This window comes from Apodemus sylvaticus, chromosome 3 (genome assembly GCF_947179515.1).
Source record: "Apodemus sylvaticus chromosome 3, mApoSyl1.1, whole genome shotgun sequence".
In the NCBI taxonomy this organism is placed as follows: domain Eukaryota; kingdom Metazoa; phylum Chordata; class Mammalia; order Rodentia; family Muridae; genus Apodemus; species Apodemus sylvaticus.
This window is the reverse complement of record NC_067474.1, coordinates 35,885,488-36,029,666: the sequence shown is the minus strand read 5'-3', so window position 1 is coordinate 36,029,666 and position 144,179 is coordinate 35,885,488. Positions and strand designations below refer to the sequence as shown.

Sequence of the window (144,179 nt, the reverse complement as noted above, 5' to 3'; positions counted from 1 at the left end):
AAGGTAGGCATTTTAATCTATAAAAAAATTCTTGAAGAGTATCTTTTTTAATTAATTTATGCATATACACATATTGACTCAAGAATAGCAGGATTTCTAGGAAAATGGAGAGCATGGCATAATAGGATTAATAGCTATTGTATTTGAAATTGTTGTTAGTAAATCCCCCTCTTTCTGGAGGCTACTCTCTGCTTTGTAAGTGTGGGAGGAGACATGAAGGACATTCTTTGATACACATTAAGCTTAAAGATACTTTGGCCTCAATTATCTAGATATTCTGAGGAAACACCAGCTGGCTTTCTCATTTTTTACTTCCTTTGCAAGAAACAAACAGCATTTGCCTTATTTTCAGGAAAAACAAAAAAAAAACATATCTTTTTATCAAGTCCCGGACAAATTTTAAAACTATAAAATGGCTTAAAGATGAATCATCATGTCCAAAAGACTAGAGATGAAAATAGTTTTCTCCTCAAAGATGAACTTCTTGAAGGCTGGAGAGCCTGCCCCTAGAGACTTATGTTCCCCAACTATGCCTCACTCAATATCCCAGGGCCTTCCAAAATCGAATCGCCGACACGGAAACAAAGTGCTCAACACCAGAGTCTTTGGGGGCTGCTTCAGATTGCTAACTCCTACATTAACACTGTCTGTTTCTGTTGTTTTTGTTGGTTTGTGCTGTTGGCGATCAGACCTACAGCCTCCCCTGAGCCTTCAAGGCAAGAGTTCTGCCCCTGAACTTTCGTCACCAGACCATAACATTTACATTTCTGTTTCTACTGCCTGGATAACCTCATGTCTACCCCCCTCCTTTGATCTCCAATAAGCTCTATTGTGAACATAGAATGTATAAATAACATAGATGAATTTACATGCCTGACCTTGTGTGCAAAAAGCCCAGTTAGAGTGGCTAAAACTAAAGGCCTTTGGCTACTTACTTCTGAAAGCTGGAAGTCACATCTGTTATGCAGGAGGATTTCTGGGTTTTACTTTCTTGAACTAACTTTTTGCTTACTCCTTCTCCTCTATCTTACATTCTTCACAGAGTAACTACAGTATGTCCAACCACTCCGTCCTTCCTCCAAATGAGGAAGAAATATTCTTTTATTTGACACTGGTGTACCATACAATGCCAGAGACTTCAACAGTCTTTTTTCCCACTATTCCAAGGGATGCTTACCAAGGACAAAGAAAAAATACATTAGAAAAAAAATGTATTCTTAAACAAAACAATTAATTAACAATAGGGGCACTTTTTTCAGGATTTTATGATGTGTAGGATGTCTTAGGGTTTGTTTGCTGTGATCAAACACTACGGTGAAGGCTATTTGTAAAAGGAAGCATATCACTAAGCTCTTGCTTACTGTTTCAGAGGGTTAGTCCAGGATCTTTGTGATGAGGGGCATGTCCCCAGACAAGCAGGCATGGTGCTGGAGGAACAGTTGAGAGCTTATATTCTTATCTTCCAGGAGGCTGCAGGTGGAGAGGGAAAGAGGAGACCAGGGCCTAACATGGGGCTTTTGAAACCTCAAATCCCACCCACCCCCATGACAAACCTCCTCCAACAAGGTCACATCTCCCAATCCTTCCTATGAATTCACCAACTGAGAGATGTTGACTTTATGAGCCTGTGGTGGACATTCCCATTCAGACCACCACCACATGGGACAATAGGACTCTCTTATTGTTAAGACAGTTGTTTTCAGAATGAAATGTGACTCCATTCATTGTGTTCTTTCTGATACAGAGAGACATGTTTGATACTATAATAATACTGTATATAATAAAATATAATAATAAATACAATAATGTTCAATTATATGAAAATGTTAATTATCTTGCAAAAGTAGGATGCCTCACATTTGTGATCCATGTTAACAGGGACTGAGTTTGGCCCGGTTTTTCTGAGATATAAAGGACAGACATGTGGTCCATACCTGTAATGTCAACCCTCCAAGGGTTCAAACTAGAGAGTTCGATCTGCCTAAAACACAAAAGAATGCAAGAAAGCAAGAAAGCAAGAAGAAAAGGAGGTAGGGTTTTAGGAGGGAGGGAGAGAAGAAAGAAGGGAAAGAGGGAGGAAGAGAGAGAGGGAGGAAGGAATAAGTCTAACTTTTTATAGCTCATAAAGAAACCTGTTTACATGTATAAACTCATGGATGAAATAACTAAATCTTGTTACATATTGAACAAAATCAGAAATTACTGATTCTTGGTTATATAAAATGAAATCTTGAGCTTTGAACAACCATTTCCTACACCAGGTTAATAGAATTTCACAGATACCAATAAAACTGTTCTAAGACATTTCAAGGAACTCTCACTGATATGATTACTTTGGAATGTTCTGACACTTTTAAATTTGAGACATTCTGAAGCAATCACATTATAACAAATATTTCACTGGCATCTTTAAATGTTTATTCTCCCATTAAATACTTGCAGTGGTGAGTGTTTTTTTTTTTTAAATCCATTTTAAAAGGGGTACCTCCCCTGGAATCTCTCCTTGTCACTAGATTTCTGTTTCAGTCTACTACAAATAGTAAAATCTTGTTTATTTCTTGCGTTTTCTATCAGGTCAGGCTCCCCTCATTTTAGCCAGAGCTGGGACAGGACAAAGTTCCCACAATTTTGGTTAAGCGTCTCTATTCTGCAAACTCCAAATGGATCCTGCAGCAAGTCTGCTTCCAACCTTTTCTCTTCCAATTTAAACACGCCCTGCACAGCCTCACTGATGTATAAAACATCAGTACAAAATGTTGATAAGTTATTTTGCTTTTTGCCTATGTATACTGTTTTATCTGATGAGCTGGGATGTTTTTCCACAGGCAAAAGTTTTCCTAAAATAAAACTATAAAAAAAAAATAAAGTAGAATAATTTAAATATAAAATTTGCATTTTTGCTGCTTCCTGCATATGAGGATGCTGTGAACTCTCTGGAGAGGATGTTTTTGAAAATGTCTGAGGATGGTCATATTGCAAATGCTATGCATGTCAACATTGTAACGTTGTGTGTCAGATTATCAGAGAGCATCTACCCCAGACTCCAGAGTTGATTCACTATTCTTATTTTTGGAGGGTTAAAAATAAACCATATAGCTTAACTGTGACAAAAAGATATTATGAGAGATATAGGAATCAGAATGTAAAGTTGCCTTATAACAGGTATCTGGTCCAGTAAATACTTTGAGAATACAAATTTGAGTATCTTTATTGTTTAATTCTTCACTTGAAATAGTTACACTTTCATACAAGAAACATTTCCATATTAGAATATACAGACCTTTTGAATTTTCTTACAAAATAATGAAAATAATTATTTTATTATTTTCTAGTCCCAGATCCTGCCTTATCCTTTTCTTGGGAGGCACAGTGTGATGGTTTAGGTAAATCTAAGTTTAGACTTTGGCACTATTACTCACCAACCTATGAATCTACAAACACAATAGCCGGTTCTCATTACCTGAAAGGAGATTGACACCTGTCAACACTGGCTAGGTTTTGAGCTCCTGGCTTGGTGAGCCAAAAGGCAGAGAAAGGGCTTACCCTAGGGCGCTCTACCTCTTACGTTTCCTAAGGCTGCGACAAAATAAAGCAAAGGATGAAAAGGTTTGCTGTGTTTCAGTTTGTTGTGTTTCAGTTGCAGCGTGGTAGTGGTAGGCTAGGCGCAGTGACTGCTGCTAGAGCAAAGCAGAGTGGCTCTTCAGGAAGCAAAGAGAGGGAAGGCAGGCACTCAGCTAGCTTTCTTTTCATGCAGTCTAAAGCCCCCACCTAGGAAATTAGCTCAAGTTTCATTTCTGTGAAAAATAGTCTCACAAAAAGCAAGACAAAGAAGAAAGGGTTTGTGTGGCTTACAATTCCAGGTAATTGCCCATTATGGCCAGAAAGGCAAGGGAAGAACTTAAAATGTCCACAGAAGAGCAGAAAGGTGACCCACACATGGGCCCTGGCTACTTGCTACTTGCTGCATATGCCCAGCTGGTTTTCTTCTGGCTTAGCGCCCAACCATACTGAGATGTGCCACCCATACTCAAAGAGGGTCTTCCCACCTCAATTAACAGTCAAGGCAATTCCCCACCTACAACCCACGGCAGTACAGTTATTTTTCTCTCAATTGGTTTCTCTCTAGCATTTTAATTTCTATTTCCCTAATTGCTAAGGATAAGGGGCATTTTTGTGGTGTTTATTGGCCATTTTTATTTCTTCTGTTGAGAACTCTCTGTTCTCTAAAGATTCCTAGCCTTTTTTTTTTTAAACTGGGCCATTTTTTTTTTTTTTTTTTTTACTTTTCGAGTTCTTTGTATATTTTGGATACGAATCCTTTATCAAATGAGTTCTATCCTGTAGATTTTGTTTTCATTCCATTCATTATTTTTTAACTGTCCAGAGCATTTTAGTTTTATGAGGTCCCACTTGTCAATTCTTTTAACCTTAATTCTCAGAACAGGGCATCCAGAAGATGACACTTGTATCTCAATATAATATAAATGGAACTGTTTTCACTTTAGCTTTTTCTCTGACTATCAATATAAAGCTAATCCTCATTTGACTTGATTGATCTGTTTAAGCCAACTGCCTTCCCTAGAACAATCTCAGCAGGATTCACCAAGTTCATTGGCCATTCATGGGCCTTTTCCCTAGACTAGGGTCATTTCCATTAAAAATGGTACTTGGAGAAATTAGAATAAATTCTCAGCAAAATGTTTCCAGTGCAGCACAGTTATCAATAACAACTTCAATGGCACAGTTTTTGCAATAGAAGTGTCATATCTTAGTAGCTCCCAGAGGTAGAGATCTGGTCTTAAAAAGAGAGGACAAAGAAGGTGACTCATGGCCATGTGGTTATATTTTAAGAAAGCTGCAAACTCCTTCTGCCTAAAATATCTTTTCCATCTGCCAACTACAGTCTGAAACTCCAACTGCACGACAGAGATTGTTGTTTGGTCCTTAATGTGGACCTTTAAAACTTTGGGAAAATAGGCAAATGCCTTTTTAGCAAATCTCAGCTTTTAACTCCTTTATATTGATTACCTTATCAGACTGATGATGGAGAAGAAGAGAATGAGCTGTCATTCAGAGGAATATGTTTAACCGCTTGAAAATGTCACGAAAGAAGGACCTGGAATCTATGTGTCCAACGTGATAGGCAAGAATAAGGAGAAAGTGGCAGGTGACGGAGCATTTGGAAGACAGCCATTCTGCTACAGAAACTCCCAAACCACCACCTGAGTTCATCTTAGAGGGGATGATCTGTGAGAAGAGGGCAAGAGTTCCCTGCCAGTAAGTTCCTTACTGGAGATACTGCTGTGCAGTGGCATTTGTCCTGGTCTGTGGGATGAGAGGGGATATTGGCTGATGGTCACCAGGAAGCATAGCAGTCTCCAGGAATCCACTGGAAGCATTGCCATCTTCTACTGTCAATAATGCAGCAAGTGGGTCTGTAGGACACTTGTTGATCCTCTCTGATGACATGGAAGGGACACTGTCTAATGTAGCAAGTGGGTCTGTAGGACACTTGTTGATCCTCTCTGATGACATGGAAGGGACACTGTCTAATGTAGCAAGAGCAGTAGAACAAAGTCCAAGACCGGCTTCCCTGTGTGCAGGCCCGGGTGCAGGTGCTGCTCTTTCTCTGTACTTTCTTTATAGTGTCTTTCTGTATACTAACCTAGTTTTGAACTCATTAAAACTAAGATTTCTATCTCAACAGGCATTGTTCTCTTAAGTAGGAATTAAAACAGCATACAGCAATAAAAAAATTAAAAAAAAAAAAAACTTCCCCAAAGTTTGAGCAAACAAATGACCAAGAAAAGGATAGAAAGAAAAGAGGGAAAGGAAGACACTCATTTAATCTAATAACTGTTTACCTGCGGGGAAAGGTAAAGTTATACAGGTAAAACACCTTTTAAACTTTTCATTCTGTATATGTTATTGCTGTTTGCCTTTGATAACAGTATCATATATTCATGAATAGTTTTAAAAAATCTGGGCCTTGGTAAAATGTCAATTTGATTTTGCTAACATTTGTCCTTATATTTAGAATTAACGGCGTGGGAGGGGGGAAATCATCTCTGTGGCCCAGTTAGATGCTAACTGCACATGGGGGGGGGGGAAATGAATATACTAGAAAAGTCCCTACAGCCTGAATAAAGCTTAATGTTCAAATGCTATAAAACCAAGCAGAATAAAAATGGAAACTATTTCGAGTTTTTGTTAACATTCTTCCTCCCACACACAAATAATGAGCTACTGCTGTTTTTCAACTTGTCCTAAAGACTTGGTCAGTTAGCTGCTGCTCTGGATAGTTTTCCTTCGGTGATAAAAGGTTTTCTGGGCAGTTTGAGTTAAAGCTCTTATGTAAATAGGGAGGCTTACATAATGCTCTTTAAACTAGAACTTTGAAAGAGGCCTGCAGCAAGCATACAAAGTCTGTCTCTGCTGCAAATGGCCCCAGCCAAAGTCATCCAAAACTCGTTTAAGAAAACAAGAAGGGTAAACACGGTGTAAGCGTCCATCAGTTCGTTGGAGCTCCCGGTACAGACAAAGAGCAAGAAGAAGAGGTATTTCTCCAGACTAGCGCACGGCCTTCCAAAAGGTCTTTTGAGGAGCGCTTCCCAGTGTCATTCATTTTGCATTTCCATGTAAATTCTAAAGGGCGGACGCACCTAGCGCCCAGAGCCCGCGCGCGGCCTCCTCCCAGTGACTTCTTAAAGTGCGTCCTCTCCCGGAAGATGCGGAACTAGTATTGAACGCAATTTCTGGAGTGGCACAGGCACGCTCTGCGGCGCCGCCGCGGAGGCGTCCTCAGGCAGAGCAGAGCATCTCTCAGACCGCCTGCTCCGGGAGAGGGGAACCCAGGCAAACAGGGAAGCCGCAGCTCACGCCGGTGTGCACAGGAGCTGCAAAGTTCGAGCCCCGCCGCTGTGGCAGTGGGAGTCTGCGGGGCTTGGGAAGAGGCATCTTTCTGCCAACGCCTTCTTAGAAGAGATTTGGAGAATTTGCAAGGATCCTGGGTGGTCGGTTTCCTACACGACCCGGTGCTCGCAAATGCACTGAGTGGCGCGACTCTCAGCGTGCGAGACTGAGCCCTAGGTCACCCACGCCGAGGCAGTCACCCCACCAGCCCCCTCCCCACCGCTTGCTGTGGGAAATCCAAGCCTGATTGAACAGTCTTTACCCCTACTCCACTATCCCCTGGCACTGCTGCCACCTGAGAAGCTAACTTTCAGGCCCATTGCCACCCTGGAAAGGTACTCCATTCCGGAAGGGCATTTGACCAGCCACTGAGAAGTTCTAGAGTGCGCTGAGCAGTGCGCGGGGAGGCGGTGGCCGCCAATGGCCCCTACCCTCTTCCAAGTTCTATGGGACTCTCGGGACAGTTCCACCCGGTGGGGTCTGGGACGGGTGGCAAATCTCCTCCCCCACTGTTCACTCTCTCCTCTCGCCCCTTCCCCCATTCACTGGGCCGAGAAGAAACGCTCTCGCTTGCATGCCCTTTACCCCTAGAAGCCTGAAGGTAGCTGAATGGAAACATTGACACGTGAAAACTCTATTCTGAATGACTTAGAATTGGCCGCCTTGAGGTTTTAATCTTGCCCCTCTGGTCCCGCCCAGCCTTAAGAGCAGCTGTCCTAATGGTCTGCGCAGCCTCTAGGGTCCTTGAGGAAGGTGAGGGCGTTGGGAGGCACATTGGGACTTGAACGACCCTGACCATACACTGTATCTAGGAGAAAACCCCACAAGATAAAGGAATTTAACTCCTTGGGTATTGTTTCCAAACCAGATTCGCACGACAGCTTTCTTCTGAGCCCTGAGACCCTCAAGTCCCGATTTAGAAACCGAGAGAATGAACTGGCCATCACCAACCATCTGCTGTGGGGTGGGAGGGAGGGTGCCCTCCGCCCTTCTGGCCTGTTTTTTTTTTTCCTGCTCCCTCCCTATATGCAACTGGTTTTCGCCTGCTGGAGACATGCCCTCCCCCCACCATCCCAACCCTACCAGAGGGCTGTCACTGAGGTCCAGGCCGAGACCAGGTCAAGCAGAGGCTGATGTGCCCAGGACAGCCATGAGTGTTTGTCGTCCCCATAGGTGGCACTTGGAAATATCAGCACACCTCAGATCTCTTCTAAGACTCTTTAGAAGAAACTGATTTCTATTGTTTGGCTTTTGGTTGCCTCTCTCTTTCCCCTTGTGGACCACTAGGTGTGTCTGTTTGCTGTCTCACCTACATGTTGAACCATAAGCTAAGCGATTCTATTTTTAAAGAAGAGGCCACGATGGTTGTTGGCTGGACTTTCTGTTTTGCTGACCTGAGAGTCTAGCTGATAACCCACTGGTTGGCTACCACAAAAGGTCTTTCTAGTGCTCTGGGTCCACTTGGGGAGCACCTGCCAAACTCCCTGCCCTCCAACTACCATCACCAAAGCAAAGTCAGAATGGGTTTAATTCCCTTTCTGTGACTTCCTGTCTTGGTTCTCTCCCAGTGAATGTCTGAAAGGAAAACTGACCACAGTTAAGGAAGCCTCTGTGTACTGTATCCCTGAAACCTGGAAATGAAAATAGAACTCGTTTGATGTATGAGGAGATGTTATCTAATTAGGATGTAAGAAATTTAATCTTTCTAGCATGCAGGTCATATAATTAATGTTAATTTAACGCTCAAATTCTCAGTCATTAATTTTTATTCTCTTAAATGCAGTTTGGCAAGGGCCTCTGATCCAGGGCAATGGATTTTACTGGATGTGAGAGCACTCTGGTATTAGGAGTGACTCACTGCAAACCTTCCTATCCCAATAACAAGATCACATCATGTATGCATTATTAAGCTACATAATTGAACAGTCTATAGTTTGCATATCAGACTATTAAAATAATGTGTTTTGCTTTTCTCTGAACACGTATTGTTCAAGCCTCTGCGAATATGTGGTGATTCTGATAATTATCACCAAATTACAGCAAATGTTCTCTTCATTAACATGATTTCTTTCAAGCCTTTTTAAAATGTGAATATCATTATGAATTAAGGGACTTCTTCCAAAGTTATGCAAACTTTTACTTAAGGGAACTTGTCATTAGGAGAGAAAGGATGTATTTTAAATGGCGGAAACAGAGAGATACGTTTATTTGACTTTGAAATATTTTCCTCCAGTCAAATAAAAGTTTTCTTTTTAGCTTTCAGTGACGCGTCTAGGATAGAGACAAAGAGAAGAAGAAAGGGAGAGGGAAGGAGTGAGGAGTAAAATGCCGAGCTTTAGACTTTACTGTGCAGTGAGAAGCCTGTTAATGTCCCTAATCCTTTGTAGAAAGCTAGTGTCACCAGGAAAATTTTGACTGCTTATCTGCCCTGTCATTAACGGTGGCTCTCGCTTTAAAAAGTATAAGCTCAGAATTTTCGGAAGCTAACAGTTTATTACTAACTAAACACTGTTATTCCCAGTCCTGGGCTGTACTGTTGGAGAAAAGATACACATGGGAATAAAACCAAAGACTTCCTTGCAGCCCTCCGTCACAATGTCTTCAAAGCTGAATAGCAGGGCTTGTTTCGTTGTTGGTCTTTTTTTTTTTTTTTAACTATTGCAAAATAAAAGTCTTTTTAATGGGAAAGTTTTACGTGGCCATCAACCTTACTTTGGAGTGAACTTCCCCTTTGAGTGATTCTGAAACTCTTATGAGGGGGCAGTGTAGCCCAGGTATTGCCTCTGCTTCTGGGTGGATTTTTGGAGGCTCCTTTTCTGAGCCACCTGCAAAGCCATTTGTTGCTGTCACTTCTTTTGGGGAGGGGGCCTCAGCCACAGAGAACTTATTAGGAGTTTGAGAGAGTTTAGGCTTTTCTTTCTTTCTTTCTTTCTTTCTTTTTCTTTCTTTCTTTCTTTCTTTCTTTCTTTTTCTTTCTTTCTTTCTTTCTTTCTTTCTTTTTCTTTCTTTCTTTCTTTCTTTCTTTCTTTCTTTCTTTCTTTCTTTCTTTCTTTCTTTCTTTCTTTCTTTCTTTTTACTTCATACAAAGTAAGGCTGGAAAAGAGTAGGGATGAACATTCTCTCTGAACCCGCAGTAATCGTCCTGGCTGCTTCTTGCTAACGGACACCGCCCCCCCGCCCCTCCGCCCCCCCCCCCCCCCGCTCCGTGCTGGGGTCCCTGGGGCCCCTCTTCTGGAGGCTGCAGTCGGTTCTCTGGTAAAAGTGCCAGGCCTTCGGCGGCACTTTTATTTTGGCTGAGAAGAGGGAGCCCTGCTCCCAGGACCAAGGGGAGCTAACTGAGCCCTTCTGTTTGGATTTCCCTGCTCGCTATAGCAACCAGCAGCGTCAGGACAAAAATGCGCCCTCCCTGGACAATGGCCCGGCCTCCCGCTTCTCGCCCTTGTCTTCCTTCCCGGAAAGCAGCCAGGACCTGACTCGGCGCTCGCAAGCCAGCCAGGGACACCCCACCCCCTTCTACGCCTTCGCTAGCAGTCCCTCCGGAGGTCGGGACTCCACTCCGGGGCTGCTGCAGCCCCTCTCCCCACACCCCTGCTGATCTCGCGTGCAGGCGGAGGCCAGGATTGCAGGACCCCAGCCGAGATCCCACAGCAAACTTCTCAGCCAGATTGGGGGAATACGGTGATGGTGATCCTGTAGAACAGAAATACCAAGTTTTTTCAGGATTAAAAATTAATTGGGGTTATCCATGAAGAAGACTTCACCTGTATGGCTAGGAGCGCGCACGCGCGAACACTCACGTAAATACAATCACCCTACGTAGGATCCTAGGCAGGAAGCCCCACTTTCTTTCACTCTTCCAAGGTTAATTAAGTTCCCTTCCAAGAACTAAACTCCACGCCTATTCATTATTCTCTCCTTTTGACCTAGGGCATTAAAATAATCGGGCCTGTGACTCTGCCCAGTCCTCTCTCTATTTAGCATGCTATGCTGGAGCCAAGGCTGCCCTAGATTGACACAGAAAATTCTCATAAAAAGCAAGCAAAGCAGAGAAGTCTCAGTATTCCCCCTTCCTAAGTTTTCCTTTCCCCAGGTCTTTACCAGGCAATGCCGAACACTACAGACCAAGGAGCCACATTCTGAAAATTCTTTGCCTAGAAATAATTCCATCCCTAATATATATACATATGCAGAGGTTCATAGAATGACCAAATTGAAAGTCAGGGACATAGGGGGAGGTCTTGGGTAGCATTTACTACCACTGTGGTTAACTGCTCTCAAGAAAACCTCTCTCTCATCCACCCGTCTCCTGCTGGCTGAGGTCCCCAGTACCAATGACACAATTGCTAAGTGTACTTGTACAATTTGGAAGGGATTTGCATTCATGCTTTGTGCTGCCAGAATAAGAGAACACAAGTCTAAGTTCAACTAAAAACAGCCCGTTTCTTTCAGGGACAAAGAACCAAAACCAGTCCTCCTCGGCTTCAGTGAAGAACGGATAACTCTTCTATTCTCTGAGCAGGTGTGCTGTTGGCCTGGCCTGCCTTCTTCTTCTTCTCAGACGGTTCCAGACTGCTGCCCTGCCAGAACTTCATCTCAGAACATTTCCAAATGTTTAGAGCCCAAAAGGTTTCTGTTCAAGTCCCTTTAAAGCATCAAAGTGTTGCCACCCCCTCCTGGTGGCAGTCCACCCACCTGCCTTAGGGTAAATTCGAGAAACACACACACACACATGCACACACACACATGCACACACGCACACGCACACACGCACGCATGCACACACGCACACGCACATGCAGGCACGCACACACCTTTAGGTTTCATTGTTAGAAATTTATTTAACCTTTGGTACTTTGACAATGAAATTTAAGGGAGGGAACTAAAAGACACAAAGCCCTTCATGTTCTGTTCCTGAGATTTTGGCTCCTCCACACAGGGTCTGTCTAGCCTGTCCCTGAAATGCATCCTTTGTATTTTACACCTTCTGGTCTCACATTCAACACTAAAAAACTTTGCAGGCTTCCCTTGGTGATTTACTCAAAGCAATCCCAGAAACAGCTTATACTGCCAGGGCTAGGTGATGTTAGAAGTCTTCAAACATGTTTATAAAGTGTTCACTTTGGGACTTCAAGAAGTGAGTGGTCTTCATGATGAGATAGATCCACAGCTTGAAGAAGGGAAAAGAAATTAATATCTGTGAATCCAAACAATTTCAAATCCAAACAATGTCAAATACCACTAGACAGTACATTTCAGTGGACTACTTGGCTGGTAGTTAAAAATAAACAGAATTGTGTGCACCCAAGCAACCAGCAAACTAACTTGACCAGTGTATGAGTTAAGGTGTGTCATCTTTCAGAAAGATCATGCTTCTTCACCTTTGTTCTTGTTTTGTTTTTCCATTGATAAGGGGACGGATAAACATTCAGCAATTTGCAAAATGCATTTATACATGGAACATAAAATTCTAAAAGGGGATCTCTATTCAAGAGACAATGCATAGTTACCTAATTAAGATTTTTTCAGGTAAATTGTATTTTGTACCTCCCAAGAACATACAACTTGGAAATGCATTTTCTCTGTTCCTTATAAAAGTATTCCCCAAGGCTTCAGTTCTTGAAGCTTAAAGGCAGTTTTCATTAAAGCAACCAGCTGCCTCTTTGTGTGGAGTGGTCCTTAAAGCTATAGCTCTGAAGTCAGAGCCTCAGTTTTGACATTCAGTAGACTCTGAGCAAAGACGTTCCATTCAGATGTGGGGAGAACAGGTCTCTAGCAAGCAGCTGCTGGGGCTAGAAGACGAAAAGAAAGAAAGAAGAGAAGGAGGAAAGGGGCTAATCCCACCCCAAGGTGGAGGTACCTTTTTTTAAGCAATGATCACCTTTACATAATTTTAAACCAGTTGCCACTTTTACTATTCCAATAGCCACCTAGGAAAAATCCCTTTAATTTTCTGTTGTTACCTGATTTCTACTTTACTTAAATTGCATAATGAAGAGAAATATAAATCTATCAAATGAATGTCATCTCTCCTGTTTTAGTAACTGCGTGTTTTCAGTTCAGTGTTCCAAAATGGCTAGGAACACCTTCGGTCAACTTCTAGCATAAAAGAAATACATAAACAGCATTTTATGTACGACATGAGAGTGCTTGTTAGTTAACAAGCTGGAGTTCAAGTTCCCGAGCATTGGACTGCTTTCCTAAAAGCTACTAAGGCGACGATTTAGGGATACTTGAATCAAGAGGCTATTTGCCCGCTTTCCAAACCCTGGCACAGCTTCTCAATGGGTAGGAATGAAGGGTGGTGTGTGTGTGTGTGTGTGTGTGTGTGTGTGTGTGTGTGTGTGTGTGTGTTATGTATTCTGGCTGCTTTCCCTTTACCTAGTGCATTCTAACTCAGGGTCTAACACACCATTTCAGACCAGTGCAACCACAGTACCGCTGAATAACGAACGCCCTTCCAGAAGGTCTGAGAAAACTTGTGGTGCAGCCTAAGACAAGATCTCTCCATTGTGGCGCAGCCAACTCGTGCAGCAGGGTCTCTGGGGGTCGGGCAGTCCTCACCCCAGGCAGAGAGGTCAGCACCAAGTGCTTGTTACGCCTTTGTCCTAGCAAGTGTTCTGGAGGAGCTGAGCTGGAGTGAGGCAGGTATCACGGCACCTTGTCAGTTCAAAGCGTGTTAAGGTTGTTTGAAATCCCCTCCACGTCATCGTAAGCAGCCTCTGTATTTGAACAGCTGCTTTGAACAGTGAAAAAGAACACGCTGAATCAAAAGCCAAAGGAGCCTACCCAAGACACCTTCAACGCACTGTTTCGGGCGGAGACTGGCAAGCAAACAGGCGGTCTCTTCCTTGATTTGGTCAGTAAGAAGAACGGTGTCAGTGACCGTGAGACCAGAGAGCCCCTCTCCCCCTCAAAAAAAAAAAAAAAATCTGGAACTAAAACCTCAGAGAGCCAAGGTTTCTGGAATCCCGAGCGGCTGCGACAAGCCGAGGCGGCGCAAGGGCCGTGGGGAGGGCGGAGGACTCCCAGATGCTCAGAAGCCAGCTTTCGAGCCAACTAGGCCCCCGGCGACAGGCGGAGGCAGTCTTGGCTCATTGAGGGGTGGAGAGGGGCGGTGCTCCAAGTGCAGCTCGGCTCCCCGCCCGGCCCTCCCCTCCACTGGCCCAGCAGTGTGTGTGTGTGTGTGTGTGTGTGTGTGTGTGTGTGTGTGTGTGTGTGTGAGAGAGAGAGAGAGAGAGAGAGAGAGAGAGAGAGAGAGAGAGAGAGAGAGAGAGAGAGAGAAAACGGAGGCTGAGGTCCCTTGGCGGGACACCATTTAGTATACTCTGAGGATTCAAGGAGCATTCTATCCCGGGTCAACCCCCACCCCCACCCCCAGCTAGACCAGTTGGGGAGCCACTTCGAGCCAGTCCTTTCGCGCGCCTGCGAATGAGGCGGGGCTGGAGGGTGGAGAGCAGTTCTGGGACGTCAAAATAGGGAGGTTCTGCTGGCATTAACGGACAGTGGAGTTCCACCACAATAAGTTCTGATCTTCACGTGCTGCCTCCTCCCCACCACCCTCAGGCACATGCACTTAGCGACCAATGCCCAGGGTAACCCTGGGGGAGGGAGTTCTTAACCTGGGTAGCCACAAATCCACCAGAAATAAATCTGGAAACTTAATTATTCTCTTGAGAGTATCATCCTACAGGCTGCGAATTACCTTCTAAAAGCAACAACCAAAAAAAAAAAAAAAAAATTAAATAGGAACAGGAGGTCACCCCTCTTTACCAGCGGAGAAGGGAGATGTCATCCGCACACTGTCTTAAGTCCTTTCAAGCAGCTGAATTCTTCCGCGGGTTGGAGGTTTGAACTCCTGGGGAAGCTTGGGAAGCAAAGCCGGTAGGGTTGGGAAGGAAGACTGCTGGGGAGAGGCCTGTACATTTCTCAACCCCGCAATATCCTACTGGGCGCCGAGGACGCACCTCCTGAAGACCAGAGGAAGTTGCCTCTCCAGCCGCCCCCGGCCGAGGGCGCAAACTAAAAGTCACCCTCACCAGACGCTGAGTCTGCGCACTGAGGAAGGTGGAACTTTTCAATGTTTCCTGGCTCGGCAAAGTTACTAAATTTCTAACAGCCCCTAAATGCGCCGCCTAAGTGGCCGTGCGTTCTCTCTGGGACTCTCAGCGGTGTGGATCGGGGGCGGAGAGGGTGTGCGCGAGCAGGTGGAGGTCGGTCCGGCTGGCTCCGGGTGGGCTCGCCCCTCCCCTGGCCGTTTCTGTGCCCTCCACACACGTTCATAAACACAGAACACGTGGAGATTCGCAGCCAAGGCTCCTTGCCCGGGCCGGTGCTCAGCCGCAGTGATTTATAAACAATTCAGCCACTCCCGGAAGAGCACCACATCTCGTTAGTCGTGATGAATTTTTCTGGCCCGCTCCATTCTGCTATCTAGATTAAGACGCTCCAAGGCCCTAAAATGTTCCCTCTGAGCGTCAATTTGGCCGAAAGAGCCAGCGAGTGCTCTACCCCGCTCTGGACCAGGGCGAAGAAGTGGGGAGGCCACTTGTGATTTCCCCGGGTCTTTCCTTTACCCACAATAACTTTTGATTCGCTGTGCTATGCCTGCGTGCGACCCACTCCCGGCTGTGCTCGCTGGTCTCGCCCCCCAGGCCGGAGTTTGAGCTTAGATCTCTGCTAACCAGCTCGCAGGCGCGGCGCCGATGCTGCTGGCAAGTCATCCAGCCCCTTGGGGTGTTCTGTCTCTGGGCAGATCTCCGCCGCGGGTGCATTGGCCCTGGGTCCTATTCGGGAGTTTACCGATAAAAGCAGAGCAGAAGGCTTAAGCACCAACTCCCGCCGCTGCACACTCACCCTCCCCACCCCCTGCTCTAGTAACTACTTAGAAAGGACTCCCCAGCACCAGCCCTCTCTCCGATCTCCTTCCTTTTTGCCCGGATTAACGTGAAAGTTGCACAGACAGGCCTGGGGCGGGATAAAAACACGCGCAGCTCCAGCTGCGCGGCTTCCCAGTCCGAGGCCGCTCGCTCGCTCGCTCTTCCTGCAGCCTCTCCCAAGGTGAAGGTCTGCCTCCGGAGCTCCGGGTTCTCTGAGCCAAAACCTTTGTGCGCACCCGAGTGTCAGTGTGACACACGCTTCCAGAGTTTTGTTTTCAGTTTCTCGGAGTGCTGAGCTCTTAGAGTAGGAAACTCTGTACTACTGGAGTTGCTCAAAAGCCAAGGCATAGGTTGAGTCTGCCTCTCCCGGAGTCTTTTGAGAAAGATTAGGCTAAAATTGGATCTGGAGCTTAAGGGATCTTTGTCATGGGGTGAAGGGGAAGGCAAGGGTCTTGATTTGACGAGAAAAGTCTCCGCACCGGACACCTGTGCGCTGTAATTCTATCTATAGTGGTAAAGAAGGCTTCGATGGGAGATATTAGTCTAGGTTTGGCTCTCATTCTAGGTTTAAATGACGTTGGTCCGCGCGCGAGCGAGGAGCATGTGTGTGTGTGTGTGTGTGTGTGTGTGTGTGTGTGTGTGTGTGTGTTCCTAGGAAAATGGAAATCGTACTCCTGCTGACTCGGTGCGACCCAGTCTTTCTCTTCCACCATCCACAACCCCTCACCCCAGACCTGTGGAGAAGAGAAAGTAGACTCCCTCCCATACAAGTCTTCCAAGCCGCTGTGGTCCACCAGAGCGCCTGGACCGACCGCCCCGCCGCCGGCTTCTCAGCCTAGGAGACAGATGGGGGGCGGGGCCCATCCGAGTCGGGCGGTGGAGGCCGGGGACAGAAAAGAGGGAGGGGGGGTGAGAACTCAGAGAATCTGAATCGCTGAGCTGGGGGTGGGGGGTACCAGAGGAAGGACTGAGAAGACTGGGCGCCCGAGGGAAGAAGAGGGGGGTGCAGCCCTGCACCAATCGGTGGCTCCGGTCTGGGAGGTTGCTAGCGGTATCCACGTAAATCAAAGGGCGCAGAGCCAATGGGAGGGGGTGGAGGGGGCGGGGCCCAGGCGCGTGCCGCTGCGAGCGGGCTCTGCCAAGAGAGCGGGAGAGAGCTCGAGAGCACGGGGAGAGGGGGGAGCGCCCAGCGAGTCAGAGAGTGAGCGAGAGCGAGAGGAGGGAGAGGAGGAGAAAGAGCGAGGGCGGGCAGGCGGGCGGGAGGCAGCGCGGCAGCAGCAGTAATAGCAGGAGCAGCAACAGAAGGCGTCGGAGCGGGCGTCGGAGCTGCCCGCTAGGGGAGAGAGAGATAGAGAGAGAGAGAGAGACAGACAGAGTGGGTGACGCGGGCGAGCGAGAAGAGAGAGAGCCCAAGGCAGAAAAGTAACTGTCAAATGCGCGGCTCCTTTAACCAGAGCGCCCAGTCCGGCTCCGAGAGTCATGGCGACCGCAGCGTCTAACCACTACAGCCTGCTCACCTCCAGCGCCTCCATCGTGCACGCCGAGCCGCCTGGCGGCATGCAGCAGGGCGCAGGGGGCTACCGCGAGGCGCAGAGCCTGGTGCAGGGCGACTACGGCGCGCTGCAGAGCAACGGGCACCCGCTCAGCCACGCTCACCAGTGGATCACCGCGCTGTCCCACGGCGGCGGCGGCGGGGGCGGCGGCGGCGGTGGAGGAGGCGGGGGAGGCGGCGGGGGAGGCGGCGACGGCTCCCCGTGGTCCACCAGCCCCCTAGGCCAGCCGGACATCAAGCCCTCGGTGGTGGTACAGCAGGGTGGCCGAGGCGACGAGCTGCACGGGCCAGGAGCGCTGCAGCAGCAGCACCAACAGCAACAGCAGCAGCAGCAGCAGCAACAGCAGCAGCAACAGCAACAGCAGCAGCAGCAACAACAGCGACCGCCACATCTGGTGCACCACGCTGCCAACCACCATCCCGGGCCCGGGGCATGGCGGAGTGCGGCGGCTGCGGCTCACCTCCCTCCCTCCATGGGAGCTTCCAACGGCGGTTTGCTCTATTCGCAGCCCAGCTTCACGGTGAACGGCATGCTGGGCGCAGGAGGGCAGCCGGCTGGGCTGCACCACCACGGCCTGAGGGACGCCCACGATGAGCCACATCACGCAGACCACCACCCGCATCCGCACTCTCACCCGCACCAGCAACCGCCCCCGCCACCTCCCCCACAAGGCCCACCGGGCCACCCAGGCGCGCACCACGACCCGCACTCGGACGAGGACACGCCGACCTCAGACGACCTGGAGCAGTTCGCCAAGCAATTCAAGCAGAGGCGGATCAAACTAGGATTTACTCAAGCAGACGTAGGGCTGGCGCTTGGCACCCTGTACGGCAACGTGTTCTCGCAGACCACCATCTGCAGGTTTGAGGCCCTGCAGCTGAGCTTCAAGAACATGTGCAAGCTGAAGCCTTTGTTGAACAAGTGGTTGGAAGAGGCAGACTCATCCTCGGGCAGCCCCACCAGCATAGACAAGATCGCAGCGCAAGGGCGCAAACGGAAAAAGCGGACCTCCATCGAGGTGAGCGTCAAGGGGGCTCTGGAGAGCCATTTCCTCAAATGCCCTAAGCCCTCGGCCCAGGAGATCACCTCCCTCGCGGACAGCTTACAGCTGGAGAAGGAGGTGGTGAGAGTTTGGTTTTGTAACAGGAGACAGAAAGAGAAAAGGATGACCCCTCCCGGAGGGACTCTGCCGGGCGCCGAGGATGTGTATGGGGGTAGTAGGGACACGCCACCACACCACGGGGTGCAGACGCCCGTCCAGTGAACTCAAGCGGGGGAGGGGCAGAGCTTGGGGCTCCCCTCCCCTTTGGTCCACAGTCTTTCCTGGGACCTCTGTTCTCCCTCTAACTTCTGATTGTTTTTTGTTTTTTGTTTTTTTTTTTTAATTATTATTTTCCCGGTCCCTTAAAAAAAGAGAAAAATAGAGAAAATAAGGAGAAAGGAAAGCGAAACACTGGACTATCCTATAACAGGTAGCAGGTGGAATAATGGGGTTTGGCCTTTGCAGGCAAGTACCCAGGCAATGAAGTAGAATGTCTCCTAGTGAGAATGAAGTGTGTGTATGTGTGTGTGTGTGTGTGTGTGTGTGTGTGTGTGTGTAGGGAGAGAGAGAAAGAGAGAGAGAGAGAGAGAGAGAGAGAGAGAGAGAGAGAGAGAGAGAGAGAGAGAGAGAGAGAGAGAGAGAGGTGTCCTGGCAAAACTAAATAAATTACCAAAAAGGAAAAAAAAAACAAAACACCAAACCATACAAAACACAAAACTGCAGCTTCCCAATGCTCAAAGTTGACACGTGCTGCTGAGTTTATTTAATATGGATCCCCATCAGGAAAGAGAGAAAAATACACTTTTTGAAATATAGGGAAAAAATTAACCACAACAATTTGCACTGCAAGAAGATTGAAGTTTACATTAACAGGTTCAACATTTTTTTTTCCCTCTTAATACCACTGTTACTTTTGAAGCTGTCCTTTGGGTTCTGTTTTGTTTTGCCTTATCCAGGGGAGAGGACAGAGGCGGGCTCTTGGCCACCCTCCATCCCCAGTTCTGATGCCCCTTGTTCTTAGTGCTTGTGAACTTTGTTTTCTTTCTTCACCCCCCCCCCCCCAGACCTGGTGTAACACTTATTGGCTCTTTCCACCAAAGCGAAATGATTGGCTTCATACGAAATAAATAAATGTCTGCATTCAGGAAATGTGTATGGTTTGCCCGCTTTATGCAAGGCAGGAAGACTTGCATATTATTTGGAAATAATATAAGTGTTGATCATCGGTGGTTTCTGGAGACCACAAAGTAAGCTTCTTCTTCAGGCAGTATTTCTGGGTAGGAGAGAGAAAAAGAAAAATCGATAGTGAGGGATCAGTCATTTCATTTTTTCAGGAAGAGCTGTTTTGAAAGAACTAAAAAAAAAGTGAGGTTAAATATAATGCTAGATTTGTCCAACAGACAGAAACTGGGAACTCTGAGAACTTGGAAACACACTGTGTAGTTCTGTCTTTGGGTTTAATAACTTAATTATAAGGGATTAGTTGTGATGGCAGCAGTGGCTAAACTTTGTTCCTCTACTTGGTTTTATTTTTTTTTTTTTTTAACTTAAAGAAAATAACCCGGGAACTTGATATCATATGCAGAGACTGTGTTTTTTAACACACAAATGCATATACTATACATGCATATATATGGGATAGACAGGTTTTGTCTACAACAGTTCAACTGTTTATGAAGTCATACTTTGGGTTTTACACCATTTCCCCCCTCCATAAGTTATTTCAGAAAAATATCAGTTCAGATTGGACACAGTTCTTTCCCCTCTTTCATTAAAAAAGACAAATGAAGGGAAAGGAGACATTTTAAATATTTCCTTTCTCCCTTCTTTGTTAATAATTTTTAGTGCATTTTTTTACCTGTCTAAATGGGAAATGGTTTACTCCCAACACAATAGAATATTCTGGAAGGTGTAGGTAAGAAAACAAAAATAGTAAAGGCTGTGGCTATACTGAAATTAACACCATTAAAACTGTGATCAGTTTAAAAAAATAAATAGTTATCAGCACAAAGGGGCGTTAAAAGGGAAAACACTTTTTTTATTAACCTTAAATGTTTGGGGATTTATTTCTTTGTTAGGTATCAGATAAATGTTATTTTAAAAAAAAATAAATTCTCACTACCATAACATTATGGTTCCGCATCAGATTAGGACTGCACTCTGTAGTTAAAGTTTTAGGAAATACGCTTTATCCAGCATTGTCTTTACAAACATCTGTGATTGTTTCATTTTCAATGTTTTTAAAAGATAAATGGTGACTTATAATGGGCATATTTATTTGCCTGTATTTCATTTCCCCCAATGAATGTCACAGGAGATGCCATAGAGCTATTTCAGGTTCATATCACACTGCTTGTTCCTGATATGTGGGGACTGGCCTCCAGTGAAGCAATCCAGAGGAGGGCAAATAGCCAATGGTAAAAGGAGGAAATGAATTTGCAGATACTTATTACCAAGTAGGTAAGGTCAGGAGCTAGGGTTCTGGGGACGTGCCTCCATCTTCTCTTGCTCTCTTAGGCTTAAAAACATGAAAGTTACCACTGAACCTTACCATATGTATATATGTTTAATATCTGTCTTTTGAAATGCAGAAATAGTTTAAATGTTTCTTTGTCTATTTTTCTTTTTTTCAATGCTACCCAGGGAAATATTTTCATATCGTTTTACGTGGCCTGCCTCAATGTATATTTATTTCTTTGGAGCAAAAAGGTTCTGAAAACTGGTTTTCTGTAGCTTTAAATGAGTAGGTAGCAAGATCTATATGGGATGTCATTTTTTTTGTTCAGTTTCTTTAAAAAAAAATGCTTTGTTTTGATACATTTGATTGTGCTTGTGGGGAAAATAAAAGCGCAGAGATCCTTATATATTTATGTTAAAGTAATATTTTATTATTACATAAAACAGAAATGCACAATACCTTCATAGTTTGTTCTAATTATTGAAATATCTTTATTTTATTTTTAAAGATAGTGCCAAGTTCTAAGAAGTGAGGAAGCCCTACCTAGACCTGACTGAGCTGAGTTGTGTATAAAATACTTCCCTTCCTTTATACTTCATAAAGTTTTGGAATAAATTTTATGCATATATTGCCAGCTTTCATGTTTATAACTTCCAGAGGCATTTCCTTTTTTTTTTTCTTTGTTTGTTTTTTTTTTTTTTTTTTTTTTGGCTTTTGGTTTTTGGTATTTTTTTGGGGGGGGGGGTTTAATGAAAACTGTTCAGATTTTTCTTTGCAGAAACTATCATGGGGCCCAAATATTTTCTTCACCTCCTTGTAGAATTAAATCAAAGCAATCATTGGGTTTCAGCTTCAATTTGTTTGCCACTTCCTAAACAAACAAATAAACATACTTGCCTTGTAAATAAATAAATGCCTAGGTCTTATGCCTTCCCTCCAGGTTAGCTGCACCTTTGCCAATGGATTGTTAAGGAAATCATCAGTGGAACAAGATGGACCTTAGCTTCTGCCACATGCCCTTAATAATCTGGGACCTTCAGAAAAGTGAGGCTTAGACAGAAATTATTATTCATAATTAACAAATCTCTTTCACTGACAATATGCCATGTATACGTTTACCAACTGATTAAAAGTAGATACCACACATTATTCCTGTTAGATTTACAGGGGAAAATACTTTTTCCAAGGTTTTTACAATAGTGTGTCTCTCTCATCAGGCAAACAACAAGCTCTACATTAAGAGAGGAGGGAAAGAATATATTGGAGAGATTCAAGCCATGGTGCTAATGGTTTGCTTCAGAAGGTTTTAGCTAGACCATTGCACTTAATAAAAAATGATAACAAACAAAAGGATAGTTTTTTATGTTAGTGAAGTGTTCAATCAGTGTTGGATTAGTTTATATATTTGTTGGTGTATTTAAAGTCCTTCTTGGAACACTGAATGAAAAATATAAATGTTCATTTAGGAAAGTAGTTTCTGGGCTTATTACATCTGATCATCTTTTCTAATTCCTAGTCAATATTACATGGGTCCCAAACAGAATCCGCCAAATGATCTTATCAATAGTCTGAACAAGAAGTGACAGAAAGAAAAAGTGTTTTGTGACCACAGACATGCTGATGGGTAAAATGTTAAAGCTAGGTATAGATTTGAGTGCTGGGTCAATATCCCTCCTCTGAAAGAGGAGAGCAAGCTGCCTCTGCCCTCTGCAGGGCGTTTCGGTGGACCTTGAGAAGGCATTTTTGTTCTTAGCCACAGGCGCTATGAACGGGCCTGGAAGCATCATGTATTAAACAGACACACTATGTCCCTGACTCATGCTGGCCATTCAGGTCCTAAAGCTGCTCTGGTAACTTCCATGCCAGTCTTAGAATGTATCCCCACTACTTAAACACAAATCTGTGGGGCAGCTGTAAGATACCGACAAGCCATCTCTATCCTAAAGACGAAAATGCAGTGTTTGTGTTTGCTGAAAACATGCCATATTTTTGATTTATGATATATCTATATATACTGGGGAAGAAATTATCTTATATGAAAGAGTATGTGAAGGTCATAAGGATGGAATGGCCAAAACTAATATCATGCTTGGCGTTTTGTTTTTAATCATTCTCAGTTCCCCTGAAGAAATGTCCTTTATGTTTTGGATAGTAGCAGTAAAACCTTCCTCCTCTTTCCTAGCCCCTCCTGCTCCTACAGAGGAGGCCACACACTGTCAGAATTTTCTGGTGAAATGGTTTTGATGGAGACACTCATCTCTCTATCTTATTCCTTCAAAAATAACCAATAAAACAATACAACAGCAAAGGTGGTGGCTCTGGCATGTGTTGGTCCCAGCCGTGCGTCTCCACTGACCCTTTAGTTTCCTTATGGAACCTTGGATTGTCCTGCAGAGTATGATGAAATTATCATCTTATTACTCCTCTCTGTTTGGTTTGTCTTTGTTGATTTTTCAATCAACTCATGGAACTGTGCTCTAGATTCTATTGAATTCCTATACGAATTTTAAAATGGGACAGAGAATGGAGTTTGTACGTGGAAAAAAAAAAAGAAGGTTGGCTCAGTGAGGATGTTTTTGGTTCTCCTTGTGTATTGCAGTGGTAAAGCAAAGGAATGATGTTTATTTCAAAGGAAAGGGAGACCTACATCAGGAAATATTGCAAATCTTGACAATGTGACTATCCAGTTGGGGTTTAGATAAATATTTTCTCTTTGGGGAAAGTTTACTTTTTAAAATGATACATAGTCTCTGAATCCAATGCTAGCCACAGAGCACTGAGGCTTCTCATAACTGTTTCCACAACTTGATTCTGGGTAGGAGAAAACAAAACAAACAATAAACAAGAAAAAAAAAAGTGGCAGGGGTCTCACAAATTCATGGAATGAATTGGGCCACATTCCCAGAACGTGGGCCAATGTTTTTTTCAATGTCCATTTATCTAGAGACAAGTGCTAGAGTAAAGGAAATGCCTTTCAGCTGCTTCAAGGCTTTGCTTGGGTGTGGAGATAAACAATCAGAATGTTTTCACATTGTTCTAGCATTTTTTTGGAGGAAGGGGAACCGCACCATTTATCCCCTTCTTTAAAAAAGTTAATCAACTTTATTACTAGGACCTTTCCTGGACCTTAATGACACTGCTGCTTGGCTTAGCTGTTAGCGGTTATTAGAAACAGTATCATACCATCAAAACAGTCTAGTCTCTTATTGTTCCTAGGATGCTGATCGTTGGTAACATTAAGATGTATTTCTTTTATTCTAAAAACAAAACAAAACAAACAAAAAAATCCCTGTCTGCTATGTTATTTAATACACCAGCAAAAGTGCATCTATATCTTAAAGTCCATTCTTCCCGTCTTTTTGAGTTTTTATAGCTCTTTGTCTGGAATGGGGAGGGGCAGGGGAGCTTCCAATAAGTGGTTTGTGCCTAAAGAGCTCAGGCTCTGGAAGGGTCTGTAGTTGGCCACCTATATCTCCCCTGCTTAAAAATTGTGAGTTGTCATTGGGGAGGTGGGTAAGAAGTAAAGGCTCCTACAAAAAAAAAAAATTAAAAAGAGATCTCAAGGATTTTGGAAAGAGGAGGAGTGTTAGAGCCCTTTCTGAGAAAGCTGGAGGGGAATTTGATTGTTATGAATTAACTCTCCGCGTGCCATAGGCGTCAGTAAGCAACTTCGTTGGGAAGTGAATTGAAACTTGAGATCTTAAAAATCGGGTCATATGTTCTCCCTCCCCACCAGTGTTTCTTTTGTTTTTGTTGTTTGAAAAGGAAGGGGGAATTTTTTTTTTTAAGCTCCACTGACCAAAATAACAGGACCACAGAGTTTGGCAGCACAGTGGGAAATAGAAAGTTACTTGTCCATCTGTAACACAAATTAACCATTGTAAACCTTCGGCCTTAAGGCTCAGGCAAATCCAGAAGAAAAGTGTGAAAGTCTTTCCCTGCCCCTCAGAAGAAATCTCACTCTGTCAGAGGAATTTTTATGTGACCTTTTATGTTCCACAGCATATGATTCTGGAGAGAATTATTTGACATTAATAACTTTTGTTGATGTTGTTTCCCCTAACAAATATTCCTTCAAAGTTCTTACAGTTTTCCGAGCAAGGCTGGAAAGGGTGCCGCCTGTCAGGCGTCTACTGTGGCTCAATGGCGGCCTTTGCTGCCTCTCAACTTTGGAGAGACCCTGGCAGCTGGCCTGAGCACCGAAGGAAAAGATATGAGGGGAGCTGGTCATTGCCTGTCCTCCCAGGCCTGGCTGACGCGCGGCAAATCTGGAATTTTTCTAGTCTCCAGGGGCAGTAAAGCCCTGACCTCCATGGGAAGGAAGGGCAGCCGTCGAGGTGGATCCCAAGTCTCTCTTGTCAAGGGAGGTCCATAGCGGTGGGTGCCATCTGGGCCGACTGACAGATCGGCCTGCCAGGGCCTGAGGCTAGGGGTGCTGCTTTGAAAACTGATGTATGGGGTGTAAGGCTGTCGCGGGTGGGCAAAATGCAGACGACAGAAAAGCAGGCACTCTCTACAGGCAGCTTCTGACAGAGACAGAGGTGCCTGGAGTACAGAGGTCACTGGACATTTAGAGAGAAGAGTGAATCCCCCCAACTTTCTGCCTGCCATCTTTGCCCCTTAGGCTCGACAAAATCCCAGGGCATGGGCTCGGGAGAAGCAATTGTGAGAGATGGGAGCCCAGAGTGAAATAAGTTGACCCCAGCGGCAGGCAAAGTACAGAAGGGACAAGTGGCTCCCTGGGCAGTCACTTGGCCGATTCCTGGCATTATGGAGGTTGTGCATTGAAGGGGAACCCTTAAAAGTTAGAAAACAAAGTTCTAAACGTGTGCTGCTCCTCCTCTTACTGAAGGAAACTTTTGGTAGTTTCTGGCCTCAGCGGTCAGCCTTCAGCGGTCAGCCTCCAGCGGAGAGGAACCTTGTCTTCTGAGCCCTAACGCTAGGAGGAAAAGGGTTCTCTAACTCCCAAAACCCTGCACTTGTGAGCCTGAAGTCCAAAGTCTGTTCCTCGGAGACGTATACGGAGGGCGCTGGGGGGGACCCCTGGGTACCCTTTGCGTCCGAGTCAGAGGGGAGACTCTAGAAGGTCCCCAAGACTGGAGGCCTGACTTCAGTCTCCTGGGCCCGCCATTCACTCTTAGGCTGGGTGGATGCTTGCAATCCGCCTTTCCCAACCTCCAGAGAGCCTTTACTGTGAGAAGAAACTCTCAAAAGCCTCACAGAAGGGAGTTGGGAGTTCTTTCGCCTCTGGGAGGGGAGGCCGCTTGGGAGGCGCGGGACATTGGGGGGTGGGTGGGGGCGGGGAGAGCTGGAGTACTGTGGGTCCCTGTAGAGGTGGGGGCTGCCTGACTGTAGTGGGAAAGGGACCAGCCTCAAGTGCAGAGTGCAGGGACTCCGGCGGAGCACGGATCTGTGCCGGAGCGGGGCCTGGCTCGCCCCCGGTGCAGGAGCGTCCTGGAGATCCAGCCGCGCCTGCCTGTGGTCACTCCCCAGGCCCTGCGGCTACCCGGGGCAGGGTCGCACGCAAACAGGGATGCTTCTATTTACTGCCTCTGCCTGTGGATTTCTAAGACATTCAGCAGGCACAATCATTAAACTAATTTGTATTTGATTGTTTGGGCGGACGGAGGGTAGTTTTATTGCGCTAAGCATTCAAGCAGGCACGCACCGCTGATTACCAGTATACATTAAATAAAGTTGTTTGTACACATTGTCTTACCACATATAGGCAGAGGCTTATTATTCTAATTACTCTAATTAGTGCATTGAAATGTTTTCTACTTGATTTGAGGAGACAGTGATTACTTCTATTACTTCTTTTAACTCGTATTTTATGGAAAACTATTGATGCATGCTCAAATTACTTTATTTGCCCCTCGAATATAAGGCTGACCCAAACTCAGTGAACTGCACCGCCCTTATGGGGCCCCAACTTTGATGTGGGCCTAGGCTTGGAAGAGGCGTCTCCTGTTTGTTGGTTTCCTCCTACAAGCACAGTGTTCTCCCCACACCAGGCCCAGTCCTCTATCCCAGATGCGCACCCGGCCTCGGACCCTCGGACCGAGTAGGACAAGCGGATCCTAAACCTTCTAGGATGCAGCGTCTCTGACCTGCTGGCCGCCTGTTTTCCCAGACGCCGTTTACTTTTAAAAGACTCCCTTAGGCATATTTTCTGTGAATCTGCTTCTGTAGCTTTAACGTTACTATTAATTGATAAGATCAGTTCATCAAACATACGATTTCGATAGGGTGTTGTAATTAAAACCTTAATCCTGTTTGAGACTTTTTTCCCCTTTAAATTCCTTTTTCTTAGGGAAGGGATACAAAGTTCACTATAAAAAAAGTATTATAACAGGGAGATTAATTCGTTATCTAAATAACAATCTTTGCTATTGATCCAATGCACTTTTCGCCACCTTTTGTGTTAGTTCGGTAAGCCCTTAAAAAAGGAGAATCTGACAAAGCAAAAGATTTGGACCGAACTCGAAAGGTACTTCTTGGGAGAGCGAGGAGTCTGACGCTCTCCACTCTCCTCGCGGCGGGGAAAGCAGCCCAAGTGCGTCCCGGCTGCCTGACTGTGCCACCCGGGCAAAGAAGGGCTTGATGCCCGCGGCGTCTCCTCGGAGTCCTCTCCCCTGGCAGAGGGAGATCTGCTCGGTCTCTAGGTAAATACTCCACTGGTTCTGATTTTACTTTTAATATTTAAACTCGGATTATCGTGTCTCTAAATGCGCGTTCCTAACCTTTGAGGGTGGCTGAGATGTAATAAACACTGGCGGGCAACAGCTCAGCTTCTGCTGGCCAAGGCTGCCGCCTCCCGCTCCGCCCGCCCTTGGGCCCCAGTCCCCCCCACCCACCCCTACCACCCGCCCTCCGCCCCCCTCCCCCTCCCCCCTCCCGGCAGCGACGGCCGCGCGGGAATGAAATCAGCGCCTCCCGGCAGCTGACGGCTGAGCATCCACCGCTCTGGCAGGCGGGGGAGGCCGCCCTTTATCCCAGCTGAAGAGTCCTCGGGGGCTGCAGGAGGAGGCGCGCGACGCCACGGCGTCCCTGAGGAGGAGAGAGAGCCCAGTTTCGTGGAAGCAGCGACCCCAGACATGGGAGAAGGCATCGAGAGGCATGGGGGACCGCAGAATGCACAAGGTCGCTAGTCTAGCTGGGGGTGGGGTGGGGTGGGGTGGGAGTCTACACCTCCTTTAAAAGACGTCAAGGGCCTCTGTTTGAGAAACGGAAGAATTTCTGAAGCGAAGAGGCCCGTTGGTGCTCCCAAGTAATTCCACGGGATATTTTCCTCAGTTTTAAGTTTACCCCCACTAACACCCTCCTTCTGCCTCTCTAACAAAGTCTTCTTCCCCCATGGTACAGACTTGTTATGCAACAAAGTCTCCCAGGCTAGTTTAACCGGAGAATAAAGGACACCCTAGAGCCCCCTCCCCCCAGTACATCTGCTCTTACCCCAAGATTGCAGGCTTTAGCCGAATGGAACTTTGGCGCCCCAAAGTGGCATCAGCTTGCAACTACTCTCGATTTTACAGTCTGATCAGTTCAAAAGTTGAGTTTCAGATTGGAATGTGCTTCTCTTCACTCAGCATGCTTGGCCTCATTCCTCCAAGGGAAAGTTATGAAGGTGACCCCATGCGCATGACTCATGCGAAGGTTTCTAAATGTCCAGTCTGGACTTCTTAGCAGAGGCTTGAAGTTTCACTGGCGAGGACAGGACATTTGATGCTAAAAGTTACCGCAACAAAGGCAAGAAGAAAGAATTGTAGCCCGATATTTAGCTCCTACAAATTTATCTGTCAAAATCAAGTATTCCGTGTGCCAGAGAAGTCTCAGCTTCTCGTAGGGATCAAGAGCAGAATATCAAGTTGGAGGCCATGGTTAATGATGAATATGCCATTTTAACCAAGTCAAAATTTGACCTCAGACATCTTTTTATTCAGAAGGCCTGTTCAGCTTTGAGTTTAAACGTGATTTTATTTAAGGCATTTGCTAGAGACACATTTGTGAAAGAACTGTTGAAGTGGGGGAAACATCCATTTCCCAAATTCCTATCAGAGCTCTCAATCTGTGTCTTACGGAGCCCGGGGAAATGAGTTCTTCTCACATACTGTGTGCAGTTTTCACGCCATTCCGCCTTTACCCCAGGTCACGTCAGGAGGGGACATGCATACACAGAGTCGCAGGCAGTTCAAACTTGTGGTTACTGGATTAGGTAGACTTGAGTTAGAGCACCTGTATTTGTGTTGTTGCCCCTCCCCTGCCCCGCCCCTGCCCCACCCCATACTTATCATCCAGCAAACATCTGAGAAACCCTGTGGTACTTCCAAATCCATTTCTTCAAGTGCAGACTGTGCAGAATAGCGCTTCTTAAAAATCTTCCAATAGCATTTATATAACATACACGGAAGCACAAAATAAAGTGTAAGTCTCCTGTAGAGTGGTCATTTCAAACTCTAGTGGAGGCCTCTGCTGTGAAGGCCCAGCAAGAAATCCTTTCAATCTAAAAATAAGGCTACACATTTTTGCATCTACTGGCATAGGAGTAGGAAATGTAGAGATGGCCATCTCAATTTTCATATATGGGGACATACTACTGATTCTGACTACTGAGACCACCATTCACTAAATTTGTGCTTAGAATGTCTAAGCTTGTGGTTGTGGTTAACACCATTATTAGAACCACCAGTGCCAGACTCTAGTAATTGTAGCAAATGTGGCTACTCTATTGTTCTGGAGGGCTAGCTTGCTACTCTGCAAACCATTCCATTTCTTTATGCCAGCCAGCTGAACTTTAACAGCATACGTTGGAATCTTTAGTGGCAGCCTGAATCAGTTATGAAACGAACACTCAAAACCAACCCAAAACCAAGCAGCAGCACTGACAGCAACAACAGCCTAAGCGCTGTCAACAGTGCCGATGGGTCACACTCTGTTCACTGGGTTTGGATCACAAGGGAGCCCTCAACATACTGAGTTCTAAAAGGGGAGCCTTGGGAGTTCCCACTCTACTCAGAAACCAGACCCTGATCCACAAGGACCGTTGTATGGAGCAAAGGGGAGAAGTCCTTGCTGCCACTGGGGAAGAGAGACAATGATTTGAGACAGTTCTTCCCTCCTGGCGGCACAGTCTCCACTTTCCCCAATCCTGGGAGCCAGAAGCTTTCTATGCTGGTTGCAGGTGGCTGGGAAAAGTCTGGAACAAGGCCTTTTGCCGATCCCTGGGATGGTTCTGGGGGTGATCAAGAGAGATCTGCTCAAACTTATATGCCAGCGTTCTAGTGCAAAGGTGAATGAAGGATTCTCTCCTGCTAGGGGTTTAGCTGGGGCTGAATTCTCCACACGCACGTGGTGGGTTTGCGGTGCCAGATACTCTTCTCTCCTGACGTGGAAAACCTAGATCAGGGGACCTGTCCACGTTAACTCCCAACCCCCGGAACAGCTGAAACTCAAGTCAGCAGCACCGTTCAGTACTCTTGGGTGAGCCAAACCACTTGGATGAGACCAAGAAGCAGCACTGGCAGGACGAGCTCCGTGTCCTATCCGCTCCTGCTACACAATAACCCAGCTTGCACCCTCGCTGTGTTCTTCAGTTCTAGGTCACTAAATAAGGGGTCGGAGGAGAGGGGTGGCTGTGTCATATACATCCCCAATAGTAACCTATCTTCTGTTGAAGGAGGGTGGTAGGCAGGAGTTTTTGATGTCCATAGAGCCAACATGACCTAAAGCCTGCCCATTGGAGATCGTTTGAATTAGTACGGGAAAGATCAGATGACCAGTCCCAAGGAGAGCAGGATGCACTGCACCGGGCAACCGTGTTAGAACCTCTTAACTAACAAGGGTGATGGAGGTACACATCCCAAAATGCATCACCTAAATGAAAGTTTAGGACTCTTAGTTGAAATAATCAAGGACAGAAGGGGGTAACGGTAAACATGAGTTAAACAAGGAAGCAAACAAAACAGGATAAAGACTGCACTTTGGATAGGAGGCAGCTAGAGCTAGCCCATTGTGAGGCAGAAAAGCAGAAGGCAGAGGGGTGGGTAGGCTTCTCACACACCAGGAACTGCACTTTAAGGCTGCCAGGGGAGAGTACCTAGAGTTAACTGCTAGGGGGCTTAAGGAAGTTTTAATTAGATTTAAAAGGCAATTAGGAGTCATTGCAGAGGGAAGATTCCATGAAAACAATGCTTTGGGGAGAAAAAGAGCTGGCACCGTGTGCAGGATGGTGGTTATGAGCTGTAAGAGCAGCAGAAGCCAGACGAGCTAGGGAAGAAGTGGGCAGAGCACACCGGAGTCTATGTGGTCAGCTGAGGAAGTCTGAAAGGAGGGGGTGCGTGAGACTTAATGGGGTTACAACAGCTGTAGGGGCTGAAAACAAAGTCTATAAAAGGGGAAATCATTTGAAATGTAAATAAAAATGTATCGAATAAAAAACAAAAATCAACCACAAAAAAAAAAAAAAGAAAGAAAAGAAAATAGAACGGAAAGACCATGTCCTCAAAGCAGGTGAGGAGAGGAGGAGGGGATGGAGGGGAGGAGGGGAGGAGGAGGGGGAGGAGGGAAGGAAGGGAGGAGGGGGAGGAGGAGGGCGAGGAGGAAAACAACAATAAGATGACCAAAAATTTAGAGAATATCTTTTCAGTTTTGGATCTTAGCCTGTTTCTGTTTCTCTCTCTCTCTCTCTCTCTCTCTCTCTCTCTCTCTCTCTCTCTCTCTCTCTCTCTCTCTCTCTCCTTCCCTCCCTCCCTCCCTCCACCTTCATTTTCTCTCCCAACTTCATCTCCTCCCCACACTACCTATCTACACACACAACCCAACACACACACACATATACACACACACTGAAACCATTAAGACAACATGATTTTACTAACATCCCTTGAAAGCACTCAAAAGCTGACACTAACCAAAGTAATAATTTCAATTCAAGGATATCTTATTACATACCTACTATGGTGGCCGCAGTCCTAAGTGACTAAGAAAATTTAAAGGAAAGAAAAATTGAGCATTTCCAGAAGACATAAGTTTCACTGCCTGTAACATGGAAAACGCTCCCAGAGACTAAGCTATAAACCAAGGAGTACACATGGTTCCAGCGAAAAATGTGGCAGAGTAATGCCTTGTTGGGCATCAGTGGGAGGGGAGAGGCTCTTGGTCCTGTGAAGGCTCAACAGATGCTCCAGTGTGAGGAAATCAGGGAGGGGGGTGGGGTGGGAATGGGATGGGTGGAGGGGCATATACTTGGAGGCAGGAGGTGGGAGGACAGGTTGGGGGTTTTCAGGGAGAGGGAAACAGGGAAGGGGTATAACATATGAAATGTAAAGGAAGATTATATTCAATAAAAAAAAAGAAAAAGAAAAGCTCCTTGAAAGAATGTCAGCCCACATCTTGATGTTCATCACTATTTTTTAACACGTCTTCTGTCTTATTTTCTTCCAATTATTCTTATTAAATAGTCATCTGGGCATAACTCTGTAGTCCAAACTACTTGAGAGGCCAAGGAAGGAAGAGCCTTTGAGACCGAGAGCTGAGACCAGCCTGGACAACCTAAGACTGTTCGCTTCACCTCTCACATATTGAAAGCATTAAAAGCTTATTTTTTAAAAAAATATGGATACACCATAAAAATTCTTTTTTTTTTTCTGTGTAGCCCTGGCTGTCCTGGAACTCCCTTTGTAGACCAGGCTGGCTTCGAACTCAGAAATCTGCCTGCCTCTGCCTCCTAAGTGTTGGAATTAAAGGCGTGTGCCACCACTGCCTGGCAATTCATTTGTTTTTATTTATGCTATTATTAATTAATGCACAAAGACCCTGTCCAAGATAGCCTGCTTCTTGAGAATGGTCTACTGGAATATTTGAATTAGGAAATAAATTCAACAAAGGATAACTGAATATAAGTGTACCAATATCCTCTTGAATATGAAGCAAGATTTTAATGCATGGCAGGAGAAAAGTTAAAAGGTTGTTTTTGTTTTGTTTTGTTTTGTTTTGAGTTCAAAGCCATCCTGGTCTATAGAGTTCCAGGACAGCTACAGCTGCCAGAAAAACCCTGTCTTGAAAAAAAGAAAAAAGGAAAAGAAAAAGAAAATTCCACTTAAAATGGTATACAATATTTAGGAATTAGGAACAAATAAACAACAAATAAATAAATAAGGAATAAATAAATTAGCTGAGAAGGTGGAATATCTGACAGCTTATGATATTGATTTTTCAAACTAAGAAATCACAAGTAAATGAAAATATGACCCACATTCACATATTGGAAGAATTGATATAGTTGAAGTGAGCACATTATCTAAAGAAATCTACAAATTAAGTAACTCCCATCAGAATTCCAATGGAATTTTAATGGGGAAAAATGCAATTGGAGCCAAAAGAAATCCCAAACAGCCAAAGTAATTTTTTCAATAATTTTTTAATCACAAAAATCACAGCCCATCTTCCCCTCTCCTTCCAGTCCCAACCCTTGTAAATCTCTCCGCCATTACACCCCCTTCTCCTCAGAGAAAGATAAGTCCCATCACACACATACACACACACACACACACACACACACACACACACACACACCGCCCTGGGTACAACCCTACCTTGGGACATGTAGTCCCAACAGGACTTAGCACATCCCTTGCCAGTGAGCCCATCCAGCCCAGATCGGGTAGGGGATCCAGTAGAGGGCAACAGGAAGAGACAGAGATGGCCCCTGCTTCTGTTGTTAGGGGACCCATAAAAAGACCAAGCTCTACCTCTGCTAAAATGTGTAGGGGCCCTAGGTCCAGCCCCTATGTGCTCTTGGTTGGTGGTTCAGTCTCTGACTCTGTAGGTCTTCTTGTGGTGGCCTTGACCCCTCGCAACTGGAGCGGCTTTTGAGGAAACAAAACAAAACAAAACAAAACATTCCAGGCATCATACTATGTGGTTTCAAAAAAAATTCCCAAACTATGTTATTGAAAATAGGATCGCACTGGTATAAAAACAGGTGAATAGAGTGGTAAAACAAGACGAGGAGCCATGAAATAAACCTATTTACAGCCGATTAATCTTTGACGAAAATTACCAAAAACACAACGGGCGAAAACAGCATTTTCAATAAATGATGTCCAGAAAATTGGATATCCACATGCAGAAGAATGAAATTAAATCCGCATTCCTCTCTGTAGACGCCTAACATTGATTATATACTTCACTTTAGGAGGCATGAGAACTCAAAGCTTCACACAAGCTAGGCAAGGGCTCTTCTGCTGAACTGCATCCCAGGCCCGGATTAAATATAAGATCGGAAACAGTTCAAACCACTAAAATAAAACACACGGAGCTGCTTGATGTTTTTCTTGATGATATTTTAAAAACATGAGCCCAAAAGCAGTCAACCAAAGCAAAAATAGACAAATGGCATTGCATGAAAGGACAAAGGACAAAGCTCTTTTGTGACAAAGAAATAATTCATTTATTGAAAAGACAAACATTTGATAAGAGGAAAATTTATAAAACATAAATCTAATAGGGGGTTAATATGTAAAATATATAAGAAACTCATCCAGTAGTAAGGAAATGTTAGATAGCTTGATTTATTTTAATGGACAAAGGATCCAAATAGAAGAAAGCATATAATTGACCAGCAGGTGTATGAAAAAACATTCAGTCATAGATTGCCAAAAAAATACAAACCATAGGGTGTTATTGCCTCATACCCATTAGAAAAGTTATTATTAAAAAGGTAATAGACAATAGGTGTTGGAAAAGTGTGAAAGTGAAAATCTTTACATGTCATTAGGAGATATGTAAACTAATTCAGCCATTCTGGAAAACAGCACACAAATTCTCCAAAGATTAAAAACAAACCTACATATGACCCAGTAATCCTAATTTTAGATTTGTATTCAAAAGAAATGCAATTGTTATGTTGTGTGTGTGTATACATATCTTTCCTTCCATATATAAGAGTAGCTATGATATAGAATAAGATTGTGTCCATCAATGGATGAGCAGATAAAGAAAGAGTTAGACGTACATCCACCGACACATACAATGAACTACTATCTATAGCCATAGCATCCCAAGTGAGCCGAATCTCAACTAAAAATGAAATGTCATCCAGTCTTCTAATTACCAAGTGTATTTGTAACAACATGTCATTCACATTCAACATGGATAAACCTGAAATATAGTAAAGAAGCCAGGTAAAGAAAGATAAATATTACATTATTTCACCTACAGTCAATTAAAAAAATTCACAATTAAAAAGAACACAGAAAGAATGTTGGTTGCAAGAACTGGGAAATGGCAAGAAGTTCTCTAAAAGGTACCAGTTCTCAGCTGTACAGGCAGAAATGTGAGATAGAGATAGAGATACAGATAGAGATATAGAGATACAGATATCATATATGTATATATGATAGTATATATATTATAAAATAGATACTTTACAAGATGGATATATTAATAAGTTTGATTTAATCATTTCTTTAAGCATGCCTTTTTCATAACACATTATTTTATTCTGTAAAAATATACAGCTTTTATTTTTAATTATATTTTAATGAAATTGAATAGACAGGACTTGCCCTTACATGTTTCTCCTGTTCCATATGACTGTCCTAAAATGGTTCTATTTTCTATTTCCTATTTAAAACAAAAATAATTAGAGCTAATTAATAAATAATTAGCTTTTTCCCTTAGAAGACTCTTAAATAATTTTTAGGGGAGAAATTTATACCCAAGGATGTCTGTTAGAAATTAATTTAAAGTCTTGAGGGGGGGGGAATGAGGGACTGTTTTGTGCAAATTTGTTGCTAAAATTTAGCTCTAAGTTTGTTAAGAAAACTAAGCTCTCTGGAATCTCTGCCCAGATACTTGATTTGGAAGCACATAGTGTTCCTCAGAACCAAATAACCCCATTAAAAAGTGGGGTATGGAGCTAAACAAAGAATTTTCACATGAAGAACTTCGGAGAGCTGAGAAACACCTTAAGAAATGTTCAACATCATTAATCATTAGGGACATGCAAATCAAAACAACCCTAAGATTTCACCTCACACCAGTCAGAATGGCTAAGGTCAAAAACTCAGGAGACAGCAGGTGTTGGTGAGGATGTGGAGAAAGAGGAACACTCCTCCACTGCTGGTGGGATTGCAAGATGGTGCAACCACTTTGGAAATCAGTCTGGCGGTTCCTCAGGAAACTGGGCATGACACCTCCTGAGGACCCTGTTATACCACTCCTGAGCATATATCCAGAGGATTATTCAGCATGCAATAAGGACACATGCTTCACTATGTTCATAGCAGCCCTATTTGTAGTAGCCAGAAGCTGGAAAGAACCTAGGTGTCCTTCAACAGAGGAATGGACCCAATAGAGTACTATTCAGCCATTAGAAACAATGAATTCATGAAATTCTTAGACAAATGGATGGAGCTGGAGAACATCATACTAAGTGAGGTAACCCAGTCTCAAAAGATCAATCATGGTATGCACTCACTGATAAGTGGATATTAGCCTAGAAACTTTGACTACCCAAGACATAATCCACAAATTAAATGATATCCAAAAAGAATAGAGGAGTGTTCCTGGTTCTGGAAAAATTCAGTGCAAGAGTATAGGGGAATTCCAGAACAGGGAAGTGGGAAGGTGTGGTTGGAGGAACAGGGGGAGGGAAGAGGGCTTATGGGACTTGCGGAGAGTGGGGACCCAGAAAAGGGGAAATCATTTGAAATGTAAATAAAAAATATATCAATAAAAAAAATGGACAACGAGGAAAATAAGTTGTGGGAACAAACTCCTTGGTCTGGGGTGGCACCTGGCTGAATTAGATGGTGTGTGGTGTCCATGTTGAAGGAGTAGCTGGTTATCCTTGGTTCTCAAAATGTCTTCCTTTGGAGAAAAATTTTTTTAAAAAATCAACATAACTGTCTAAACAAGATCTGAACACCATCTGAGCATCTAAAGAGGCAGAAGCAGGTAGATCTGTGTGAGTTTGAGACCAGCCAGGTCTACAAAGTCAGTTTCAGGACAACCCTTCCCCTGGGGAAAAAATGAACAAAGACAACACTAATGCACGTGCTAAGAGGAAAGGAGTGGAGTAGATCCCATAAAATCTCCACTGTACAGGCAGCTAAGGAATGCAGAGAGCAGGACATCCAGGCTTCTCCAGGGAAGAGAACCAAACTGTGCTAATCTGACACCAAGTGGTCAGTCCTTAAATCATTTATGGAGAAATAACTTCACCCAGACAGAGCAGGGCAGCAGGGCATTATCTATATATTTAGAAAACACACACACACACACACACACACACACACACAAAGAGTCAAAAGATTTCTATGATATGACGAGAAGTGTGTGTGTGTGTGTGTGTGTGTGTGTGTGTGTGTGTGTGTGTACAATTAAAGAAATGGGGGGGCATGAATTTAATGAAAAGCAAAATGAGAGAGGGAAAGAAGTATATGAGGTGACTGGAAGACAACTATGCTATACATTATATAGCATATATGTAAATACATATTATAACTATATTATAATCCCTCAAAGTAAAGAGTTTTTTTAATTTAAAAAACTTCATCATAAGTTGGTACCGCATAGGGAGGCAATATTTTGAGAGCTAGAAAGAAGTTTTCAGTTGTGAAAGGGGTTCATGTGGCATATATTTGAAAGATACCTGAATCAGATAATAAGTATAAAATCTTCTCAGATCTTGCTGCATCTTAATTTAAAAGGTGATCAACACGATTATGAAATCGCTTGCACAGGCATCACGGTTGAGGAAGCCTTTGGCCGTGTGCTAATCCTCATTGCGACTCAGTTACCTTCCCTCTCTTCCATACCAGAGACAACCTGATGAATGGTATATTTACAAGTCCAGCGCTTCTCAGATCTATATTCTCTAGAGTTCGTCGTATTTTAAAATGTCTAAAGTTATAGCACTTTTAAATACAAACATTTCGCACACAAAAAACCCCCACCTCAACTGTAAAAGATAGATATTTTGTGTATAATATGATTGCACTGCTCAGACTTATACAATGAGATACTTTGGTTCACAGGCCTGCATATAACTTCAAAACTAGTTATGTCTTCAAACTTAAAATACTCCAGTATAAAGCAAAAGGAATAGCAATATTATACACATAATACAGCAATATTCATGTTATGCTTTTTTTCTTTACCATGCTGGGAATATAGGGTCTCACATATGGTAGACATAAGCTCTATCGCCAAGCTGTATCCCCCAGAGCAAAGCCTATATTTTACAATTTAATCAAATTAATTGTATAAGCAAGCCAAGGAGACTAGCACTTGTCTCAGTTATTTTTCTGTTGGTGTGATAAAATACCATGATCAAAGTGACTTAGCATACTTTCTCTACTTCCTTTCAAGTCATGGCTTCTGTTTTTCATTAGTTGTTATTAATTCCACATTCTTTTTAAAATTATCTTTGGATTTACTTATTTTTGTTTTATATGTATAGGTGTTTTGCCTACATATATGGATATATATATATATATATATATATATATATATATCCTTATGTACCCGATGACTGTGGAGGTCAGAAGAAGGCATCAGATACCCTGGACCTGGTCTTATGAAGAGCTGTGACCTGCCAAGTGGGTGCTGGGAATTAATTTGGGGTTCTTTGGGAGAAGGACAAGTGCTTTTCATTGCCATTTCTCCAACCCTATTTGTATTTTCTAATTGTTATCCCTTCAGAAATACTTACGGATAAAAATAATTCCATTTTCACTTTTGTGAGTATTTGCTTATATTGTAAATATCAAGAAGATTTGAAAATAAAAAAGTGTGCCATCTTATTTGTCTATTATAAGTAATACCAATGGTGTGGCAGGCTGCTTCTAAAGTTTGTCATGTCAATAACTCTGCCCCACATGCTTCCTATCATGAGGCTTCCCACCCCTGCCATTAGGTGGTAGCGTTATTCTCATCAGCAGCTATGTATGTAAGGCTGGTCCTTATTTTGATTAAATAATGGAAATGGCTTTATGCCACTTGCAAGCCTAAACTTTAAGAGAGCTTGAAACTTTACTTTTGCACAATTGGAAACACCAAGAAGAGAAAGAGTTGAGGTGTCTCAGGCAATAACTCATCTTCCCCTAAGGCAACCGATCATTGGCCACATGAGCAAGAACAGAAGAATTCCCCCAATCCACAAACACACAATAATAATAGTAATAAATCATTACTACCTTAAGGTGCACATTTGAGGTAGATCCGAGGAAGGTGTCATATGACTGAGTCTGTCATGTAGATTTTTACATAACTGCATCACAGGCAAAGCCATAAGAAAATGTTTCACATAAAGAAAGGTGTTTGTTTTTACCAAAGCTGTATTACAGTAATACTCAACATACAAAGATTCTTTACCTAATTCAGACCAGTGAGTTATATTGATTGTGAGTGATTGACTTTGCATTGAGGGAAAGTTTCAAATACCAAATAACATCTATAGACAAATGTCCGGTAAACCCTGAACTACTCTGTTTACCAAATTATTTGCAATTCCCACATAAATTTATAAACCATGAACACAGATGCTTGACCATTCCCAAAAAAAAAGTAGATGGATATTATGTGTTAGATAATTTGATTACTGTACTTAGGAGTACACCCATTATAAGAAACAAGACTGAGGGAGACTTGGAATAACAATATACAAGCCCAGAAAAAAAGTCAGGACAATGTAGGAGGCAGAGGCAAAAGGATCTATATTTTAAAGCTACCCTGAACTAGACAAAAAGAACTTCTTTCAAAAGGTAGCATGTGACTATTAGAATATTTTTATTTGCAAGCAATTGTAACCACATCCAATACAATTGATGGGGGAAGTAATTCAATGGATGTAAAATAATTAAATGTTTTGTGTGCGTGTGCCGGGTATGGAACTCAGAGCCTCATGTGTGCAAAGCAGGCACACTGCTCTCTGAGCTCTATCCTCTGTCAAAAACAAGACTTCAGGCATGATTTGATCTAGGGGACAATGAAAGCCCCAGGACTGTGTCTGGGGCTCATCAGCTCCTGGCAGGTGAGTTTGCTGTGGTGACCACAATGCTCAGTGGTTTGGTGGCCTATATTCTGTAGTGACAGCAGCCACAGGATGAAGAGGTCTATTTGGATCCAGGATCAATCTTATTGTTGCAATTTAAATCATTGTATGGGGACCCACAGAGGTGCTGCGAAATTGTTTTGACAGGCAAGTCAGGTATTCAGTTAAGAAGAAAATCCCTAAAACCCAGAGTCCTACAAGATATACATATATATCCTGAGAGTCTGACAGGGTTGTTTTCCTGGAGAAAGTCAGACTGATAAATCAGAAAAGATTAAAATGTGGCTGAGTGGGGGGAAAATTAAAAAGAAAAATCTTACTATAACTAATGAACTTTTATGCACAATGATGCATATACCTAAAAGTAAGGAGACTTCTATCTTAGCCACTTAACAAAACAAGCTAAAACTTTATGAACCATGGAAGTCAAGATTATCACTACTCTCCCAATCTATAGTATTCTATTTCTTACTACAGAGACAACAGACCTTCCTTTAAAACTACTTTTAGAAGATTAAAAGATTTTATATTAAAAATGTACTTATTTGAAATTCCACAACATTCTTAATGAAAAAAATATTAACTGCATAATTACATTAAATGACTTCTGGAATACATTACCACTAATGATGCTAATAGAATTAGTCCAGATGCAAACTATAAAAACATCCATTATCTTTTGTCCTTGAAGGAACTTCAAAAATTGCTTTATTTCTTGTGAGAAGTCAACTAATAATACCTTTCATTTTGTAAACTGCTCTAGAGGCGTGATCTCTCACAGAAGTTTCAGAAACGTCTCTGAAAATACGTCACATCATTCGGTGCTTTCTCCTCATGACTCGGTTTCAAATGTGGTTGGTTTAATGAATTATGATAGCCAAGCCACTTACATCTGATTTTTATCTTTCTCTCAGCTCAGTCTCACTCTACAGATGTCAGGAAACAACCTGAATCACAAAAAGAAGTGATGTTTTCATTGTATTAGATAAAAATTGAAAATAGGTTTTTTTTGTGGGCTATGTTATCATATGGAATTAAAATAACTGCACGAGTAAAATATTTAAGTATATTTAAATATTAATTCTCATGTAAATTAAAATATTACAAAACAGCATGCTTATTGAAAAAAAAAATTGTATGACAGACAAGAGCAAGTCCATAGAAAGCTGTATAATTTAAATGAGATTAGCATTCGGATGGAGTCCTGAACAGTAACTTGTGCCTGTAGTACCAGCTAGTCAGGAGGCGGGATGGGAGAAAGCGGTGCTACATCTCAATGATAAGGAATATGCAAGGCAGACTCCTACTGCCTTTGCCTGATCGCATAACACAGACATTATACAGGCTTCTTTTGCGGGGGGGGGGGGGGGGGAGGGTTGGATTTGCTTTTTTTCGAGACAGGGTTTCTCTGTGTAGCCCTGGCTGTCCTGGAACTCACTCTGTAGACCAGGCTGGCCTCGAATTCAGAAATCCACCTGCCTCTGACTCCCAGAGTGCTGGGATTACAGGCGTGTGCCACCATTGCCCAGCAGTTACAGGCTTTTTGTGGATTTGCTAGGATTTTAAATAGAGAGAATCAGCCAACAAGATGGCTGAGTGAGTTAAAAATGCTTGTCCTACAAGGCCAAGGACCTGTGCTTGCTCCCCAGGTCTCAAAGGGGAAGAAGAGAACCAGTGTCCAAAAGTCATCCTCTGACCTCTACATACCTCTACATACATACCTCTACATACCTCTACATACATACCTCTACATACCTCTACATACCTCTACATACCTCTACATACCTCTATATACCTCTATGGCATGGCTGATAAAAGATTTGTGAAGATGTAAAAAGAGATCTGGCATATGTATATATTAAAGAAAGATTTATTATAAGGCATCAATTTTCATGACTATAGATGCTGTCAGGCTCCAAATTTCCAGAGTAACTCGGCGGGTAGGCTTAGATCCAGAAGAACCAGTACTGTATAGCCACAGAGAGCTAACAGGCTATGGGGTTAGTGTCCCACCCTGAGTCCTGAAGCTGTCTGCTCTGGAACTAGAAAAAAAAAAAAAAACCAATGTAAACAAAGCCCAGAGTCAGTCTGTTGGAGAAATGCTTCATGGCCAGTTTCTTATTCTCTGGGCACCTTCACATTATTGGTTAAGACCCTATCACAGGTGGAAAGCAATGCTTTATTTAAAATAAAAAGCAATTCCTAGTCTTGCCCAGGCTTGTAAGACAACTCCTGGCTCAAGTGATTCTCCATTTTCCCTGAATGTGGCACCATGCGAGGCTTTGATTTAAATGCTGGCCTCAATGAAACAAATCCCACAGAAGCATCCAGAATAGTATTGACCCAAACATCTTCACATCCTGTGGTCTGACAACACTGACAAAATTCACCATCACGAGGTCACCCACACTCACGTTCCCTGAATAGAAAGTAAATATTGTGTACGCTCGCTAAGGATATTGATTAATATAGTGTGACTCTCATTGCTACCCAGTGCTTCCTTGACTTGTGAGCCAGGACTATAATTTCATATGGTGAATGCTGATTCACTGCATGCATAGCCTCCTAGAGAATCTTACTTCAACTATACATAGTCACAAGTAGTATTGTCACCCTGCTGGATCTGAGCCTTCAAAAGGACCTTTCTTCCCTCCCTCCTTCTTTCTTTCCTTCTTTCCTTTCTTCTTTCTTTCCTTCTTCCCTTCCTTCCTTCCTTCCTTCCTTCCTTCCTTCCTTCCTTCCTTCCTTCCTTCCTTCCTTCCTTTCTTGAAGAGCCCCAATTAGACTGAAACTCACTAAAACATAAACAGACGGACATTAAACTTACAGAGATCTATCTGCTTCTGCCTCCCAAGTGTACTTGCCTGGCCCATTTTATCATAGCAGGCATGTCAGGATGGTAAAGGAATATGCTGATAGCAAATTCTGTGACTCTGACCCCATTGTCTACAAAGTCAAGTCTTCAAGGTGTAAAAACATTACAGTTGTGGATAAAGTATTCTGTATCTACATATATTGGCTGGAGTATTGCATTCAGGAAAAGCAAATTCATATCCCCAAAATAACAAAATGCTGCCTCTTCCTTTGATGGAAGTTGCCCAATGTGATTAACCAGTCACCCAGCAGGGCAGCATAATAGCAGGTGTCTTACATGATAAATTATGTCTACTGGCTATATAGTGACAAGAGTCAACTAGATATGGAAAGAGTTGACTTTTCTATATGTTAAAAATAGATTCAATAGGATGGCCTAATTCAATTTTGAATAAGTTATAAGTCATTAGGGGAATAGTCTGGGCCTGGTACTTGGTGTTGATCTTAAGTTCAAACAGATCTGTTGGTCATCATAGTATGCGAGTACACGGGGCACATTTAGTCAGTGAAGAAGGCAGTAAGCAATTAGCAGAGAAGTGCAGGTCATCAAGGGGAAAATGCCTAAATAAGTGCTTTAAAGTGTCTCAAGTCTCTTGTCAGTAAAGGGAATTTGCACATTTAAAGACCTACTTTCCTTTCTTCAGCTTTTACTGTGCTCTGGATGCAGCTGAGCCTCAGCTGTGTTCCGGAGAGGTATATTTATAAGGAATAAGGATCTCTGCCACTACAAAAGGTTTCAGGGGATGCTGAGAAGCAAGTTGCACTTTTAGTTACTTAATGAAGGAGATTCTTGGCTTTCAGGGGAAATCGAAAGTGATGCCCATTTGTGCATCTCTCCCAGATGTATGGCCCAGGAGGGTAAGCACCAGCTTAATGGGAATGTAAATCTGGTGTCTAACACTAGCAAAGTATTCATAGCAGGAGTTTCATGTCTCAATTAGGCAATTAGAACTTGTTGGAATGAAATATCAACTTTCGACTGCCATAATTCAAAATAAAGTGCCACACGTAATTAAAAAAATTGACTAGGGAAAGATGGAAAGAATAAAGTTTGTAAACAGGATGATAAATCTAAAAGTAATAAAATGACTTTCAAAATGGATGGGAAATTAAAAGGAAATAAAGCTCCCTTTGAAAAACATTGCCCAATCTATAAAACTTGGATCTTAAGTGTGGTACACTATTCTGGAGACCGGCCAAGATGTAGATTTCAATATTTGTTCAACAAATATTTATTGAGTATCTACTGTGTGCCAGGTAGCTATTTCAAGCCCTGGCAATATAGCAATGTACAAAATAATCTTTGTGCTTACACAGCCTAAAAATATAGAGCAATGGATACAGTGAATATATGATGTGTCAAATATTATAAGGACTATAAATAAATGGAGCAGCTTCTAAATACTAAACACTACTGATTGATAAAAGAATAACCTGTTGCTGCATTTTGTATGAACAATATAATATAGGAGTATCTGCATCAGTAATATATTCTAAATTTTAATTATTCTATATTGATTGGTTTTTTGTTGGCATATATTAGCATACCAATAAGGGTGTCATCTCATCAGCGAAGACTAGGATGTCAGATCTCCTATACTAGAGTTACAGACACTTGTGATCCTCCATTTTGAACACAATTCCTGTGGAAGAGCAGCTTGTACTCTTAACTGCTGAGCCATCTTACAGGCCCAGAGTCTTAGTTAAAATGTGTATTACTGTGATAAAACACCATGATCAAAAGCAATTTGAAGAAGAAAGAGTCTAACTTCATCTCACACCTTGTAGTCTATCATCCATGGAAGTCAGGGTAGGCACTCATGACAGTAACATGGAGAAGGAACTAAGGCAGAGGCCATGGAGAAGTGCTGCTTTTTTATTGGACTTCTTTTCTCTCTTTATGCCCTACACGCTATCAGAGCTGATATGATTATTTGGAATTGATTATTGCTTTATTTGTACCATCGGTCTATTCATCAATAGTGCTGTTTCTGTAGTTTGTACTCTACCCTCACTGTGGTACTGAAGATGAGACTGGTTCTTTGAGCACACAGGTTTTGAGTAATTGAGCTTCATACCCAGTCCAGGGGGGAAGGAATCACACCTCAACTATATTACAATCCAGTCTCATTTGAATAATGTAAACGCTTTAGCTGGGAAAAATAAAATGACATGTAAAAATATCAAACTAATGATATAACCTTAGAATCACAAGTCCCAATTCAGAAACACAAGAAATGTAAAAAGTCAAAGCATGACGACTCCTCCCAAAATTGCCAATGGATCCCCAATAAGAGTGAGTTAGCTGTGATCGTGGTCTGGGTTACACCTCAGTGGTAGAGAGCTTGCCTAGCATGCACTGGACCCTAGGTCCAGTCCATAATACCACCCAAACAAAGAGGAGGCCTGAAAAGATGTCTCGGGGATGTCTCAGACTACCAGATGCACAAGCACAAGGTCCTGAATTTGGATTCCTAAATCCACATAAAATCTGGGCATGGCCATGTGCAACCCCAGCCCGAGGAGGAATGACAGGCAGGAGTGCTGGGGTTTTACTGGCCACTAGACAAGCTTCGGGTACAATGAAAAACCATGTCTCAAAGAAACAGTGGAGTACGAAGAGTAAGGTATCCAGTCTCCTCCTTTGACCTCTGTGCATACGCATAGGCACCATCCGCACGTGTCCATATACCTCCCCAATCACACAGTTACATGTGTTCTTGTAATATCAATATTGGAAAGGCAGAAATGGGTGGATGCATGCAGCCAAACTCTCTCCATCACTGAGGTCTAGGTTAAATGAAAGACTGCCTCAAAGAATAAGGTACGTTTATTATAAAAAAACAAAAAGAGCTCTTCACATGCATGTGCCACACATTTGACAGTGCACACACTCAAAACACATACAGGCACACATACAAAGAGACTTATTACTAAGAACAGTGAATAAGCCATAATAAAGAATAAAAGCAAACACGAATTAGTGTAAAAGCATTAACATATATGCATACATTCAAAAAGTATGACCCAAAAAGACAAATACAGAACAGACAAATTCCAAACAATAAATGAGCAAGCTAACTGAATATATGTTTCTCAAAAGAAGTATAAATGGCTAATAAGTACATAGAAAAAATGTCCCAGCCATCAGGGAAATGTACAGCAAACTTGCATTAAGATGCCAGCTCCTCAATCAGAATGGTTATCATTAAGAAAATTAAAAACAAGTGCTTGACTGCACATAGGTGGGAAAAATCATTATTGCTGGTAGTAATGCAACTAGCCAGCCACTTAATCATTGCTTAGGTTTTCTACAGAACTGATACTATATGATGCGGGCATACCATCCCTGGATATGGGCCAGAAAGACTCTCTGTCAGCATGTGAAGGACTTACTCACATATCCCATCTATATTTACTCCTTCACTGTTCACACTAGCCAAGTGAAGGAATCAGTCTAGGTTCCCACTGAGGGGTGAATGTAGCAAGAAAATGTGGCGGATATATGCAATAGAGTATTTAGACACAAAGAATAAGATCACACAGTTAGGAAAAATGGTGCATCTGTAGAGTATCACGCTAAACTAAAAACAGACTTAGAAAAGTGTAGCAGTATAGGGCAAAACCAGAACAGGGAAGTGGGAAGGGGTGGATGGGAAAAAAGGGGGGAGGGAAGAGGGCTTATGTGACTTTCGGGGAGTGGGGGCCAGAAAAGAGGAAATCATTTGAAATGTAAATAAAAAATATATCGAATAAAAAAAAAGAGAGAGAGAGAGTAACACAGCCTATTCTCCAGGTCCTGTTATCTATTTAATTTTGAGATAAGGCCTTGCTTTATCACCCAGGTTGGTCTTGATCTCCAGGGCCTAAGTGACCTCCTGCCTCAACCCTGTGGGAAATAAATGTTATTGAAAGTAAAAAAAAAAAAAAAAGATAAATCTTGTCAACTTCTCTCATATACAGAATCATTTTTTTAATTTAACTTAAATTTTTACTTATTTTTTACTTATTTAATTTTGACCTTCTCCCGAACAGCCCCTCCCACAATTCTTCCTCCAACCGCTACCCCCTTCACTGCTAGAACTTATCCCCCCCCTCCCCATACAGGCAACAGCTTTTGGGATAGCCTATGTTCTAGTTGTTCAGGACCCCACATGAAGACCAAGCTGCACATCTGCTCCATATGTATAAGGAGGCCTAGGCTTAGTGCATGCATGTTCCTTGGTTGGCGGTTCAGTCTCTGAGAGCCCCAAAGGTCCAGGTTAGTCTTGATAGAAAGAAGACATGGAAGTAGAAGGCAGCTTCAAGCAAAGAAGAAGGACTGAGGGTTGAGAGAGTGGGAAGCAGGTTGTGTGCCTCTGTTGCATGGCCGCAATGAAACGCACTACTCTGAACAGTTAATCTATGCTAGAAAGGAAATTAGCATCCTCCAAATCAGTCCGCGCGTGTGGTTCCTATCTGCCATCAGATTCAAAGTGTTTGCGGACTAGAAATTTACCTTTTAGACACTCTTTCAGGTTCTTCTTATAAATAATGATGTGTAAACAAACCTCCCCTTAACAACAGTATTTTAGTAATTTGCATATTTTAGAGGTAGTTCGGATGAATTGAATATTAAAATTGAAAACAAGAGGAATATCACACTATTACTTAATCTCCCATCCATTTTAATAAGGTGCCATTTGAATAAAGAAACATTAAAATTCCAGGGTCCTGCCACAATTCTAAGGAAAATAATACAAACTATAGTAAAAATTGGAGAAGGATGGGCTTTGTTAACAAGATGTCAATAAATCAGCATGAGAAAGAGAACGTTACAGTCACGAATGCCTTGGTAAGTTTGGAGGTAACTTTCTTGGATAACAGAGGAAGAGTCCTTGACTCTACGTTAAGTGAAGGCCAAGAAGGAGCAGTGTGTGTGTCACTGTCTCACCTGTTCCGCTGCTGCCTTGTGAACACCCAGCATCATTTGTAATGCTTTACCTGATTTCTCATGTCCTCCGGAATCGAGTGATGGGAATACATTACTAGGAAAACATGTTTATTTCCCACAGCATACAAGTTGCCCAGGGTCCTTCTAAAATGTTTGAATTTAAATGGATGTATTTAGAGGTTCATTTCTTCAAAAAGCACTCCAGTAGGTTGTTCAATACCAAATGGTCAGCCTTAAAAAAACATACATACAAGTAACACCATACAGTCTGAGAAGGTTGCTTTGATGTGTTTACGAATACACACACACACACACACACACACACACACACACACACACACTTAATGAAAAAAAGAGGCCATGAATTTGAAAGCGAGCAAAGCAAGAAGAAATATTTGGGGGAGTGGGGCTGAAGGAAGAGAAAGAAAGGGGAAAATGATATAATTATAATCTCAAACAAAGATATTTCAAACATTTTACAATTTCAGTTCCTTTCCTGTTGACATATTGAAGTACTTGGCATGAGATGGAGCACTCGTAGTGCAGTGTGAAACCTGGCTCGTTCTTGTACAGGCCCCCAAAGCCTTTGCACATGATTCATATTGACTGCCTACAGGGAAAAAAATGCTTATTGAATGATTGGTTTGGCCACATAAGATTGGACCAATAGAATCTGAGCAGGCTTAATAACCACTGTATCCACTTAAAGCAGGGGCTCTCAACTGTGGGTTGTGACCCTTGTGGGGCGATATCACATATTACATGACCTGCAAAGCAGGTATTTACCTCATTATTCACAATGGTAGTAGAATTATAGTTATGAAGTAGCAACAACATTTTATGGTTTGAGTCACTGCAAAATGAGCAAGAGCCACACCATTAGGAAGGTCGAGAACCAATAACTTAGGGTCTTTGCCATCTATTCCTGCTGTTTTTCATTCTCTGCCATCACAGGAACAAATTTTCTGTACAATACTAGGTTGCAGGTGGCATTTAAGTGAACTTGAACTGCTCTCTGTAAAAGAGCTACAGCCGCATAAGACAGGCATGTTACACTAATTATAAAAGAGACACTCTGTTTAACACCTCTGGACATTTTAGGCTTCTACTCACTGTTTCTAATGAAACTTACATGTAAATAAGCCTGAACCAAAGACCTGATGTCAGAGTGGAAAGCTATCAAAAGTAAAAAAGATGAAATCCACAACCAAAAGTCTTTCTTATAAAAGTGTGTGTGTGTGTATGGGTGTGTGTGTGTGTGTGTGTGTGTGTGTGTGTGTGTGTTAATGTCAATGTGCCTCCAAATGCATTAGTGATAGAATGTTTTTCTGTACTTTAGAGCCTGGTACATTGATACATGTTTGAATTATGGTCATTTGTGTTTAGAAATAGGAGTAATGAATCTATCTGACAATTCCATAATGTAAAATTGTACCAACATGTAGAAAGGAAATGTCATGATTTATCTAGGGATACAATATTCAAAGTCAATGAAAAACTTCAAGCAATGGAAACATAGGGGCTTTTCAAAAAAAATGTACAAGACCACAAACAAAATAGCCCGCCAATTTACATAGTTATGTTAGATTTCAGCACAAATAATTTGCTTCTCCATACAGTTTTTCAAAGCATCTCTTTAGTCTTCATTTGCTTGAGGTAATTACTGAATATGTTTCAGAATTATTTTTCTTTTTGTTTTTCCAAATATATCCAATGGCAAAGAGTTCCAGGAATTCTGAAGGGCCTCTTGGCTGCCAATACTGTCACCACGTGCACAAAGCTGCCTCTTACTATGGCCCTTCCCAGAAGTTATGAGATGACTGTTTCAGAACTTCAGCGGCAGTGGTAACCTGGTGCCAGTTAATATCAGCTCAGAACAGCAACACCTATGATCTTGTAGAGCCTGGGAAATGTGAGTGATTCCTCCCAAAGAGCAGACAGGATGCAGCTCACGGCTGGGTCTTTAGGGTACTCGAGCTAGCTCTGGGTCCCTACAACCATCACACAGGATAGTTTCGGTGGTGGTGGAGCTCTGAATATCTATGGGGCTTTATAGTAAGCAGCAAACAGGGGTTGGGGGAAAGTTACTGTGGCCTTTAACAGAATTGGCTGGTGCTGGGAGTCATATCATAAACTTAATTTTTGCTTCCGCTCTGCATTGGTGGTCCTTAGGCAGGGGTTGGACTTGCAACCTGGGACATCCTGAGCATGAGGAAGTTTGTCTCATCCTTCCCGTCTGGATGCAGAGTGAGGAGTGCTTGGAATCAGCTCACGTGCACTTCTTTCTTTTCTTTTTTGTCACACCTCCTCCTCTTCCCCTTCCTCCTCTTCTTCCTCTTTTCATTTCTTTGTTTTAGATATGGCTACACTATACAGCCCTGGCTTGCTTCAACTCAGGAAACCTATCTGTTTCTCTTTCCTGTGTGCTGAGACTGAAGACCACCATAACCAGTTTCACTTTCCACTTTTTATGGAGTCTAGGTCCCCTGGATGTGGTACCCACTTCAATTAACCTAGCATGGATAATCTCTTACAGGCATGCCCAGAAGTATCCTAGGTGACTTTAGAGTCCACCAAGCTAATAGGATTAGCCATCACAACTCTAGCCTAGTTCTTTAATGATCTCTCCGCTCATCTCTGAAACCTCATGAGCGGAGCCTCCATGGTACATCAGCATTTCTGTCTTCCATGCTCCTAACAGGACAGTTCAACATGCGCTGCTTGTAAATTTCTAGTGTTTTTGTAGCTCAGAGCTGCACTCTCACACAAACCAAAGGCCAAGAAACCACACAGTGACATTTACGGTGCTTGCTCCAAGTCCAGTACCACAACTGTAACAGTAGTTATGGTTAGCAACAGTTCTTCATGAGAAAATTCTTTGTTTATCTCTGTACCACACTTTTTAATGGGGTTATTTGGTTCTCTGGGGTCTACCTTCTTGAGTTCTTTGTATATATTAGATATTAGCCCTCTGTCGGATTTAGGGTTGGTGAAGATCCTTTCCCAATCTGTTGGTTGACGTTTTGACAGTGTTCTTTGCCTTACAGAAACTTTGTAGTTTTATGAGGTCCCATTTGTCAATTCTTGATCTTAGAGTGTAAGCTATTGGTGTTCTATTCAGGAACTTTCCCCTGCGCCCATATCCTCAAGGGTCTTCCCCAGTTTCTTTTCTATTAGTTTCAGTGTGTCAGGTTTTATGTGGAGGTCCTTGATCCACTTGGAGTTGAGGTATGCAAGTACAAGGAGATAAGAATGGATCAATTCGCATTCTTCTGCATGGTGACTTCCAGTTGAACCAGCACCATTTGTTGAAAAGACTATCTTTTTTCCACTGGATGCTTTCAGCTCCTTTGTCGAAGATCAAGTGACCATAGGTGTGTGGGTTCATTTCTGGGTCTTCAGTCCTATTCCATTGATCCACTTGCCTGACATTGTACCAATACCATGCAGTTTTTATCACTATTGCTCTGTAGTAATGTTTGAGGTCTAAGATACTGATTCCCCCAGAAGTTCTTTTACTGTTGAGAATAGTTTTAGCTATCTTGGGTTTTTTGTTATTCCAGATGATTTGAGAATTGCTCTTTCTAACTCTATGAAGAACTGAGTTGGGATTTTGATGTGGATTGCGTTGAATCTGTAGATTGCTTTTGGCAAGATGGCCATTTTAACTATATTAATCCTGCCAATCCACAAGCATGGAAGATTTTTCCATTTTCTGAGATCTTCTTTGATTTTCTTCTTCAGAGATCTGAAGTTCTTGTTGTATAGGTCTTTCACTTGTTTGGTTAGAGTCACCCCAAGATACTTTATGCTGTTTGTGGCTATTGTGAAGGGTGTCATTTCCTTAATTTCTTTCTCAGTCTGCTTATCCTTTGAGTATAGAAAGACTACTGATTTTCTTGAATTGATTTTGTAACAAGCCACTTTTCTGAAGTTGTTTATCAGCTGTAGGAGTTCTCTGGTTGAGTTTTTTGGGTCACTTAAGTATACTATCATATCATCTGCAAATAGTGATAGTTTGACATCTTCCTTTCCAATTTGTATCCCTTTGACTTCCTTATGCTGTCTAATTGCTCTAGCTAGGACTTCAAGAACTATATTGAAAAGATATGGAGAAAGGGGGCAGCCTTGTCTAGTCCTTGATTTTAGTGGGATTGCTTCAACTTTCTCTCCGTTTAGTTTGATGTTAGCTACCGGTTTGCTGTATATTGCGTTTACTATGTTTAGATATGGGCCTTGAATTTCTGTTATTTCCAAGACTTTTAGCATGAAAGGATGCTGAATTTTGTCAAATGCTTTTTCAGCATCTAATGAAATGATCATGTGGTTCAATTGGAAGTCAGCATGCAGAAGAATGCGAATTGATCCATTCTTATCTCCTTGTACTAAGCTCAACTCGAAGTGGATCAAGGACCTCCACATAAAACCAGATACACTGAAACTAATAAAAAAGAAACTGGGGAAGACCCTTGAGGACATGGGCACAGGGGGAAAAGATCCTGAACAGAACACCAATAGCTTACGCTCTAAGATCAAGAATTGACAAATGGGGCCTCATAAAATTACAAAGTTTCTGTAAGGCAAAGGACACTGTTAAAAGGCAAAACGTCAACCAACAGATTGGAAAAGGATCTTCAGCAACCCTAAATCCAACAGAGGGCTAATATCTAATATATACAAAGAACTCAAGAAGGTAGACCCCAGAGAACCAAATAACCCTATTAAAAAGTGGGGTACCGAGCTAAACAAAGAATTTTCACATGAAGAACTTCGATGGCTGAGAAGCACCTAAGAAATGTTCAACATCATTTGTCAGTAGGGAAGTAGGGAAGGAATTCCAGTCCTGGCTGTGGAATTTTTGGGAAGTCCCTGGTTATACAGATAACGTAAGGGACATCTAGGCTACCTAAGTATCTCTGGTGCTGGCTGTGGGAACTTGATATGGCCTGGCCCTTCAGAAAGAGTAGATAATGAGGGTATTAATTATTCCATTTGCTAGCCTTCTGGGTAGAAGAACAGGTTTACATATTTTCTATAAAAAGACAACCCCTCATGCTTGACATTTCCAGTCTCTCCATGATTTGTGGGAACAAGCGCCTCTGTGCTGCCTGCCAACAGGCCTCGACATCTGCTGAAGCTGGGCTCTGATGTCAGCAAGCAGGTGGCTGTGGCAGCAGCTGTACCCTGCTCCTCCCTCTGATCCCTTTACACCTGGTGCTGGCAGGTCTGGTTCTTCACAGAAAACTCCCTTAAAATATGAACATAGTGGAGCATGTGTCCTTATTGCATGCCGGGGAATCCTCTGGGTATATGCCCAGGAGTGGTATAGCAGGGTCCTCCGGAAGTGTCATGCCCAGATTTCTGAGGAACCGCCAGACTGATTTCCAGAGTGGTTGTACCATCTTACAATCCCACCAGCAATGGAGGAGTGTTCCTCTTTCTCCACATCCTTGCCAACACTGTCTTGCCTGCTGTCTCCCAAGATTTTAACCTTAGCCATAAGGTTTCTGAAGGGGAGGGGGTGTCTCAGGCTGTTAAAATTACAGAGAACTTAAAGCTCTGGGTAATGCGGTTGGACGAGATGCTGGAAACACCATCTAAGCCTGGGGAAAGCCAGAGGAGGGAACAAAACCGTTGTCAGTGGCAAGCTGTGTGCAGGTGGAAATGGGAAGATGTTCACAATAGAAAAAAGGACAGCTCTCCTCCATGATCTGAACCATTTTTCTTTCTGTTGTGCAACTGCATGTGGTCATATAAACACCACTGACAGAGTATACATGCTAGGCCTACACACTGTGAAGCCTTCCAATTTTGTCAACTATAAGAACTTAGGAATATTTATTTGGGGCTGTACTGGGTAGAGTTCTTTTTGGAACTCTTAAAAGTTACCAGACTTTCAAGAAGCATGAACTTTTCTTAAGAGTATCTGACAGCTAAAACGTCACAAGTAAAAACTTTGCGACAGAGCTGTGAATTAACTGTTTTCAGGCCTCTGTTGTATTCCCATCAGGACCTCATAAGTATTCTAGAAAATCACAGCAGAAATGACCTCCCATGCAAAAAGACCTAACAAAATAAACACATGTTTACCGGAGAGACTGAGTTAGTTGCATATGTATAAACATTTGTGACCACACATAAATATGGCTGTTTTGGAAGAAACAATTCTCAAAAGAAATTGCCCTTCTCCTAGACTTCCTTGTTCCTAGACTTTAGAAAAACAAATGTTAGTTGTTTTCATCATACTTTAAAAGTTATGTTACATATTGAACATTAAGAACTCTCACCAATCAAAAAAATCAACCCCTAACCCATTTTTCTCTTTTCTATCATACAATTGATGATTGAGTTAGCTTATGGACTAACACAACGCATAACTATCAATTAAAACAGCTTGACAGCAAGATCCTACATGGAGATGTAAAATCTTCCAGATGGTACAGAAGTCCCTTTAGACATTCCCAACTCTCAGGCTGTGGTTTGGTTTAAGATACCAAAGGTAAAATCAAATATGTAAATAAAAAGGAAACTTAGCTACTCAGTCAGTGAGAAATGTCACATTCTTTTGTTTGTTTTTGTTGTGGTTAGGACTGGAACCAGGCTATCACAACCTAGAGATCCTTCCCTCCCCTCCCCTCCCCTACCCCTCCCCTTTTCTCCTCTCCTCTCTTCTCCTCCCTTTCCTCCCCTCCCCTCCCCCTTATTTCTTCTCTTCTCCTCCCCTTCCTCCCCCTCCCCTCCCCCTTTCCCTTCCCTTCCCTTCCCTTCCCTTCCCTTCCCTTCCCTTCCCTTCCCTTCCCTTCCCTTCCCTTCTCTTTCAAGACAGGGTTTCTCTGTATACCCCTGGCTGTCTTGGAACTTGCTGTGTAGACAGGCTGGTCTTGAACTGAGATACATATTTTAAGAATAATCCCTCTAAAGTTTTAAATAACTTTTAAATCTTTAATGATACATACAATATTTTTTATTGGGAACAAATAACAAGACATGTTCTTTGTTATTTGTTCGCAATACCAGATTTGTTTAAATGCTCTGTAGTAAATTCATATTACCATTTAATAGTGCTGAGTAACATTTTCCAAAGTGTGTTCAGAAACACTGAAGGCTCCAGATATTAACAGATATTCTCCGGGATCCTGATAAACATCTGAAACTTTAAAGCACCTCACCATCAGAGTATCCACTGGCTTCTCAAGGGCCCTGAAGCTAAGCTTTCAAAACACCAATTTCATGTCAACCGACACAAAAGAGTACTTTTCTGGCAACACACAAATTCTGAAAAGTTCTCATTGGGTAGTCATATACATCTGTTTTGCTACCCCAACCTGTGCCTGGCACAAAACTATCATTCTCCAGACTAAATAGATGTGCAACTGCTTCATTCCATCCTGGATCACCAGTGGTGTGCTCATGAATAAAACTTTTGGGATGACAACATAATTAATTATGAAGAGGTTTGTCTTCATGAAACAAATACATGATATTTAAAAAAATTATTTTCATTTTATGTGTCTAAGTGTTCACCTACATGTGTGTCTGCTCACCATTGCCTGGTACTTGTGAAGGCCAGAAGAAAGTGTCACGTTCTCTGGATCTGGAGGTACAGATGTTTTTGAGCTGCTATGTGTTGTGGGGAACTGAAATCATGTCCTCTGCAGAGGCAGCAAGCAGTCCTCACAGCTGAGCCCTCTCTCCAAGCCCCACCCTGATACACTATTAACCTAAAAGGAGGACAATATTGCATCAAACCTTAACCAAAGGGTAAGTTTACAAGCTACACAAAGATTTAATCACAAAGAAGGTGCAAAGAAATACCCCTGAAAAATCATTTAAAGTTTATTTAATGCCAGTCGTTTAAGAAGTGTGAACGCAGATATTGCCACTCCATAGTCCATGGCTATCCTCTTCTAGATCAGTAATTCCAAAAAGCTTTGCACCAGTGACTCCTTTCGCATCCCAGAAATTTCTACATGAGTCCAAGTGTATACTGGTGTATAAAGTAAGTATACAAGACAAAAATTTACTGATAATAAATCATAAACAACTTTATTTTAAGATTATTTTGTAAACATTTTTATTATTTATGAGAGCCAATGTCACATACCAGTAAGATGACTATGATTGCTTATTTTTATACAAAGAATTAAAACTTAGCTGAATATTTGATACTGCATCATCTTCCACATTCCTAAGAAATGATTTTTTAATTTTTTAAGATAGGGGTTCTCTGTCTGGAACTCACTTTGTAGACCAGGCTGGCCTAGAACTCACAAAAGAAATCCACCTGCCTCCACCTCCCAAGTGCTGGAATTAAGGGTGTGCACTATCATGCGAGGTCATTGCTTCATGTATGTGCATAGAACAGAGCAACTGAGGCACATTTCAGGGCATTTCAGACATAGTTGGAAATTTTGTTTTAATCCTCAAGCTATAATTTGTTTAATGATTTTGTATGAAATTGGTGAGCAACTCAAACAATTGTTAAAAATAAAGCATTTTCGCACAATTTAAAGATCTACCAATCTAATACTTATATACTAAGGAATGACAGACTATTAAAAATCCTTATTCTCTATGATTTTATCATTGTTTTCTATAAAGGCAGAAAATGCCTACGCACAGGGAAAACACTGTAACTCATAGCACGCAACAGTCTGGAATCTGAGCCAGGGTGTTCCTGGAAGGTTTGGTTGGGATTAGTTAGCATAGCGGCACTCACAGCAGGAAGAACTTGTGTGTGTGTCCAGAACTAAATCTGCAGGGACACCATGCAGCCTGGCTAAGCAGTGCTAGAAACGCCAAAGACTCAAAGCACACATGATCTCGAGTTAGCATTTGGTGTTTACACATTTGGAAATTCTCACATTCACTTACAGATCATGACCTGTGGTTTAAAAAAAAGGTGGTGTCTTGACCATAAGGGCCGTGATACAAATCTGTTAGCCCAGAGCTTCCTTTATATTCTGAAGTGTCCTGGATTGATCAGCTTCATACATGAGCCAGTGAGACACTGGTATCTGTTATTCCAAAATACACACCACAATGGGAACCATTAGACAAGGTCAGGTTTTACAAACAAAATCCTGAACATCTTTTAGTTATCCGCTCAGAAATGTACCTCCATCAGAAGCGGGGTTTTGTATAGTCTAGTGTTTCACATCATAAGGTGATGTTGCTGTAACAATTTTCAATCGTTTTTATAGTGGTGTTGCTGCTCTTTATATAACTTTATAAAACACTGAAACACTCCCTTTCCAAGTGTCAGCTCTGATAGAAACACCCTTTTTCTTCTCCAAAAAAAAAAATGCCCAATATGAAAACCTTACATCCAATATTCACATTTATAAGCAAGTATCTTAAATGTACTGTCTGCTGTGTCAAGGAAAAAAACCCTGGACCCTGCCAATGCTTATATAAAGCATAGAACTATTATGATTTGTGATTAACGTAATGACCTTTGACAGAAGGCTAGCTCTCCTAGCAGTTACAGGTGAAACCCAGGAGTGTAGCAATATACAGTCGGCATGCAAATAAGGCAGTGATTGGCATTTGAGGATCAGTGACAAGATTTTCACAGTGTTATCAAGTTATGACATACCGCATCTAATGTGCTAAAAGAAACTAAACATAATGCTGAAAAAAAGCTTAAAATTTTAAAAACTCTGCTAACAGAAATGCTTTCTACAATGTCAAGTAAAAACAAACTCCAAACACTGATTACTAAGAGATACAGCAGCCATGCATGAGTCTTACTGATGCTCCTTACTGTCTCAATTACTTGTAAATACAAGACTTTTTTTTGGGGTGGTGGTGACTGGGAGGAGGGCAGAGAGCAGGATGCAAAGTGAATAAATAAAAGAAAATGTTAAATTTCCCCTTTACCTTTTCCCCCTTCATGCCCTCATGACCTTTTTTCCCATTGTTTTTGTTACATGCACATATGTATATGCACATATATTCCGAGATATAACTTGCTCAGTCTATATAATGTTAACTTTTATGTGTGTTCTAAGGGTTTACCACGTAGTACTAACAGTCTGCTCTTCCACTCAGATGATTTCTCCTGTCTTCAGCATGCGTTGGTCTTAGTTCTTTGTGTAGTTATGACAATGTGGGATTTTCCAAATCCACTTTGGCATTCATAGTGTCTTTATTCAGCTCATGCTCAGACAATCATGTTGGTGAGACTTTATGGCGGTAGATTCTGACATCACTAGGAGATATATTCTAATAACAAATTCTAATCTGGCCCTTATAATCTTTCACATCTTATTTGATGTTCCCTTGAAGTGGGAGTGTTTTGTAGACAGGACTAGGTTTTACAACTCTGCGTTTTGATTGGTTGTGGCTTTCTGTTTTGGTCTCTTTCTGTTTCAAGGCCAAGTTTCCTTGCTGAGGGGTGAGGACTACACTTATCTGTAGATATAAGGACACATGTTTTGACTGTTGTTAGGAACTATATTCAGCAAAGTAGTGGTTGTAGCTTTTCCTCCCATACCCATGACTTCACTAGAGAATTGTTGGTTAAATGTGTGTGTGCCACTACTATACCCTTAGGGTTATCATGTTGTTACCATGAACCAAAGACTAACAAAAAACTCTAATACTAGACATGAGAAGCATTCCTTTGTTAGTCAGGACTGTCCAAGAGACTCCCCAAACACAAAACCTACTGCTATTGCCCTTATTTGGCTCCTCAGAGGTGGAGATTAAGCTCAAGACACCATACACGTTATGTATGGGGTCCAGAGACAGACACCAGAGCTGTAACTGACCTGAATGTCCTTTTTCTAGGAACTAGCTTTGATGGCATCAGAAGACACCATGCATGCTTCCAAAGGAGGGAGAAAGCCAACAGTCCACCTAGCTATGACATGAATCACATCAAGGACCAGCAAGTACAAGTTTTAAGGCTTTAAAATATGTTCACAATTAATTTTCCTTTCCCCCATGTAAACACTAATAATACTACAAAACTTTTGTAAGTTACATAAAAGCTGACTAGTCATTTGTCTTTAAATGTAATGACCAGAAGCTACAATAATTATGCATTATTATACTTCATTATATTTATACATTATATATTTTATTTATACATTATAAATATAATTTATATTTCAAAATCTAAAAATATATTTATTATTCTACTTATACATTATATGTATTATATAAATAATATACATTATTACATTTATACATTATTATTGATGTATAAATACATTAGTTTTTTTCTAATAGTTGTGAATTTTACATTTTAAGTTCTAAATGGAAAAATGAGAAAGATAAAGGCTAAGAACAGGCTTGAATTCAGTTTATAAAAAAAAGAAAAAAATATGCTAGGAAAAGGCAAGGCATGACGGCTAGCGTGGTGGCTAGCATGGCGGCTAGCATGGTGGCTAGAATGCCAGCTAGCATCTTTACCCTTGGCACTCAGGAGACACACATCCTAAGGAAGAGTCACAATACTGGCTCACAAGTTAAGTAACTACAATACCTGCAAATTAAAAGAAGTTTTAATTTGTAACACACAAAACCCCAGGGTATTCAAGTTCATCTGGCTACAAATAAAGTTTTATTGTAGCATGGCCACATTTTGTCTACAATTGCTTTCCCATTCTAAGGGCACAGCTGAGGAGCTGTCAGGGAGACTTAGGTGGTACTTGCATTGCACGCTTTTGCCATTTTTGCCTAGCTGTTTGGCACACTACAAACTCTAATGAACAAGTGGCAACCTCCAGCACTGTGCGCACCTCAGAGATCATCAGTCCACAATATTTTTTTCTCTTTACTTTCAGCACCAGCATCCATAATGTCAAAACACAAAAATCAGTAAACTCTTTAAGTATCATGTGTTTAAGGGATAAAAGAATAAAGATTATCTTGTTATAAAATTAGATGGCAAAGCTTGGTATTTAACATGCAATGAGACAATGGATGACCTAAAATAATATTTTCTGTGTTAGAATTAACAAATACACATAGAGACATTTTTAATCCATAGGTTTTAGTAGTTAGAAAAATATAAAACAAGGATATTTATTGCTGTAGAGTATATCCATATTAAAAGAAGAAAATTTCAACCCAACTGACTCAAACATTAGCAAAGCAACAAGTCTTTTAACTTGTGTTTGATTTTATTAAGATGAAAAAATGTGTGCAGAATGAACTTTCTTAACTCTTTTTATTTATTTATTTATTTTTATTGATATATTTTTTATTTACATTTCAAATTATTTCCCCTTTTCTGGGTCCCTACTCCCCGCAAGTCCCATAAGCCCTCTTCCCTCCCCCTGTTCCTCCATCTACCCCTTCCCTGCTTCCCTGTTCTGGAACTCCCCTATACTCTTGCACTGAGTCTTTCCAGAACCAGGAGCCACTCCTCCATTCTTTTTGGACATCATTTAATATGTAGATTATGTCTTGGGTATTCAAAGTTTCTAGGCTAATATCCACTTATCAGTGAGTGCATACCATGATTGATCTTTTGAGACTGGGTTACCTCACTTAGTATGATGTTCTCCAGCTCCATCCATTTGTCTAAGAATTTCATGAATTCATTGTTTCTAAGTGCTGAATAGTACTCCATTGTGTAGATATACCACATTTTTCGTATCCATTCCTCCGTTGAAGGACACCTGGGTTCTTTCCAGCTTCTGGCTACTACAAATAGGGCTGCTATGAACATAGTGGAGCATGTGTCCTTATTGCATGCTGAAGAATCTTCTGGGTATATGCCCAGGAGTGGTATAACAGGGTCCTCAGGAAGTGTCATGCCCAGTTTTCTGAGAAACCGCCAGACTGATTTCCAAAGTGGTTGCACCATCTTGCAACCCCACCAGCAGTGGAGGAGTGTTCCTCTTTCTCCACATCCTCACCAATACCTGCTGTGTCCTGAGTTTTTGACCTTAGCCATTCTGACTGGTGTGAGGTGAAATCTCAGGGTTGCTTTGATTTGCATTTCCCTAATTACTAATGATGTTGAGCACTTCTTAAGGTCTTTCTTAACTCTTAAATTAATTTTGGCAAGAATAGTTGAAGAATGGAGAACACCAAAAGTCAGTAACAGCAATTCAAAAGAAGGAGAATGGTTTCCCTTTGGTATTGATGAATCAAGGAATATAGCGTATTTGAGGAATTAATGCCAGGAATGAATGACTGAAGGGATGGTCTTCAAATTTTTTGTAATGGAACAAATTAACAGGCAAGAATATTTTCTACGAAACAGGGACTCCACACAGACTGTAGCAGAGGCTGTGAGCAGCTGCCACTGGAGACGTTGTGTGGTACAAAAAGTGCTGCTTCAACTTTATGAAAATGTAAGGTGTTTCCAACCTGGGCTCATTTCCAGTGTCATTCTTCAGCAGATACTTTTCAGCATGTGTTTCACGCAGTCTTGTGCTATCGAGCCGGGGATGGTAAGAATGGCCTTCCTTTGCTCGCCTCGCAGACTTAAGCACTGAACATCCCACGTTACCCTCCCACAGAGCAGTTCATTGGCTTAGTATAGTTTTATGACAGTTTGTTTTGAACTCAAGGCTGCTATGTCTTCATCTACTATAAGAATGAATGAGATAGTCAATATGATACTGAACAGCTTTTGATTTTAGCCTTTGCTACAGACTTGATAGTGTTTTGCAGTGAATTCAACCAAAAACTGTAGGCAAACAGTATTACATGTGGAACACACTTAAACATCTAGTTGCTTCACAGCTCAATGTACTACCAACAGGTAGACAAGACCTCTACAAACAAAGCTGTAGTTCAAATTTTGACCAGCATGTTAGGAGCTTACTACAAACAAAAAGGCAACTTCTGATTTCAAAATCCACTTAAGTATTTGGTAGAGGGTCTTCTATCCAACCTTCATTGGGAAGTGATTAATCTATCATGTGCTAAAAGAAGCATATTAAGAGGAAAAAAAGGAACCAAAAGTTCATCAATGTCTTCCTTTCAGGTAATGAACATGCTGTATAAAAATTGTTTCTCACTTACCTGTGTAAATATTTGGCAGTATCTTTCTTCAAAAGGACATATTATATACACAAATTCTTTTTACAGAGCAGTCTCAGCAGATAAGCACTTATGGTGTGTGTGTGTGTGTGTGTGTCTGTGTGTCTGTGTGTCTATGTATGTGTCTCTGTGTGTGTAGTGCATGCATGCTGGGAATTGAACATAGGAACTAACATGTGCTAAGCTCTTCACTTCCTTAGTCTCTGTAATTAAATGTGATGCTAGTATACTTTGAATCTCAAGTGAAATCTTCCCATAATGTATTTAACTCTTCTCATTAGTAGAGTCATGTTGCAAGAAGGTTTTCAATTTTGCCTCTTAGCTCCCAAAGTTTCATAGACACTGCGTAGCCCTTTTAGAAGTTTCCAGGTCTTGGCTCTAGAACAGAAGCCACACTGAACACTTACAAAGCCCAGGTTAAATGTCCTGGGTTTGCATGCTGGCTTTGCCCCAGTTGATCTTCAGCACTCATCACACTTTCTGTGCACGCTTTTCCAGTTTCTGGTATGGGTAAGTGATGGCATCGATTTCATAGGTTTAGAATAAGGGTGGAGTGAGTTAGGAACTGCAAACTTGGTACAGTGCTTTGCACCAGGTATGTAAGTATTTTTGGAAGGTAATCTGCTACCTCAAGATAAAAGCTGGTAATCAATTATACATTTCCTACTCATCGGATAAAACATTAGAAATGTTTACATCCATTCAGAAACAAAAATAAAGTCCCAGTGCATGAGGGTGGAAGCTAACCAAACTCTTTCCCAGCATTTCTTATTTCCATCAAACAGAAGACCAGGCAGAGTGTGGATTAAACAGCGTGATAATTCTCATACCCCTTTCAATGGAGAGACTGTGTTAATCTTAATTACGTTAAATTTCATATTACATTCTTAGAGTCTAAATAAGAATAAACAGTAATAGTAATCTGTGATATTCACACTTTTAAAGTGTGACAACTCAAAATACATACATTAGTTGTTAAATAAATATATGCTGAATGCCTGCCATTTGCTTATGTATAAATTTAGTAGCTTAACACCTTTGAATGAAAAAGTGCCCTTATATATGTACTAGTAAGAGTATTTTAAAAACTGCCTGGAGATACTGTCTGTTCATGTGCTTTCTGTAAATGAATTATGCTATGAGACCATCTCAACTACTGCTGTGCAAAAAGCTTCTTGCAGTGATGAGGACGTTCTTCACCACATCTAACATGGCAGCTACTGGCCTCATCCAATGGATGGGCAGCGAGAACAGGCAGTTCAAACACAGAAGCGGCATTTGAAACCACAAACCAGTAAGTGGATAATCAAACAGCACAAACCTACAGAGTTACTGCCGGGCACAGGGATGTTAGAATACCACATTTCTGTGTTGGGTAGGAAAACTCCGTTCTACTACAGGGCTGACAGGGCCCCTGAATGCCGCAAGGCATTTTTGTCTACTTGTTTTTTTCAGTGTTTCTTCTTTTTTATTAGATATTTTCTTTGTTTACATTTCAAATGTTATCCCCTTTCATCAATTTCCTTCCAACCCCGCCATCTCATCCCACCTCCCCCTGCTTACTGACTCACCCACTCCCACTTCCCTGTCCTGGCATTCCCCTACACTGGGGCATCGAGCCTTCTCAGGACCAAGGGCCTTTCCTCCTACTGATGCCCAACAAGGCCATCCTCGGCTACATAGGTGGCTGGAGCCATGGGTCCCTCCATGTGTACTCTTTGGTTGATGGTTTAGTCCCTGGGAGCTCTGGCGGTACTGGTTGGTACATATCGTTGTTTCTCCTATGGGGCTGCAAGCCCCTTTAGCTCCTTGGGTCCTTTCTCTAGTTCCTCCATTGGGAACCCCATGCTCAGTCCAATGGTTGGCTGCAAACAGCCACCTCTGTATTTGTAAGGTATTGGCAGAGCCTCTTAGGAGATAGCTATATCAGGCTCCTGTCAGCAAGCACTTGTTGGCGGCCACAATAGTTTCTGGGTTTGGTAACTGTATATGGGATGGATCCCCAGGTCTACTTTCTAAAGAGGAGAATCCCATAAATTCATTATGTAACAGCCAGGAAGTTGTAGCATACGCCTTTAATCCCAGCACTTGGGAGGCAGAGGCGGGTGGACTTCTGAGTTCGAGGCCAGCCTGGTCTACAGAGTGAGTTCCAGGACAGCCAGAGTTAAACAGAGAAACCTTGTCTCAAAAAACAAAACAAAACAAAACAAAAATTCATTACATAACAAATTTTCCGTCTCCTCCTCCTGACTCTGAACTACAGCTGAATTCTAATTACATAAATTGTGAATTATAGAAAAATATAAGTGAAATCCATACATATGCTGTTACACAAATACCTGAGCAGCCCGAAGCCTCGAATGCTCATCTGCAAGGCTCATCTTTGCAAGATTCCAGGAGTAGTTAGAAAACTACTTCAGTTAGTAGTTTATGTCTTATATTTGGATATGCCTTTGCTTTTATATATCCAGCAGTCAAAAAAAAAAATGCAGGGAGAAGTGGGAGAACTGCTAATTTTCCAGCTGAACAATTAACGTCAGCTTGAAAACATCTCACTGAGAAGTAAAAGCAGCCTCAGGATGCTGGGTTGGAGGCTAGCCTGGGCTACATGGAAAACCTTGTCTCAAAGTAAATAACTAAGCAAGGACAACAGCAGCAAAGCAGCTACGTTTAACCGCGTCTCCCCAGCTGGCTCCCTCACTTACTGTTTGGTGCTTTAGCGCCAGGTGAGCCCCGTGGTGCTCAGCTAGAACATCAGTGTTCCCTTCTCCACAGTTCTCTCACTTGGTTTAACAACCAAAACCCTTGCCAGCCCAAAAGGCTTAATAATGAGTCTTTACACAGAAGGATGTGCAAAATCAACTTTATTTTTCATAAATATTATGATTATTTCTTCAAAGTATTCCTTTAAAATAAATTAGAATATTTCCACATTATTCCTTTAATATACAATTACTAATTAAAGCATACCACGGATCAACATGGGAAATATCAGTGATTCTCACATTCCTAAAGAAAAGTGCCTGTAATATTTTAAAGAGCATTCTTTACATTTTTTACTTGATTCAATGGATAATTTTATATTTTCCTTTAAATTCTATAAATGTCTTAATTCTCACTATTGTAAAATCTATACAAACAAAACTGCCACCCCCCACACAAAGCCACCCGAGCACGACTTTAGTGGCAGGACAGGTATGACGTCACTGAGTAAAGCTCTTTTTTATGGACACTTTGGGAAAGCTGGCATTGAGCTCTAACACAGCTCTGTTATCGATCTGGGAGCAGAAGGACACGTCGAGGAGGGAAAGAGCTTTGCAAGATTCCAGGAGTTTTCTCAAGGATGCTGGACTTACCATTCTTGTTCCTGTTAAAAAAAAAACAAAGCATTTTTTTTTAAAAAAATCCTAATAATGAGCTCCTTTATTTTAAGCTTATGTAAAATAAATAAACTTTTAAAGCAAAGCACTTTTAAAAACAAAATGCTTTATATTAAATGGCTCTGCTCAACAAAAGTGATACTGACTATTCTCAGACAAGTTGGCAGTGGGAATCTGAACCTTGCCGATTGATTCTCTTCGGCCCATCGTCTCCATTGCGACTTTCATGCCCCTGACTGTCCCCTCCCTTACTTCACTACCCCAGTGCAAGAGGATGCACATCTCACCTTACTCATCTCAGGCACGCGTGTGGAGCCCGCCCATAGGCAGCCATGCTGCTATTCACACTCCAATCACAACTGAGCAACTATCCTGAGAGTCTCGAAAACATGTTTCAGGCCTGGGAACAGGACGATGGGCAGGACACATCTGCTGTATGGCACCATGAACCAGGGCATAAACAAATGACCCAGCACTGTCCTATAGGTGCCTGGAAGGCAGATCAAGGATGGCAAGTGACTTCGGCCTGTGTCAATTTGGAGTTTCATAGGATATCCAATTGGATGGTAAATATCATAAATTATGAAAGGTATCTAACACATGATAGGCACTTAACAAATACCAAATGTTACATGAGTCTAAAAGATGTTCTTTATAGAATACGCTCTGGTTTAATTACAGTTTTTCTGGAGGAAAGGATGACTATCATGACACAGGTGCATGTCTACTGGCAAAGGCATAGGATTGGGTCATTTTGTTTCTACAGTGCTGGGCATCAGACCTGTCACCTTGTGTACACTAAGCAAGTGCTCTATACTAATCGACACGCCCAGACCAGGACAGCACAAACCTCATTCTGTGTTAGTCCTTTTCACACCCATTACTCTCATGGTATCCAGAGCTGTAATTATACGGAACTTCCTGCCACCTGTCTACACCTGCCCAGATCCCCCTGGAATTGGGACTTGGCAAAGCCATCACTGTCCATAAATACCAATGCCCAAGGACACAGAAATCTGGATGGCACTGCTGTGCTTGGCTGGGTGCCCAGGGCAGCACGGATGGCTTTCATGGGAAGAGAAAAGGCATAAGCAGGAGGGCAGCATCTATCCTCGTGACTACACACAGATGTGGTGCTGAGGCCAGGGGCAGGAGGAACGTGTAGGACAGGGAAGGGAAAGACTATGGCAGCACACAGACCTGCGCAGGTTCAAGCCCAGCGGGTCCAGCACTGAGAGGGAGATGAGGACACACAGGCGCATACCTGCAAGCTAATGATATTTCAGCTGATACCTACTGGCAGAGTGAAATCAGTTTCCTCTAATGGAGGTCCACTGCGTGTATCAAGCACACTTCAGAGCAGGCCCCATGCTTAGGAGCAGTAGGTCAGCACAAAACAGACTCCATGTTATTTTGGGTTCCTTTTGGCATTCTTTTTTTATCTAACTGGTGTTTTGCTTATTTCTTTTGATTTTTGATTTTGTGGGGATTTTTGTTTTGTTTTTGGTGAGCAAGTGAATGAGACAAGGAGAGAGAGAGAGAGAGAGAGAGACAGACAGACAGACAGACAGACAGACAGACAGACACGGGAAAAACTTTTGAGGAGTTGAGGAAGAAAAAAATGATCAAAGAATTAATTTTTTTTAAAAAGGGGAGAGGGAAAGAAAATGGCTTCTCTGCCTTTCGATAGCTGTTCTGACCTCTTCTGAGGTCTGACTGTCCCTTCTAAGCAGGGGATCTGAGGGATAAAACTGTATCTTCATAATACTTTATATCAAGTGGGCTTCAATTACGTGAGATCAGAGAACCTCAACTCAACTCTTCAGTTTACTGGAAGGTTTTGTTCAGTTTCACCCTGAATGGTAACTGCTTTCTATTTCTTAGTCCTGCCAATTAGCAGCTGTGTTCCCCAACAAATGCAGAAAATCAGAGATTTAAATTTTAATTAGACCAAAGTTCCCCATCCTCTGATTCCAAGCTGCTCGGCACTTGTTCTATGACTCACAGAAGACGCAGCTATGCTCAGTCAGCTAGCTCCATCCGGTCAGGCTCCGCGCTATCTTAATTACAGATCTTCTCCTTTAAAGCCATGCTAGGCAGACGACATGCTCAACAGAGATGCAATGAATGAATAAAAGAAACTGGGAGATCCCCTGATATTAGATATTACCACATTTGGACTTTTGTTCAATGGATTCTTCTAACACTAGCTTTCTGAGATTTTGGCCTCTTCCTTCTTTAAGTCAGCTGCTCCTTATTTCTAAAGCTCACTAAGCTGTCAGTGAGAGTCCTCTGACTCCACCGTAAGTCTCCTCACTCACTTCAAACTCTCCAGGAAAGTGGTCATGCTGCTGACAGGCCAAGGCAAATCAGCCTGGCTCCTTCCCGGGACAACCTGTCCTGTCATCTTCTATGCTTTTGTCTCACACTGTTTCTTCTACTTAATTTCCTACTCACTTTTGAACGATATCTTCAAAGTGCCTGATAACTTTTAAAAGAAAGGTATTCCTTATATTGCCTCCGCACACCCTTAGGCACCAACAAACTAGACTTGCCTAGCTTGCATTATTTATACACTTGTTTTCCCTCATTCTTGCTAGGTTATGAACAGCAAGTACGCCATTTAACACACATAATCCAACAGCAATGACAGAAACAATTACTACTGTATTGACTTGAATTAACAGATTCCTTATTCAAAATCCTTACTTTAAGGATTCTGGTACTTGAGAATGACAGAAGTAAGAGAAACATGGCAGTTAACCAGGCAAAGTAATGGGTTTCATATGGTGTTTTCTTATGTGTACACATCATTATACTTTGTATTTGGCCTCTGCCCACTGACATCTTCTCTGTCTACCTCTTGCTGGCCTCTTTGCACCCCCAAACAGGGTCCCCTTTCTGTGTCCATGTCACATGTATTGTATTCCTGCAAAGTCATTCTTTCATTCAATAGAAGGTCCCTGACACCTGACCTTCACTGCTCACCCAGCCAGTGTGACGACTGCTTTGTGGCTCGACAGCATCTCTTTCAGACTATGAATATTGTTCACAGTCACTATATAGCTTGTATTTTTTTTAGGAAAGAGCTGTAAAACAGGTTTTAAATAACAAAGCGCTATCCATTAGAGTGAACCTTAACATCACTGTAAAAGGCCTTGACTGTCTTTTATTATTCTTGGGAATCATGAAAGTTTTTGGAAGTTTTCAAAACATTTCTGAATATTCTGGAAGTTTTACAATATTATAAAAGAGCTATGATAAGTCAAGCAGAAGTTGGGTCAGAAGGAAAAGAAATGAGAAAATGAGTGGGCACAACAGCACGGAGACTGACTACAGGACCGGCACAGCAGCACAGAGACTGACTACAGGACCGACATCAGGCCTGCGGCCTGGTTCCATCTCTTCGGAAATGCTGAGTTTCATCTATGAAAAGACAGTTCTATAACTCCCTTAGCTGTGAAGGTCAGACAAAATATTTCACAAATTAAGCAGTTTGTCCAAAGTGTATGAATTTTGTATGACTGCCTGCTTAAGGTTAGTCAGAATCAGTCATGTACAACAATACAAGCATCATCTATGAACGATCATAAACCTGGACATGGAGAAATTTTAACCAAAACCAAACCCAGATGCTGAAAAGCTTCAGGTTTTCCTTTGATGAATATTAAATACAGAGAAAAGAACGCGCAAGTACTTTAGAGACTAATTTTTATCAACACTGACATATTGCCAAAGACAGTTCAAGTTTTGAGTTCATATACTCTATCATGATGTGTGGGCAAAATAATACCAGTGCTGGCACTGTCAGTGCCCCTGGCATGGGTTCCTTGTGGACAAACACAGTGAAGGCAAATGGAATTCCAGGATTCTGAACAATTCTCAACAGAGCTGCCTTGTGGAAGAACAATTCCTAAAATCTAGAATTGCCAGGGGCAGTGATTTAAGATTTATTTTTAAAATCAAGAGTTTAACAATAAAAAATTAAAAATCCAAGTTGAATTCATTTCACAAATGGATTCATTTTCTATCCTTAATAAAAATGGATAATATGACTCATATGAATCTTACTTTTTTGACTGCACCCAAACTTGTTAATTATTTAGAGTACGTAAAGCTTTTAGAAAATTCAGCTATGAAATTATGTTGCTGTACTGCTACACTCATCATTTTATTCACACACACACACACACACACACACACACACACACACACACACACACCTTAGGTCAATAGTATTAGCAGGACAAACATTTAATGCAAGTTGACTTGGCTTCCTTGCAAAAGATCTACAATTAGGTTTTGGATCAAGGTGTTTTAACAAATGTATTTCTAACAAGAATAACGATAATAAAAACCCTAATACTAATAGAGAGAAAAGAAGAGATAGATAATAACCCAAGGAAGCAGAATCAAATTAATTAGCAAAATTAATTTATTAAATTACCAATTACTTACTATAACTAATTAATAAGTAATCAATCAAGAATTAATAAGCATCTCTCACAAATAACCTTAAAGGTCATTGGTTTTATCTCAGCAATGAAGAGACACAGTCTGGCTAGCTGACTAGACTAAAACATTAGATTCCTTTATCTGTTGTATTTAAGACATTTACCTCACTGGTAAAGATATTCACAGACCAAGAGTCAAAGTACAGAAGTCAATCTATCAAGCAAATAAAATCCAAAACCAAGCTGGTTTAACTGTTCTATTATCTAATAAAGTAGAGTTCAAATCAAAACTAGGCAGAGCATATAAAGAAGGCTACTACATATTAAAAACTATGAAAATTAATATCAACTATACACACACACACACGCACACACACACACACACACACACTAAATGTTGGAACTTGTGATTTCAGAAACTGAGCACTAAGGAGCATGAGCATGGTGGGTACAATAAAATATACCAGGAGACTTTCATATCCCCTGCCATCTTAGCTAGGCCAAACTAGAAATCAACAATGCAGTTTCAGACTTAAACTATTTAACAATTTGATTAAACAGATATCTACACTGTTCCAGTGGAACACAGTCTTCTCCGCCTATGGAACAATCTAGAGGGAGTCACATTTTAGGCCACAAAGATAATGTTAACACACTCACACAGGACTTGAAATAACTTCCCATCTCATCACAGTGGAATAAAACTAGAATCAACATGAAGGAAAACTACAGAAGTTCTTGGGGACTGAACATTTTTAAGTGATGAATAGAGTTGCTGACAAAAAAAAAAAATCAAGGAAGATTTTTTTTTAATTCCTATAATCAAATAAAATTTAAAGCACAACATACCAGAACCTTGAAAAAAACATTTCAGGTTGTCCTAAGAGGAAAGTTTAAATATTTTTTACATTAAAAAAGAAAAGATCCATCAAACAAATTACAAATACAAAAATACATTGATGCCTTAGAAAATTCATTCAAAAGCACAAAGTAGCAAAAAAGAGTAGAGATCAAGACACAAATTAATGGAAACTAAAATAACAATACATGAAATCAAAGATGAAAACAGAGGTAGGAGTAATTCCAGTGAAAACCAGTATACTAGAAAATGCTTAGAATATATTTGAGAAAAGAAAGATCTAGAAGAAACTGACAAATTCTTAGTCATACATGATGTACCAAAATTAAATCAAGAATATATAACCAACTTAGATGCATAATAAGAAATAAGATTGAAACATTAATAATAAGAAAAAAAGTCTTCCCAGAAAGGGAGGTCAAAGACCAGATTGATTTACCACTAAATTCAGCCAAACCCTTAAGGAAATGATAAACACAAACACTCCTCCTAATGCTCTACAACATGGAAAGGAAAGCTATCAGACTCACTATATATGGCTACTATTACCCTGTTATTTAAACTGGATAACGTCACAACAAGAGCCCTACAGAACAATTTTTTCAGATAAACATAGTTGTAATAAATGCCAATAACACACATCAGAAAGAACCCTCTTCAATAAATGGTTCTAGGAAACCTAGCTACCCATCTGTAGAAGAAATGCAACTAGATCTCTATCTCTTTTCCTCCACAGTAATCAATTCAGAATGGATCAAAGACCTTAATGAGAGACCTCTGAATGTGCCAGAAGAAAGCACAGGGAAAACACTTCAATATGTAGGCATAGGCAAGGACTTTTTGATAAAGACTTCAATATCTAATACAAAAAATATCCCCAAGATATATTTGGATTCTAAGATATCTATTCCAGATAGGATTACATGAAATTTAAAAACTTCAGCATAACAGAGGAAATAATCACTAGAGTAGAGACAGCTTACAGAATGGGAAGATTAAAAAAATCTTTGCCAACTATACATTGGAAAGGAGGCTAAAACCTATATAAGGAAATACACAAACAACACCAAAGAGGAAGCCATCTAGTTGGCTAATGCACTAAGCAGATAGTCTCAAAAAAAAAAAAAAGAAGTACAATTATCCACTAAATATCTGAAAAAGTGTTCACCATCTTTAACCACAAAGGAAACGCAGAAGACACTGCTTTAAGCTTCTACCCACCCAGCCCCAACTCAGGAAGAATGGCTATCAGCAAGCAAACAAATGACAACACATGCCAGCCAATGTTGATGATGAGGAAGGAGGAACCCCTTATTGGGTGAAAATGTAAACTGGTAGAGCCACCGAGGCTCCTGAAAAGCTACAACAGAACTAACATATGACTCAACTACAGTACTGAAGGACTCAGGTCCAGACACCACAGAGATACCTGCATACCCATGTTTACTGCTGCCCTATTCATAGCGGTGACAGCAACCAGCCTAGATGTCCAGCAATGGACCAAGGCATGAGGAAATTCTGGTAAATATATGCATGTAATTTTATGCAGCTATGAAGAAAAAAATGAAACCATCACATTTGCATGAAAATTCATGCACATTTGCATGAAGCCTCTCACAATAATTATGCAAAGTAAAATAAACCAGACTACAATAGACAAATACCACAGGTTCTCTCTCACATGTGTATTCTATATTTACATTCATATATAAGAATGTAAATATATATACATATATATATATATACACATACATACATACATACGTACATCTCTCCCTATATATGCACGTTTAAGTAAGGATTCCTATGATAGTAGAAAGGAGACTGGAAAGAGTAGAAGAGACATTAAAGGAGCACAGAGGGGAAAAGAGTAACAGGATACATTTGACATGAAAGCAAAAGCAGGTACTATTTGGGGGAAAGTAGAACCCAGGAAAGTGGCTATGGTGTAGTAGAAGAAAAGAAAGGGGAATGAGTAAGAATAAAGTAAAATGATACATAGGTATGAAAATCCCATTACAAAACCTATCATCTTGTATGCAAACTTAAAAATATTTATACGTTCTACTCTTACCTAATATGTCCAGTTGCTGTAATCTGGTACAATTAGATGCCAGTTCTTCTATGTCTGTGTCACACACAGACCTGTTAGCTGTAAGAAAGAGTTTCTGCAAGTTTGGGAGCTGGCGTGCCAGTCTGGCAAAGCACCCAGTGCTGCTCTGAAGGGTGGGGCACCAGCCAAGGTCAAGTTCCTCAAGAAGAACACAGCCAGAAGCCAACTCTGCTATCCCATTCTCGGTGATATTCTTGCATCTCCACAGATCCAAAGTCCGGAGGTTTTTACACTTGGCTCCTATCATGCTGGCTATCACATCATAATCTTCAATCTGGAAATCAAACAGTTCCAACGTTTTACACATCACAGGCAGAAACATAAACTCTGCCAAGAACATTCTTAATCATCTCTTATTGTTGCTTTCAAATAAACACACCCACGTCCTTGTTTACTCATCCCAACTCTCCCTGTTCTTCATAAAAAGTGAGAGTAAAGAGCTAAGCACATCAGTCACCTAAGAAGGAGCTTGTCACGTGCATGTGAGGACTTGAGTATGTTCCCCTGCACCCATGGAGAACCCAGGGCAGGAGTATACACCTGTCATCAGAGCACTGACAGAAACAGGTGTACAATTGGGGCCCCATGGCCAGAGCATTTATTTAGCCAAATAGGTGAATTTGGGGTTCAGTGAGAGACCCTGCCTCAAAAATACAGTGAAGTACTATTGAAGATGTCCACATTAACATCTGGGTAACCATGACCTCTGTCTACATACGTATGTGCATGCACAGTTTTACATACATATGCACACACACTCTTTCTCTCTCACACACACACACACAATCACGTAAGATCCAGGTACTAGAACTAGATAGAATATTAATGAATTAAATTCTAAAGCAACTCTCATTCTCTCAAGAACAATCTGAGGAGTATGTGTTATTCTTTTGTGCCTACTGTTTTAACACTGCCACAGCTACCCTGTTGGCAGGGTCTAGTTTCTTTTACTTTATACATGATTAGTATACTTAGCTGGGTATTTAATCTTTCCCTGACAAAGATATATACTTTGGCAGTCTCTAAAACTGTGTGGAAATGCTGTAAGTACTAATTAGGATAGTAGTTTGGGGTTAAATATGGATTTATAGGCTAAACATACAATACAAAAGGATGTTAGACTATAGTGTGCTAGCCAGTGTTAAGGACTAAAGTCTCCAGGACTTACTTCATGATACAGACAAGCATGTAGTAACAAGCATGTAATCCACTATAAAGAAGACAGCTTGACTAGGAGATAACAATTAGCAGGAATCCTAGGGAAATGCAAATGGTTCTGGGTGACTTTAAATGACTTCAAGAAATACTAATAATGCAAAGAACTCATGGACTCTTCTTAGTTACCCATTAAATTGCATAAAGAAACAAAATTAATTTTAACAATACATTTTCTCTAATTGTAACAGTACCATTACAATGTTATCAATATTAAGATATTACAATATTTTATATTTTTCATACTAAGCCTTCAAAATTTGAAGTGTATCTTATATTTAAATCATACAAAAATGGTAAATAGTGTATTTCTAACTGGCCATCAGCTACCAGGCTCGACAGCATGGCAGCGGAAGCTAGTCATGAGTGGCGAGTGCTCAGGGCACCACGCATGTTCCCTTTCACACATTTGTTCCTCACCACGGGCCTGCCTAGGTAGGAAGTCAAGGCAGATCTACACTCAGTCAAGTTTTACTTCTATCTCAATTCTGATGCTCTCATGATTACTCAGAATACAGAGTATATTTCTTACCTTCCCATGCTACAAAGTGAGCCATCTGACTAAGTTCTGGAGAGTAGGGACAAATCTGCAAAGGCATGTACTTCTAGAAAGAGTCCTTAAGGGAGTACTGTGCCTCTGTCCACTCTGACCAGTTTGACATGGGAAGGAGATGGCCAGAGCTCCAGCCCTCACCTTGAGATGAAACGTGTGAACATGCAGCCTTCAAGAGCAGAGTCTAGACCTCTCAGAGGAATGCGGAGTCACATTCACAAACCCTGGATTGTTCTCCTACACTCCATTGACAGATTAGAGAAATAAACCTTGTAGAAATAGTCGCTGCTAGGTTTTTACCTAATTTTAATTGGTATGCTTGCTTACAAACGTGATAATACTTTAAAGATCATTAAATTATTAATGAACTATTAAAGCCACCTTCAGATTACTATGGGACCTTATTACCTACATAGCCACTATTTTCTATTATGATGGATAATAACACTTTAAGTTGGATAAATGTGGATGGTGCCCAGGACCTCTGGAGAGGTGCTGGCAACATGGCTTCTACAAGGCAAGAACATCTGGGGTGCTGGCTATAAGTACCCTTCCAAAGGGAAAGGAGGCACACACCTCTTCTAGAGCTGATGTGGTTGTACTTAAAGTGGAGCTGAACACTCTTTGGCGAAGAGGTGTGCTTGTGTGCATCAAGCCAAAACGAAAGAAAAGCCTGGTGGCAAACCAAGCAAAACCTGAGTAATCAGGAATTGCACGCAGTTGCTGCTGCCAAATTCTGACACACCCTTCCTGCCAAGGCTGCTGGACCTGAGTTCCTATGATACTATAATGCTTGGGATTTAAACTAAACAAAAACAAGCAAACAAAAGTAGACTTGTGTCCTAAAAACAAAACAACCCCCCAAAAGTTTAAAGAACCACTCATGTATCCAAAAATAACTTTTTATTCTCTTCACCAATTAGAGAGAAAAATTAGTTTACAAAGAGTGCTAGCACCTGGAAGAGGGCCTAGGTATACTAGTCTTGTGAATCAGTGTAGTAGCATCTTACTGTAACCACACACTTTGTTTTAAAAACAGTTCACTGACAGCTCCATTTCCCAGAGTGAGCTGTGTTTTAATAGATGTAATATGGGAAAGCGAGTTCACAGTCCAGGAAGACAGGTAGCAAGAGTTAGGGAGAACACGAGAGTCACGTCCTAATTTGGATTAGAAATCCCTGCTCCATTCTCATATGTAAACTATTTTATAATTGAAAATTCTTCAGGGCTAATTTTCTGCAGATCAATTTTGGAAACACTGAATTAAAATACATGTAATTTAACTATGAATATTTATGCATATAGGTGTACACACACACACACACACACACACACACACACACACACACACACACACAAATTCCAACTTAAGTTGTGGCCAGAGGCCTGATTTCCCAGAAAATGATGTTGCAATTTAAGAGTGGGCTGGTAATAACAAACAATAGAATATTTTGAATAAATTTAAATAAGGCCCTTACCAATCTTAGTGGGGCAGGCTAGCAATATGTAAAGAGTCAAGCAGCTGGTCTGTTGTCATAGAAACTGCCATCAAGGGCCACTGGACTCCTTTAGAAGAGCTCCTAGAGGGCTCCAAAGAAGACTACGATGTAGCTTACAAAGGTAAGCATTGGACTTGATGTACGTGACTCCAGAGGGTTCCCCAGGCTGACCCAGGAACCCAGGACTGTTTGGGTCCATGCTTGCACTTTACAGGACCTAAGCACTGGGATTACAGAACACAAGATGTCAAATGACTTTACATACATCCCTATAAAAGGGTTCTCTAGGCTATACTGTAAATTTCTGGACATATTTGAAGCAAATGGTAAACTATAAAGATGTTCAATTAGGATCCAAAACTAGAATAACAAATCTGTCTTCTTATTTAGGGCTCGCTACTAAGTGGTTGCAATGTTGGACAAGTCTGGAAATTTCTTACATCTGCTTTAGTTGTAGGTACTGGAGGCTATAATAATGGATTGCTCCACAGAGGAGTCACTTCTGTGCGTGTGTAGATGTGCACACACAGATCCCAACAGTTCAACTGTCCCTTAAGTCTCAGAATAATTCATAAACCATGTAATTACGTAGTTTAGATGAAACAAATTTTACTTTTTGCATGACCTCTTCTATAGACATATAAAGCCACAGTTTAAATCTTAACAGCTTAGAGAAGATTCCTAATCTAAGAATCAGGCATCTGAACGTCATGGAATAGAAAAAATTTTAAAAAGAACAAATAAAACACAACAGAGTCCAAATACAGAGCATCAATCTTTGTATTGTGCGTGACAAAGAAATAAAAAAAACCCAGAGTAACAACACACCTATGTTCTAGCATATTTGTGAGAATTAATCTCAGGACTGAAATTGAGTATTGTGAAAATCTCACTAAACCACTGATATGTGATATCTGCCCAAGAGTTAAACAGCTGGAGACAGTGCTCTTTCCACCACACTACACTCCCCCGTCTTTACGGTAAACTTAAGTCCTTCAAAGACATACCCTCCAATCTAAGGGAAAACAAAATGTTTGAATGTGGGGTAAAAGTGTATGTCTATGTATGTGGCGGGTGGGCCAGGTACACCTCACCCATGGGAGCAAATAGAGACGCAAGCCGTTGAGTCTGAAGAATATTCCAGTGCTTACCATCACACAGCTGCCCAGGCTGAGGTGCTGCAGCTCTGCACAGAAGTTCAAAATGCTCAGTAGTGCCGTTTGCTGCCATCAGGGAGCACATCAGAGGCAGAGGCGGAAGGTGAGCGAACGTGAAACAAAGAGAAGGGGTCAATTAGACATTAAAGGCTGTCACTGCGTTTCCTGAAATACAGCTGAAAACCTAGGTTACAGAGTCCACAAATGCCATTTAATGAGTCCCCAGGTGCTCCCGCCATTGACTGGCTGGGTTTCAAGGTAATCATTAGCAGTCTCCATGTAAGTCATCACTTAGTACAGTTTTACATAGTCTAAAGACATCTGTATTCCCCAGGGCCTATCAGTTTATCTCTCAGGTAAGCATTTGGAGTCTGCTTAAGAGCAATGGGAAGAGATCGAGAGCTGGAACTAGAGAGAGTGTAGGAGCAAGAGTGACAGGGAGGGGGGAGCAACCCCCAGGGGCTGGTGACACTTCTGAAGAGCAGCAGCAGCTCTGACATTCACTGATCGGCTGCGGTCTGATGGAACTGTCAATAGAGTCACCCCAAATCAGGGCTGAGCGGGTGACTTTAATGTCAAAGGATTCTCTTTGCTGACAAAGATACCAACAACCATTGAGCACCTGTCAGTAGCAGATGCTGACGGAATCATATCTAACATGCACTTTCTAGTCATGTTTCTGCCATTTAATCCCATCTATCCTCTGCAATGAAAATGTCTGACCACTAAACATGTAAAGGCATGCTAAGTGGATGTATAATCACAGTAACTAAAATACATTCTGATTGTGTGTGTGTGCGTGTTATGTTGTGTTGTGTGTGCACATGTGTACATGTGTGTACAGATGTACACTGTGGGGCCAGAGAAGGATTTCCACTTTCTTCCTCTATTGCTCATCTCCACCTCACTCCTCTGAGATGGGGCAGTCACTTCAGAGAGAGGGGCTGGCCAGGGAGCTCCAGGGATCACCTGCCTGCTCTGTGCTCTACCCCAGTGCTGGGCTTCCAGGCACAAGTGGCCACGCTCTGCTGTTTATAGAGGTACAGAGATTTGAACTTAAGTCCTCATACTGGTGCATCAAGTGCTCTTAGCAACGGAACCATATTGCAAGTCCCTAAAAATATATTTAAAGTGTCAATTCATCTCATGATATGCCTGCCCTCAAAAAATATTAAAAAAAATGGGAAAAAGACATTTTAGTTTCTCTTTTATTAGAAGAAAACTATTCAGATGTGATGTGCAGTGACAAACTTTCTTTTTAAACACTTAACCTAAATTCTTTTTGTAACAAATTCAGCTATTAACAAATTATTAAATCTTACATATATTCAGAAAGGGGAAAGGATCACTGAGGGAGGAGAGATGGTCTGGCTAAACCCCAGATAATTCTCAATAGCAATGTGGTAATGAAGTACTTCCTTCAAAGTAAAATCACTTAAAGCAAAATAAAATACTAATTACAAAAAGCATTAGAAAACACCAGACCAGTCTATTATACCAGTATTTTTTAAAGTGAAGCAAAAGTTTATCTTGGTTCTATACCTTGTTTCTAATATAACATAATGCTTGTAAGACAATCTTGTGTAATTTTTAGAATGTGAACACCAGACAGGTCACATCAAGACAAGTTAACGTTAAGGGTCTTTGAAGTATTTGGCTGTATTATCCAACTAGCAGTGCGATGACATCACATTTGCCTTTATTAATGTACTGTGTCTTTAACAAGCTCATACTATCTAGAGTAATTTTCACTCTAGTATTACCTCTCTGACACTCCTACCTCTTCTGTAACTTCTGTTCAATAAAAACTAGATTCTCCCAAGTACCAGTGTTTGTAGTGGTTTGAAAAATATGTCCACATATCTCATGGACACCGCCTTCTAGCACAGAGTTACTGTCTCTTTTCAGAGGGACTCATTCTTAGCAAACTGTGTGCTGTGGAGGTGGCTGGTGACGGGATATGACTGAGTCACAGGATTCACAGATATCTGATCAAATATTACACTTGGACAAGACTAGCACTTGAATATGTGGATGAAGCAGACTGTCCTCCCTAATATGCCATCTAATCAGTTAAGGCTTGAACAAAACTGAAGGAAGAGAAGAGAGAGACCCAAGGTCTGAAGAACTCTGCAGGTTCCCAGGAAGTGAGCCTGGAGTGTCTATAAATGAACAGGCTCCTCAAACGGTGCTAATTCAGCAATTTATTCTTTATATACAATTTGGTATTTGTCTCATTTATTCACTTTAAAAATCCAAAAAGTAGCATTTATCTCCTAGGCCCATGCTCACCTAGAGGGCCTGTTCTCCTGGTGTCCTCCATCCCCTCTGGTCCCTACACTCTCTCCACTCCTCTTCCCAGAGATCCCCTGAGCTCTGAGGGTAAGGATTTATTTGATAGACATCCCAGTTAGGGCTTGAGTATCTGAAGTAACTTTAAACTATAGAAAAAAATTATGTCTGAATATATGTACTATGGCAAATATTTTACAAAAATTTAACCAGTGTTCACATCAAATTGGAAATTACAAAAGTTATGAATAATAGAGGAAACTATCATTTTTATTCTGACTTTTAAAAGGAACTATCATAGAACAAAAGAAGCTTCCTGTTTAAGGACCTCATTCATCTTTGCTGAAAGGGAGATGCAAGATCAAAGGACTGCAGTGTAGAAGGGTGACAAAGGAGGTGCTGGGAGGGACGAAGGAGGAGCCAAAGCCTACAAGCCAAAGACTGGGACACAGCAGCAAAGGAAAAGACTTTCACTGTTCTTCCCCACCCCGCCCCGCCCCCGCCATGGCCAAGTGGTGAGGCCAGGCCTAGGTTAAAGGACTATGGTCCTTTTAATAGCTATATAGCTATGGTATCAGTTTACAATCTCTCTACATCTAGCAAACACATGTCCTCACACAATAATTGCTCAACAGTCTTTGTCTATGTCCTCATATTTAGAATGTAAGAACTTGGGCTAATGTCAAAGCAAGGAAAGGAAACTTCATATAGAAGATGAGATTTTGGGAGACTTGACCATTTCTGGTAAAAGTTGGCAAGCTACAACTCACAGGCAAACTATTCCTTACTAGATGTTTTTGTAAATAAAGTTCTACAGGAATCATTTCAGCATTGTTTATAGATGTTATTGAACTTCAGCAATATAGTTAATTGCCTGTGGTGGAGAACATATGACCTACAGTGAAAATCTAATACAATGACTCTCAACTCGTGGGTCATGAACCCTTTGGGAGGTGAACAACCATTTCACAGGGGTCACTAAGATGACTGGAAAACACAGATACCTACATTATGACTCACAATAGTGGCAAAATTACAGTTATAAAGGAGCAATGAAAATAATCTTATGTTGCAGATCACCACAACATGAGGAACTGTTTTCAGGGTTCTCAGCATTAGGGAGGTTGAGAACCACTTATCTAAAATATTTACTCACTGGAAACAATTCTACAATAGTAACTACTTGCAAAATTTCTATATAGCTACAATATGCCAACAGGCAAATCAAAGTACATAAAGAGTACTATTTAAAAAAAAGACATTCAACAGTCAAAAACAAAAAGTTTTATAAAACTTTTTAAAGTCTCTAAGTACCTTTTAGGAAAACCTATTTAATGGATACACATGTAACTTAAAATAATTTAAATGATAGCTTTAAAAATGCAAGGCATCATGTTCTCTTTTAAATGCGTTTATAATTTTCAAACTCTAGTCAAATTATTATGAGAAAAGGTATGTTAGGGAGTGACTAGAACCGCGCATAATGATCAAACTGCACTCTGAGAACATGTCTTCTAGTATAATATGTGTTCAGAAAAGAAAAGTTCTTCTATATTCTACCTAAAACCTACACAGAATCAGCAGCTTCAGAATCCAATGGCCCAGTACTGGTCCCTACATAGTTTCAAAACACAGTGCCAAATTATAAATATCCAATTAAGTATTTGTGTAGATCACATGACTATCAGTACAGTACAAAGCAAAGGAGTATATGACAAGGTAGTATAAAGGGTTGTGGACAGAGAGAAAAACACAACACAATCAGGCAGCACCACAGCATGCATGCCCATGGACCCAAGGCACCTGACTGAAGGAATCCAGACAAAATACCACATTCTAGTAACAACAGTGTGAAGACTCCTAGGCCTCAATGCAGGGCTGCCTTCATCTCTTAATTCATCAGCAAATTTACTAATAGTGTTCTCAGTGAGACTCCCAAATAGTCAGATGCTGCAATGGTTACTTATTAGACATGTAACTTCAAGGGAAGTGTTGACAAGTCAAAAAACAGAGAACAGGTGTGAAATTTTGTATATATGGAAATGAAGTCTCATGTGCTTACAGAGAACTAATACTAATGACATTCTCTTTCAATATATTTATTAGCAGGTAAAAGGAGGCATGGAATCAAATCTTTACTGACAGTTTTTTAAGAAATGCCACCTATGGTGACATTTATATTAACTTTCAGAAAGTCTAGATTTATGGCTTAGTAGAGTTACCTAGGAATACCATGCACATTCCACAATGGATGTATTCAGAACATTTTGTTTCCTCTAATACGGTAATGTAGGCTTATAATTGTTCTACTAGTTGACACTCCCCCTTTTTAGCTTGGTGTTAAAAATTAATTATTGCTTATAATAAAAAAATACAACCTCCAATAACACTTGATATTGGAAGATTATATTCAAATCAGTATTCTCTACTCTAAAACATGATTCCTAGAAAGCAGGCTGATAAAGGGGCACTTAACACATTTATATATTACAGACAGAGACTGCCTAAAATATGGATTAATGGTACTCTGTGATCACAAACAAGTGTCATTTCACTGACCATAATATATTCCAAACACTTCAGGCCAAAGTCTCCAAGTCAAAAATTTGGATTTTTTTAAAAGTATATTCACTAAGTGAAAATTCATAAATTTACATGCAGATATCTTTGAAGGAATCCTTCACAATCATTCAGTTTAAAATTCATACATGAATTTCTTTGAACTATTTTTTAATCTTTGAGTACCAAACTCAGTAAATTTGAAGAATTGACAAATATTTAAATGTATTCAACAGGTTTCCTATAAACTAGCTACTACAAAGTATTATCTTTAAAGACTTCAAATATGTAACATAATCACAAATTGAAAATACTACCTTTTACAATCTGAATTTTATGATCAATCAATATTGTGGTGGGAAAGTTAAGACTTTTGATTAAAGATCATGAATGATATAAATAAAGCTTACCCAGGCCTTTGATGGGAAAGGAATGTTCTCTAAACCTGACTCCAGGCATGCAGGCACAGCTGCTCTAAATCAGAGATCCAGAATTTAAAGTACTAATTGCAGTGCAAAGTTCATAAGCTTCCCACAGTCCAACAACCTGTGTGCATATAGAAGCACCATCTACGACTATATATTTACACATCTGTCTTGCTTAACTCTCTCCAATCAGAACCTACTCCACCATGGTAAATCTTGCCCACCATAAAACCTTGAATTCATCTTTCCTTTTAGATAAGTAAACTGATCAATTTCTTTTGCAACTCATATGAATGAAATCATAGAGTTGCAGGAAAAAAAAGATAGGGCCATTTATACAATGGTTGGGTTTTCTCAATATACTGACTACATAAATCACATTTCTGTCAATGGACAAGAGGCTAGACTATCACAGAAGCTTCACAGAGGAATCTGAAACATGTTGTTTGACATTATCCATCTGAGCCAGTGGTTTTCAATCTTCCTAATGCTGTGACCCTTTAATACAACTCCTCATGTTGTGGTGACTCCCAACCATAAAGTTATTTAATGGCTACTTCATAACTATAGTTTTGCTACTGTTATGAATCTTAATGTAAGCATCTGATATGATGGATATCTGATATGTGAAACATGTAAAAGAGTCATTTGACCCACAAAGGGGCTGAGATTCCCACAAGTTGAGACCCACTGATCTAAATGATGCCCAGCTAAGATATTCTGGTCTAAAGGCTTTATCTTCTTTTGAAAGCACTTCTTTCCTTTTTTTTTTTCTTTTTTCTTTTGAGATATCACAAAATAGTACTGTTTACCTAGCCAATTACCCATGGCTGATGAAGTCACGAATTCTGGAGAACTTTCTAGTGCCATTCTCTTAAGCCAGCATATTTTCTAAGTGCATTTTAAACGTTTTTTAAATTTTTTTAAATATTTATTTATTGTTATATGTAAGTGCATTGTAGCTGTCTTCAGACACTCCAGAAGAGGGAGTCAGATCTCATTATAGATGGTTGTGAGCCACCGTGTAGTTGCTCAGATTTGAACTCAGGACCTTTGGAAGAGCAGTCGTCGGTACTCTTAACCACTGAGCCATCACTCCAGCCCCTCTAAGTGCATTTTAAATACTTATTCTTATACCCACAAATAGTAGTAGCTCTCATTTCTCATAAAATATGTTTTCTTCTGCAGCAGATGGGATCTATTACAGAAATCAACAATTGGTCAAAATGCAGAGAATAACTAATCTTCAAGGACCTGACCCTAACATACCTATACCTATGGTTCAGAGATATCATAGAAAAGGGGACAGAAAGATTGTAGATACAGAGAACCATGGTATCTGCCATGGCACACTGTCTTCAATATATAGTAGAAAAAGCTTCACCCACGAAATCTCAATGACACGGTCACCTAAATGAGACCTACACAATGACACCACCTGTTGAAGGCCCTCCGGGATGGGGAGGAGTCTAACAAGCCTCAACACTCAGATAATGAACTAAAATAAAGGCAAGTAATAAGTGGTGAGGGACAGACAATGGCAACAAGAGCTATGCTATTAAATTATTCAGGATAATTTTGGATTATTATGAATAAAAAGAAAATGTATATGTGTACAATGTAGTATTATTTGGCCATTAAAAAAATTGACATTAAGTCATTTGCAGTTAAATAGATGGAAGCGGAAAGCATGGTGATAAATTAGTGGGGACTTGATGCCTGGGGAGGGAGATGCCTGGTGGGGGAAAACTTTCAGGGGCCAAGGGGAGGAGGTGGAATAGGGGAAAGAACTCTGTAAGGGGGAATGGAGAAGGGAGAAATCAAAACTGAGAAAATGCTTCAACTAAACTGGCCTATGGATGAGTTTTTGGGGTAGTTCTTGATTAATGATTGATGTGAGAGTGCCCAGAGGGCTATGGGTCATGCCAACCCTGGGCAGGTGGTCTGTGTTGTATAAAAAAGTAGGCTTAGTGGCCATATGGAGCAAGTCAGGAAGCAGAGTCCTGCCATGTTTTTTGCTGCAATTCTTGTTTCTGGGTTTCTGCTTGAATTGAAGTCTGACTTCTGTCAGAGATAAATTGTTACATGGAAGTATAAGCTGAAATAAACTCCTTCTCTCCAAGTTGCTTTAGGTCTTTGTGTTTTATCACAGCAAGAGAAGCCCTAAGACAATCAGTAAGTTAAGGCAGCAGGAACTTCAAACAGCTAGTCATTTTAAAAAAGGACGCAGAGAAAGATAATGCTGCCTCCTCCTGTTGCTGCTGCTGCTGCTCAATTGTTTTTCTCCATTTGTTTAGTGCAGCATCCCAAGCAGGGAATGACATCATCCAAAGTGGGTAGATCTTCTCACCTCAATTAACACAACTAAGATAAACCCCCACAGCCTTTTCCAGTGTTCCATCTCCCAGTTGAATCTGGATTCTGTCAAGTTGACAATTATCTACTACAATAGACTAATCAGTTACCTCTACTATTGTCCTTTCCTGGCCAAAGTTTTAAACATTTTTTATGCTTGGCTTCTGGTCACTGTTATGACTATGGTCAATGAGTCTGTAACCAAGGGCTAACCTCCTTTTTCGCTGTAGTGACTAATCAGGCCCTGTGACCCCGACCAGGAAAACCTACTCACTTAAGCAACACAAGCCTAATGCTACCAAAAGACTCACTGATTCCTTCAAAACTTCTACAAAGCCAATGAAGAGAGTACAGTATAGATATCTTCTAGCCTGGAGATATCTCAAGGACTACAAGAATGGTTGTTACCTTTGTTGACATATTCATTATCACATTAGTCACTGGGGAACAGGACTGTCAGTCATGGAATTTCCCCTAACAGACTGGCCAGTGGGCAAGTCTCTGGGTTGTTTTCTTGATTAAAGAATGAAGTGGGAGGGCCCAGTCCAGTGTGTGTGTGTGAGGTCATAGGTTGTATAAGAAAGCAAGCTGAGTGCCATGACAACAAACCAGTAAACAACTTTCCTCCATGGCTTCTGTGTCAGTCCTTGCTGCCAGGTCCCACGTTCAGGTCTTGCCCTGACTTCTCTCAAGCATGGACTGTGAATGGGATGCGTACGCCAAGCAGTTTACTTGATTATGGTGTTTATCACAGCAATGGAGAACAAACTAGAAGTAGGACTAGGATTCAGGATCTCAAACCCCAGCCTTAGTTAGTGACTTACCTTCTCCAGCAAGGCTAAACCACTTCAACCTTCACAAAGAATGCCACCAAATGGGGTCAGATTATAATATCCCTCTGCCTTATGTTCACTAGCTAAATTAACCTACTGAAATAGACAACACTGTAGATGACAGCTAATGGCAGCCTACATTAGTCAACACAGGCAGGCAAAATTATTTCTTCATACGAATTTGAACTCTTGATGTTAGTCATGAGCATTGGTTCTGCTAAGAGAGCAGCCATTCCCTTACCTAGCATGATAAGTCTGTGGCTGTTTGTTAGCTGAACTGTGCCTGGCAGCACATATAGGTTAAAATTAGGTAAAAAAAAAATAAAAAAGCAGTTGGGGACCACCATATCTGGATGCCAGAAAGCAAATTTATGTCACCAAATCAACTCACACTGCTTCTGAAAGACAATTCACATGTCTTTTGTGAAGAAAAAAAAAAACATCAGGGCACTTTTACCAATAGGCTGGTACGAGGTTTTACTTTGCAGATTAAAGTGGCACATGAAAAAGAAAATAGGCACTCTCTTCTCCAACACAAGTGAAGATCCACTACTTGTCTTGCATGCTAGTTCATCAAGATGTAGGCAAAGGCGTCCTTGAAAGTGTTGACACAGCCCACTAGGCCGGTAAACAGCTGCGAACCATGCTTGTGGATTACTGACATAGACTAGTTCCCCACAAAACCTATAATCAGTTTTTTCACTTCTTCAGATTCTTTCAATTTATGCTCTATCATTCTTGAAGTGAGGCAATCAAAACTGGATGCAGGTGTTCCATTTATAAGTCCAACTTTTAAAAAACACTCTTGGTTTTCTTGCCTGCTGCTAAGCAACAGGACAGCATCCTTACTGAGATATCTGTCACTCCATTCTCATTTCCCACTCCAGACAGTTTTTTTTTCAAAAAAAAAAAAAAAAAAGTAAACATGCTCAAACTGTTAACAGTAACCCAGACTGCTCTAGGAAATGCACAGGACTTATCTGTAGGACATTCCTAATAGACATATCAGAAAAAGAGTCAGTGGTAAAAAATATTACAGGATTTTCAAAAGAAGCCAAGCTTTTAGAGTAGTGTTTTCTAAGATCTTATATATTTTTACAAATTTATCTATATCAGCATAGCTAGCAGACCTGACTTCAAATCTGAATGCAAATATTGCTTTGGGCCATATCTTCTAAAACTTCAATCTCAACATCCAGGAAATGGAAACATCACCTACTCCACTGGAATGGTTAGAGTTAAGTATTAATGGAGCATCTGGCAAAGCAAACAGAACACATCACAAAATTTATCAAACTTTAGAACTAAAACTTGTCTCCAAAGCCCTGTAAATCATTGTTATACACACAGACTTAAATTTTACAAAATTACACATATTATACTTATTAATATGGATTATGTAGAAGCATAAAATATAACTTTCTCTTATCATAATTTGACCTGTAGCACCAATACTCCATAATAGAGTCAGTACTGCAGTACTGACTTTTGCTTATTTTCTGTTGTGCAGGGTAGAGGCTGAGGTGGCACCGTGGTGCATGTTTGTTATCTCGGTTACTCAGGAGATGGGGACAAAGCCTCCTAGTGTCCAGAAGTTCAGTGACAGCCTGGACATGACAGTGAGAATGTTAACTTTACATTAAACATTGCAGTGTGCAATATATGGCCCTTTAAAATCAAACAACCTCTCCCAGAAAGCTCAATTTCATCTTTTCTTCTTTCATATACATCTTCAGGGTAATGAAGTACATTTGAAATCAGATCCTAATGTCTGAACATGTTACTGATGATTATGTAGGAAGTTAAGAGAGGGCAGTCACCTAACTGCTTTCTTTTTTTTTTTTTTTATTATTCGATATATTCTTTATTTACATTTCAAATGATTTCCCTTTTTCTGGTCTCCCACTCCCCGAAAGTCACATAAGCCCCCTTCCCTCCCCCTGTTCTCCCATCCATGCCTTCCCACTCCCCTGTTCTGGTTTTGCCCTATACTGCTACACTGAGTCTTTCCAGAACCAGGCCACTCCTCCGTTCTTCTTGTACATCATTTGATGTGTGGATTATGCTTTGGGGATTCCAATTTTCTAGGCAAATATCCACTTATCAGTGAGTGCATACCATGATTGATCTTTTGAGTCTGGGTTACCTCACTTAGTATGATGTTCTCCAGCTCCATCCATTTGTCTAAGAATTTCATGAATTCATTGTTTCTAATGGCTGAATAGTACTCCATTGTGTATATATACCACAGTTTTTGCATCCATTCTTCTGTTGAGGGATACCTAGGTTCTTTCCAGGTTCTGGCTATTATAAATAGGGCTGCTATGAACATAGTAGAGCATGTATCCTTATTACCTGCTGGGGAATCTTCTGGGTATATGCCCACGAGTAGTATAGCAGAATCCTCTGGAAGTGACATGCCCAGTTTTCTGAGCAACCGCCAGACTGATTTCCAGAATGGTTGTACCAATTTGCAACCCCACCAGCAGTGGAGGAGTGTTCCTCTTTCTCCACACCCTCGCCAACACCTGCTGTCTCCTGTATTTGTTTTTTTTTTAATTTTTTTTATTCGGTATATTTTTTATTTACATTTCAAATGATTTCCCCTTTCCTAGCCACCCCCCCACTCCCAAAAAGTCCCGTAAGCCCCATTTTTAATCTTAGCCATTCTGACTGGTGTGGCAGGTTATAAAATCAACTCAAGCAAATCAGTAGTCTTCCTATACTCAAAGGATAAGCAGGCTGAGAAAGAAATTAGGGAAATGACACCCTTCACAATAGCCACAAACAGTATAAAGTACCTTGGTGTGACTCTGACCAAACAAGTGAAAGATCTGTATGACAAGAACTTCAAGACTCTGAAGAAGGAAATGGAAGAAGACCTCAGAAAATGGAAAAATCTCCCATGTTCATGGATTAGCAGGATTAATATAGCTAAAATAGCCATTTTGCCAAAAGCAATATACAGATTCAACACAATCCCCATCAAAATCCCAACTCAGTTCTTCATAGAGTTAGAAAGAGCAATTATCAAATTCATCTGGAATAACAAAAAACCCAGGATAGTTAAAACTATTCTCAACAACAAAAGAAATTCTGGGGGAATCAGTATCCCTGACCTCAAGCACTACTACAGAGCAATAGTGTTAAAAACTGCATGGTATTGGTACAATGACAGGCAGACAGATCAATGGAACAGGATTGAAGATCCAGAAATGAACCCACACACCTATGGTCACTTGATCCTTGACAAAGAAGCTGAAAACATCCAGTGGAAAAAAGATAGCCTTTTCAACAAATGGTGCTGGTTCAACTGGAGGTCAACATGCAGAAAAATGCGAATTTATCCATCCTTATCTCCTTGTACTAAGTTCAACTCCAAATGGATCAAGGACCTCCACATAAAGCCAGACACTCTGAAGCTAATAGAAAAGAAACTGGGGAAGACCCTTGAGGACATTGGTACAGGGGGAAAGTTCCTGAACAGAACACCAATAGCTTATGCTCTAAGATCAAGAATAGACAAATGGGACCTCATAAAATTACAAAGTTTCTGTAAGACAAAGGACACCATCAAAAGGACAAATCGGCAACCAACAAATTGGGAAAAGATCTTCACCAACTCTACATCAGATAGAGGGCTAATATCCAATATATACAAAGAACTCAAGAAGTTAGACCCCAGAAAGCCAAGTAACCCTATTAAAAATGGGGTACAGAGCTAAACAAAGAATTTTCACCTGAAGAACTTCAGATGGCTGAGAAGCATCTTAAAAAAATGCTCAACTTCATTAGTCATTAGGGAAATGCAAATCTAACTGCTTTCTTTATGCCTGCTTATTTCCATCCCCAAGAACATGAAGTCATACAAAGGATGTGGGAGTAGAAACAGGAAGTGGCAAATGCTTACATTGTGGGATGGTCCTTGGAGGACTGGGAAGTGAGCACGATTTGGGTGTACTATGTGAAACTCCCAAGTAATCAATGAAAATATTATGTTGGAAAAGGAGACAAGAAGTAAGTGATAAAGCCAGAGACTTATCTGTAAAGCTGTAAGATTCTGCGGAGAACCAGGACCTGGCATGGCCATACATGTTAAGTGGATCATTCTGCTCTGTGTATGGAGAAGGAAGTGGGGTAAAAAGAAAAAGAAGCAAAGGGACTTAATAGATGGCCATTATAATGATCCAGGTGAGAGTTCTGAGACATCCTGGTGGGGTGTGGTAAGACGTGTGGTTATTTTGAGTTATTTTTTAGGTTGTAAATTTCTTTGGCTGTTTATCAACTGAATTTGTGAAAAGATTTTTAAAAGTAAATAAATAAAGAAGGAAGGTGTTTGCAGCCTGAGTGGAAAGAGATGGGTTGAAAGAAACCTTCTTCTTTACAAGCTCTACTTGGTGTCCATGAGGACTCTGGTGGAATCCAAATGAGGAAGTAGCAAAATGAGGGAGGCATGGGCAGAGTTTAAATATATGGGAGAAGCATTACAGGGAAACAGCCTGAGGAGGTTTCTCAGTTCTGACTCTACCATTTCTACCATTTATATCACTAAAATACATAATTTTCAAACTTTATTGTGCATGAACTTTAGGTAAATGAAAACCCAAACTTTATATATACAACATTAAAACTTGTTAATTTAGCAGATAGCTCACTGTTTTAGCAGATAGGTAGGTAAGATAAGGTATTATCTATACCTCATATATACCATCTATACAGTGGATGACTTTACATCCATATTTATGTAAGTGGGAGAAACTAGAACTGGCACTATCTAGACTTCAGTATGTATATATAAATCTCCACTCTAGATAGGAGATCCTAATCCCTTAAGTCACACTTTAAAAAACATTCAGTCATAGTGCATCAGTCTCTTTAGGAAAATTTAAGAAAAATCACAGATTAATGGTTCATTGACAATTAGGTCATATGAGTATATAACACTTCAAAATTTTATTTTCACAAATCACTTCAACTGTAAGATACCCTGCAATTTTCTTTTACCTTATTTTCTTTTCAAAGGCATCTTTAATACTTAGGTATATTACATTTCTTCTTAAAGTCAAATAATCAGAAAATTTAAAACTGAGGCATTATCTCATTTAGAGGGTCTCAGACTATATAGTACACTGACCAATAAAGTAGAATTTTGCTTGTCTTTTAAAAATAACTATAGTTTATTAATCTAAATTATACATAATCACATAAAATATGCTACCAAGCAAATAGCATAAAGAATAGACATCAACAAGTTGTGGGTGTATATATCATATACAGTAAATGCAAGAATAAAAACATGGCATTTCAGAATGGATAATCCTATTCAAGAAAAGATAGTTGACAATTTTACACTCACACAACTGATGACTCACTTTTCCTCAGACCTCTGAAATAGTGGTACTCAAAGCCATCTTCTCTTTGAATACATGACTAAGTCTCAAAAAAAAAATTATCAGTAGCCCTCCTTAATACAAATGATAAATGAGCTAAGAAAGAAATCAGGGAAACAATACCCTTTATAATAGCCACAAATAATATAAAATATCTTGGTTTAATTCTAACCAAACAAGTGAATGACTTTTATGACAAGAACTTCAAGTCACTAAGGGAAGAAATTGAGGAAGATATCAGAAGATGGAAACATCTCCCATTTTGGATCCAAAATTTACAAAGAAATCAAGAAGTTAGACATCAACAACCAGAATAACCCAATTAAAAATGGGGTACAGGTGCTGAGTGTTGACTTGTGGAAATAAATGAGAGCTCATTATTATCAGATAGCAATGGTTAAAAAAATGGGGTACAGGGCAAAAAAAAAGAATTCTCAATAGAGAAATAGCCAAGAAACATTCTTGATGGCCTTAGTCATCAGGGAAATGCATATTAAGCGATTCTTCGATTCCATCTTACACCAGATAGAACAGCTAAGATCCCCAACTCAGGTAAGAACATGTGCTGGTGAGGATGTGGAGCAAGAGAAACAGTCCTTCAACGCTGGTGGGAGTACAAACTTGTACCACCACTTTGGAAATCAATTAACACATTCTCAGAAAACTGGGAATGGTTCTATCTCAAGATCCAATTATATCATTCTTAGTACATACCCAAAAGACACCCCACTATACTACAAGGGTACTTGCTTAACTATGTTCATAGCAGCTTTATTTGTAAATAAATGGAATAAGCAAAAGCAACTGAGATGTCCCTCAGCTAAAGAATGGATAAAGAAAGTATTCCATCTATACAAGGAAATACCATTTAGCTATTAAAAACAAAGACGTCATGAATTTTGTAGGGAAATGGATTGAAACCGAGAATTTCATCCTAAGTGGGGTATCCCTGACGCAAACAGACATGCATGGCATGTACTCACTTATATGTGGATATTAGTCATAAAATACCGGAGACTCATGCTGTACTCTACCCACCCAATGAAGCTAAACAAGGAGGTCCCAAGTGAAGATGCTTCATTATCATTTAGAAGTGGGAATGAGATAAAATAGGCAGATGAAGGGAGGGAACTAACCTGGACCCTGGGGCTCTCAGAGCCTGAACCACCACACAAAAAACATTCATGGGCTGGATCCAGGCCCCTAACATATAAATATCAAATGGGTGGCTTGGTCTTCACATGGGTCTTGAACGATGGGAGTGGGAGCTGTCCCTAAAGCTTTTGCCTGTACTTGGAATCTGTTTCCCTAACTGGGCTTTCTTGTCTGGCCTCAGTGGGAGAAGAAGTGCTTAGCTCTGCAGGGACTTGATGTGCAGGCAATGTGTGGCATTATCCATAGGGACCTCCACTATGTCAGAGGAGAAGGGGAAGGGGTATAGGGGAGGGACTACATAAGGGGGAAGTGGGAGGGGAGACATCGATTGGGATGTAAAGTGAATAAAAATAATAAAAAAGAATGAAAAAATCATACCTAATTTCACTGAAGACAATAGATGTAACAATTATATACCTTTCTGTAAGGTTTATAAGCATAAACCTTTCTGTAATATTTACAGTGAATCAAGTTCTGTAGTAGGTACTTTACATGCACTAAATTGTTTAATCCTCTGTATGTCACTAGTTTAATAAAGGGAAGAATAGAGAGACAATAACCTCAAGGTACACAATTAGGAAATTGACCATCATCATACACATGCAAGCAATATGGCTACAAAATACTAGAAAACAAACTGACCTACACACTAACTTTAAAACATAGAGAGGTAGTAGAGAGTATAGCTTTGTGAGAGAGGGTCTGCTTCCATATTCAAGGCTCTGGGTTCAACTCCCAGCTCCCAACCATCAACAACAAACCACAAAGGAATTACCCAACAATGTAGGGACTGTGTTAACTGAGGCCCAAAATTCTGGTACATGTTTTATATAATATTTGAATTTAAACAAAAATGATTTGAATCACTTATTAAAATGTAATACCAAAAAGTATAAAAACAATACATTATGTGCGATGTCTATTTAACTCACTACAAGTTCCAAGTACCTGGAACCTATGGGTAGTCAAATATTTGGTGTGACTTAGAGAGAGAGAGAGAGAGAGAGAGAGAGAGAGAGAGAGAGAGACAGAGACAGAGACAGAGACAGAGACAGAGACAGAGAGTTCCCACTACATTGGAAAAAAAAAACACTGATAAATCTGTTAAAACTATATGATTCTACATTATTTACAAAATTCTAACTAATAAGTAATACTTCAAAGACTAGAAAAAAAGAAATAAAAAATAATTTCCAGATTATGTAAGTATAAGATAAAAAATCCAAAAGATGTAAATGAAAAATGGCTGGAACAATTGTAAGCATTCGTTAAAGGGAACAAATATGAAATAAATATATTTAAAAACCCGTTTCCCTATATATTAATAATAAGCAGCAAAAATTACATGAAAGAGAAAAACAGCACCTGAAAGCATAACATGTAACACATAAATGCAGTCAGAACCACTTAGGATGTAGGTGAAGAAAACTGTAGCAGGTGTCAAGACATAAAAGAAGACCTACGTGGGCAGATCGGAAGCTTTAGCAGAGTGCAAAATGGAATGTAATAACTTGTAACTGACACTCCCGGTGAGACATGAACGATCAAGCAGAGTATGGGTATAGATCCACCAAACATATTTACATACAACAGTGAGGAAGTTCTTTCCCTTCACGGTAAAACACGATCCTACAAAACTGCTGTGATGATGCTACCACCGCCTTTATCAGTTGCTTATATTGCTCTAGAAACTGCCTAAATGCAATACATATAATTTAGTCATCATAATGACCCAATGAGATCTGTACTTTTATCTTAGAGAGGGAAACTGAAATACTAAGATGTTCAACACCCTGAACCAAAAGCCATTTAAGACCCATAAAGGTCCGTTATAATGAGAAAGTCATTGGTATAGCCTTTTAAGAAGTGTAACTCAGTTCTTTTATTCATTCACTTATGTACTCATGTCATGAGAGAATATGACCAGGTTCTATCCTAGAACCTGGAAACAGGGCCATGAAAAAGAAAGGCATTATTCACCACTATATATAAAATTGTATATCCTAATATGGAGAAACAGAATACAAAAAGGAAAATAAAGACCATGCTATAGCTTAGTAGGAATGTTTAAAAGACAATAAAACTGTGTGCAAATAAGAGGTACAAATCAGAAGAGACTTCATTTTAACCACTGTTCGAGGAGCAAGGCTTCTGCTATTTAGAAATGCAATAAGCTGGGAAAACAGTGCAGATAAGGAGATAAACAGAGGCCTGAGTCGGAATTAAGTAAGAACTAACCAAAAGCAGGCCAATGTGTCTGGAGAAGAAAGAACGAAGAGACAGTAGCTGCTGGTTACGATGGGATCTTTGCATCTCTTCTTCAATCCAAAAGTATCACTGCACCATAGTAACAATATTATGCGAGTGAAAACTCTACAGAAGACTGTCATCAGTAAGACATTTTAGAAAATAAACACAGAAAATAAAATCATGATCTGTTGGCGTGCACCGTGTTAAGGTGTCTCTGTCGTTTCTCATCTGCCCAAGGCCCTCACTGATTGGCTTTAATAAAGAGCTGGAGGCCAATAGCTGGGCAATAAGCGGAAGGTGCACTTACCGTCAGAGAGAAAGGGATAACGGGAGAAAAGTCAGAAGCAGGGACCGGCAAGTAGGCACAGAGGTGGATGGGCATGGGCATGGGCAGAGAGGCAGACCAGGCTATGGCAGGAGGCAGGCAGGATTAGCTAGGTCAGAGAAGCTGGGGTATAGCCCAAGCCAAAAGCCTAAGCTTTATAAATATACAAGAGTCTCTATGTCTTGACTGATACAGCTTACAGGTTTGTAAAAAGCCAGAAATATTGGCCCCCAGTGTGGGGCAGTAAATGTAAGCTTAGACCTAGAGAAAAGTTCTGGAAGGAAGGTGAGGAACAAGGACTTCCCAGAGCTGAAGTGGCTTCCTAGCAACCTCAGTCTCTCGCAAAGGCCTGGACACTAGCAGCAGGCAGCATGTGGTAAGTGTGTGGAAGTGCGATCTCCCCTTCCAGACCACGCAGCTCAGGTTGGTAGGAGGGCTACTGCAAGGCTTGGAGTGAAAGAGAGGTAACGGGCCACATGGCAGACATGGACTAGACTAGACTGGTTAAGGTCAATGAGCTAGCTAAGAGGTAGTCTAACCTGGTCTAAGCTATATAAGTATTAAGTCTCTATGTCATTATTCTTCTGGTGGCAGACCCAAGAAATCCCACTATAGTGATCATTTAGGAAATGGTGAGTAGACTGTGGTATAACACACACTCTACAGTTAAGGAAGAGTTAGGCGCTAACACATACTAACACTGAAATATGTCCTACAGATGTGTGTGAAGAAAGTAAGCATACACACAACAGATTCTGTTCTGCGAACGTGAGCTCTGGGCACTATGGGACCACTAGTTATTTTGCTTCCATGTCCACTTCTAATAGCATGCACTTAGTTCCCTCCTACTTCAAGTGAAAATCTTCCGGCATGCCAGCCACCTGCTCTAGCTCTCAGCCATTCTCCGCTGGCACTTGGCTCACTGCCAAACCCCAACTCGTTCTTTCCCAGGGATCACGAACATCGGTAAAGAGTTCATCACTGTGAAACCGCCAGACTGATTTCCAGAGTGGTTGTACCATCTTGCAGTCCCACCAGCAGTGGAGGAGTGTTCCTCTTTCTCCACATCCTCGCCAACACCTGCTATCTCTTGAGTTTTTAACCTTAGCCATTCTGACTGGTGTGAGGTGAAATCTCAGGGTTGTTTTGATTTGTATTTCCCTAATGACTAATGATGTTGAACATTTCTTAAGGTGCTTTTTTCAGCCATCCGAAGTTCTTCATGTGAAAATTCTTTGCTTAGCTCTGTACCCCATTTTTTAATGGTTATTTGGCTCTCTGTACTCTAACTTCTTGAGGTCTTTGTATATATTGGATATTAGCCCTCTGTCAGATGTAGGGTTGGTGAAGATCTTTTCCCAATTTGTTGGTTGCCATTTTGTCCTTTTGACGGTGTCCTTTGTTTTACAGAAACTTTGTAATTTTATGGGGTCCCATTTGTCAATTCTTGTTCTTAGAGCATAAGCTATTAGTGACCTGTTCAGGAACTTTCCCCCTGTGCCCATGTCCTCAAGGGTCTTCCCCAGTTTCGTTTCTATTAGTTTAAGTGTGTCTGGTTTTATGTGGAGGTCCTTGATGCATTTGGAGTTGAGCTTAGTACAAGGAGATAAGAATGGATAGATTTATATAAATAAATTATATCGAATAAAAAAAATAAGCAAAAAAAAAAAAGAATGGATAGATTTGCATTCTTCTCCATGCTGACCCTGTTATACCACTCCTGGGCATATGTCTAGAGGATTCCCCAGCATGCAATAAGGACACATGCTCCACTATGTTCATAGCAGTCTTACTTATAATAGTTAGAAGCTGGAAAGAACCCAGATGTCTCTCAATGGAGGAATGGATACAGAAAATTTGTATATTTACACAATGGAATACTACTCAGCAATTAAAAACAATGAATTCATGAAATTCTTAGGCAAATGGTTGGAATTGGAAAATATCATCCTAAGTGAGGTAACCCAATCACAAAAGAACACACATGGGATGCAGTCACTGATAAGTGGATATTAGCCCAGAAGCTCTGAATACCCAAGAAACAATTCACATACCAAATCATTCCCTTCTCCCAAGAAGAAGGAAGGAAAGGGCCCTGTTCCTGGAAAGGTTTGATGCAGCAAATTACCAGGACAGAGAAGTGGGGGGGGGGGGTTGATTGGGAAATGGGCAGAGGGAAGAGGGCTTATGGGGCTTATGGGGAGGGGGCAACAGGAAAAGGGGAAATCATTTGGAATGTAAACAAAGAATAAAGAAAATTAAAATAAAAAAGGCAAAAAAAAGTTTATCACTGTGAAGTGACTAACAATGTTGTACTAATTTCAGAGTGTCCGCAGGATGTCATAGCCTCTGCTTTAAAATGAGAAATCACAATAATATATGAGAGCAATTAACCGTTCAGTCAGATGCTTCACTAAGGAAAACACAAAAGAGTTATTCTTACCTCTACTTTTGTCCGATAGAGAATGAGCCTCTTGAGGCTGCATAACTTGGCAATATGGCCAAAGGCCTGAGGTGGCAGTTTATCACAGGACGAGAGATCTAAGTCTTGTAGATTTGGGCACATTTCAGAGATAACCTCCAAGCAAGTGTCATTAAGAAAGTGGCAGCAAGATAACTCAAGGCGCACTAATTCCGAGCCACACACCTGTAGAAACCTGTGAAAACGACAATCCATGCAGATTTTATAAAATTAAACAATACTTTTGTAAAATCTTTGAAATTATATCCCTTCTTAACAGACACAGTTAAGAGGACAGATTTCTACTAAAGAAAATACATAACTTGAGTCACTAGGTTCTTACTGCATGCTGAAATGTCCATGGCTAACTCAAATAAATCAAGCTCAGAAGAAAAAGGAATTCTCATGGATTAACATGGTACAGAGTCAGATAATATTAAGTAGAAATTAAGATGACAGAGGAGACAGTTCTGCTTACCTGCAATTCACATCTGAGTTATAAAATATAAAACAAAAAGCCCTAGGCTCTTGGTATATATCACTCTCTTAATAATGCCCATTCAGAATGGGGTAATATACTTTACATTCAGTATATAGGTTTAATTAAGAGACCCTGAAACAAGTCAGATTGACTTCTTAATCTGGAAAATATCTAGGCTGGCTTAGGCATTTTACACACACACACACACACACACAAAAAGTATGCACATCTATTCCAACAAGGTCACGCCTTTCTAATAGGGTCATATGCCATGGGACAAGCATATTCAATCCACCATATATATATATATTCATATAAATCTATAAAAACATAACAACTGTTCTGTTGTGTTATGTTCTCTGTAGCTGTTGCCACTTAGTAACTGGACTGCTTGGTGCCAGAATTAATATAAAATATACAACTACAGCTTCCCATAAGTATATAGAAATAAGAAAAGATAAAGAAATAAACTGTTTCATCAGAATGCAAATCACATTATTTATATTGTTGACTAATAATTGGTATTAAACTATTTGTTCATAGCTGTCATATAATGTACTCTTAGTATTAATGTGATTTGAAAGTACATAAAGTTATGAAACTTTTTCAACTGGGTAAGCTGTACCCTCACACATGCACCAGCTATCCCTGGTCTGTGCTTATTCTTCCTTGACACACAAACAACATTAGCACTCTTAACTTCCATCAAAACTTTTTTGTTGGTCATCTTTTTGATGACCAACTTTTTCCTAGGTCATCTAAGAACCTACCAGATACACATTTAAAATAAAATCGAACTAAATATATAACTCAAATTTTTAAAAGAAGGACATGAGGCTAAACATCAAATATAGATTGTCCTGTCATACTCTTTTCTATTAATGCCCTGGGACAGGGAGGAACTATTCACCCATTTTGTCTTAGTCATATTCCATTGCTGTGAAGAGATACCATGACCATAGCAATTTATAAAGGAAACTATTTAGTTGGGGCTGGCTTACAATTTCAGAGGTAGTCAAGTCCATTAACATCATGACAGGAAGCATGGTGGCATGCAGGCAGACATGATGGTGAAAGAGGTAGGTGAGAAGTTTTACATCTGGATTAATAGGCAGCAAGCAGGAAGAGAGCAAGCAGTGAGAATTAGATTTGACTTCTGAAACCTTAAAGCCCACTTCCTAGTAAGAGAGTGTCTTGGTTAGGGTTTTATTTTTGTGAAAAGACACCATGACCAAGTCAACTCTTATAAATGGAAATATTTAATTGGGGCTGGCCTACAGGTTCAGAGGTTCAGTCTGTTATCATGGTGAGAAGCACGACATTGTACAAGCAGATGCGATAATAGAGGAAGAACTGAGAGTTCTGAAACTTGATCTGAATGCAGCCAGGAGGAGGCTCTCTTCAAAGCCAGCCTACACTCCCTCCAACAAGATTACTTTTATTCCAATGAGGCCACGACTTTCTAATTGGGCCATATCCCATGGGCAAGTCATATTCAAACCACCACATTCCACTCCCTAGCTCAACAGGCTTGTTCAAACACATAAGTCTATGGGGGTCATACCTAGCCATAGCATAATGAAAAATACATTTAGTTCAACTTCAAAAATCCCCATAGTCAATAATAGTCTCAACAATGTTAAAAGTCCAAAGTTCAAAGTCTCTTCTGAGATTCAGGCAATCTCTTAACTGTAATCACTTGTTAAAATCAAAAGCAAAAACCAAATCACACTCCAATATATCATGGCACAAGATATACATTAATGTTCCAAAATGCTATAGTGAAGAAATACTAGACCAAAGTAAGACCAACAAAGCAAACTCCATACTCTGCATCTCCATGTCTGATGTCTGACTCCTTTTAGCTTTGGTGACTGCAACACACTTATTTCTCTTGGGCTGGTTCCACTCCTTGTTAGCAGCTTTCCTTGGCAGATATCCATGGCTCTAACATCTTGGAGTCTCCAAGACAACCTCACAGATTCTTGCTCTAATGTCTGAGATCCTAAGTGATCTTCTGGGCTCCTCTAAATGGCTTAGGTCACTTCTCCAGCTCTGCTCTCTGTAGCCTCTAGGCTCTGGTTTACTCCCCTCTATTGCTGCTGCTGTTCTTGGTGGCTGTGCCATGGTACTGGCATCTCAAATACACTGGGTCCTTGCATTGCAACTGGGCTTCACCAATGGCCTCTCAGAAGCTCTCTTCATGGGGCCAAGCCTCAGCTTCTTTGCACGACCCCTTCAACCTGAAAATGAAGCTACACCTTCACCAATGGCTTTTCTTGGTCTCTCACAGCGCCAAGCCTCTCCATGACCCTTTGATGCCTTCAAAACCAGTACTACATAGGTGAATCTTAAACATTACCAAGACTAGCTGTCACTACAAGGTCTGTCTCTGGAACACAGCTTTTTTGTGTTTCCAGAAAACACCTCCCAGATTTCACCTGAGTATTGCTGCTCTCTTCTTAATCACTGCTAATTCTTAGCTCCAGCATCAACTGTCCCAGCAACACCTTCTATTCTTGACTCTAAAGCAAGAGCCACATGGCTGAAGCTGCCAAGTTCTGCTGCTTGCTGGGGCTGGAATATGCTGCCCTCCTCGACATCACCACCAGCTTCTTCACTGTCTAAGCTTGGCTGTTCTGGAACTTGCTCTGTAGCCTGACCTTGACTTCAGAGATGTACATGTGTCTGTCTTCTGAGTGCTAGGATTAAAGGCATGTATCACCTCACCGTGACGCATGAGCTTTTCTTTACCTTTTCACAAGACTTTTATAAGGTTTGGGTTGTAGTTCATCCCAGATATAATTAAGTTGACAACTGACAATAGCCATCACCATCCATCACTTGACAATTTGACACATAACCATATCTCCTTATATCCAAATGACACATAACCATATCTCCTATGTCCAAATGAAATAACCAGGTCATAATAAAGCCTAACATGATATAACTATCCCTTATTTAATTGCAAATGCAAACCAATCAGCTTAGCTGGGTTGGATCTTGCCCAGAGATCTTTCCCTTCATTCCATTTAATATCCTTGAACACAGGACTAAGCTTCACCCCACTTCCTCTTTGAACTGTACATTTTGTATTTTTTCCTCTCTTAAGCTTGCTATACTTGATCAAAATGTTCCTCATAAGAGTGAACCACAGGACAATGTCTAAACTAGGCTTTTTTGAGAGTTCCTTTGTTAATGCAATTAATATAAACAGACTCTTATGACAATGATAAAAAAGGCACAGTCTTCACTAAATTATCACAAAAATTATCTCTATGCAACATACTAAAATTCTTTTCCTCTGAGACCTCTTAAGCCAGGCCCTTAGAGTTTGCATTTGCATCATCCTCAGTATCAGTGTCTTCCATATTTATATTAGGATCGCCATTAAGCCCCATTTAAAGCATTCCATTGCTTCCGAAAATCCTTATTTCTCCAAACAAAAGCATCACCAGACCTATCATAGCAATGACCCAGTTCCTGGGACCAACTTCTGTCTTTCTTTGGGTTTTATTGCTGTGAAGAAGAGACACCATGACCAGGTCCACTCTTATAGAGGCAAACATTTAATTGGAGCTAGCTTTCAGTTTCAGAGGTTCAGTCCATTGTTATCAAAGTGAGAAGCATGGAATTGTGCAGAAAGATGTTCTGGAGGGTTCTATATCTTAATCTGAATGCATCTAGGAGGAGATTCTTTTCCCCACTGGGTAGAGCTTGAGCATTAGGAGACATCAAAGCCTGGCTATACAATGACTCACTTCCTCCAACAAAACCAACCCTATTCCAACAAGGCCACACCTCCTAATAGGGCCATTTTCCATGGGTCAAACATATTCACACCACCACACACACACACACACACACACACACACACACAATTTCCTCCAACCAGGCCACACTTCCTAATCCTGTTAAGTCGTGGCACGCCCTAATGACCAAGCATTCAAATGTAGGAGTCTATGGGTACCATTTATACTCAAATAACCATAGCCATGTCTCAGCATTTTCTCTGCTATCAAAGGCAGACTTGAAGAGTACCCACCATATTGCCTCATGGTTTTGAACACCAATTATATGAAAACAGTTTGGAAAGATGGAAGCACCCCACAAACATTAAAAATATAAGCTAACCACTGGCTATCAAAGTTTTAGTTTTTGAGAAATTGGTGTGTATGTGTGTGTATTCAGAAGACAATTTTGTGGAGTCAATTTTCTTCCTTCTGCCTTTTTGCTGGTTCTGGGATAGAAATCAAATAATTAGCATAGTGCAGCAAGAAGTTTTATCCGATTGACCCATCTTGCCAGTCCCTATCTCACTTTTAAACAAACAAACAAACACAACGATTGTTCCTGATTTGCTTTAAATACTGAAAAAAATCCTAGTAGCCCACACAATTACACACGACTTGCTCATCTTCTGTAATCATTTTCAGCTCTTCCTAAAGTCACCCATTCCTTTTAAACTCTAAATTCAAATAGCCTATTATATTAGTGCCATTGTCTGTGATGTTTCACAATGGGCCCATTCCTTCCTTAACACTCAGATGGATGCTTCTCCTGTGACTCCCTGATCTGGATCTCCAAAGTTCTATTTTCCTCTGCTAATTATATTACTTGAACTTCAGTCTTCATCCGGCACATTCATTCATTTCAGTAAATATTTATTGAACTTCCACAATGACATGAGGGGACACCGGGAGTCATCATGGATAAAATAGTCCCCACTTTCATAAAGCTGACTTTTATTTTAGTAAGATGGGAAACAAGTAGGTAAAATGAACAGTACGCTGCTGAGTGGGGAAATGTCGAGGGTAAAACAGAAGTACAGAAGGGCAGGCAAAGCATGGTCAGCGAGGTCTCAGCAAGTGGGTAAGCAAGGCTTGGACCTCGAGGAGGTAAGTAGAGCAGGCATCAGAGGAAGGAACATTCCAGTCAAAGAGTCGGGCAAGGGCACTGGCTGGGGCAGAAACTGATGCAGGAGGCGCAGGGTGAGGGGCAGTCAGTAAGTCAGAGAACATGCAGCATTTCCTATGTCACAATAAAGGCTCTGGCTTTCATTTTGGAAGAAAACAATTCCCTCTTTCCAGAAACTTTGAGCAGAGGAGTGGTATCACACCTGTGTTATACCAAGATTGTACTGGTTTCTCTATACTTTAACTGAGAGGAACAGGGGCAAGACAGAGCACCATCAGGACACCTTCCACTTCTTAAGGAAGAGGGGACTGTCCAGACTGCCCACTAAATCCCCAGTGTAGTACCAAACATGGTGATAGCCAGGTTCTAGTTACACTTCAAAGGTGGCATTTCTGAGTGGTAACAAACTTCCAATAACTCACATGCAATTCTCACATAATCTGTGTCTCGCTGGTTTTCTAAATACGAATTATTTTTTAGCATGTTTTAACTTTATATTGCTTGGTTCTTTGTGAATTTCACACTATGCACCCCAATTCCACTCATCTTCCCCTCCCCTTGTACCTACCCTCCACCCTTGCAACCTCCCTCCAAATAGAGAAAAACAATAAGAATCTCATTGTAGAAGCTGTAGTATGTATGTCACAGTGTCCCACAGTATATGTTCTTGTCCACACGGCATTGCTGGCAAATGTTCATTGCAATGACTCACTGGTCTCATAGGAGGCCTCTGGCTTCTGCGAGTCTATCAATACTGGAACCTCACTAGGACTCCTCTTGGATATCTGGTTGCTGCCCTGTGTCATGGGGATCCTGTATTTTGGTTCTGTAGGACTAGACCCTTTATGCACTCTATCAGTTCATCTGTGCGGTAGATGTTGGGATAGGCTAATTCAAAGCCCTGGATCTCAGTAATCTGAGCTGGTCAGCCTGCTGGCTCTCATACTCTCACACCCTTGGGGCTGTCTAACCAGCAACCCCTCACAACCAGGGCTAGCGGCTAGCCCTACTCTGTGCCCAGGAGAGGTGTGGGGCCCACTTTCCAGAGTGTTACAGATGGTAATGGCCACTTCTCCCATCCCATGACCCCAGGACCCAGTTCTATTATATGCCATAGATAGGGATGAGGAGGGGATAAGGGTATCTCTCCCTGTCCACTCCACCACCCAGCAGACAAGAGGCAGGGCTGTCTCTCCTGGGCTCAGGCCCTTAGTGCCAGCTATCTGCAACCCCCACATCCAGGCCCAAGTGAGGTAAAGCCTGCTCTTCCAAGTGCTGCAGCAGGTGAGGGACAAAACCTGCTCTCCTGTTCCACACCAGCTCTCCCACTTTGACCAGTGGTGAGGGCAAAAGGGAGGGCAGGGGATCGCTCCCTGATACTACAGTGCTGCAGGCAAGAGGCAGGGCCAGCTCTTCCACACTCACATCCTTGGGGCTGGCTCACCTGCAACCCCCACATCTAGGGTCAGTTCAACTATGCTTTCCAGGCTAGGTGCAGGGGAGAGTTTTCCTTCTCTCATGATCCCAGGGCCAGGTCTCACACCTATGGCAGGTGATGAGGAGGTAAGGGAGAAGGAGGTTTCTTCCTTGTCCACACGACCACTCCAGAGAGAAGTGGTAGGGTGTGCCTGAGTGGAGAGGCATGTGTCTTGGGCTATCCCCCCCCCAGGGGAGGGGCCTTTGGATCCAGGCAAAGAGCTTCTAGTCTCCATCTTGCTTCCCATCCTAGGAGCCTATCCAGGCGTGTCTGGTGCTGGACTGGTGGTCATCTCAGGCTAGCTTTGTTCAGGGAGTGTTAGTTACTAATTATTCAGATGTTCAAAGGTCAGAACACGGAACATAGACATAGCCTCTCTCCTCTCTGTCATCTACAGCCGTGCAAGTGACAGAGCAGCCACACCTACAATGTCTCTAGGAGCAGGTATTTACTAACATTTTATACTGAATGCTGTGAGCTTCTTCGTATTCTTCAGCAACTGAAACCAATCCTTGGCACATACAGTCCTTAGCATTACGTATAGAATGATGACTCACATTATCTATTAACTTTATAGACCTAGAATCACCTAGGAATGTCTAAGAGAGGTTATCTAGAATATGGTAGTTTCTGGAAATGTCTGTGACGGATTACTGAGACTCCATTAGCCTCTGGCAGGTGTGTGGAGAATTACCTAGATTAGGTTAGTAGAGGCGGAAAGACCCAAGTTTCACTGATGCCAGCCCTGTTCCATGGCTGGGGGCCTGGTCTGAATACAAAGGAGAAAGTTCACTGCAAACCAGCATTCTCTCCCATGCTTCCTGACTGCAGTACAATCGTGACCACCTGCCGCAAGCCCTGCGGCCATGCCTTCCCTGCCACGAAACACTGGACTCTGGAACTGTGAGCCAAAGACAAACTCTTCCTTCCGTAAATGGCTTTTAGCAGGGTATTCTGCCATTGCAGCAAAACACGTAAGAAATGCATGTGGTGTTTAAAAAATGTGTGTTGAGTAAATCTTCCAATTAAAAAACTACTTCATCTTTCACCTTTTTATTGAAAAACAGACTTTTTCATATATTATATTCTGACCAATTTCCCCTCCGCCAACTCCTCTCAGAGCCTCCCACCCTCTACCCACCCAAATCCATACCTTTTCTTTCTCTCCCTCATAAGAAAACAAACGGGCAACAACAAGCAACCCAAAAACAGAAAGGAAAAAAAAAAGAGTCAAAGAAAGAGCACAAGAAACACATACAGCCAGACACACACTTTCATTCACACACAAATCCCATAAAATTCGGAAACCATGATACATAAACAAAAGACCTAAGGTTAAGAAAACAGTCTCCTGTGTTGGCCATGCACTGCTGGACATGGAGCCTGACCCGAGGTGTGCTGTGTCTGCCCGGGGAAACGCCAGTGAGAACATTAGCTTTCCTTTGCCAGCAGCTGTCATCTGCAGAGAGCTTGTATCCACTTCCCTTCTCAGTGCTGGAGCCCTCTCTGACGTCGCCCTGGGCAGACCCATTCTAAAAGTAAGCTTTAGCAATTCAAGGTACGTTTCTGTGCCTGGGATCAAACTACCCCCCAAATCGGACAAGTTAACATTGGTACTTCATTTTGAGTATACAAGTAGTTACGGTGAGGCATTCATTTAGAAGCTGGCAATCTAAGAAAGAATGCTGGCTGTCAACAAAGCAAAAATTTTATTTTTGATTAATAATTTTAAAATGTTTTGCAGATTAGAAAAGTGACTTCACAGAAGTAAATGAAGTCTTAAAACTAGAAGCTTTGGTCTTACCACCTTGTGGTCTTTACTACAGAGCAAAGCACTTTTATCTAGATTTCCCTTTCATATCCGAGTTAGGATGACTTAGCATTTCTTTTCTTTTTTTGCTGCCATCATAACAAACTTTTTCTCCAAAGAATTTATAGAGGAGTATCAAACTAGTCACCCAGACCCCATCACTAACAAGCAGCGAGACTTCAAGCTGACCTGGACGATACAGTCAGAGTGCACAAGAAAGAGTGGCCACCCTTAGACTGCCACTGGCTTTTGCCTTTCCTCCCTCCAAGACTCAGATACACATATTTTCACTCTAAGCAGGTTATCTAATCAATATGCTCACATTCTCTCTTGCCAACTTTACATAATACATTGATCTCATAAAGGCAGCAGCAACAGACTCAACTGACCATACAATGAATCATTTCTTAATGCGCCTCATAGAAGTTTTATTTCATGCAGATACATGGCTATTTTTCATTGATCAACTAGTTATTCATTTCAATTATGAGATGGGTCACTTGGAAGGAGAATAACTTATTTCCTCCAGCCTGTTCTACTTTGTGAATTCTTATCTTCTATCACTTGATATTGAGAGTTTTACTTACTTATTTTAGAACTTCCTTTTTAAAAATTTCCCTTTTTATTAAAAATAGATTCTTTTCTCATATAATATATCCTGATGACAGGATATATTCCCTTTCTACCCCTCCCAGTTCCTCCCCACCTTCCCTCCCATCCTGATCCACTCCCTTTCTGTCTCTTATTTTAAAAGAACAAGTTTCTAGGAGGTAACACCAAAACATAACAAAATAGAATATAATAAGATAAAACAAAAGCCATCACATCAAAGGTAGGACAAGGCAAATCAATAAAAGAATAAGAGCACAAGAGAAGGTATGAGAATCAAAGACCCACTCATCCACATGCTCAGGAATGTCATAAAAACACTAAAAAGAAAGCTAGAAAACATGTGCAGAGGGCCAGTGCAGAGCCCTGAAGGCCCCGTGGGTGCTGCTACTGTTTAAGGCTTGGTGGGACCATAGGAGATTTGCTCATGTTGACTTCGAGGGCCTTGTCTTCCTGGTGTCCCCTACTCCCTCTGGCTCTTACACTACTCCTCTATGGGGTTCCCTAAGTTCTGAGGGTGTAGGGGCTGATGGAGACATCCCATCTGTTTCTTCCAAGGCCTAAGAGTTTTATGAACCTACATTCAGATAAGGAATTGGGATGAGGTCTGCTGCTATGAGAAGCGCTGGCTGTCTGTTGTGGAAGGCTGTATTATAACCTTGAGGACATGGAGCCTCCCTGGGGGTCGTGAGCCACTGGGCTTGTGGGGTGGGGGGAGCAAGGGGATAGAGCTTTTCATGTCTCTGGTTTGTATTCTCTCTACTTCCTCAGTGGATGGTATACAGCCAGCCATCTGCCACCATGGACAGGCTGGACATTGCCCTCTGGAAAGCTAAAGAAAATAACCCCCGTTCCTCAAAAGGGTATTTCACCTTCGCATCAAAGAAACCAACCAAGGCAATAACTGACAAAGCCCTTGAATCTAAAAGGCACCTAAAATGCTTACTGACAAAATGAATGTGAGGGTAAAATCCTGTATAGAGAGAGGAGTATCAGAGACTCAGCTCCCACTGAAAGAAAGACAGTACTGCGAAAATGGAGCCTAGGCTTTTAAAAAGAATATCACGATATAGTTTAAAACACAAACAAGGAGGGAGGCAAGTGAACACACAAGACCTAAGAAAGGGATGGGAAAGCGAAGGAGAATGAGATAGAATTGATTTTAACAAGTAATGGTATACATGGGCAGTACTTAGAAATTTGAGGCTAGAATTCTAGTAGGCTTTAATAACTTATTAAATTTTTTCTTTATTCCAATTTAACCAATTTCTCTGTTCTGATAATAAAAGTCCCTAAAACATTCTTTAAAATTTACCCAGTTCTAACTTTCAGAGATAAGATTTTTAGGCCACAAAAAACAACAGCAAGCTTCTTCCCAAATACTCAACCAGAACACCTCACCAGTGGTCTCTACTGTAAAATGTGCTTTTTTCCTTCGAAATATTATATAAAGAAATCTTCAGACTAATGTGTATAAATAGACCACCACTTATTCATAGATGATTCATTAATAATCAAGTCATGCATATTTATTGTTTATTTTGAGAAGGCTGCCATAATGACTGTCACTTTAGTCAAGTCAAAGATCCCAAAGCAATCAGCAGACAAAGCTCCAGCATGCCCCCCAAGAACCCTTTCTCTTTGTATTTAAACACACTTCTAAATGTGAACGGTGGCTGGTGGCTGGGCTGAAAGGAATGCTAGCAAAAAACAAGTGGTTTGACTGGCTACAACATCACAGTGAAATCTGGGTACCAACAACGGATATATTACTTCTATATATCATGCAGATGGCCCCGGAGCAAAGAATCCAGGTGAACTGAAAACCAGAAGAAGAGCTGCTCTTGACAAAGCTGGAGCTCTGACTGACACACGACCTTATCCACTGCCAGTCTACATGAACAGGACTGCTGGGATTTCTCCTCACAACTGATGCTTCTTTCATATTCAAGCTACAGAGTTTTGAAGAACTTGTTTAATATAACGTTTACAGTATTCTTACTGTTGTCAAGGTCACAGACATCACTGTGCCAAAGTCAGACCTCACCACCACTGTCTTTCTTAGCCTCTACGGTCACCAGCTGCCACCTGTCCCTTTTTATGAAAGTAAACATGTTTATCTTCATAGTTTTTCTTCTCTATAGAACGAAGGGCTAAATTAGATATCACAAATATGCTTTTACATGGTCGACAATTCCTGCTACCATGCCTTGATTCACAGGGTAAAAACAGTATGGACACTCATAGTAAATAAGGGTAATCGAACCAACTTTAAGTGGGGCCACTTAAACAAGGTAACAAGAGCCCTTATCAACTCAGCCATCCTACCAGACCCTAAATTCCTAATTTTAAAAATAGAAAATTAATTTCTAGTGCAAATCAGTGAGGCAAGAGCTAGACCTTTATAACATAAATCAACATTTACTGATACCACTTGTCTGTCTCGTACTGTTTACCTTAGCTTACGGTCAACAAAACAAGCTCAAAGCAGCCATAGTTTCAGTTTCTACTGGTCTTATAGTAGTGAGGAAAATTTGCAGATGGAATGTTTTTGAGGCAGAGGGAACTAGCGCTGGACTAAGGCCTCACTAGAATTCAAGCATCCCAACATAGAAACCTGGGCTGCACAGCACTTTGGAGGCTGGCGGAGAGTCTCGGAGCCGGCCTCAGAAGATTTCTCCTGCCCACTTGTCTCTTTGCTCTTTCTCCCATGGACTGGGTCATGGGCAGCAGCATTCCTCTTGACCAACAAAATTTAGACCACAAAGCCTAAAACGACTACACTACCTTTTCCTTGCCTTCCTGCCATAGAAAGCCCTTTAACTTTCTTAGCCCTTTAGCCCTTGTAATACATCCCTGCAATCCCAGGTGCTTAGGAGTCTGAAGCAGGAAATTCCAAGACAGTTTTCTACTTGGGCTACAAAGCAATTTCAGGGCCACCTGGGTTACTTAGCAAGATCTTGTCTCAAAACAGAACATAAGCAACAGTAATAAAAAAGAGCTGGGTTTATACAGATCCACGCAAGATAAAGGAGCATTTATTAATTTAAAATAACAGATATTGTCTCTAAAACTTCTACTCCATGTTTGACTTTATAAAAATGATGGAGTCATATAGCACATACAAGAACAATCATCAAAGTTAAGAGAAAAGCACCTGTTTGTATCCTAAGAAAAATTACTATGGCATTACTAAATGATATGCACTTTTGCAAGCTTTCAAATGTTTAACAGGTGACATTTAATAGTAAGGAAACTAAATGCTTAAATAGAAAGGAGCAGAAACACCTGGGCAGGTCTGTAAGCATCGTCCTCTATTTAGCATGCAATTTCATTTTCAACATAATTAGCTTAAATGAGCTTCTAAATTTGGGTGATGTATTGCACATGTAATTAAGATTTAATTAAAAATGTTCTGTAATAAATTGTTTTCCATTTCTGACAAATCACATTAGAGAGGTAGATTTTGATTTGGAAATAGTTTTTTAAATGTGTTAATCATCTGTGCTGAAAATATGAGAAAGAAAAAAAGCAGTTCGGTTGAAAGTCACTTGGGGTTTAAATAAGAAATAAGGAATACAGCTGGCCCTTACATCATTGTCAAGTTTAGCTGAAGAGGATGGCTAACACTCGTGCATTTTTACAAATGACCATCTTTTTATTCTTACAAAATATACAAATACAGTTTAAAAATTATACTGTGAACATTCTTATATACAAGTCTACCCTCTTGGTAAAAAGCTGCAACAAGGTTCTGTACCTACCTGCTAAATCCTGATACAGAGATGAACCCTCTGTTGCCAGTCCAAGACAGATTAAGCCACTGGACAAGGGCACAGCGAGCCTGAAGGAACTCCAGTGAGGTATCATCTAGCTTGGCCCAGTACGGCTGCAGGTTGAGGTGGATATACTGCAGAGGGTCGCAGCAGTGCTGGTGGAGAAGCCTGCAAGTCTGTGCTAATCTACACAGGTCTGGTAGTGAAAGGTGATTCAGAATCAGTTGAATGAGCTGTATAAAACAGAAAGCCAAGATCATCAACAGTGAAGGACAGCCTCGCTTTAAACACACACACACACACACACACACACACACACACACACACACAGAATATGGTTTAATAAAGACCAGTATAACTGATTCAAGCATTATCTTCATGAAGTAGATAAATCAACATTTACCACATTATTCAACATTAGACTGCACCACATTCAAAAACTGCTCAAATTCTCAACTCATGTTGACAACTCATTTTTAAACAGCGCAAAGATATACACACTGGTAATTGGTGAAATAGGAAAAATTTTCAACAGACAAGGTTTTATACAAGCCAGACATTGGTGATACAAAAAGAAAGAACTTCCACCCTGAGTTCTAGGGGAATCAGTAAATAGGATAAGCTAAGCACAGTTTCACTGGAGACGTGCAAGCATACGTCTTCCAGGCCAGTGCCACTAGTAGGTGAGTGGGTGAGGGGTGGAGAGAGGCTAGTGGTGAGGATGGGGTTACACGGAGCTTCACTCAGATTTACCCTGAAAGGAGTGAAGATTCAAATTACAGCGAGACAGTATGCTTTATGCTTTCAAACACAAGGGCTCTCCATGAGTGTTATCCATTTGAACTAGACCCAAATTTGTTTTTCAGTTGGGACTTTCTAAACTAGTTTTCAAAGAACTATCTTAAGTGTCCTAAACTGAGCCAAGAATCAGAGAAAAAAATGCGTATTTGCTTAATGACAAAGATTTTATTTAGATGAGAGGGTTTTTTTTAAACAAAAGTAATTATGTGAATTTTCTGTTTTTTGTAAGTAATTATATCTTTTAACATAAATAATCTTCAGTTTAACATAAATTCCATATTAATGTTAGATCAGATTTCACTGTTTTGAGTTGAATATTCTAACATTCAAATGAACAACAATATAACCTTTAAGATGAGTTTACAGATAGTTTATAAGACATGAGCAGTGCTGATTAACATATTGTGTCTAGTGAGGCTTGGAGTACAATGGCTATTTGTTTGTAGCATTTGAACTAGGCTGTAAAACAACTTGTTTGTATGCCTGTGTATATAGTTATTGGAAAAACATGGAAATAGAAAATATTAGTACAAAAGCTGTGACTGAAACTTAGCCCCTTTTCTAGACTTTCTCCTGACCCTATCTTATGTTGCTTTATAAAACCCAGCTTTTACCAAAACAAACTAAATACTATATCACTAAGTTAGTAAGAATCCTCACTGTCCTCTATGATGTGGTTACAGTTAGATCACTCATCTCTGAGTACAAATCCCATTACTTCACGTCGGCTTAAATGCCCCTTCTCCTTATAATGCTTCTTAGCAGTTTCCCATCCCTGATCCTAAACCTGTGCACTGGCTTTAAGAACACGTGACATATTCAGTAGGAGCCCAATCTCTCTCCTTAAGTGAAAAGTACCATTGAAGAGTCTCTATCATACATTAATGAATTTTCATTGTTCAGATAACCCTGCTGACATGAGCATTATTACACAAACAAAACTATGAAGGTAAAAATTTATAAAAGCAAACACAGAAGTGTTGGGGTTGGTCCTGTGCGTTGTGTATTCAGGTGTTTAGCTCTGCGCCCCAGGATCAGATTGCAGTCTCGACATGGGCATTGTATTGACCAATGTTCTGTAAAGAATGCTCCCCAAAAATCTCTGATTGGATAATAAAAGGCTAGAGGCTGTGATAGGGCAGGAGAGGAAAGCATAACTTGAGACCGAGGAGTGGGGTCTAAGGTAGGGACTGTGAGGAGAATAAAGGTCAGGAATGAAGGAGGTCACCATGAGGAGGATACACCGTGGAGAGGGACCATGAGCGTGTGACCCACAGGAAATCACCCTGAGGATACACATGGAGCCTATGGCTGGGATAGAGGTTAGAATAGCTCAGAACTGGCCCAGCAAAGTACCACAGCTAGCTAATAAAACACAGCAACTCCACGTCTTTTATTCAGGTGCTATACGGGCCAGCCTAGGGGCAGAACCCCCTATAAAATTACTTTTCTACAGAAGAAAGATGGAAAATGGGGTAACCACACACATACCAGAGATCAGCACTATTAAGCTACTTTTTTTTGTTTGGTTTTGCTTTGCTTTGTTTTCTGATCTCTTCCAGATAAGATGAATTTCTATTCTTGGTGTGCACTAAAAGAATGGAAGTATATTCCCTGCTCAGCATCTTGCTTTTCTTATTCAATGATCTATCCTGTACATCTTTATCTGTACAAACAGGCCCACCCCTTCCCATTTCACACATGTGACACCATAACAATAACAGATGTTTATTGATTTATTTCCTGATATTTTCTTTCTTATTGCAAATAATACTGCAATATCATTGCATGTGTTATGTATGTATGTTCGCCTTGGTAAACTGGCAATATATCTTTAGGATAAAATATATATATTTAAAGTTTCCCTTCTGAATGTATCCATTCACCTAAATACTTGAAAATATTGGTATTAAAACTTTGCCATTCTTAGCGGTACAAAGGCAGGGAAAGCAGAACTGTCTTCATTCCTCCAGCCCTCCTCCTCACCCTCCATCACCTCCCTTTCACATTCCTTTTTACTTTTGCTACTGTTGTTAACTGCAAAAATGCAATCCCAAAGGTGCTGTACATATTTTCTTCTTTCCTCTTGGTCTATTTCAAGTGTTTCAACTCAGTTGCATTTGGCTATCCATCATTTCTCTCATTTTCATACTCTTCAATGTCAACCAAGTTTTCTTCCTCAGTCTATGTGTATATGTTAGAACGCAATTGAGAACCATGGCCAACTTATCCAGAATTTTCTTCATTGTTTTCCTTTTTCTTAGGTAAACTTTTCAAATAAAAAAAATCTGTTTATATTTCAATTGTGACTTCAGTAAATACATTAAACTTTAAGAAAAACTGAAACTATGTGGGCCCCATGTGTACAAGGATATACTTGCACAACACCTTTGACTGACTGTGTCTTTCTGCTTAACAATCTCTAATGTCCCAGGAGTTCCTAAAGCTCTAGATATTTATCTATTGCAGTCTGTCAAAGTACTTTTATTTTCTAATTCTCCTAAATATTCTAATATATAATCATTTTGCCTGCAAATGATTTTTATACCCTGATTATGTCTTTCTCATGACCAAAATATTAAAAAGAACTTTCAGGATGATATTATTAATGTTTTGTTGTCAGTTTTATTTTCAATTTAATTCAAATTAACTAATAAAGCCATGAAGATGAGGCACATATGCAGTTTCAAAACTTTAATAAACATTTTTTAAGGACATAGTCTCATTCTGTAGGCCTGGCTGGACTGGAATTCACTTGTAGATATCTCACTTCAGGTACATTTTTCAAGTGTTTCAAGAGATTATATGGCTAGAGGCTACCATCTAGAACCTTCATAATTATGTAAGGTATTAGCTTAACTAGCAAACAACTGGGAATTTACTTTTGAAGAATGGATAATAATACAAATACCTCTCCCAGCTGTCATTTTGCCCATTAGTTTTGTCACATACTGGAGTAGACCTTGAGATTAATTTTCCTTTTGACATAGTATTTACCACCTTGACTTCTTAATGTAAAAGCATGTTTAATACCAGGAATAAATCCTTGAAGATTTTGTATTACTTTAAACTAATTCTCTTAGTATTATATCATTTATATAGAAATAAATACACATTCAGAAAATATAGTCTAAAATTATTATTACTTACTCTTATATAGTAATATACTAGTTCATAAAAGTTGTTTTTTCTTTATTATGTACAAATTTAATTAGAAGTGACTGTTATATATTTGAAAGAAATTGAGTTATCTGACTTTGGCACCCAAAGTACCTTAAAATTTACAAAATTTATAATGTTGTTTTTTAGCAATAATATTCAAATTTATTTTATTTTCATAGAATTCTTTTTTCTTTTTTCTTTCTTTCTTTTTTTGGGGGGCACAGGTCTTCACTATGTAGCACTGGCTGGCCTAGAATTCACCAAGAAATAAAATACTTATTTCTTCCAAATAAGTTATTACTTAAATAACTCCTAGCATCTTCTGGTATAATCCAAATGTTCATATTAACAAGTATATATTATATGAAGACATATAATATTAATATAATGACATTCTGATACTTAATATAGTTTTTTGGGAAATGCCAAAATATAAAAAGAATGAAAAGTCATGAAAGCCATAACATCAAACACTATAACATGTGAGAGTTCCTCAGGAGTTTGACTAAACAAAAGGTGACAGAATTTAGACCAAGTAGACACAGCTCTTAATTACTACTAATATGGTATCTAGTGTCTTTGAAGCTGCTTAGAAGTACATCTTAGCATGAAGCACCTTTAGAAGAAAACAGTGAATAGAGAACGTGGGATGTTCAGAGGGATCCCATCCTCAGCTGATTCACCTGCTCTCAAACCTCAATCTAATCTGTGAGACCATTCGGCCTGTTTTACAGCACTGACTCTTTACACAGCATCCTTTCACATCACATGTAATCAGCGTCCTTTCAAGAATCCTGCCTTCGCTAGAGTGTGTTGTTTTTGTTTTTGTTTTTTCTTTTTATTGGATATTTTATTTATTTACATTTCAAATGTTATCCCCCATTCTTGGTTTCCCCTCTGAAAATGGCCTATCCCATCTTCCCTCTCCCTGCTTCTATGAAGATGATTCCCCACCCATCCACCCACCCACTCCAGCCTCCCCACCCTGACATTCCCCTACACTAGGACATCAAGCCTTCCCAGGGACAAGGGCCTCTCCTCCCACTGATAACCTACGAGGCCATCCTCTGCTACACATGCGGCTGCAGCCATGGGTCCCTCCATGTGTACTCTTTGGTTGGTGGTTTTGTCTCTGGGATTTCTAGGGACATCTGGGTGGTTGATACTGTTATTCCTCCTATGGGGCTTCAAACCCCTTTAGCTCCTTCAGTCCTTTCCCTAACTCCTCCATTGGGAACTCTGTGCTCAGTCCAATGTTTGCCTGTGAGCATCTGCTTCTGTATTTGTCAAGCACTGGCAGAGCCCTCTCAGGAGTCAGCTATATCAGGCTCCTGTCAGAAAGCATTCCTTGACATCTGCAATAATGTCTGGGTTTGCTGTCTGTATACAGGATGGATACCCAGGTGAATACCAGTCTCTGGGTGGCCTTTCCTTCAATCTCTGCTCACAGTTTGTCTCCATATTTCCTCCCTTGAGTAGTTACAGGAACACTCCTCCATTGTTGGTGGCATTGCAAGCTGGTATAACCACTCTGGATCTCAGTCTGACGGTTCCTTAGAATATTGTACAGAGTACTACCTGAGGACCCAGCTATACCACTCCTGGGCATAACCCAGAAGATGCTCCAACATGTAATAAGGACGCATGCTCCACTATGTTCACAGCAGCCTTATTTATAATAGCCAGAAACTGGAAAGAACCCAGATATCCTTCAGCAGAGGAATGGATACAGAAAATGTGGTTCCTTTACATGGAGTACAACTCAGCTATTAAAAATAATGGCTTCATGAAATTGTTAGGCAGATGGATGGATGAGTGGGGTAACCCAGTCAGTCACAAGAGAACACACACAGTATAAGTGGATATTAGCCTAAAAGCTCTGAATACCCAAGATACAATTCACAGACCACATGAAGCTCAAGAAGAAGGAAGACCAAAGTATAGAGTGTGTTGTATTGACTAAATCTTTGGTACATATTTGAAACAGTTTATAGGCTCTTTACTTTCATTTTATAAACAAGCTACAATTTCACAATTCATACCACAGCAACCTTCCTACTCTATTGAACCCCCATTTCCTATGGCTGGGGCAGGTCATACCTATAGCAAATTTACAAATACACTCTCGTTTATATACTCTTCATTGTAGAATAAAAACATATATAAAACTGCCTGATTAATACAGACAATTTCTGGAATATTAGCTATTATTTCATAATCTTCTCTCCCATTCAAAATGGTATATAAAAATAATAAAGCACATTATGACCATGCATCTACTCTATGTTTTTAGCAAATTATTTACTAATTCTAAATTATCTTTGATCCCATCCCAACCAATTTTACTAAGCCTTGAAAATGGCAGTATCTTGAAGACCACTGGATGGATGGGAAAATGCAAAGCTCATGGTCAATGCAATGCTCTTTGGTATGGTGGAGATGACAGTTAAGCAAGGCAAGGGTGACCTGCAGGTGCTGTCCGTGTGAATGCAGCTATGCATGTGGCATCTCCATGCAGTTCCGTGCCCTGTTCTTACACAGATTTAATGTTGCAGGCATCCAGGAACGCTGATGTTCCCAGCAAGCCACACTGTTGTTCTCATCTCTGAATATTCTCTTCCTTCAGCCTCCATCATTTCTTTTAATGCTAAGAACTAGGCATTTTTAAACCAGGTTTTGCTAAAATTTAAAATCATGTAAATATAGTAAATCTAAATTCCTGTCTTTTTTTTAAAATTTTTCCCATTAGTTAATTTATTTATTTACCTTACATCTAGGTAGCAGCCCCCTCCTTCCTCACCTCCAAGTCCCACCCTCATCAATCCCTCCCGCCCTCCCCCCTCTTCCTCTGAGCCTTGCTTTTTCTCTCTCTCTCTCTCTTTTTTAATATTTTTATTTTCTATATTCTTTGTTTACATTCCAAATGATTTCCCCTTTCCCAGATCCCCCCTCCCCATATGTCCCATAAACCTTCTTCTCTCCATCCCTTCTCCAATCACCTCCCTCCTTTTTCTCTGTCCTTATATTCCCTTCCAATGCTAGATCAATCCTTTCCAGGATCAGGACCCTCTCCATACTTCTTCATGGGAGTCATTTGTTATGCGATTTGTGCCTTGGGTATTCAGGGCTGTCTTAATAGTTTTCAGAAGTGGGCAAAAAACAAAAGCTGCCTCATTTTCTAGAGTGAACTGCTGTCACACAGATACTGGAGCCCCGTAGAATGGCATTATCACCGTCTCATGCCCTGTGGGATGACATTGTCACCATCTCATGCCCCCTCTCCCAACCCAACCTTCCCGTGTAATATCCCTTTCCCCTTTAAGGTACGGATGACCTTGCATAATCTGTGATGCCCCTGGGTCTGTGCCTATTGACTGAAGACTTTGGACCCTTAAATTCCTCTATGCCTGACAACTTTAGCTACTTTACAGATGTGCCACAGCATCTTAACCATAAAATGTTCAACAGAGTAGTTGTTATTAACTCTTTGGCAGTCAAGAGGCTTCCTAATCATTCCATTCCAGTTTAGCTACTTATAGCATTATACTGGGAAGTAGAGCACCCATCAGATTATAAGAATAATACCTAGAGGGGTTATTAAGGTCTAAAATTTGTACTTAAAAACTGACCATATTGTTTTTTTAGCACCACACAATTGTTTTCAAAGGGAGGCATAAATACTTGGTCTACCTGAAGCCCAGGGAGCTAGAAATAGGTGGGGAAAGATTTCAACACCACATAGCTACAGAATTCTCCTCACATTTGATGTTTGGACCTAGGAAAGCTAAATAACCACAAAAGGACTCCCCAAGAAGATAGACACACTGAAAATAAGATTTCAAATCAGGTATCAAACAAGTTTTTCTAGGAACACTAGGCAGCCTAGACCAAAACTTATAGTTAGAATATAGATAAGGGCTGATAAAGATGACCCTCAGGGAAACTATGGGTCTGAAGTGGGATAAGCATTCACCTATTAATATCCAGTATAACAGCATAAACTCAGGCACATACTACTATACTGAACAGTTAAGAAAACTGAAGTACAGTGTATTATCGATGTATGGACTTGGCTCTTACTGTGTACTGATAGAACAACACAAGTTAATAGTTTATCCAGAATCTATGAAGTCAATCCAAAACAAAAGTTAAATTCTTTAAGTGTTTAGTTTTCCAACCCCCAAATCTCTAACACATTAGATTTTATATGCTTCTCCAGTACTGCTGTTCTTCTGATAACTAGCTAAGCAAGCACCTGTTTCAGCATTAAACCCCACAATTGCTATAACCAATATTCCAACTATTTTTGCTTACCTCATATGGTAGTTTATCAAAATACCCATTATTTGGCCCATCCCCAAGGGCCGTACTGCTAAACTTTTTGTTAAGAGCATCCATGTCACAGCCATCCTTCTCTTCATAGTCGTCATCCTCTAGATCATTCATGTCTACAAGAGCAGTCTTGAGAGAGAGCAGTGGCTTGTCCTTCAGACCATGTAGCACGACTGCATCTAATTCAGTATAATAATCCAGAAGAGAGCTATTGACTTCCAGTCGTATGAGGTTTGTGGGAAAATTTATTTGCTTAATGCAAGGTTTAAACTGGCGAGCCTGGGAAGCATTCACCTTCGTAGGTCTCTCTGACCAAAGACTCTCCCATCTGCCAAAGAAAGAAACATCCCTGCAGTTTAGAATGAGATCTACCAGTACTCTTAGGGTACACTACCCTATCCCACTAATACAGTGATCAAATAAGGTGAAAAGAACCAAACACAAGATTCACTTCCAGAATATTATTTTTAAAACTAAAAAACTTAATGTCAGATATCTCTATTAAAATATTTTTACAAGCCATCCAAAAGTTCAGTGTTTTCCCAAGATTTCACATTGGTTAAAGACTAGAATCAATAGTTTAAGATATCCTAAGACTCAAATTCAGTTTAACAGAATAATAAACCCAGGCAAAAACTAAGCACATATAATAAAGCAGATTCTCAGAACTCAGAAGCACAGCTGATCCCCTTACTTCACAGACGTCTCCTCAGCATTTTTATTATTGTTATTGGCCCCTTGAAAACTCAAAATCCCACATTCTTTCTGTGTGGGGGTGTGTAAATGTGCAGGTGCACTTGCATGGAGACCAAAGAAGCACAACCAGGAGTGTCATTCCTCAAGCACCACCCACCTTGGTTTGGTTTTGGTTTTGGTTTTGGGCTTTTTGGTTGTTAAGACTGTCTCTACCTCTGCCTACACTGATCTTACAAGTGTATACCACCATGTCTGTTATGATTTCAATATGCTTGGTGCTGAGACTGGAGGTATGGTCTTATTGGAATAGATGTCACTTTCTTGGAGGAAGTCACTTTTCAGGTAGGCTTTGAGACCTTTCTCTAGCTACATGGAACCCAGTCCTGTTTGATTTGGACCAAGATAAAGAACTCTCAGTTCCTTCAGCACCATGCCTGCCTGGATGCTGCCATGCTTTCTGTCATGATGATACTGGACTGAACCACTGAACCTGTAAGCCAGCCCAACTAATTGTTGTCCTTTATAAGAGTTGCCTTGGTTATGATGTCTCTTCACAGCATTGGGAACCCTAACTTAGACAATGCCCTACTGCTTATACATGGGCTTCTGAAATCCCAAATCCCACCCCCAGTGACACACTTTCTCTGGCAAGACCACACCTATCAATGGCCATATCACCTAATCTATTTAAAGTAGTTCTACTCCCTAATGACCAAATATTAAAATTCTTGAGACTCTGGGGCCTTTCCTATTCAAACCACATGTGAATATTACTGTTTAGTTAATGATTAGCAAACTACAATCCATAGATACTCAGAGAATAAGTATAGTGTAAGGGACTAGAGTGTACAAATATTCTTAGGAAAGGGAAATAGAACTGAAAATTATGAATAAATGGGGAACTTGAAGAAGTGCATTACATTGTGATGGAAGAGGGGCCATAGGAGAGAATATAGGGAAAGACAACTAAAATTAATTTGAGGAGTAGTGTGAAAAACCTCATAAAGCAGTGATTTCCTAAAATATATACCTATATGAAGGTGTTGTGGCTGGAATAGGTTTGGCCCCCATAGACTCATGTGTTTGAATGCTTGGCCCACAGGGAGTAACACTATTAGGAGGTGTGCCCTTGTTGGAATAGGTGTGACCTTGTTGGAGGAAATGCATGACTGTGGAGGTGGGCTTTGAGATCCCAAGCTCAAGCTTCACTTAGTGTGGAAGAGACCCTCTGGCTACCTGCAGGAGAATGTCCCCTTTTGGTAGCCTGCCCTTAGATCAACATATAGAACTCTCAATCCTTCTCCAGAGCCATCTCTGCCTGGACACTGCCATGCCTCCTGTCATGATAATAATGGACGGAACCTCTGAAACTGAAAGCCAGCCTCAATTAAATGTTGTCTTTTATAAGAGTTGCCTTGGTCATGGTGTCTCTTTGCAGCAGTAAAACCCTAAAACAGAAGTCAATCTAAATAATATCACCAAATAACGGGAGAGACAGAGAATTAATTGGCCACCTCTTGCTACCCAAGGAATTAGGTTACATCTAATTGAGCTGCTGGCCAAAAAGGCCCCACAGGAACCCCCAAACAACCCAAGCTGTTTCCAAGACAATTATTTTGCTTCCACAAACTGGGAGCCAGGTCCCTCTGGAGAACCTACACAACTCACTGAACATGGAGAAGTTGAGCTGGTGCCTACACACAGCCTTCACCCCATGTTCTAATATCTTAGGTACAGGAAATAACTCTACATGCTATCAAAAGAGAAAGATAAACCAAGTTTCCTACAACCCCTTTGATCTACAATGGTGTTCAGCCTACAAGGTTTGCTAGGGCAATGGTGGCAGAAAGCTTGTGGAAGTAATCAACCAGTAACTGATTTGACTTAAGGCCCACTCCACAAAATGGAGTCCATACCCAACACTGCTTAGAAGTTGCAAGAATGTGAGACTAGATAGCCCAGAAACTTAGGGTTGAATCATATTCTACTGTTCTAAAATAAAAGGTAGTGATAAAAGAGCTCCAATTCTACTCATAGATCAGTTCCTTGTTCAGCCACCATCAGACAAGCTTCCTCATAAAGTAGATGGGAACAAATACAGAGACCCACAGTCAGTCGTGTGTGTGTGTGTGTGTGTGTGTGTGTGTGTGAGGAATAAACATCCATAAATGGGATTTCCCCATCAAATCCCTCCTCTCTGAGCTCAGAGAACCTGAGAGAGGGGAGGTAGAAAGAATGCAAGAGCCACAGGATATGGAGGACACCAAGAAAAAAAGGCTCTCTGAATCAACATGAACAGAGCTCCTATGAGCTCACAGAGACTGAGGCAGCATGCACACAAGGCTTGCATCAGGTCCTCAGCATATGTCTTATGCTTCCAGTTTAGTGTTTTTACAGGATTTCTGAGTGTGTGAACAAGTGGATGTATGATTCCTGTGCCTTCTCCTAGACTCTTTGCCTTCTGTTGATTTGTCTTCTCCAACTTCAATGAGATAGTTTCATCTTCGTGCATTATATTTTGTTATACTTTTACTATTATCTCCTAGAAGCCTGTTCTTTTTCTGATTGGAAACAATATGGAGTGGATCCAGATGACAGGGAGGTGGGGAAGAAGTGGACAGCACAGAGGGAGAGGAAACTGTAACCGTGGTGTATTGTGTGAGAAAAGAATCTATTTTAATAAAGGGGGAAGAAAGAGTCTATTTTAACTCTCAATATACACTATTTTAAAAATTGCTTTCCAAAGAGCTTATAGCATGCACTATAAAAGAATGACCACTGAAAGGGTCACAACTGTTTACAGTAATCTCTAATGTGAGAGTGAGCCACGTCTACTGATGATGGGGTTATAGTCCACTGATTATTAATACTTAATTTTTAGCATAGTATCTAATAATACTGTTTCCATTATATAACACACTATTTCCTTGACACTAAGTAAAAACAAACTAGAGTAAGACATATAGAAACTGAAATAAATGAAAGTTAATAAAACTCAGGAAGATATCTAAACAAGGAAGTCACTGATATGTAGTCTGATAGTCTTTACATATGTCAAAATGGAACTAAGAACATATGGCCGCAACCCTGAGAGGAAAGAGAAGGAAAATATGGTCATTCCTACCTTCAAGAATCAAAGCATAAGTTCAATGAGTGTTCTTTTCAATTTTTTTTTCTTCAGGAAATTTAATGTGATATTTCAAATATGTATGCAGCATACAGTGATCAAACCTGGGCTTCCTAATCTACCCCTTACCCCATAATAGTACTCTCAATCTATAACAGTCACGAGTCTCCTTTAGGTTGTTATTATTCTGTGATTTCCTATGCTGTTGGCCAAGAAAGTCACAAAAGCTCTGAAAGCATGACTTTTAAATCTTTGAATGCTTAAGACCATAGGAAGCTCATAAAATTCCTGAACTACTCCAACATGAGAAAGAACATGGGGTGCTGGTCTTTCTATGTCAGCCTTATTCCACTCAACTGAAGAACGCATAATGTCCTCCCATTTTGCTGCAAATGACAAAAATTTTATTCTTTCTTATTGTTGGCTAATATGCATTGAGCATGCATGCTACATTTACTTTATGAATTCATCTGCTGATGGGCAGTGAGGCTGACTCTATAGCTGAGTTAATTATAGACAGTGCTGCAGTGGACATGGGAGGACAGCTGCCTTGGGAAGGTGATTCCCTTTCCTTTGGATACACTCTGAAGTAGACTACTCCACAGAACTCTAGTAAACTCATCCCCCAGGACGTCATAAACCATAAAACAAGAAACATTAACAGAGACTCGAAGTTTCTATAACCATAAATATCACCGCCTTATCTCTTATCTTTGGAAGATTCTCTTCTGAAGATTAAAAACAAAACCCATCAAATAAAAGAGCCTGCCTTTGTACTTAAGAGACAACAGTCCAGCCCATCACTAATTAGAAAGTAACAAGCCACCATTCTGTGTGAAAGGCCTGGCCTTTGAATCCTGACTTCATGATAAAATCACCACCCCAGCTCTACAAGGTTAAGGGAGCCAGGATCTGGCAAGTCGTGAACTTGCTGCTTAAGCAACTTCCTTGGGCAGCAAATTCTTCCATGGCAGCCACGGCTGCTCAGCTTCCCTAATGTCACTGAACCATCAAAGTGTTCTGAGCACCGGAAAAACAAAGAAACAAATCAGTAAACATTATTCCCCAAGTGACATAATCCCGGTTTTGTTAGTATGACATCAATTTGTCATTTTCTGCCTTACCCCTCACCTTCTTTCTCTCCCCTCTGAAGTGTAACCCTGAGCTAGCCTATTTCCTGATCCTTAGCCACAGATCACTTTGTACTACCTCCTTCCTTTTCCTCTTAAGAAGGCACTAAGCAAAAAGGCAGAAAGACACTACCTGTGATTTCCTATGCTCTTGGCTAACAAGTCACAAGAACTATGAAAGCATGGGTTTTAAACCTTTGAATGTTTAAGACTATAGGAAGCTCATTTCCTACATAAAATTCCTGAACTACTCCAACACTCTCAAATGCACTTCAACTCCTAAATGTCGCAAAACTATTCAATTAAATGTACGGCAACAGCCCAGAGCTCTCCTGACTACAAGGAAAGAGACTGTACCTTGCTATATATACACAACAATGTTCTTTATTCAGGATTCATGCTAATTGGATATAAGTGGTAGTAATTTGATGATAAATGGTATTGCTCTTTCATTTGGCTTCTAATACCTGAGGTATTAAGCAAGTAAATGATCTGTCAATTATCATATACTATAGTTGGCAGTAGCTGACTCGTTTCTCCCACTCACGGCCCCTGGTCTCTTGTATTTATCCTCCAGAGAGTCCTGGTTTGCTCCCTGGGACATTCATCTGCCACCCTGTTACGACAACTATCCTGGGCTCCTGGACAGCATGCAGCCAGGTTTGTCAGTCCCCTTCTATTCCTACGCCCATGCTAGAGCCGACAGGTAGTCAGACTGGAACAGGAGACTGAAGCCACACACAGCTGGACCCTTCTCTTCTGCGTGCCCCCATCTCCTTGTTGGTGTCATCCATAGTAAATAGCTACACATGAGTAGGGATCTTCCTTTAGCTTCTGCAAAGACAATGCCAAGACAGTTCTGAGACCTCAGATTGCAGAGAGCCCTCATTTGGGTCTTAAATCCATCTGTTGAGGCTTGCCGCCCTTGGGCTTTTCTCACTTCTTCAGCACTGAGATAAACATGGAAGGTGTTATCTATCCTTCTCCACTTTCCCTCGCCCTCTGCTGGAGCCACCCTCAACCCTGAGAGAGTTCACTTCCTTGAGGAAACCACCCGATTGATCGACCTTCCCAGAGCCGCAAACACATTAGATTTCCCCTGGGCCAGTACATGTCCCTTAAAATGTCACAGTCCACTTCCAGGATGGTTTGTAGCTCAGAACAAAAGCCATCTTTGTGTAGTCCTGTTTTGTTCCCAGCAGAGAAAGGATGTCCAATGAATGTTTCCCACTGTCTAAAGAGACTCACCAAAATATTAACAGTTCCTGCATCTGTAAGTCCCTTTTCATCTTCCTTTTAGATGACGAAGCATCTCCTAAGCTTATAATCAGTAAAACTTAAAATGCCTTCCTTGAGCTAAGAAATCCCAGCCCTGAAAGGACAGAGGAGGGACTGCTTTGAATTCCAGGACGGCTTGGAGCTGGAATGAAGCTGTCTCCAAAAAACAAAACAAAACAAAACAAAACAAAACAAAGGTTCTGACACTGGAGGAAAACATATGCATCTGACGTTCTTTCTCTTAAAAATTATTGGTGTTTTTGAAGAATAAAGCTAAAAGCAAATCAGAGGCATCAACAAACTAAGTTTTAATATTAAACAATCAAATCAGCTATGCAGCAGTACCTGAGGTCAGAGAAAAGGCCACCTATGTGTCATAAATCTCAATTCTGTTCACAATGTTTAATATGTGAATAACTTTTTAAGAATGATAAAGAATGACAGGATATTATAAATTTCCCACATGAGAAAAGATTTTGTCCAAATTCTTTTTTTTTTCCTTTCAGGAAAGAAGTCTATATATAAGACAGTGGTTTATGTGTTTAATAACTCATTAACAACACTGTACACAATAAATTATCAAAGCAACTGCCAGCAATAGTTGAGCTGACCTCTGAATTTGTTTCTTAGCAGGATTGAAACATGTTCCTTGGAACTAAGGACAGAGATGCCAGCCAGCAGTGTGTGTTGGGAGGTGCCCTGTGTACTACCATCGGGGTCCCACAGTTCCCTGATACCTGTGAAAGGTACTGGCGATCCACTGTCAGCTAGAATAAGCTCATAGGGCAAAGGGTTTTATTATGTTCATTGTTGATATATCCTCAAAAGGTATAAAAACACATAGCACATGACAGACACTAAAATGTTCAATGAATGAGTCTCACAAGATTAACATGAAGACCTAAAATGAAGCGATCAACAAGTAACAAAAGAATAGATGATTAGATAATCAAAGGAAAGGGCTATATAAATGGTACATAGGTATAAGAAAAGGTATTCAATGTCAGAGACAATTAAAGAATCTTAATAAAGATAACAAAAATATTTTTCACCAAATTAATTACAAATCTATGAAACTTATTAATATTGTATTTCAGCAAAGCATGTTCACATTGACATTTTTTGTGGAAATATAAACAGGTACAGACCCTTTAGAGGGAAATTTGGCTCCAAACAAATACATATCTCTTTGGCCAAGTAATTCTTCTGGGGCATTGATCTCACACAAAGACTTACAGAAAAATGAAGTGACGTATGGTGACTTTATTCTCTGCATTAATGTTTATAATAGCAGAAGACTGGCAAAAGCCAAGCGCCTATCAGTTAGAGTAGTAATTAACAGGGCACACAGATGGGTCGCACCACATGCAGGCAAGACACAACGAGAATTCTGCTTCATGGCTACATAGTGAAACAAATCGGCTACAAAACACCCTGAACACTAATTAATGTATGGATGAAGAAAAATATGATATTTATTCACTTAGATCTACAGAGACATGCAAATAACACCAAGAAAACTTTACAAGTGGTTTCTTTGGGTGGGAAGGAGGAGTGCAGGCACATGGAAAGGACATGTGTGCATGGCTGCAGTCCACACCTTTAGACAACTGCCTACATGATCATATCAGCCCCCTCCCCCCACCCGGGGAAAACAAGAGACATGGGGCTGCTCCTCAGGTTCATGATGTAAGCAGACTTCCAGGGGGAACTCAGCAGTTCGCTAAAACTTAGCATGCATTTTTAAGTGAACGTACTGACTATAGGATTATCTTGAGTTGTACTTAAAAGTATTTTAAAAGAGTTAGCATGATGTTGGCTTTAAAGTAAATTTAGAAGTTCTAATACTTAGTGACACTGCAGATTGCACCACGTCCCCATTACTTTAAACTATGCCTTTCATTTACAGTAAATTCTGTGACGAGCAAACAACATGATCTATGATTATAATGCGTGATGTTTTAGGAAGGAAACACACATTAAATTTTCATGTGAGTGACCTCTCTTCTTCACCAGGACATTAAGAAAAGAAATCTCAAAATCAAAGGTATCTACATGACTTAAGAGGATGCTGCCAATAAGAAAAAAGATAAACAAAAAACCAAACCAAACCAAACCACTCCAGTGCTGCCACAGCTCAGCCTTCCATCCACGTGACCTGGGTCATTAGGAACGAGCAAGTGAGTCTTACCTTACTTCAGCTGGAGGATTTGGGGAGTAGGGATTGGCCGAGCAGGCCAGGATTCTGATGACTGCCCCCGGATGGTAGGTCTCCAGCACATGGACAGCTGTGGGATATACTTGGTGCTCGAAAGTAAGTTCCACATAGTCCTGGCTCTGGAAACTGGACGGTGTTCTTCTGAATGGCAAGGAAGCACTAGGACACTGATCCCACCATGTCCCATAAGTTCGAAACACAGCTGTCTGCGTGAAGTCACCAGAACTTGGGAAGACATTTGGTACACCTGCCAAATTCCACATGGTATAGGACATGCTGTTCTCACTGCCGTAATGGGAACTGAAATCCACCACTTCTTTAGCATACTGGACCACCTCCGCATTGAGAGGGGAAGTCCGGCTGTTTGACACTACAGTCCTATGGCTGTTCATCATTTCTCCTCTTGTGGCCGTCCTGGCTCGACGCCGAAGGCACATATAATAAAACATGGTCAGAACTGTTAACATGGGAAAGACTGGTGACATCTAGTCGTGAATTATGAAGCTTCAAAAGGTCAGGTGTCCTCGGTGAGATGCATGAACTCTGAAGGATGTTCTACAAAATGAATGGCTTGGTGAAATAAAATAATTTAAATAAGAAAAGAATAAAAAAGGAGAAGAAAAGAAAAGAAAGGAAAAGAAAAGAAATGCATGGATACAACAACAAAGAGGCATTATCCCCAGTGTCATTTCCCAAAATGAAACCTGAACATGTAAGTTTTCAACTATAAATACGATTTCTGTCATAAACAATATACCTAATATAATTTGTAAGAAACTGACATATATAACTTTATGCTAAAGGGGGAACAAATTGCTAGTATAAGGCAAGGGAATCGCGAAGCCATATTTTATATAAAATAACCATCACTCAAGAAATATCAACTACCTAAACTTTTAAAATTAATTTTATTTGAAATATATCATAAACTACTAACATATTACTTTTACCTCAAATCATCTTAGGCACTGACATACTTTCACATTTTAAGGCACAATCCTCTATTGTTACGCATAGCAAGTACCTTTCCCTGCTGAGCCTACACTCTGATCCTATGATTCCCTGTGGTTAATTATTTGATTCTCTAAAACATGCTATGTACAGATTCCACATCATGGAAATACAGTTTTTCAAGATGACAGTTAATTAGACCAAGGAAATTAACTGCCTTACATATCACAGATCAACAGATGGCATTTAATCTATACCCTTAGCAGAATTTGTTAGGGCAGTTCTCAGCTACCTGGCAACTGATTTGCTGCCACACACTCTTAGGAATCACTCACCCCAGATAGAAAGGTCACGTGACACACACAAGAAGTGCAGGAGCTGGTACCCATCCACGTGTCTAAAACACGCATGCTGGTTTTCTCTACAGATGCTGACACGAGACAGCCTGAAACAGAGTTTAAAGAAAAAAAATTTTTTTGTAAGTTAAGAATTCAAATTAGCCCAAGAGAAGTACATTTACAAAAGTCTGCTGATAGAAAAGCGATGAAATAAAAAGCATAAGATAATTTTCCAACTAGACCATATTTTTCAAAATTTGTGGATAATCCTGAACTAATAATGCTTAAAAATTTGTTTATTAGAATTTGATAACAAATATAACAAACCATACTTTTCTGGAGTTTTGCTTCAATCTATTGTTTTGCTTTAATCTATGCCTTAAGAAATATTTTAGGAGAGCCAGTGAGTTTAAATTAAATTTCTGAAAGGAGCCCAATATGGCTGTCTCCTGAGAAGCTCTGCCAGAGCCTGACAAATGCAGAGATTTGCTCTGTATTTGGATTTGAGAGAAGCTCTCAGCCAATCATTGGACTGAGCATGGGATCCCCAGTGGAGGAGCCAGAGAAAGGACTGACAGAGCTGAAGGGGTTTGCAACCCCATAGGAAGAACAACAATATCGACCAACCAGACCACCCAGAGCTCCCAGGGACTAAGCCACCAACCAAGAAGTACACATAGAGGGACCCGTCACTCCAGCCGCACATGTAGCAGAGGATGGCTTTGTCGGGCATCAATGGGAGGAGAGGCCCTTGGTCCTGTGAAGGCTTGATGCCCCAGTGTGGGGGAATGCCAGGGCGGGGAGGAGGGAGTGGGTAGAGGAGTAAGAATACACTCATAGAAGCAGGGGGAGGAGGGATAGGGGGTTTGGCGGGCAGCGGGCAGAATAACATTTGAAATGTAAATAAAGAAAATATCCAATAAAAATTTTAAATTAAAAATTAAAAAAAAATTTTTGAGCCGGGCAGTGGTGGCATACGCCTGTAATCCCAGCACTCTGGGAGGCAGAGGCAGATTCCTGAGTTCAAGGCCAGCATGATCTACAGAGTGAGTTCCAGGACAGCCAGGGCTACACAGAGAAACCCTGTCTTGAAAAAACCAAATCAAAAAAACAAAAACAAAAAAAAATTGGACTACTTTGTAACCTTCCACAGTCAGGAAGAAGCCAGGAGCCGCTCTTTTTCAAGCCATCCCTACTAACTTACTGTTGTTAAGTTAGTAAAAAGGCCACTGCTCGTCAATGTAAAAAAGGAAACTGAGCACTTGTTATACACTTGTCCTGGCTCCAACTTCTTCTATGTAGAAAAAGAATAGAAAACTCCCCCTTTTATAAATTTAAGTACAGCAATGCCCGTAGCCTCCAAAAAAAAAAAAAAAAAAAAAAAGCACTAAGATTATAAAATAGGACCTGTGTCAATCCAAACCTCCAATGGCTGTTTCTGACACACTAGATACAATCTACATTCCTTCCACTGAGGCGTCCCACAAGCCAGACAGCAGCACTTCTTTGCTAACCTAGGAAACCCAGTTCTGACCCTTATATTTTACTTTATGCCACAATCTTCGCTTCTTTTCCGCCCATGTTGCCTGGTGGCAGCAAGCTTACTCTCTAACACCAAAGCATCCTGCATTTGTCTCAGAAATGCTTTTAGCGGGGTTTATATTTAGGAATACACTTTTTGAAGTACTGAGCCCAGGCAATGGGCTTCATTTCTTAATATGCGGCCTGATGTATACTCTGTATTTCAGCATGTTGACAGAAAGATGGTGTGGAACCAAACCAAAAGAGCTTGGAATAATCTAAAAATACACAACAGCATCTTCTGCCTCTTTATGTCAACCTGGTCTCAACACATTGAGATGCTATATAAACTTCCTACCACTGCAATAATAAAGGGTTAAGTTTAAAACAGTGTAGAGAACGCACACTTGTGAGAAACAGGAAAGTCCAGAACAGAGGACACGCCCTGCAGCTAACCTGACTCCCGGACAACATTATTCACCAGAATGGTTACAACAGAACACACTAACAACCGGAAGGAAAATTACTAATCCCTACAAACACAGGTAATGTGTGGAAGGACCTTCCTGAAGCCCAAATCAGAAGGAATCCTGTCCGTGGAACCAGAGATAACAAACTGGCTCACTCGACAGAAAACCGTATGTACAGTGCCAAGTCAATCAGGCATATGCCATGCACTCGGCCTAAATTTGCACCACTGTATAGTTTGGAATTCTATTGACCAGAAGGAAAAAACTGGAAAAGCAAAACAGTTTCAAACTGGGAACATTATGGACATTGTAGGCACAAATATGAAGCTTCTTTGTAACATTGTTTCCACACAGAGGGAAAAAAAAACCCTTTCTGAAGATGCATGCCCATGAAAACTCAGCCACTACAAAATGACCCACAAAGGGGGGCCAGGTGCTGAAGGCTGCAAAGAGGAATTTGCACCCTCTGGGACAAGGAATTTTAGAAGAACCAGAGTAAGCCCTTGTGGGGAAAGGCAGGGAGGTATGCAGGGAGAAAAGCCATGTGCCACAGGACAGCACTGTGGTCAAGAGGACAGGCAGCACATCGGACAGTGAGAGCATCTTACTCAGACTAAGCCCCTGCTCCATTTCTCAAAACTGTTACTCAAAAAGCGGTCAGTGTAATGACACCTGGGAAACATCTACAAAACAGGCTATCTTCACGCACGGCAGGCCTCACAATCATTCTTGGCAAAGGGATCGCAGCTGGTTCTTACCATTGCAGATTACAGGATAACGTAAAAGCCAACAAGCCTGTCATATGGGCAATAGTATTTTTGAGCTGTGTAAAAGCTAAGTAAAGTTTGCATTAAGGGAACACATGTAAAATCTGAGTTACATATTGTAAATATATATTATATGGTCAAGTTTCTTCAGATAAGAAATATAAAATGGAAATTTTGTTTTCTTCAATTGTGATTTAAAAAGAATTTTAGTTAACTTTTGTAAAATTAAGCTTAAAAACTAATATAGAATACTATAGTACTACAAAAGAGAGATTACAAAATGTGCCTTTGGGAGAAATTTTCAAGTTTACACAAAAAGCTATTGTAAAGACTCTCATAGCATATAAAAATATGACTTTGCAGTTAATAAGTCAAAGTTGGCAAGAGAGTGGCCTTCTGGTTTAGTTATTACTTGATTCAGTTCCTTGTCAATAGTAATTACGAGGTGAGAAACTGTGAGGTCTCCACAAACGGCCATCAGAGGCCAATGATGACAAGCCAAGCAGGAAATGCCATTCAACATAACTCCCTTAGTTGGTTCGAACTTCTAGAGTCTGACACTGAGCAGCTTGCTTTAGAGATATTTAAATACAGTACAATTTTGGGTAAAGTTTCCTGGCAACAACTATCTCAAAACCATGTGCACAGGGCGTGACTATATCGAAACTCCTTTGAAAAGGTAACTCTTCCATAAAGATGGGTTTTCTATAGCTTAAGGGCCTAGGGTCTGGTAGGATCTGTCACAGATCGTGTAGAGATACAATGTACATGTGACACCTCTCTTAAGGATGAGTCCTACTGACTGAGAAACAAAGATAAAGGTCTAGGAAGGGAGACTGTGGGGTAAACAGTAGTCTGGGGATTCAGGTGTGGCCTGACCCAGATAGCAGAGATCGCCAGGCTGTCAACTGCATCCACTCTCACTTCTGGGTGGAAAACAGGCACACACATTTCTGTGGGTGATATTAAAAAAATCATGAGGCACAATCCCGCCCTAGTACCAGCAAGTGATGGGTAACCTGCGTTCGCCTGGTAATATCACTCTTGAGGTCTCTCAGCCTGCCAACTCTCCGGCCCCACAGGACCACAGGGCTCCTCCAGCGGGGGTGGGATGGGGCAAGTTCCTCTTGCTATCACACGATTCCCCACACACCTCATGGTCAGCCATCTCAACACCTAATTACCCAGTAGAATCATGACTCTTAAAGCTTAATTAACCAATCAGATTTATGTATCAATAATATCACGATTTACAAGATGTCAATACAATAATTTCAGAGTCCATTGATAATGATAAAAGCTTTATGTCAATATTTCTAACCTTGTGAAATCATAGCTACTTGTGGCTGGAAAACACCATGAGGGTACACATCAGCAGCCATCTTGGTTCCTCCTCCCTCAGACACTCCTCTCTCCTCAAGTCTTCGTGCTGCCTCCCTTTTCCCTGTTCAATCACAGGCCTCCGCTCTGCTAAGGCAATTAGACGGGGAAAATCCTGAGACACACATCCCTTCTGTTGAAGAAATAGTGCTTAACACTCCTGGTTTCCCTAGTGCTTATCTGTGAGCACAAAAAAACGTATGCCCCCTACAAGAAACTCCCAGGACACAGCAAGCTTCACACAAGTACAACCAGGGAACACAAAATAACACAGCTTTACTTTCAATCACATGCTCCATATTATAAAATGTTTGACCTACATAACACAATTACTTATAAAGTATTAACAGTGAAAAAGAGAAGCCAGGAGATATAGACAAGGGGGGATATATATTTACCACGGAAACTGGAAGTGATATGGGAGTCAATGGAGCAGAGAAGTTGGACGGCAGACGAGAGATCTGGGAAGTCTGTTAGGAGAGAGAAACAAAGGGACTTCACAACAATAAACAAAATGTGGGGACAGAATGATCCATATCCAGAATAATACAAGAACCTGGAAAACAGGTTTAAAGTTCAAAAGCAGATTCTCAACTTATAAGCAAGGAAAAAGATCAGGGAAAACAGAAGACGCAGGCAGTAAAGCACAGGCAATGGGAAAAGCAGGTCACACAAACCACTTGAAAAGCCCCCCAGAGATGTGGCCCTAAGTGCCCGGAGGAAGGGGTGGAGAGCAGTTGGTAGCGGTGCCAACGGCAGGCGCAGGCATGATACGGGAACCAACCCTGAAACGATGCCTATCATTCCTGAATCTCACTGAAACGCATCAAGAAATGCTAGTCAAGGAAAGGAGTTCAGGGTTCAGTCTAGAAATCCAAACCTGAACAAAAGGTCATGAGAGTAGAATTCTATTTGAATATGGTGCATACTGCACTCAACTAGTTGTATTTAAATTAGTCTCAACATTTATCCCTGGCCCCCTGGCCATGTACAATAACACACATCCTTGTATCCTCTCTGCTTCTCTAGGAACTTTTAGTCTGTCCCTCCTAGACTCTCTTCCGCTTCCTCCTCAATTATACAGAGAAAGAAAACGTTCAGGGAAGGGTGTGGGTACAACAGGTACAAAGCTCAACCCCATTAGCACCCGCCCGTCTTCCCCTCCCTTCTTTCCGCAGTCTCCCCTATGCCCCCTACACTTCCCGAGGCCCATGGTCCTGCCCACCCTCGCACTGAGTGTCCATGCCTGGCATCTTCAAGTCCTCTGCTGAGGTATGGCTGGCCGTGACTCCTTCATCTCAGCCAAGGTCCATTTAAGAATGGATGAACCATCCACGCTTCCTTCGCTCCTTGGCCCTATTTCTTACCCGCAAAGATGTTTCTTTTATAACAGGTTATGAGTTCCTCAAATTCAGAGAGTGTATCCTACTTTAACTATGCCTGATAAAAACTATGCCAATATGACCTCAATAAACATTTCCAGATTTATATAAATTTACCACAAAAGGAATAATAAACAACCTTAAAATAAACATAGAAATGAGGAGTCAGTGATTCCTCAAGACAAAGTTCATAAAAAAGGAAAGGTTCATATCTTGATATGAAGGAAAAGGAAGAAAGTGGATAATAAAATCTGAAATACAATAGGCCAGAATCAAATGCATGAACTTCCCTGAAGCCATCCAAGGAGGAAAAGTATACATATTGAAATTTTACTGTTCAAAGAGAATGCCAAAAGGGGGCAACTTCTATTAGTACAAAAGCAGGCCCTGAATACATGAAAGAGACTTGACTCTGGCCACAAAGGAACTCTGATTGAAATTAAAGAAAGAGTCATGAAAGATATGATTGGAGAAGTAAAAGACAGCTATTTTCTCAAATATGAAACAGCCTTAGCACTCCAAATCTGTGCTAAGGACATGAGCTGATTGTGGAGAACCAGAAAAAACACAAATGTAAAAGTTCCGAGAGAGAGAGAGAGAGAGAGAGAGAGAGAGAGAGAGAGAGAGAACGAACAATAACCTAAGAGCTAAGACAAGAGACAAACCGAGACAAGACTGTAGAGTAAGAGTACCCAGCAGGGTAAATGCTACCCTGGAACCAGGTATGCTACTGAGGAGCAAACCACAAGTTAGCAACGCCTCGCTTTTTTCATCACAAGTATTTACATCAAACATCATTTGATACAGTACAGTAAAAAGATATGAAGAAAGTATCTTAAACCTTTCAGTGCCTCTCTTCCTCTAAGTGAATGTTCCAATTAAGCATCTTAAGCATGTATGCACATATGTATGTATGCATGTATGTATGTATATATGTATGCTTGCTGGTTTGTTTGTTTGTTGGTGGGCAGCGGTGGTGGAGAGATCACTCAGCCATTAGGAGTGCATACCACTCTCGCACTGGGCTGGAGTTAACTTCCTAGCACTCGTCTCAGGGTGGCTCACAACCCCTAAAACTTCAGCTCCAGGGAATCTCCAGCCGCCCTCTATGGCCTTCAAGAGGACCACAACAATGTACACAAATCCACACACTGAGACACACACACAATTTAAAACAGAATTTTTTTAAAATGTCTTAAGAACAAAAAGATTTTCTTTAAAAATTTCACCAAGGCCTGCCATGCTTTGGCTCAATGACCCTACTCCTGCCCCTGCCCCTACTGCCCTGCCCCTACTGCCCCTGCCCCTACTCTTGCCCCTGCCCCTACTACCCTGCCCCTACTGCCCCTGCCCCTACTGCCCCTGCCCCTACTGCCCTGCCCCTACTGCCCCTGCCCCTACTGCCCCTGCCCCTACTCTTGCCCTGCCCCTACTGCACCAGGGCTGTGTCAGAGGCTTAGATGCCAGCCTCTAAGTACCATAGGAGATATTTGATCCTTTTAGAGGTGAGGGCTACTGAAAAGAGGCCATCGGAGACAAGGACTTGAAGAGAATATGGGGACCCTGGCCTCTCTGTGCCTCTCAGCTCCCATGAAGTGAACAGGCCTTCCTCACATGCTCTGTCATGTTCTATGCCCCTCCCTCCCCACCCCCCCACACACACTGGCCTAGAGCAACAGGGACAAGTGACCATGACTATAATCTAAAAAATCCTAATCCAAAATAAACCCTTCCTCTTCTTGAATTCTCAGGTATTTGTTACAGTGACAGAGCCTGACAAACACAGGCTTCAACACAGAATATAAAGGGGAGTTCTTCAATGGACCAATGGAGAAAAATTACTCCCATCCAGTTTGAAAGCATGGAAGCCACATGATAGAAATTAAAGGAATGGGGGAACTCTCTTCCAGGTTTCAAAGTATTCCCTAAAGACAGTAAGGATGTGATCCAAAGATTCTGGACTAGGGCTCCAGAAGTCGGGTGTCTGGTCAGAAAGTGAAGCACACAAGAAACTGGATTAACTAAAAGAATACTACTAATGGTGAGTTTGCAGAATCGGCTCTCATTCCTGTTTATCCAGGTTTCTTTAGCAAGTCTATCTAAACTTCTAAAACATTTCACCAAACTTGTTTAGTTGAAAGAATAGAAAAGAGGTTTGTTGTTGTTGTTGTTGTTGTTGTTGTTGTTGCTGCTGCTGCTGCTGTTTTGTCTTTTTAAGCTGAGCTGAAGGATGACCTGGATGATGATTTTCTGGGGAACAGATATGGAAAGCCTCTTCCTGCCCATCATGCTGTCTGGCACAGTGACGGTGTTTATAACCGCAGGCGACCAGACAGAGTATCTTACAGATGTATGGTATCCACACTTAACTATTTTCTTCACTGTCTCATCAGGGACAAGAAAGATTAAATAGGAAAGACTGAATTTAGAAGCACCCTGAATTTTTTAAGGCTTTAATAAGAAAATACATTTACTTTTCCACAGTTTCCTACATCTTTCCTAAGTCATATTTAGTATGTTTCTTTGGCTGCAAAAATAGAAGTTAGTAGATAATTTGTGTTAAGTTTTTATTTTTTATTATTTCATATATTTACATTTCAAATGTTCTCCCCCTTCCTGCCCCCCTCAATGTACCCACCTCATTTCCCCTCCCCTTTGTCTCTAAGAGGGTGCTCACTGACCCACCCACCACTCCCACTCACTCCTCTAGCGTCCTCCTTCTCTGGGGCATCTAGCCTCCACAGGACCAAGGACCTCCCTCCCACTGAGGCCAGACAAGGCAGTCCTCTGCCAGTGTGTAACAGGAGCCACAGACTGGCCCATGTATGCCCTTTGATCAGTGTCTTACTCCCTGGGAGCTCTGAGGGGTCCAGTTAATTGATACTGTTGTTCTTTCTATGGAGTTGCAATTCCCTTCAGCTCTGTCAGTCCTTCCCCTAACTCTTCCATTGGGGACCTCAAGCTCAGTCTAATGGTGGGCTGTATCTGTATCTGTCTTAGGTTCTGGTAGAGCCTCTCAGAGGACAGCCAAGCCAGGCTCCTGTCTGCAAGCACATCTTAGCACCAGCAATCATGCCAGGGTATAGTGTCCACACGTGGGATGAATCCCAAGGTGGGGCAAGAACGCTCAATTTTTAACACACCTGGGGGGGCACGCAGACACACACATTTAACTAAAATCTAGGAATGTGAGGTTGAAGAAAAAGAAAAAAAAAAGCATCGCCAATTGTTAGAACCATACTAACCATATGCATTTAATTCAACCAAATACTACACTATCTATCCATTTTTATACAGCAGAGTACATTCAGTTCACTTCACTCTTTTTTTTTTTTTTTTTTTTTAGATATTTACAGATATCTTGCCTAGCAAAAATTCATGTTTGGTATCAGGGCTCTACTAACTAAATGGCATAACTCCTTTAAATTCACTCTGGTCATAATTTGCATTCCAATGTATATTCCCAAGAAAATATATAAAATTATATTAAATTACATTACAATTATATAAGTTGCAAGAAATGTATATAGCAAAAGCTCTAAATAGCGCTTCAGAACCAACAGTCAGAGAAGCAGCGAGGACTGAAGAGGTGGCTCTGTGGTTAAGATGCTTATTGATCTCCCAAGGACCTGACTTCAGTTCCCAGTACCTACTCCAGGCAGTTCTCACCTGCCTATAACTCCAGCTCCAGAGGAAGAATAGAACATCCTCTTCTTCCTTCTGCAGGTACCCCCCCTCCCAGGTTTCATACACAGAGCAATACACACAAACACAAATGAAAATTAAAGGAAACAAATACTAATGAATGAAAAATACTAATGAATGGCTTGTCAAATCTTAATGGCCCAATATATAAAAAGGTATAAAAAAAGCAATAAAAGAGGAGCACATAAAAAATAAGCAAAGGGTATGTATGGCACATAACAAACATTTAAATTAAGAGAAAAGAAATACAGTTTCTCAACCTTACCAATAAGTAAAGAAATGCAATATCAAAACAATAGTAAGATAGCATTTTTTCATCCCCAAACTACATGACCGTTATCTCAACAAGGCATTCAGGTATATTTCTGCATATCTCAAATACAAGTGTACTGTTTTTACAGCAAATGGCCTTGGTAGATAAAGAAGTCTCCCTAGGAATAACAGCACACAGTTTTGTTAACTATCTAGAAAAACAACCATCAAGTGTCCATCTTCAACCAAAAGACAGGCAGGTTTACGTACAGCTCACTATGAAAGACTCAGGAGTCTCCCCCTTTAACACAGCTGACTACAGGTGCTAGTGTCATGTGTCCATTGTCATAGAAGCCTGTGGACAGCACAAAATGACACAGTCTGACAGCGCTTTGTCTCTGATCCAGGAGCCACAGACTCTTGGCTTCCAAGTAGGACATAATCACAAACTTGAAACCATTCTTGAAAACAATATGACAAAAGCAGCATTATAAATTGCATATATGGGGTACTAACAATCTTTTTAATATTTACTGTTTTAGATTTATGTGTTTTATTGTGTGTGTATGAATATTTTGACTGCATGTATAGATGTGCACGGTGTGCTTGTCTGGTGTCCACAGAGGTTGGAAGAGGGCACTGGATCTCTTGTAAATGGAGATACAGGCAGTTGTGAGTGCTGGGACTCAAACTCAGGTCTCCTGAAAAAGCAGCAAGCACTCTTAAGCAGGGACCCACCTCCCTAGTCTCCTTATTTATTAACAGTTGTATTAAAGGATACTATGGAAGAATCTCTGCAAATTTAAAAGTTATAAATACCCTTTCACCCAACAATGTAATCATTTGCACCAAGAAAATAAACAAATATGCAAAAATATACAAGAATGCCCCTCAGTCACTGGGAGATGTTTTGAAATCCCACTGTGGTCCATGGGTAACAGAGAATCCTAGGTAGACTATGGTTCTTTCTACACATATGCATTTCCCATACATACATAAACAAAAGGGAAGTACTCAGTGGCTGGCTGCTCTTTGGCATGCTTAGATTTCTCAAGTCAGCACTCTTGAGCCAAATTTGGCAACATTAAAAAAATAAAAAGTTGCTTGAACATAGTCGACCTGATAGCCAGGTCTGTCACTTAATGTGTAATGGGCATATAGACTAGACATATGTATATATGGACATAGGTGTACAAGGGCCTATATAGCTGGACTAGAAAAAGATATAGTCACAGATCAGGAAGGGCTGCACTTTCATCACACTACTTAGGACAGCACAGGATTTAAAACTTATAAACTGTTTACCCTTGGGATTTTTCACTTATATCTTCAAACTAAGACAGACTGACACCAAGCAAAGAAACATAGGAAACAAAAAACAGCTATTCACAGGCAGAAATAACCTAGTAATTTCACTTGTAACAGAAATAAATGTGTTGTATTCTAAATACCAGGAGAGGATTGGTTCAATGTTAGCTTGTTCCTACAATAATGAACCAAAAGGCCTTTAAAAGGTAAGATGTCATGTGTATCTATATAAAGTCATGCTCACCAGATTATTATTACTAAGTAGAAGCTGCAGAAACCTATACCATACACTATATAAAATACACTCATACACATTTATATCTGGAAGGAACAAAATACTAAGTAGTGATTATTATTTACACATCTATATGAACACAGGAAATTGATTCTGCTTGGGATACCTTGCTGGAACGATGAAACTCAAAGGGATATCTGAGAGGAGCATTGAGGCTGAAAGCAGACATAGAATGTTCTATGTTATCACCGATAACGACTGACATGACACTGAACACATGAAGACAAGATCCCAAGGGTACGGGCAGACTGGGAATCAGCTTCTATGTGGAACAACTAGACAGGGTAAATTGAGTGAGCAAAACAAGGGCTTTTTTTATTTAAGAATGGCCACGAATTCAACTGACCAAAGGGGCGGCAGATTTACAAAGTTCAAAAACTGGCAAGGCATTTTGGGGGGGGGGGGCAAGACGCAAGAGAATTCAACTGGATGCGGTGCTACGTACCTTTTAACCCCATTTCTCAGGAGCTAGGGGCAACAAGACCTTTAAGAGAGAGCCCAGCCAAGGCTACGTAGTGAGCTCCATCTCAACAAACACTCAAACACAAAAGGAATCCAACTTGCCCCCAACTAAATGTTCATTACAAAAATATCCACTAATGTTCACGACAGGCCAGACAAAGTTCGAATCAGTACACACTGTGAAGCTGTGGCAGCATGGCCGTTACCACAGGAAGCAGGTCACTGCTATCAGTTCAAGAAAACACGGGCACAAGTGTCCACCAAATACAAGCACTTGTCGGGAAGAGAAAGAACAGAACTCAACAAATTATGATGAAGTCACTGGATAGTAATAACCAAGAAGGTACAGCACTATTTATCTTACATCAAAATTGAGTTAAGACAACAAACCACAGGGCACGTGCACGGTGGAGGTGTGGGGGTTATTCACAACTCACATTATGAAAGGCCAAAGAGGACTCCAAAGTTAGAACAGCGAAGATGTCAAATATTAACTATTCCAAAATTGAGAGGACTGGACAGTAAGACTGGCTTGCTAAGGAAAGACGGGGAAGCTTCTATTCGATGACCATATATGGAAGCAAAACATCAGCTGTAAACAACACTATAAGACAGCAGCAACAGGACCACAAACAATCACGATCTTAGGCCCTGACTTCTCTGACTTTAAAATCAAAGACAGAACAGGGTTCAAAAGAGCCAAAATGTGGGGCAGGAATTTTTAAAACTGGTACCCAAGTCTGGAAATAATGGAATTCAATGAATACTCAAGACTGTCGGATACTTAGCGCCACTAGATAAGACTGCACTTCCACCCAAGTCTTACTCCAAGACAGAGGAGTGTGAGGGACCCGATACTCACTAATCCTGTAAGAAAAAGTGTGCAAGATAAGCAGTGTGCCTATCTTAGGAAGCAGAGCGCGCAGGTGGCTCCTAATGAGCAGACCAGTGGCCCACAGCAAGCTAACTTCCTAATCTTTTATGGACTGCAAGTAGAACTGAGGACTAAGAGCACTTGGGAAAACCGATGAAATGCAAAACCAACCCCATCGCAAAACATAGTGACAAGTGGCTGGGCCCACCCTAGAAGGTGGAAAGAAGGCTGCAGCCTGGCACCTCCTGCCTTGAGCCTGCATGAGAAGGAAGTCAGGGCTGCGCAGCTGCAGGCCCAGTGGCCTGCAGCTCAGTGGCCTCAGCTCAGCGTGCCAGGCCCAAGAGAGCCGCGACAAGAGGCGGCGGCACCTACGTCCGGTCTCCGCCCGCACAGCGGCGCAGCACAGTAGGAGGCACGCGTGGGCCCAGAGCCTCCGCCCCGCGCTCCCCAGAGTGGCGTGCGCCCGGCCCCGCCCACGCCGAGGGGGACGTCGAGACCTTGAGGAGGGAGGAAGGAAGAAAGCGCCGTACCCTGCAGGGTCCGGGACTGGGCGAGCAGAGCTTCGCCACAAGCCCGCAGCGTGGGCAGCAGGAGGCTGCTCCCAGTATCCCGTGCAGCTGCCCCGGCGGCGAGCCCGGCCCAGCACGACCCGGAAGGAAGACCGAGGCCGGGAGGCAGGGCAGGTCCTAGCGGTGGGGCGGGGCCTGACGAAGGGCGGGGCCAGGGCCAGACTAGCAGCTGCGGGACTTCCCTGGTAGTTTGAGCCGCTTAGCAAAGCTAGTGGTGGTGGTTTAGAAATGGTCTGTTTGCTCCGGGACTGGCAGTGGTTTGCAGAACCCTTATGCTACTCATCCTTACAAAGATCGCCCTCCAAAAGTGGTGTAGTAGTTCTGCTGGATCTTCTTCGGACTTGGTGACTCAGGTGACTCAATCCAAGTATTATGCAAAAAAAGCACTTCCCAGGAGCACTAGAATGAGAGCTTCTAGAACAGTAAAGGTTCTCAGCAGGCAGAATCTACCCATTAATTTACAAATTCTTCAGCCCTCAGAAACAAACCTTCCTTGCAGGCTCATAATCATCTGTGATGGAGATGCTATCAAGGGTTTCCCTTAGTCTCCATTTCTTTCAAGTGAACCTTTTCTGGTTGTCATTGCGTTTGACTTTCCACAAGGTTTCCATTAATGAACAACTCTAAGATTTATTTTAATTTTTTTTATTAATCTCGCTCTCTCTCTCTCTCTCTCTCTCTCTCTCTCTGTGTGTGTGTGTGTGTGTGTGTGTGTGTGTCCTGTTCATGTACGCACATATATTCAGGTGCCATGGAGGCCAGAAGAGGTGAGATATCCTGGAGGTGAAATTACAGGCATTCGTGAGCTGTCAGAAGTGGATGCTGGAAACCAAACAGAATCTCTGAAAGAGCCATCTCTTCAGCCCTGTTAATGGGAAACTCAATAATATGCTGAACCATTGACCATTTCCAATTTTCTCTTGAAGAAGCAAAATAAGAATGCTTGTTAATTTTGTTACTTTCTTTTCCATGGCTGTGACAAACCATCACAGTCAAAACAACTTATGTAAGGAAGGGTTGAGACTTGAGATTCCAGATGGTAAAGCATCCAACACAATTACATACAGGGAGCACCGCAGCGAACACCAAATATGGTGCTACAAACAACTAAAAGCTCACATCTCCAACTGCAAACATGAAGCACGAAGAACAAACTGGATCGCCTTTGATCTGTCAAAGCCAGGCCCCAGTGACTGACTTCCAACAGCAAAGCCATACCTCCTAAACCTCCCCAAACGGATCAGCTAGGAACCAAGTATTGAAATGCCCCAGCAAATGAAAGGTATCTCATTCAGACCACCACATGAAGTGAAACAATTATGGTATGCCATGTAATCTATACAAAAGTGAAATTTTAATCAAGAAATTCAAACTCAATTTCCATCTTCCATTCATAACTGTGGCACTTACTTCCTGGTGAGCTACTTCCTAAAAAGAGTATTGGAACTGAGTGTAGTGGAGCATGTCTTAAATCCCAACCTCCGGGAGGCAGAAGCAGGCAGATCTCTGCGAGTTCAAGGCCAGCAGGAAGGGCGTTCCATCGTATTAACAGAGAGGGTTAACTACACAGCAAACTTGTCTGGTCATCTCAATCCGTTCATCATAGGATTTTTGTAAATCTGGATATTTATTCTAAAATAAAATTTGGGTTTAAATCATGCTAATCTATTAAAAATAAAACAAAAACCTGAACCTTTTGTTTCCTGATAAAACTTCAGTTAATGCCTATAAAGAACTCAAACTCTATTTAAACTACAGAAGTTTCTCATTCTAAAATGAAGTATGTTTTTTTAAGCAAAGAACAGACCTTCATTTAGTCTTTTATTCACTCTCCACATTTCTAATTTTCTTCACTATATTTTTTAATTTAATTTTATCTTTTACTTATTCACTTTACATCCTGCTCACTGCCCCACTCCTGGTCAACCCCTCCCACAATCCTCCCACCCTCTCCTCCCCTTCTCCTTTGAGCAGGTAGGGCCCTCCAGGTCTCCCCCAACCCTGGCACTTCATCGAGGCTAGGCACTTCCTCTCCCATAGAGGCCAGATAAGACAGTCCAGCTAGAACATATCCCACAGATGGGCAACAGCTTTTAGGATAGCCTCCACTCCAGTTGTTCAGGACCCACATGAAGACCAAGCTGCACTTCTGCTACACATGTGCAGGAAAGCTTAGGACCAGCCCATGTATATTCTTTGGTTGGTAGTTCAGACTCTGAGAGCCTCGAGGTTACTGGTTAGTTGACTCCTGTTGTTCTTCCTGTGGAGTTCCTATCCCTTCAGGGCTGCAATCATTCCTTCTATTTTTCCATAATAGTCCCCAAGCTCCATCCACTATTTGGCTGTGGGTGTCTGTATCTGGGAGTCAGCTGCTGGGTGGAGCATCTCAGAAGACAACATGCTCCTGTCTACAAGCATAACATTAATAGTGTCGGGGATATAGTGTTGGTGCTTGCCCATGAGATGGGTCTCAAGTTGAGGTATGGTTTCTAACTGAAACATAAAACATATTCAGAAAAGGACACAAAAGCTGGATGTAGTGGTTGTCTGTCTGTTATCTTAGCACTTGGAAGACAGGTCGAAGAATCACGAATTTGAGACAAGCCTCAGTTATATAGCAAATTCAATGCCGTCCTATGAAAAATGAGTTAGACCCTGTCTTCAAAAAAGAAAAAGGGAAAGTAAAAAAAGAAAGAAAAGAAAAAAGAAAGTGAAAGTGAAAAAAAGAAACAGACACAAAAAGTAACTGTACAGTTGGATAAAAATGGGAACAATTGTAATCAGTCCTCAGATAAAAACCGAATAATTACTAGTGAGAAGTCTCCATATGTCCTTCTGATCTTTTCCCATTGCCCCGCCCCCAAAGTTAACATTATTCTGACTTTTTAAGAAGACTGTTTGCCTGCATGAATGACTGTGCCTCACATGCATTTCCGGAGCCAGGGGGAGGCAAATGGAGGCCGTCGGGATCCCTAGAACTGGAGTTATAGACAGTTGTTAGTCACCATGTGTATGCTAGAAACTGAACCTGGGTCCTCTTCAAAAGAGCAGCAAGTGTCCTTAACTGCTGACCCACCTCTCCAGTGCTATCCTGA

The 144,179-nt window shown here is 41.2% G+C and overlaps 2 protein-coding genes and 1 non-coding gene across 5 annotated transcripts; 1 reads left to right on the top strand and 2 right to left on the bottom strand.

The window, feature by feature from the left end:
- Positions 1–17,267: 17,267 nt before the first annotated feature.
- Pou3f2 (POU class 3 homeobox 2) lies at positions 17,268–18,605 on the top strand. The gene has a single exon (XM_052175442.1). The coding sequence runs from the start codon at positions 17,268–17,270 to the stop codon at positions 18,603–18,605; it is 1,338 nt and encodes a 445-aa protein (XP_052031402.1).
- Positions 18,606–64,565: 45,960 nt separating this feature from the next.
- Fbxl4 (F-box and leucine rich repeat protein 4) lies at positions 64,566–141,186 on the bottom strand. 3 transcript variants are annotated; one of them, XM_052176153.1, is made up of 10 exons: positions 141,046–141,186; positions 132,636–132,707; positions 128,097–128,206; positions 126,784–127,365; positions 118,344–118,689; positions 110,055–110,299; positions 96,976–97,189; positions 76,943–77,014; positions 72,486–72,798; positions 64,566–65,085 (listed from the first exon to the last, which is right to left on the bottom strand). In XM_052176153.1, the coding sequence occupies exons 4-10, from the start codon at positions 127,293–127,295 to the stop codon at positions 64,922–64,924; spliced, it is 1,866 nt and encodes a 621-aa protein (XP_052032113.1). In that variant the 5' UTR covers positions 127,296–127,365; positions 128,097–128,206; positions 132,636–132,707; positions 141,046–141,186; the 3' UTR covers positions 64,566–64,921. The 3 variants fall into 3 exon arrangements, with proteins under 3 accessions (XP_052032113.1, XP_052032112.1, XP_052032110.1); XM_052176152.1 differs by lacking the exon at positions 132,636–132,707 and having other exon boundaries at positions 126,784–127,380; XM_052176150.1 differs by lacking the exon at positions 132,636–132,707.
- LOC127681935 (small nucleolar RNA SNORA17) lies at positions 104,186–104,316 on the bottom strand. The gene has a single exon (XR_007977272.1). It is a non-coding gene; the product is annotated as a small nucleolar RNA SNORA17 (small nucleolar RNA).
- Positions 141,187–144,179: the final 2,993 nt, after the last annotated feature.

Coding starts and splice junctions, on each gene's coding strand:
- Fbxl4 (XM_052176153.1), bottom strand. CDS start 127,295: ATGTCACCAGTCTTTCCCATGTTAACAGTTCTGACCATGTTTTATTAT. Junction 72,799..76,942: donor GCCTGGGCAGCTGTGTGATG/GTAAGCACTGGA, acceptor TTTGATTTCCAG/ATTGAAGATTATGATGTGAT. Junction 65,086..72,485: donor ACAGCAACTGGACATATTAG/GTAAGAGTAGAA, acceptor TTTTTTTAACAG/GAACAAGAATGGTAAGTCCA.
- Pou3f2 (XM_052175442.1), top strand. CDS start 17,268: ATGGCGACCGCAGCGTCTAACCACTACAGCCTGCTCACCTCCAGCGCC.